The following is a 126,597-nucleotide window of genomic DNA, read 5'->3' as shown; positions in this document are numbered from 1 at the left end:
ACTGATCATAAGTGAGCTGTATTAATAGATTTTAATCTTGTGATACTGCAGCATGAGATCCAGCATTCACTGTTCAATCATCATTAATGAACAAGTGAATATTAACACTCTATCAACAACAAACTCTGATTAATAAATGAGTTAGTAATAGTGCTCAGTCGAATGTGGGAGGTCACTATTAGCTAACACATAACTAATATTATTTCGTAACTCCCAGAGGACTGGAACTCCTTTATAATTGACATGAATTATGCATAATATATAACTGATGCTAAAGTGACGATCATGACAACAAAACCTTATAAACAACTCAAAATCTGCAATAATTGTAATAATTACTAGTTGTTATGTTTTCACTTTTAAATACTGATCCAAATCATTAGTTCCTTCTGAAGGATGCATAACACTTGAGTCGCTTGAGTTTATCAGTGGGTTATCATGATCGTCACTTTAGCATTAATTATATATGCATAATTCATGTTAATTATGAACCTGTATATAGTAGTTAGTAGTCCTTTGGGAGGTATGAAAAAAAAGTAGTTATGGATTAGCAAATAGTGTATACCAGATTCGACTGAGCACTATTACTAACTCATTTGTTAATCAGAGATTCTTGTTAATACACTGTAAAAAATATATTAAAAATAAGTTACCAGGTTGCCTTAAAATTTGGAGTTAAATTAATACAATGAACATTTTTGAGAATCAACAACCTTTATTCAAAGTTATTTTTAAAGAAGCATATTGGGTAATTGTGCATTTTATTTCTGATGAAGCAGTGAAACATGGCAAATAGTGCTATTGTCATGATTTATCACATTTATTATGTGGTTCATATACAATAATATTTGGAGCTTCTATTTATTAAACCAATTTCCTTCATTGTATCTACTTAAATTTTTAATGTTAATAAACTCAAAATAAAGGCAACCTTACTTACTTTTTTTAAATTCAACCAACTATATATATATATATATATATATATATATATATATATATATATATATATATATATATATTATTTTCTTTTTTTATTATTACTTATTTGTTCCTGTGTAGTTGTTCATTAATGAAGGATCAGTATTCTTAAGTGTAACCCAGCATTGTTACAGCAATAAGTTATGTGTGAGATATTAAAGGCAATCAGTCAAAATATTTCCTTGGTTTAACTCAAAAATAATTGAGGTAATCATTTTTGACCTCAACTAACTTGTGTAGGACCCATTAGACTTTACACATTTTCAACATGGAAACGTAAAGGATTAGATCACTTCAAAATGAACATTTCCTGATGATTTACTCACCTCATCTCGTTCAAGATGTTCATGTGTTTGTTTCTTCAGTCGAAAAGAAATACATTTTTTGAGTAATAAGAACAATTTACCCCCATCACCCTGTGCAAATGTTTACACCCCCTGAATTTGAATGCATTGTGTTTCCTGGCGCATCCGTTAATGTTTTCACCATTTGTCACGATTATTTACAGACAAATATATGCTTAAATAGTTATGCTCCAGATGGCCAGTCCTCTGACTGCAGCATTCATACTCTCAGGCTGAATCCGAAATCGCCCCATAAACCCTCATTCATTATTCCATATATTAGTCCACTAATACAGTTCACCTGAAGGAGTGAATGAAAACGAGTGAATTCGGACAGCCGTTGAGTGTACATCGGCTTTACACTCGTTATTGCAGTGGATTGTGGGATAGAATGAGTGCACTCAATAATGTCCACTATGGTTTCGGACACTCTACAAATGGCTGTCCCTTTAAATAATGCCCTATTTGAGGGTATAGGGGTCAATTTCAGATTCAGCCTCAGTGTAAAACAAGCAAACATAATAAACACAATAAAAGCTAAATATAAAATATGTAAGATGCATAAAAAATCTTGTAGTGTCAATGTAAAGTGTTCATGCTGCTTTAATGTTGTAATTTTAGTCAGCTTGAAATGTGAAGTAGTGTGACTGACTGTACTGTTGCAGCAGGTGATGCTTGTGTCCTTGACTTACACACACACACACACACACACACACACACACACACACACACACACACACACACACACACACACACACACACACACACACACACACACACGCTGTCAGTCATCACCTGATTTCAGAAGCAGGTGTCATCGCATTACACACTAAAGACAAGCACGCTGAACATGCACTATAGCGATTGACCTCATTTAGGAGACACCGCTATACATTAGTGAGTGTAAGATCTATCGCTTCAACCTCTCCACACACTGCATCGCGTCGCATCCTTATATCAGCCTGCGGTGATTTATTCAAGTGCTTGGATCAGTTCATGCCACAACATCTGAATTAAAGTCAGAAATGAGTTTAAACTACACCAAACTAGTGTTTCTGCTCATATAGAGTTCTGAATAAAAACAAAATATCATTGTACATAGTATTATAATATCTCACCTTTATATTAAAAAAAGGATGTAAGAAAAATAATATAGCCTACTAAAAATAATAAGTGTAATTTAATTATAAGACTGTCTTAATTACTTTATTACTTACATCAAACCCGCTTTCCTCTAAAACATGCAGTGCATATATTCATTTATTAAATCACAGCCATTAATCGTGTTTTTGTCAGATATGTTGAAAACAGCATCAAACACCTATTAATATTTCTGCATCATTTCTTCATGCATGAGCTATCTGGAGTAGGCTAGCACTTACTATTTTTAAACCATAGGAGGCAGTGCAGTGTTCAGTGTTCATCACTATTACATTCTGAACATGGCGATCTGTTTTTTGATTCTCATAACACACGCATTAATAACAGTCACTCGTGCCTTGAGTTCAATATTCTCTCTTCTACTCTTCAGGAAGGCCTTAAAGTCCAGTTAATATATTTTATACATGTTTAATTCGATTGTTATTCTCTTTTGATTCAATATAAGTCCATGATCACTGGATATAAAGTACATTCAATTGTATACATTTTCTATACATTAATATATTTGCCATTTATTTTGCCTCACGGAGATAAGAATTGTGGAATTATTGCAGGAATAGAAATAATAGAAGTCATTTTGTTTCTGTACTGTACACACACACACACACACGTTAGAGAAGGTCATTTTGGCTTTGAGACATTGTATCGCTCTGTCATTTTGACATTTACACACACACACACACATGAAGGATTTATGTGTTGTCAGATGTCTGCTCTGTTTCAGTGACGACAGCTCAATGACACACACACACACACACACACACACACACACACACACACACACACACACACACACACACACACACACACACACACACACACACACACACACACACACACACACACACACACGTTGGTCTATGTGGTTTACAGGGACTCTCCATAGGCGTAATTGGTTTTTATACTGTACAAACCGTATTTTCTATCCCCTTACACTGCCCCTGCCCCTAAACCTACCATCACAGGAAACATTCTGCATTTTTACTTTCTCAAAAAGCATCATTTAGTATGTTTTTAAGGCCATTTGAATTATGAGGACATTTGATATGTCCTCATAAACCACCTTTATAGTGTAATACCAGTGTAATACCCATGTAGTTATACAAATGTGTGTCCTCATAAACCACATAAACAGGCTCACACACACACACACACACACACACACACACACACACACACACACACACACACACACACACACACACACACACAGTGAAGTTTTGAGTATTTATATATTTTTGTAGACTGACCCAATCGTTACTAAATTCACAGAATGAGCACAATCAGAGAAATGAATGAGACATTAAATCAGAAATAAACCTCGAGTGATAATTCAGGAGAGAAGAGGAGCTCCTGCAGAAGGCATCTGTTTACCTCAGAAACGAAATGAAAATGTACTTGAGTAGAAAGTAAAAATACTCCACTACTGTCCTGCACTACTGCACTGAAATCAGTGATGATGATCATTTAAAAGTTTGCTCACTTTCTATATCACCTTTAATTTATTTGCTGTTTGTATAACTGTGGAAATAAAAAAAAACATTATAATAAGTAACTTACAATGTTTTTTTAAAATTGTGATCTGGAGTTGGTTCACATTTTACAACACCAGTTACGTCATTTGCCCATCATGGCACCAGCCCCACCATTGTTTAAAATTTTTATAGTAATACAATTATTACGTTCAGTTAGAGAACAGACACTACAATTAAAAACTGAACGTGTCTGCTCGATACAGTGCGAGCCGAACGAGAGTCGCAGCCCTTCAGTAGCAGGAGATGAGCTGAAGGACAAGATGATCGCGGAAGATTTGGTTTCAACGTGAAATGTATAAAGGGACTATTTAAGTGAGTTTATCATTGTAGTGTTCTGTTGTGTCTTTCATTAAGAATAGGCTAATGAACTCACCATTCAAGCAACCCAACCCTGAAATGTCACTATCTCTAAACCAAAAGTAAAATGCGCACGGCTGCACAGTGAGCACGCATTTACGGCCGCTCTGTCATTCACGGTGTGTGTCCATTGCAGTGGTATTACTGAATTCATTGAAAACACTCGATTTGCTCCGCTCCGTTATGAATACCTGATTGGCACATCCCTAATGCCGTAGTCATATCCCCAGCAAAAATTGCATTTGCAGAGCAAAAATTGCATCTCATATCCACAGCAAAAAGTACATATCTTATGCACAGCAAAAATTGTGTATCATAAAAAATGCTACTTTTTATGCCTTAATAGACTACATGTTTTCATAAAAGAGCTTTACACACAATATCAGGGCTAAATGATAAATGTCATGTCATGTCATAAATCTTATAATGTCATGTACCGTATTTCCTCAAATAAAAGCCTGTAGTCAAATAAACACCGGGCCTCTGATAGTGGCCGGGGGCGTGGTCAGCACGAACAAATAAAGGCCGGTCTCAAATAAAGGCCGGTCTCAAATAAAGGCCGGGGGAAAATGAGTGGATAATCTCCTAAATGGCGTTAATTTAATGCGAAAAGCGCCCCGATGCGAGTCATGCCAGTGCGACACACGTCTCTTCTATATTAACCTAAACACTTTACAGGGATTGCTTTGTAAATGAAATTGAGAATATAACGGATGCATGTGCCATTTTAAACAGGCTACTGTAGTCTATGAGAGATGCGACGCACCCAAGCCTCGAAGCTCAGCTCCACGCAGCGCCGCGTCTCAAGCCTTGTTTATACTTTCACCTGTCTCCGCTGACTGCGCGCCGCGCGCTCCTCCCCAAACGGACGAGGCGTTTATACTCGCCGCACTCGCCGTTGTGCTATTCTTTGAAACGACAGAGGGCGATTCGGAGTAATTGTTCTATAAACCAACAGGAAAAAGTGTAGAGAAGTGGGCTAACGTCCACAGGTGATGATATTTATTTTAGTACATTTCACCAAAAACCAAACCACAAAAGAATCGTGTAAAACTCAGTAAACTTTGGCTGGATATTATTACTTGTGACATAAGAACAAAATATGCACTAAATTAATGATCGCGTAAATATTTCCTAATTTCACTAAACTTTAGTGTCGTGATTTATTTATTTATTTTCTTAAACCTGGATCTTTATTTAAAATGGCTTATTTCTGCTTTTGTAGGCTCATTCAGTAAATATAAGCACCTATTGTGCGAACTGGGGCCGGTGTGATGAGACGTCACGCTCGGCTAGATTCGCCGAGAACTCGTTCATCTTCAGATGCGGTGCTGCGTGCGGAGTTACAAAAAATGCGTTTTATGTTGTTGTATGGTGATATTTTTGCAAATGTTTCTTTTAAAAATCGATGATATTTGTCCACTGGAACGATCACTTTAAATTGAAAACGGTTTACATAAAGCAATTATATTTCAAACAGATGGAATTAGAAATACAGGCGTGCCCCTAATAAAAGCCTGCTGCAAATAAAAGCCGGTTCCCATCGGCAGTTTAGGTAAATAAAGGCCCCGGTCTTTATTTGAGGAATTATGGTAATCTTCATCAAATTTCATGTAGTCTTGACTCTTGATTTGGGTGTGTACAGTGGTTAATTACATTTAAAAGGGTTATAAAAGCTCAAGTCAATTTTAGCACACCATAGTCAACTTTAATCACATAAAAGGCTACTTCCAAACAACGAAATTGTGGCCAGTGAAAATGCAGAGTAGTAACTTTGGAAAACTGCTAGCCACAGTGACTGGTGAGCAAAAAAGGTAACATCAAGCCCTGCAAATATGATTGTGAATGTTGGGTTTGAACAGACATTATTTTATTAGCAGTTATTACTACCCCTGGTTTACTTTTATCATCCATGGATGTTGGACTGGTTTCCTCTGTGAAGGATAAGTGCTCTGCGGTCAGGTTAAAGTTTCAGTGGAGATATGCGCATGCATTCTGTGTCATGCATGTATGTATTTTAGACCTGCTAATCTCTGGATCATATATCTTATAAAAGTGTGAGGGGAATGTGTCTGTGGAATTTAATCTGTCAATTCTGAAAGGTACCACACAGTTGTGCCAGCTACACAAACACTACAGACACACACACGTCGGGATTACTATCTTTGAAGGGACTCTCCATAGACGTCATGGTTTTTATACTGTATATTCTCGCCCCTTACACTAACCCTACCCCTAAATCTTCCCAACACACACACACACACACACACACACACACACACACACACACACACACACACACACACACACACACACACACACACACACACACACACACACAAAACTATGGGCATTTTTACATAAAAAAACACAAACAAAACTCTTTCTGTATGATTTATACGCTTGTTTCCTCATCGGGACCTCTATTTGACACGAGTCCCAATGAGTCAGTGTGCCCACTGGGATATAAAAATATGTACACACACACACACACACACACACACACACACACACACACACACACACACACACACACACACACACACACACACACACACACACACACACACACACACACACACACACACACACGTTGGTCTATGTGGTTTACAGGGACATTCCATAGGCGTAATGGTTTTTATACTGTACAAACCGTATTTTCTATCCCCTTACACTGCCCCTGCCCCTAAACCTACCCATCACAGGAAACATTCTGCATTTTTACTTTCTCAAAAAAACATAATTTAGTATGTTTTTAAGGCCATTTGAGTAATGAGGACATTTGATATGTCCTCATAAACCACATTTATAGTATAATACCAGTGAAATACCCATGTAGTTATACAAATTTGTGTCCTCATAAACCACATAAACAGGCACACACACACACACACACACACACACACACACACACACACACACACACACACACACACACACACACACACACACACACACACACACACACACACACACACCTTTGTTTTTTTTACTCTGTGATACTTTTGCATGTGCACAAACATGAGCTTTTTTTGTCCACTTGCAGAAGAGTCAACCTTCCCTATGATGACCATATAATGAAATAATGAAAACCTAGAAATACAGAAACCATCCTTTGAAGGTTAAGTTTTAAAGAGAAAAACGACAGAATACAATGGACAGTCGCCATCATGATAAAAACTAACGTGTCTGTGAATCTGTTCCCAATGTGTGAAAAAAAAGACTGTGTAAAAAGTTGAAAAATGCTTAATTTAATACTAAATTATAAGATAAACATAAATAAAATAAAATACACAAAAAGGTTCATTTTTATGTAAAACTAGTTTCTGTAGGATTATGTTTGGGAATCTACTGATTAGCATATTCATATTTATTCTATTTGCGGCAAGCACCTCTTTAGATAGCCAGGTAAAGTGTGTGTGTGTCATTTGACCTGGTTTGTGATCCGTTCCCCCGCGCCGATGATGTGTCTGTCTGTGCATTTGTGTTTCTGATGCTGCCTTTATTTGGCCAAAGTTTGACATTGGAAACGCCCTCCTTACGCTTATATTGGCCATGTGCCCACTATATGTCCACTATAAAAGAGCCGCTGTGCCTTTGACACAGTACTGTCAATATCCAGACAAACTCAACCTCGATCCTCAAAATGCCTTCAAGCCAAAAAATCATGAAGTCTCAAACCAAGAAGACAGGTAAAGCATTACTATACACTACACACACACACACACACACACACACACACACACACACACACACACACACACACACACACACACACCGTGTGTCAGATGCTGTTTCGAGAGATGAGTCTTCGCCAGCTGAATGTCACAGAGACTGAGAACAGACAAACACATTAACCTGACACGATAAATCGCTGTCGTTTGTCCACTTCAAAGGTTCATCTATTGGCATAAACTCAAACTTTATTGATCTCTTAAACAACTTTTTACTTTCTTCCAGGAAGGAAAATCAAAGCCGGAAATACTCCTGCTGGTATGATACACTAAACATCGATACATCTAAACCCAGCTGCATGTCTAAAAATTATATTTATCACATATATTATTCCGAAGTCTAAAATATATATCTCACATTCTGCCTCTTCAGAAAAGCTTCCAGTTTATGAGCCGAACATCCCAGAGCCGACGTCCAGAGAAGAGCTGCTCAAATGTGAGTCTCACACACAGGACAAGAACGACCTGTTCATTTCCAGTCTGAACCAGAGTTATCGTGAACTAAAACTAAAGTATATCAATGATAGTAAAACAACACTGGACTGAACTTAACTGGTGTAACGTTTCTTTAATTCTAGACTGGCTCAATATTTCATTGGACGAACGAACTGCCAATAAACTGCTGTGGCTGACAGAGGGCGGGGCTAAAGTGTCCCGCATGACAGATGAGGTGTGTCCTTACCTGGACAAACCAGAGCGATTTGATCACAGCCCTCAGGTGAATCTCACACACAGACAGATGGACTTTTTGAAATTCTGAATTTAATAACCGGTTCCCTTTAAGACTCCAGTTCAACATCAAATCTGTGGGCTCGATGGAAGGTCACATTTTAATTTGGTCACTTTTAAAAAGGTCCAAAACATTGATCTAATACTTAATATACGCTCTAAAAAATGCTTGGTTAAAGTAGGGTTGAATATGGACCCAGCAATTGAGTTTTAACCCAGCGGTTGGGTTAACTATTTGCTTAAAACAACCCAATTGCTGGGTTTGTCCGTTTTCAACCCAACTTGGCTTGTTTTTAACCCAGTATTTTTTGGAGTGTAGTGAGCAATAACCATAAAAGTGTACACTACTGCTAATATATACTCTGCAAGCGTTCTCAAAATCATGAGTGGGCCACAACTCACACAAACACACTCCACTGCTTTGTCTCTTCCAGGCAACATTTAAAAAATAATAAACCCATTTCTGTCAATTGGTGTCTCCTCTGAATTTGCGGCATGTCATCCTCCAGCGCGACGACTCCGATCTTTCAAGTATTCATACTCTTGTGTAATCGACGCGCCATCCTCAATAAACCCGTCTCTTGCGTGATACCCAGAAATTTTGAATATTCTGATCTAATATGATTTCTGACCTGTAAGGTTGGCAGAATAATAATCATACACTGTTTGAAAATAGGCCATAATGATAGGCTGGAGAACTGGCTGAGTCTGAGTCTGGTTTCTCCCAAGGTTTATTTTTCTCCATCAGGCCCTGATGAGTTTTAACAAACATAATAGTCCTGGTCCGCTTAGCGTTCACACGGGCATTTTTAACAGCGAACCTAAAGTTACCGAACCAAAGGCACAGGGAGACGCTCACAACCTGATTGGTCGGCTTATATGACGTAGGAGCTCGTTTACCGAACATTCAAAACAATGCTGTGTGCGGATTACACGCGCGGGCATTTTATGCGTGTACATGGTATTATTTTTTACCAGAGAACTCATGAAGAGCTCATGAAATGTTCAAAACAACGCTGTGTGCTGGATTAAACGCGATCAGTTTATGCGTGTAACACATATGGCATTATTTTTTACCAGAGAACTCATGAAATGTTCAAAACATTCAAAACAACGCTGTGTGCTGGATTAAACGCGATCAGTTTATGCGTGTAACACATTTGGCATTATTTCTTACCAGAGAACTCATGAAGAGCTCATGAAATGTTCAAAACAACGCTGTGTGCTGGATTAAACGCGATCAGTTTATGCGTGTAACACATATGGCATTATTTTTTACCAGAGAACTCATGAAGAGCTCATGAAATGTTCAAAACAACGCTGTGTGCTGGATTAAACGCGATCATTTTATGCGTGTACATGTGGCATTATTTTTACCCGCTGAGAACTCAGAAATGTTCAAAACATTCAAAACAGCAGCAGGATTTCCTCCGTTGTGCAGAACAGAGACGGCCGCTGTCGTCTGTACCTGCTAATAATGGGCAACACAGGAACTTTGATGAGAAGAACCAGGTTTGCTTTTTGTGTGTTTTTTCTAGCATTTTTGAAACATGCTCGTCTGACCAAATATTGATTAGGCACTTCCTCGTTGCTCTACGTTTGCCCTCTAACGTTAAAGTTACTCATTTTGGATACACTTTCCGCGTCGTCAAATCAGCTGACTATGCGTCGCATCTTGTCCGGTTTTTGGTCCGTTTACATGTCTTTGGTCCGTGTTGCGTTCATATATCAATCGAACCGCACCAGAGTTCGTTTGGAAGCGGACCGAGACCCGTCTTTTTAGCGGTCTCGGTCCGCTTGTTTGGTGCGCACCAGGGTTCGGATGGCAGCGTTCACATATGTTCAAATGAACCGCACTAACCCAGCAACCGCACCAGGGTTCGTTTTAATCGAACCAAACATAACAAGTGTGAACGCACCCTTAGTTCCTTGCCACTGTCGCATTTGGCTTGGCTTGCTCAGTTGGAGTTGGAGACACTAAAATTATGATCTAAGTTATTCAACTAAATATACAAATAAAATGAACTAATTAGGTCTTATTTACGCTATATGATAAATTAAAATAAGCTGATAACATCTAGCCTGACAAGCCAGACCCACATCAAGATGTTTGGTCTGGAAACTCACCATAGACAGCTCAATCTGAGGGGCGGATAAACGGACGTCTTTCAAACTCCCTCTGCACGCAATAGGATAGCGCTACAACCAACCAGAGCAACGAAGGTGAAGCAGAGCTCATTGACAGATTAAACATTCGCCGTATCCGATCGGCAAAACCCCGAACACATCTTCCCTTTTTAAGAATGACTTCAGTGCCGTTCTTGCTTCTTTTCTCAGAGAAAAGCTTAACTCCAAGTCTTCCAGAGTCGCGGTCAAAGCTGATTCGAAAGACCGCCGCCGTTCGCCAGTTTCTGTGTTTACTAGAAGCACGCAAACGCAACTCGGCCGTCGTCATTATGGCCCCACCCACCGACTCTATACACGATGTGATTGGCCCGGCAAGAGTTAGGCGAATACAGCTAAGAAGGGTATTGAGAGTTGCTAGACAACACTCGCGGGCAGATTAGATTTGCAACCGCTAGGGTGCGTCTAGATTTCTAGGCTAGATAATATCACAGTTTTCTCCAGAACGACTGTATGGCCGAATTAAATTTTGTTGCAATATTGTCCTGTTTAACACTGTGAAGCTGCTTTGAAACAATCGTCATTGTAAAAGCACGATATAAATAAAGTTGATTGACTGACTGACTGACTGACTGATTGATTGATTGATTGATTGATTTCTGCGTGTGTTGGTACAGGTGCTGTGTAAGGAGTCTATCTGGGCGGCGCGCTGTTATTGGGAGGTGCTGTACTCGGGCTGGGTGGTTATCGGGGCAGCATACGAGGGTGCGGTGAGGAGGGCAGGAGAAGGGACCTGCGGCCTCGGGGAGAACGAGGAGTCTTGGGGTCTGGGCTGGGCCGGATCCTGCTACGACGCCTGGCATAAAGGAATCAACGGCAAGGTGACAGACGTGCCTCAGTGCTGCACTATAGGCGTCTATGTGGATCAGCCCGCAGGCCTGCTCTGCTTCTACGCCGTGGAGACCGAGGAAGATTCACAGAAGAAAGAAGTGAAACTTATTCACAGGTTTAAAAATCCCATAAAAGAGAAAACTCTGCCAGGATTCTGGGTGGGAAGACAGTCCTCTTGTTTAATCCTCAAGAAAGAGGAATGAGGTGAACCGGGACACAAATCACACAACTGGACGGGGGTCCGGGTGAGAAATGATGTATTTAAAATGTATATAATAAATTCAATTTGCTATATGTAAAATGGTTTTACAGTTCAGACTGCTCTTTGATTGCTGGAAATTATATATGATATTGAGCTTTAATTTTTGTTTTAAAAACAAACATTGTCTAATAAACCTGGCATTGTACAGTGTATTGTGATTTTTATTGGCTCATTGACGAATTTCTTTTTTTCCTCTTTTGTAAGTCCTTCTAGATAAAAGTGTTCGCTAAATGCATACATGTATCTCTAGATCTCATATAATCTCATTTTATTTGACAACTGCACACAGAAAAATAGGGTGTCAAAATTGTACCTTTAGGAGTACAACAGCTTGTCGCTGGGGCAGTACCCTTAAAAGGACATCTTTGTACCTTTTTTACTCCTAAAAATTACTCATATTACTCATAAAAATGCATCATTCAGACCATGCTTAGTTCTTAGTGTAAAATGAATGCACATCAGTGACCTGTTACTGCTTCACACCTCATTCATGCCTTTGTCGTCTCTGCCATCCTGGTCCGACTGGCAAAAGAATGCCCACATCCAATAGGCTTTGTCATTGAACACATGGCACAGTTATTGGCCTATATCATATTTTAAAAAATTCTATCTGGCTTTTTTACTAAACTGTGTACATGCCAAGATTTTTGACTTGATCTGAAAATATATGTACTACTTTATGTATCTTTAGCATGTTTTTTTGGTCTTGATTAATTTCCTCAATTTCTTTAAAGCAGCACTTGGCAACTTTTGCTCTCGGGGTCCCTCTACAGTTTGGAAAGAATAATGTCCTCAACTACTGTCGTAAGCTGTCATTCTACATCAGGGGATGCCATCGCGTGTGCATTTGTTGACATGATAGCCCTGAGCTAGTGATGCGCGGGTCGTCTCATAACCCGCGGACCCCGTATGTCTATTTAATGGTTGCGGGTGCGCGGAGGGTTGTAAAAAATATACAGTGGTGCGGGGTGGGCCAAATAACTTCATAAAAGCGGCCCGTGGGTCGGTCCAGCACTAACGGTTCCCCTGAACACTGCAGGAGGAGTTCACATGCAGGTGTTCTGGCGACGCGTGTGAAATGTCTTCATCCCAGGTACAGTCAGTGGCATGTTTCAGCATGTCATATGAATATAATTTCATGGGTTTTATTTTTTTCAAACACCAAATAATCGCGATGCTCATGTTTACAAGCCAGCGTCATTATAGTAGTCTATTGGTTAGCGTTTTACAGAATCTATATGATACTTCAGTTCAGTGTTTGAGTGGTAGGCAATCACCGTAACAAGCAGGACAGCATCGGTCGGGCACGCCTCCTTCAGCTCACGCCGACGAGCAAACGCTGGTCACATGTTGATCCTCGTCCTGCCTTTAATCACATCACTTTTTCGTATCCTCTTATTGCTTTCCTCCAACAAAACCTTTTCTTTCTTATTTGTCTCTGCTGCTTCGGACATGACTATATTATCCGACGAACAAAGTTGGGCTCGCACGTCCGAATGTAAGGAAGTGTGTGTGTTGGTGGAAGTGACGTATATGCCGTAAAGCAGTCGAATTTTGTAGTTCTTTTTTTTCTCGGGTTACTACCCGAAACCCGAAGTTTAAAAGTACGATTAAAAACGATACAGACCCCATCAGGCTATGGCAGATGTGTCATTCAACCTATTGTAAGTCGATTTATCATCACAAGAGTCTTAAAAAATATATTATGAAGGTTGAAAAGTTACAGACATTACGCTCTGTGCTGAATCACTATTGATAGGCCCCTTTGTAAAGCCTCTGAGCAACTCATCCCAGGGGAGAGCCTTTCAGTCTTTAACTTGCAGGTAAATTAAAGTAACAGACACACCCTAATGCAGAGCGACATATTTCATAACTCAGTGTGGCTACTGTACCAGTGACAAATCAAAATGGCATATGGCACCATTATTGTCTGTTTGATTTCATAAAAGTTTACAGACAATTCTGGGCACAGATGAGTCAAACCCATCTGTCCTAGGACAGATCAGAGTCTAATAGAGCTGTTTTAAGTCATAAGTCAGTTTTGCGCTCGTGTAGTTCCTGTGTTTGTCCTCTGTGTGTCAGTGTGTGTCTGTGTGTGTGTGTGTGTGTTTGTGAGCAGCTGCACTTTCAGTTCAGTCACTGTGACTCTGACTGACGGAGGTTTTTGTACGGCTCTTTATCACTGTGTGAACACCCATTTACTGTTGATCCAGTGTACACTCATACAGTAATAATGTCCAGCATCTTCAGTCTGGACTCCACTGATGGTCAGAGTGAAATCTGTTCCATAACTTGCTCCATTCCCAGTGAATCTGGATGGAGTTCCTGACTGTCGTGATGTAATGTGATAAATGAGGAGTTTAGGAGCTTCTCCAGGTTTCTGCAGATACCAGGAAAGACAGCCTCCACAACCCGCTGAACGATCTCCAACTCCTGTGCTGGTCTGACAGGTGAGTGTGACAGTTTCTCCTGGTTGAACAGCCGCTGACGGAGTCTGAGTCACGGAAACCTGTCCTGTAGTCTCTGTGAATGACATTTCATAAGATCACAATCACAACAGTTATTATAATCAAAGTGTCCAGTACAAAATCTGATTTACCACCAAACACATTCATATAAATCATAAATTAAGTTATTAATAAAGTAAATGAACCTTGAATGGAAAGAATGAGAGTCCAGATACAGATGCTGATGATCTTCATTCTTTTTGATGGTGATGATTTACTTTCAGCTTGAATAAAGAAAAGATCTCAGTGATGAAGTGTTAAACTCACAGCACTATAAACACTCTCACACACTGAAGCATCTGATCAATATGCAAACACACTCCAGATCATTTACCTGAAGACAGCAAAAACTGCTCATTATGTTTGTGCAACAGCTTTGTGTAGATGTTTACATTATTTTGGGCTGAGCTAAAAAAAAAAAAAAGGGATTGTAATAGTTGAGAACAGCTGCATTTAGCAGGAAATGTCAAATGAAGCTCTTGGGGTTTGAACATGGTCACTGGAGACGGAGCTGCTCTATTCTGAGAGGATCACAATCACTAAACCTGCCAATGCAAATGAGATTTACACCTCAAACTCACAGTTTCACTCTTTGATTGGTTCAACGCTCTGAACTGGAACACTTTCACTTCTGCTCATGGAGTAATGAGACTGGACAGATTTTGGGATGGTGGACCATCTAATCATAGTTTTTTTTTTTTGTCTGTTCAAAGATTATTAGATCTATTGTCCTTTAGTTGATACCAGGATAGAGATAACACCGAACCCTCAATAAATCTCTGTCATTAATTACTCGCCTAACCTAGAAATCTAGACGCAGCCAAGCGGCAGCAAATCTAATCTGCCGCGAGTGTCGTCTAGCAACTCTCAATACCCTTCTGAGCTGTAAAAGCCAAACTCTTGCCGGGCCAATCACGTCGTGTAGAGTCGGCGGGCGGGGCCATAATGATGACGGCCGAGTTGCGTTTGCGTGCTTCTAGTAAACACAGAAACTGGCGAACGGCGGCGGTCTTTCGAATCAGCTTTGACCGCGACTCTGGAAGACTTGGAGTTAAGCTTTTCTCTGAGAAAAGAACAAAGAGCGGCACTGAAGTCATTCTGAAAAAGGGAAGATGTGTTCTGAGTTTTGCCGACCGGATACGGCGAATGTTTAATCAGTCAGCGAGCTCCGCTTCACCTTCATTGCTCTGGTTGGTGTAGCGCTATCCTATCGCGTGCAGAGGGAGTTTGACAGACAACCGTTTATCCCACTCCTCGGATTGAGCCGTCAATGGTGAGTTTTCAGACCAAACATCTTGATGTAGGTCTGGCTTGTCAGGCTATTACTCGCCCTCATGTCGTTCCAAATCTGTAAGACTTTCATTCATCTTTGAAACACTTCATAACAATCACTTTCAAGGTCCAGAAAGGTAGTAGTAAAACATTGTTAAAATAGTCCATGTGACTAGTGGTTTAACCTTAAACTTATGAATTGACGCGAATGCATTGTGTTTACAAAACCACTTCCAGGTTTTACACCAGAATATCGGATCATTATTGGCTGATGCTGTTCACGAGCACCACGACACATGCGTGTGTCACTGACGCAGGAGCTGGCCAATAAAGAGCCGGTGTTGTGAAGCAGAACCCGGAAGCGCTGCAGTGTCTTTACTGCCTTTCTGGACCTTAAAAGTGGTCGTTGTGTTGCTGTCTATAGATGGTTCAGAAACCCTTTCAGATTTCATCAGAAATATCTTCATTTGTGTTCTGAAGATGAACGAAGGTCTACGGGTTTGGAACGACATGAGGGTAAGGAATTAATGACAGAGCTTCATTTTCTTGTACAGGTGATGGTAAATGTGCCTCAGATGAACTGATTTTACTGCAGGCGTCTCTAGACATCTTCAGGCTACATATGGAAAAAACAATAAATACTCAAACAAAACTAAATGTAATTATTTATTGCACTGAAGATCAGTTGTAGAGTTTTTTTCATTTGTCATCACCTCTAAAAATGTAGGACATCTGGATAAAGATATGAGAGAGATCAGCATCACAATGATGTCGTTCATGATGGAAGAGGTCAAAGGTCATCTCAGAAGTCACATATACAGTATATCATAAAATTATAATCTGCACAAATAGATGTATAGATCACAACTGTGATGATAATGAGTATGATTACATGAAAATATAAGTAAAAACCCCACAATTCACCTGGACTGGACTGTGATCGTGTTTCCTCTGAGGAGTGTGTGAGAGTGTGTGAGCAGCTGCAGCTTCAGTTCAGTCACTGTGACTCTGACTGACGGAGGTTTTTGTACGACTCTTTATCATTGTGTGAACACACCACCACTGTGGTAACTCTGACAGTAATAATGTCCAGCATCTTCAGTCTGGACTCCACTGATGGTCAGAGTGAAATCACTGTTAGATCCACTGCCACTGAATCTAGATGGAGTTCCTGACTCAAGGCTGCTTGTATAATAAATCAGGAGTTTAGGAGCTTCTCCAGGTCTCCGTGAGTACCAGGACACACAGGCTCTCGGGCTGCAGGGTGTATCTCTACTGAGTTTACAGCTCATCTCAACAGTTTCTCCTGGTTTTGCAGTTTTCACTGAAGGAGTCTGAGTCACTGTGATCTGAGCTCTACAGCCTGAAAAACAAATCATTCATCAGTCCATATAGTATACATTATTTGACATATTTAAGCCGTGTTAAAATGATGTAATTTAAATGATTTATTTGAAATATAAACTCTTCACCTTGTAGAAAGCAGTATAAGAGTGTCCAGATGATGATGAAGGTCATGTTGATGAAGATTGTTGTGTGTGTCAGTGATGAAGTGTTAAACTCACAGCACTATAAACACTCTCACACACTGAAGCATCTGATCAATATGCAAACACACTCCAGATCATTTACCTGAAGACAGTCAGTCTCATTAACACACACACACACACACACACACACACACACACACACACACACACACACACACACACACACACACACACACACACACACACACAGATCTTCTGTCCAAGAGCAGCTGCTGACCACTGAGGACGCAGTTTCAGCTCCATCACTCCAACTTCAGAGACTCTCACCGGTGTGTGTGTGCAGAGCTCTGAATACACTGTTGTAAGGCCGCCCAAATCGTCCCAATGGAGGCTAACGATCGGCGGGTGAAGGTCGCTGCGCGTTCGTCTTTTCAGCGGGGCAAAAGGGGATTTTATTCCAATTCCTCGTTAATCTGACTCCATTTAATCATAATTTAGAATTTGGGTTAGAATGCCAATTGGTTATTTGGTCATTTATATTTAATAGTTTAACTACACATTTAATTATTCAGTTTAACCCTTTGTTGAAATTATGTCCGTTCATAACCTGAATAATTCCAGAGCAAGTCAGAATCAATCAAAGTATAACAATTTATTAACAATCAGGTAAATGTATAACGCCAATTACATAATCAATTCAAAGGTATACTTCACATCAAATACCCTAAAGTAAAGAATGAGATGTATACCGGACTTATCAAGGTTACATAATGCTGCATGGGTTAAAACGTCCAGCATTACGGGCTGACCTGAGTACAATATCGAGCCCTGAGCTCTTTGCAACATTTCCTTAAATACCCAGAACCAGATACATACCCATCACAATAGGAATTTGCATTGATCAAGTTCTATAGACTTGATTAGAAGAGAGGCCAAATGGCTGAAAGCCACACCCACCATACACCAAGGAAAGATATCTTTAAACCCTTAAAACATTGATTATCTTTTGGTTAACTTCTGTGGAGTTGAGATATTTGTACCAGTCACACTGAGACATTTCAAATGATATCAAACACATATAATACTGTATCGTGAGGATTGACATAGTAACAAATAGATTTCTGGTGCTTTTCAGGTGATCTCAAGTTTGGGGGAGCAGTAGTTTGGGGGAGCAGTAGTTTGGGGGAAGTTTCATGTGAAAGGAAAGGCATGTAAATTAGAGTCATTCATAGATGGTTCACTCAGTGTGATGTCGTCTCGGACAGAGACTCTTACTGTATGAATGAGTTCAGATGCTAATTTTCTTTGTTTTCTCAGAGCGATTAGACATTTCGGCATCTACTAGGTTTTTCCAGCCTTACACTGTCAAAATCTTACTGCTTAATCCAAAAAAAAATTAATAATTACATAATTTTTGCTTAATTAAGTTTAAATTGTGACTATTTAAAGTTTTAAAGATGTTACATTTACACACAGTCACGTTTTTTAAATGCATTTCTTAAATAATCAGCATATTTGTCAGATTGTGAAATGTATTCTGAACATTTAGTTTAATCACTCAATGGAGCATGAAAACAATGATGAACCTCAGATACAGTTTTTGATAAATACAATAAGAGTTATAGATTAATTTATGTATTTATTATGTGAAAATTTTAATGAGAGCTTTATATGTTATTTAATATCCATGAAAATCCTCACTGTTGAGTGTGTGTGAAAGTGTGTGAGCAGCTGCAGTTTCAGTTCAGTCACTGTGACTCTGACTGACGGAGGTTTTTGTACGACTCTTTTTTGTACGAAATCCGTCTTATTTTTCAATCTGAAGTCTCCTGTTCTCTGTGAATGTGTGAGACTCTGATTCATTAGACGCTTTAGAGAAATAACCAGAAGAATAACAGAGAGCAGTGAACAGGAAAACTATCTGAGATACAAACCAGTGTGTTTATAATTAACACAATACATTACAGGAATATGATAAGAAATACTAGTTTTCAATATCAAGCAGCATAACGTGTTGTTCTGCTAAAAATAACTGAAGCGGATGATACGGGAAGCCAGACACACTGAATATACGAAGGGCCGCGCCGCTCTGATGGTGAAAATAAGACACATTCAACCGCTCAGACACATCGACCCGTCCGCCATCTTGGAGCGCTGAACATGACGCTGTTCATCTCTCACACTAACACATCAATGCATTTCATGGACAGGGTCACAGCATTGAGCAGCCGATGACTGTAAAACACTGAGATATAAACTCCTGACGGACAGAGGAAAACCTTTCAGAGGTGAGAATGAGCCGCTTTGTGTTTTTATAACTCAATATGCAGAATTATCACAGTAATGATAAACTAAATGCGGGGAGAATATCAGCTGATGTCTATTGCAGATATAAATATTCATACATGTGAATACGGTTGTTATGAAGGGAATGAGCCAGTAGAGGGCGATACTGATTATTCCCACACAAACACACACACACACACACACACACACACACTCCTCTGAGCGGATGGACATGAATCCATTTGAATGGTTTCTGTGTATTTTCATTTGAGGATTATAAGTTTTTGTTCGTTGTGTGAGATTATTGGTTATTGTTTGCTGGAGTTTTAATCTTTATATCCGCTGATAATATTGTGTGTTTCATGTATATGAATATTGATGTTGTATATTATTTGCCGTTGGTCACTTAAGGTGATTTCGATCTGTTGCTGAAATCTTTGTGATTTACTGTGATTGTCTGATGAGGAGCAGAACCTGTCTGTAGTTTATTAGTGTTTGATGTGTTTTATACTCATAATTGATATTAATATTTCTCCTTTTTCACAGTAACCACACCTCGATCCACATGTCGAGTCATATCTCAAATAAAGCAGCTGATGGATCTTTGTTCTTTCTAATCGATGGCCTTCAGTGATTCGACTGTTGAACTAGTTCTCATGAAACTTTATTACAAAAGCTGCAGATGCACAGTTAACTCTCGAGAGTTCACGGACCGGCTTTGACTGATCCAATATGGCGGACGGCTCACATAGATCTCACTCATGTCACTGATCTATAAGAGCACAACATCTCAAAGCTGTGCTGAGATCAGTCAGACCGTTTCCATCACATTTTTATTCTTCCAGAGGAAATAAAGAAATACCAGAGACTCTGACAGGGACACTGATGGACTTTGTCTACTTGTTTCTCTCAACTAATGCTTTGATTTCTGACCTCTATAATTATTAAGAGTGGCAGCTTCATTTAGATGGTTTTATTTCAGATGCTCGTGTGACGATGATATTTCACATCCTCCTTTGAGCAGCTGCAGTTTCAGTTCAGTCACTGTGACTCTGACTGACGGAGGTTTTTGTACGACTCTTTATCACTGTGTGAACACACGATCACCCACACAACTATTAGCAGAATTTGTTCTGCAGTGGTAACTCTGACAGTAATAATGTCCAGCATCTTCAGTCTGGACTCCACTGATGGTCAGAGTGAAATCACTGTTAGATCCACTGCCACTGAATCTAGATGGAGTCCCTGTGTAGAGTTTTTTTGCATATCGAATCAGGAGTTTAGGAGCTTCTCCAGGTTTCTGTGAGTACCAGAATAAAGCGTCATCCCCATCACTATATCTGAACACATCTGTGCTGGTTTTACAGCTGATTTTGACCGTTTGTTCTGGTTGAGCTGTCATTGAGGGACTCTGAGTGACGCTGATCTGTCCTCTACACTCTGAAACACAACAAGAAGAAAATACACTCAAAACTTTGACAATATACTTGAAGAAATGAATTGATATCAAACTTGTGCTCCACAAACCTTGAGCAAACGCTGTGAGAGTCCAGATGAAGATGATGATGAAGGTCATGTTGATGAAGATTGTTGTGTGTGTCAGTGATGAAGTGTTAAACTCACAGCACTATAAACACTCTCACACACTGAAGCATCTGATCAATATGCAAACACACTCCAGATCATTTACCTGAAGACAGTCACTCATTTACACACACACACACACACACACACACACACACACACGAGTCTCTGTCAGTCACTGGATCAACTGAATTTGATCGAGTCCGTCACACATGATAGAAACATCTGCACTTTAATAAATCTTTATTAAATAAATGAAAATGAAATCTTTGTAAAAGCTTCATGAGGTGTAAATAGTCCTCACTTTAGATGAGCTCACAGAAATAGTCTGACAACTACTAAATGTTTTATAACTGAATTAATCATGAATTACAGGAGGAACACGTGTTAATAAAGCATTTACACACTGAGTAACTTTTACTATATGTCTAAATAATATTTATTAATGTACATCTAAAATGTTTATTAATCATTTACTTTCTAAATGATCTTATGAACCACTGACAGCTCCTAAATAACTGGTTTGTAAATGTAATAATTTAGAAATTATAAATTGATCATTAATAAAGTATAAACATACAATTATTAAACACATTATAGATATGCTCATAAATCAAGAGTAAAGCATTTATAGCTGTATTTATAAACTGCTTATTAATGTCTATTAAAGCTTTATAAATGATGAATTAATATTTACTAATGCTTAACTAATGATTCATAGCATGCAGTTATTATAAAGTGTGAATGTGTGTTTATATGATATCTGCATTATGAGGGATGAACTCGCTCAATCTGAACATGTTTATGATGCTGATGATGCAGTTTAGAAAGAAGAATATATTAAATCATAAATGCAGAAAAACTCAAAAGTGTTGAAGGATTGAAAAATATCAGAATTTTAAACTGAATTTCTTCATGAAGGATGTAATAGGAGACAAGACTTCTAAAAAAATCACCATCAAAAAGGTCAAAAACTGATGAAGCTCAAGAAAGTGATGTTCAATAAGATCATATCGAGTCTTTTCTTCACTGTGTGTGTGTGTGTGTGTGCAGTTTCAGTCACTGTGACTGACGGAGGTTTTTGTACGACTCTTTATCACTGTGTGAACACATCACTCACACAATAACCATCAGAATCTGTTCTGCAGTGGCGACTATGACAGTAATAATGTCCAGCATCTTCAGTCTGGACTCCACTGATGGTCAGAGTGAAATCTGTTCCACCTTGTTCTCCATTCCCACTGAATCGACTGAAACTGTTATCGTTAAGCACATCTACATCATAAATGATGAGTTTAGGAGCTTCTCCGTGTTTCTGCTGATACCAAGCTAAACCCCAGCCATCTATCCCAGTATCAGTTTTACAGTCTATGGCGGCGTTTTGTCCTTCAGAAACCGTCACAGCTTCAGGCTGAGTCACAGTGATTCCTCTGGACGCTGTTGACAACAACATGAATGTGTTTCAGCAAATCAAATGAACATTAAAGACTCAAAGATGACCAGCTGTGACTTCTGTTACCTGGAATAAAAGCCGTCAGAATCCAGATGAAGCTGCTCAAGAGATTCATGGTGTTTGCTGGTTTTGTTTCGCGGTCAACAGCAGTGTGTTATAAAGTGTGTGAGTCTGAACGCTATAAACACTCGGAGCGCTGAAGCACGTGCCGATGCAAAGTGAGTCTGAGCAAAAACCCTCTGGAGGAAAACACACATGAAGAGGAAACTGATCCAGTGTTTTATTCTCATGATCCAGTGTGTGTGTGTGTGTGTGTGTGTGTGTGTGTGTGTGTGTGTGTGTGTGTGTGTTAATCATTTCTCTTTTACTCTGCGTGAGTCTCTGGTTCAGACTACAGGTTTCTGATGAGTTGCATCACTAAAAGAAACAAGTATTTCACTGTGAACTCCACAGAGGGCAAAGGTCATTCCAGAGGTCAGAGGTCATCATAACTTATTAAAATGCTTTGAGAAATACATGATCAGATGTGTAAAGATCAGCTCAGAGTCGTTCTGATTATATTATCTATTGAGATTTAATAGTTTTCATACATCAAGAGACATTTAGTCTCATATCAGTGTGTGTGTGTGTGTGTGTCGTGTCTTTCTCTGCTGGAGTGTGTGTTCATTTGAGTGTGACGGAGGTTTTTGTACGACGCTTTCACTAGAATGAAGCACTGTGGTGGACTTTCGGTGGAGGAACTAAACTGACGATCGGTAAGACTTTCTTAAATTATAATAAAAAAATTATTGATGTGTTTAAAAAAAATTAGGTTTAAGAACATTTGTCTACAATATTCTTAATTAATTAAAAAAATATATTGAAAAGCCGTATTATAATGTTTATCGTCATATTTCATCTAATTGTATTAACTGTTTGCACCAACTTTCGACTATATTATGAATGTAATATTTGCTAATATTCGGTTTCAAGGCATATTTCATATTAGCAGGCTTTTAAATGTTTTACTAACTCACACCTGATGTATGCTAACATTTCATCGTATTTCACTTAATCACAATATTTTATGATTTTTGCAATTATTTCTTAATATATAGACAAAATTAATTTAATTTCATCTGTCATCATCATAAAGAAATGATCAGTTGATAAACATGTTAAAATGAATCATTTCTCAAACTATTAAGTTATGTTTATGAGGAAGTGTCCTGAATGATGATTATTCTCAGAACACAAATAATGGAAACGCTTTATAAACTCATTTGTTAACATTAGTTAATGTATTAACCAACATGAACTAAACATGAGCAGCACATTTGTTCCAGTATTTATTAATCTTTGTTAATGTTCGTTAATAAAAATCCAGCTGTTCATTGTTTGTTCATGTTAGTTCACAGCGCATTAACTAATGTTAACAAACACAACTTCTGATTTTAATAATGTATTAGTAAATGTTGAAATGAACATGAACTCAGATGAATAAATGCTGGAGAAGTTTTGTTCATTCTTAGTTCATGTTGACTAAAGTAGTTCTCTAATGTTAACTCATGAAACCTTATTGTAAAGTGTTCCCCAAATAATATTAATATTGGTTTAAATATTTTACTCAATTCAGAAAAGAACAAATTCACATTAATTTTACAGTATATCACGTCTGCTTCAGATAACTGATTTATTTATTTGTACATATATATTGTACTTGATATATTTAGTAGCGGTGAATATTTTATTTTAATGGAGAATATTTCTAAAATGAATTTGGGATAGTTTGTCTGTGGTTTATGAATGAAAGCAGTGATGTGGAATTTCTGTACAGATGAAGTTATGATTTTTACTGCATTACCATCTCTGACCTCTAACACAGACGTTAATGTTGTGTGTGTGTGTGTGTGTGCAGCCGGGCCCTCCGTGAAGCCCTCCGTGTCTCTGCTGCCTCCCTCTTCTCTGCAGATCTCTGGAGACTCAGCCGCTCTGCTCTGCCTGCTCAGCTCTTACTCTCCACAGGGGGCGACGGTGAGCTGGACGCTGGACGGGTCAGAGGTCACCGATGGGGTTCAGACCAGCGCAGAGAGCGAGCGGGATGGACGCTACAGCCGCAGCAGCGTCCTGAGCCTCAGCAAAGCACGCTGGGAAGCCACAAATGGCTTCGTCTGCAGAGTAACACATGACGGAGCTCATCACGAGGCCTCGTTCCTCAAGAGCTCCTGCTGATGTTTCTCCAGTGAAGACGAGCCGTATCTGAGCGTCCGGCAGGATTCACAGCAGTCACGTGATCTACAGCTCAATACTGAAGCCGTCTGTCAATGTGCTGCCATTGCTGTTCATTCAATAAAGCTTCTGAACGCCTTACATTTGTGTTGGACTGCATCATTGATCAGTGTGTGTCGTTCATTCAAAGTCCTGCGCTAAAGTTTCAGCTGCTTTTGATTGATTGTAATAGTTGAGAACAGCTGCATTTAGCAGGAAATGTCAAATGAAGCTCTTGGGGTTTGAACATGGTCACTGGAGACGGAGCTGCTCTATTCTGAGAGGATCACAATCACTAAACCTGCCAATGCAAATGAGATTTACACCTCAAACTCACAGTTTCACTCTTTGATTGGTTCAACGCTCTGAACTGGAACACTTTCACTTCTGCTCATGAGAAATGACTTATTATGAGATGAATAAATTCATAATCAGCTGGAGATGAAGGAGCTGCTTGAGAAACGGCTCAAAAACATCTTTATGTTGCTGATACACAATGACTTTACAGTGTAGTTTAATGTACAAATACAAAACAACATATGACACCATTATTATTTGTTTGACTTCATATCATTCTACATTTTATATCAGTTGTAGATCCTCACAATCCACACAGGAAGCCCCGTCAGAAACTGTCCATGCTCCGCTCCCATCTTAGAGGATTATTCAGAAAAGTGAAACACGGTTTGGATGATTTAAAATATCAAACTTAACGTTAGATAATATTAAATTTCAATTCCTCTGAGAATTAAATGCAGCCATAATCACCAGAAGATACCAATTTAATATTAATGTATATGGGGGGGGCTGAGGTTAAAGGCTGCGTGATTCAGAAAACCCATCAAAAATGAAAACAAATGTTTATTAATGCTGGAATATGTGTGTCCCGTAGCCTATGGCCTCTTAAACAATGCTCTTGGGCTCCATGGTACTTCTGTTACTGTTGGGCCCTGTGTGAATCTGAAGGCCCCAAATCCTCTTATAGAACGATCATCCCATCTTCTTTTCCTTTCGGCTGTTCCCTTCAGGGGTCGCCACAGCGAATCATCTTCCTCCATCTAGTCCTATCCTCTGTATCTTCTTCTCTCAGACCGACGACCTTCATGTCCTCCTTCACTCCATCCATAAACCTCCTCTTCGGTCTTCCTCTTGACCTCCTGCCTGGCAGCTCTAACCTCAGCATCCTTTCACCGATATATTCTCTCTCCCTCCTCTGAACATGTCCAAACCATCTCCACCTGGCCTCTCTAACTTTGTCTCCAAAACATCTCGCATGTGCTGTCCCTCTGATGGACTCATGCCTGATCCTGTCCATCCTCGTCACTCCCAAAGAGAAGCTCAACATCTTCAGCTCTGCTGCCTCTAGCTCTTCCTCCTGTCTGTTCCTCAAACCACACAACATCGCCGGTCTCACTACTGTCCTCTACACCTTTCCTTTCATTCTTGCTGACACTCTTTTATCACACAACAGACCTGACACATTTCTCCACCCATTCTGACCTGCCTGCACACACTTCTTCACCTCTTTTCCACACTCCCCATTGCTCTGGACCGTTGACCCGAAGTACTTAAAATCCTGCACCTTCTTTACCTCTTCTCCCGTAACCTCACTGTTCCACTTGGTTCCCACTTTTGAGACACGACTGAAGCGTGATGTTGTGACGCTTCCCCTCACGTGTACATTGATGGCCGTTCCTCAAGTTTACTGCTATGGCCGTGCTTCTGAGCCAGCTGGGAATGAAAAACAAAGGACCTGCGAGAGACATCCATGTGCTCTACTTATACTGGATAGTCGCGTCACAATCAACGTATTAATTTGCCTAAAGATGGGAATCGGTCAGCTTTTTTGATGCGCAGCATTTTTTCAAATACAGCGCCGCCTTCCCAGAATGCTTAGCAGGCGCTTTAAAGTCGCTTGACGTCACCCATAGGAATAAAGTGGAGCGCAGCACCTATTTAATGTGTGTGTGTTTGCATGTCCTTCTGACACGCTTCTTATGCATTACCTTTCTGGTTGGATTTTTTTTCTTCCTGATGTTTGTTTGCCCATTGCACTGAGCCTTCCTGCCTTCCTCCGTCTATCTTCTGCCTGACTCTTTCTGTCCAGGTTTGAGTAGGCCTACTGTTAATAAACTACGTGTTTATTCTCGCACTTGGATCTTCTGTTATTTCTTCCCCAGACACAAACTGAAATCACTCAGATCTCAAACGTGTGACTGATCTATAAGAGCTCAAAATCTCTTTCTGACCTCTATAATTATTTTATTTTCTGTTTCTGTTCAATTATTTTCTGACCTCTATAATTATAATTTAGATGGTTTTATTTCAGATGCTCGTGTGACGATGATATTTCACATCCTCCTTTGAGCAGCTGCAGTTTCAGTTCAGTCACTGTGACTCTGACTGACGGAGGTTTTTGTACGACTCTTTAGCACTGTGTGAACACAAGATCACCCACACAACCACCATAAGAATTTGTTCTGCAGTGGTAACTCTGACAGTAATAATGTCCAGCATCTTCAGTCTGGACTCCACTGATGGTCAGAGTGAAATCACTGTTAGATCCACTGCCACTGAATCTAGATGGAGTTCCTGACTGACGGCTGTTTGCATAAATCAGGAGTTTAGGAGCTTCTCCAGGTTTCTGTGAGTACCAGGCTAAACGATCACCACTGTACACATCTGTGCTGGTTTTACAGCTGATTTTGACAGTTTGTTCTGGTTGAGCTGTCATTGAGGGACTCTGAGTGACGCTGATCTGTCCTCTACACTCTGAAACACAACAAGAAGAAAATACACTCAAAACTTTGACAATATACTTGAAGAAATGAATTGATATCAAACTTGTGCTCCACAAACCTTGAGCAAACGCTGTGAGAGTCCAGATGAAGATGATGATGAAGGTCATGTTGATGAAGATTGTTGTGTGTGTCAGTGATGAAGTGTTAAACTCACAGCACTATAAACACTCTCACACACTGAAGCATCTGATCAATATGCAAACACACTCCAGATCATTTACCTGAAGACAGTCACTCATTACACACACACACGCACACACACACACACACACACACACGCGCGCACACACGCGCGCACACACGCGCGCGCGCGCGCACACACACACACACACACACACACACACACACACACACAGAGAGAGAAGTGAGAGCATCTAGACTTTTTTATGACATTCAGTCTTACATTTACCAGATTCATATTTATTAATCAATTACTTTCTAAATGATCTTATGAACCACTGACAGCTCCTAAATATGTGGTTTGTAAATGTAATAATTTAGAAATTGGAAATTGATCATCAATAAAGTACAATTATTAAACACATTATAGATATGATCATAAATCAAGAGTAAAGCATTTATAGCTGTATTTATAAACTGCTTATTAATGTCTATTAAAGCTTTATAAATGATGAATTAATATTTACTAATGCTTAACTAATGATTCATAGCATGCAGTTATTATAAAGTGTGAATGTGTGTTTATATGATATCTGCATTATGAGGGATGAACTCGCTCAATCTGAACATGTTTATGATGATGATGATGCAGTTTAGAAAGAAGAATATATTAAATCATAAATGCAGAAAAACTCAAAAGTGTTGAAGGATTGAAAAATATCTGAATTTTAAACTGAATTTCTTCATGAAGGATGTACAGTTTTTTTTAGATTGCTTACGCACGAAAATGAAAAGTAGTACACTATCAGCAAAACCTCACACTCAAGAAGCAAAACATTAGGCCATATTTGCACAACTATAAGCACATTGTCAACCTCACAATTGTTGCAAAACTCTACACACACTTAACATACATTACACACACACATCTATCATGAAGTCGCTTCCTTGCAATACCAAAGCACTGACTGTCAAATTACCGCACCGTCCAACCAATTGGTTCAACACAGTCATCAGCTGTGCAGACACTCGTCTGCTGAACTGTAGACACACCAATCAGGTGAATAAGCACTATAAAAAAACAGCAGGTGAGTTCATCGGTCTTCAAACACAATGGAAAGAGTCAGAGAAAGAGTAAGACGAGGAGGAGGACAAGGCGGAGGCCTGTGACCGGATGGAGGAGCAGCAATGCAAGGATGGATTCGTCATTCAAGACGTTTCTTTCCGAGGTGTATTGCTGAAACAACATTACCTGCGCTGTTGATGAAAATCTCTGGCCAGATCCCGCGAGGCGGAGAGACAATGTCTAGGTTTTTGTTTTTATTTTTTACAGTAAGCTTACAGTACAATATGTAAAGTGACATTTTGTTACAGTATTATGAATGTCCATGTCAACATTTTGGGCATGTTGAAATAAATGAGTTTCTTCAGTCTGCATCATTGGTCTTGTGTAGTGTTTGGTGGATTTACATTATATTTGTACATTGATGGTGGCCTACTCTAATCATTGGGAAGGAGAAGTGCTAAAAGTGTTTTAGGTTTATCGAGCAGAGTGTAACTCGTGCAAAGAGAGTCTAGAGATGTGAAACGTGTGCGTTTCATATGGTAACAAAGTGTGTTTTTTAAACAGAAGTGTCTAGTTTTTACAAGAGTGTTTAATTATGCAAAGGATCTGTAGTGTTTTTCTGATTGGGTGTGTGGTTGTGCTGATTGTGTGTAGTGTTTTAAAAACACGGGCCCTGTTTTGAAAATCGTGCTTAATCCAAAAAAACTGTAATTGGAGACGAGACTTCCAAAAAAAATCAATCAAAAAGGTCAAAAACTGATGAAGCTCAAGAAAGTGATTCACTGTTGAGTGTGTGTGTGTGTGTGTGTGTGTGTGTGTGTGTGTGTGTGTGTGTGTGTGTGTGTGTGTGCGCGCACAGCTGCAGTTTCAGTTCTGTCACAGTGACTGACGGAGGTTTTTGTACGACTCTTTATCACTGTGTGAACACATTTTTACTGTTGATGTAGTGGAAACTCTGACAGTAATAATGTCCAGCATCTTCAGTCTGGACTCCACTGATGGTCAGAGTGAAATCACTGTTAGATCCACTGCCACTGAATCTAGATGGAGTTCCTGACTGACGGCTGCTTGTCCAATAAATCAGGAGTTTAGGAGCTTCTCCAGGTTTCTGTGAGTACCAGGCCACACAGGGTGGGCTGCAGGGTGCATCTCTACTGAGTTTACAGCTCATCTCAACAGTTTCTCCTGGTTTTGCAGTTTTCACTGAAGGAGTCTGAGTCACTGTGATCTGAGCTCTACAGCCTGAAAAACAAATCATTCATCAGTCCATATAGTATACATTATTTGACATATTTAAGCCGTGTTAAAATGATGTAATTTAAATGATTCATTTGAAATATAAACTCTTCACCTTGTAGAAAGCAGTATAAGAGTGTCCAGATGATGATGAAGGTCATGTTGATGAAGATTGTTGTGTGTGTCAGTGATGAAGTGTTAAACTCACAGCACTATAAACACTCTCACACACTGAAGCATCTGATCAATATGCAAACACACTCCAGATCATTTACCTGAAGACAGTCACTCATTAACACACACACACGCACACACACACACACACACACACACACACACACACACACACACACACACACACACACACACACACAGGTTTGTCATTTAGTATCTTTGCTAATAATCTTCTATTTTCAGAAACACACTCATGATTTCCTTCATGTTATTTTGGGCAGATCTTCTCCCTCTAAACACAGTTTTAATGATCAGTTTCATTCAGACTTTGATGCTGAGAGCATTTAATACCTGTGCTGCAGATTTATATCATCCATGAGACTGTACAACAGGTCAAAGGTCATCCAATAGGGAATGACCATCTAAATCTGCCTGAAGATTTCATTATAAAGCCGGTCGACAGAATTAGTGTAAATGTGATGAATGCGTTTGGGACTGATTATGAAACAAATGATTTCAGATTTCATGATATGAGTATTTATATTAAAAGATCAATGTGTGTGTGTGTGTTTCTGGATCAGTCCATGTGTGATGTTGAGAAGAGCTGCTGATGAGTCTCAGATCAGTGTGTGTGTGTCGTCTCTTTCTCTGCTGGAGTGTGTGTTCATTTGAGTGTGACGGAGGTTTTTGTACGACGCTTTCACTAGAATGAAGCACTGTGGTGGACTTTCGGTGGAGGAACTAAACTGACGATCGGTAAGTCTCTTCAATTCTCTAATAATGTATGATGTGTTTTAAAAAATAGGTTTAATGTTATTTAAGAGCATTTGGCTACAATATTCTTAATTTATGACAAAATGTGTTATTGAAAAGCTGCATTTCATATCTTGTGTATTGTCATATTTAATTTAATTTTATTGATTGATTGCACCAACGGATGTATTTGATTATTTAATATTATCTGCTATATTTGTAATATTTGCAGATATTCTGTGTTTTTATGTTTTAACGCATATTTCATATTAGTAGGCGCTTTAATCTTTAACTTCACACCAAATGTATGCTAACATTTCATTATATTTGATTTAATCAAAATATATAATTTTGCGCATGACAAGTTTGATAAAACAGACAAAATTAATTTAATTTGATCTGTCATCATCATAAAGTAATTAAGTTGATAAACATGTTAAAATGAATCATTTCTCAAACTATTAAGTTATGTTTATGAGGAAGTGTCCTGAATGATGATTATTCTCAGAACACAAATAATGGAAACGCTTTATAAACTCATTTGTTAACATTAGTTAATGTATTAACCAACATGAACTAAACATGAGCAGCACATTTGTTCCAGTATTTATTAATCTTTGTTAATGTTCGTTAATAAAAATCCAGCTGTTCATTGTTTGTTCATGTTAGTTCACAGCGCATTAACTAATGTTAACAAACACAACTTCTGATTTTAATAATGTATTAGTAAATGTTGAAATGAACATGAACTCAGATGAATAAATGCTGGAGAAGTTTTGTTCATTCTTAGTTCATGTTGACTAAAGTAGTTCTCTAATGTTAACTCATGAAACCTTATTGTAAAGTGTTCCCCAAATAATATTAAAATTGGTTTAAACATTTTACTCAATTCAGAAAAGAACAAATTCACATTAATTTTACAGTATATCACGTCTGCTTCAGATAACTGATTTATTTATTTGTACATATATATTGTACTTGATATATTTAGTAGCAGTGAATATTTTATTTTAATGGAGAATATTTCTAAAATTAATTTGGGATAGTTTGTCTGTGATTTATGAATGAAAGCAGTGATGTGGAATTTCTGTACAGATGAAGTTATGATTTTTACTGCATTACCATCTCTGACCTCTAACACAGACGTTAATGCTGTGTGTGTGTGTGTGTGTGTGTGTGTGTGTGTGCAGCCGGGCTCTCCGTGAAGCCCTCCGTGTCTCTGCTGCCTCCCTCTTCTCTGCAGATCTCTGGAGACTCAGCCGCTCTGCTCTGCCTGCTCAGCTCTTACTCTCCACAGGGGGCGACGGTGAGCTGGACGCTGGACGGGTCAGAGGTCACCGATGGGGTTCAGACCAGCGCAGAGAGCGAGCGGGACGGACGCTACAGCCGCAGCAGCGTCCTGAGCCTCAGCAAAGCAAGCTGGGAAGCCGCAAATGGCTTCGTCTGCAGAGTAACACATGACGGAGCTCATCACGAGGCCTCGTTCCTCAAGAGCTCCTGCTGATGTTTCTCCAGTGAAGACGAGCCGTATTTGAGCGTCCGGCAGGATTCACAGCAGTCACATGATCTACAGCTCAATACTGAAGCCGTCTGTCAATGTGCTGCCATTGCTGTTCATTCAATAAAGCTTCTGAACGCCTTACATTTGTGTTGGACTGCATCATTGATCAGTGTGTGTCGTTCATTCAAAGTCCTGCGCTAAAGTTTCAGCTGCTTTTGATTGATTGTAATAGTTGAGAACAGCTGCATTTAGCAGGAAATGTCAAATGAAGCTCTTGGGGTTTGAACATGGTCACTGGAGACAGAGCTGCTCTATTCTGAGAGGATCACAATCACTAAACCTGCCAATGCAAATGAGATTTACACCTCAAACTCACAGTTTCACTCTTTGATTGGTTCAACGCTCTGAACTGGAACACTTTCACTTCTGCTCATGAGAAATGACTTATTATGAGATGAATAAATTCATAATCAGCTGAGATGAAGGAGCTGCTTGAGAAACGGCTCAAAAACATCTTTATGTTGCTGATACACAATGACTTTACAGTGTAGTTTAATGTACAAATACAAAACAACATATGACACCATTATTATTTGTTTGACTTCATATCATTCTACATTTTATATCAGTTGTAGATCCTCACAATCCACACAGGAAGCCCCGTCAGAAACTGTCCATGCTCCGCTCCCATCTTAGAGGATTATTCAGAAAAGTGAAACACGGTTTGGATGATTTAAAATATCAAACTTAACGTTAGATAATATTCCATTTCAATTCCTCAGAGAATTAAATGCAGCCATAATCACCAGAAGATACCAATTTAATATTACTGTATATGGGGGGGGGGGGGGGGGGGGGGCTGAGGTTAAAGGCTGCGTGATTCAGAAAACCCATCAAAAATGAAAACAAATGTTTATTAATGCTGGAATATGTGTGTCCCGTAGCCTATGGCCTCTTAAACAATGCTCTTGGGCTCCATGGTACTTCTGTTACTGTTGGGCCCTGTGTGAATCTGAAGGCCCCAAATCCTCTTATAGAACGATCATCCCATCTTCTTTTCCTTTCGGCTGTTCCCTTCAGGGGTCGCCACAGCGAATCATCTTCCTCCATCCCATCTTCCTCCATCTTCCTCCATCTAGTCCTATGGCTGTATTTTTTTCAAATACAGCGCCGCCTTCCCAGAATGCTTTGCGGGCGCGTTAAAGTCGCTTGACGTCACCCATAGGAATAAAGTGGAGCGCAGCGCCTATTTAATGTGTTTAGCGCCTATTTAATGTGTGTGTGTTTGCATGTCCTTCTGACACGCTTCCTGTGCATTACCTTTCTGGTTGGATTTTTTTTCTTCCTGATGTTTGTTTGCCCATTGCACTGAGCCTTCCTGTCTTCCTCCGTCTATTTTCTGCCTGACTCTTTCTGTCCAGGTTTGAGTAGGCCTACTGTTAATAAACTACGTGTTTATTCTCGCACTTGGATCTTCTGTTATTTCTTCCCCAGACACAAACTGAAATCACTCAGATCTCAAACGTGTGACTGATCTATAAGAGCTCAAAATCTCTTTCTGACCTCTATAATTATTAAGAGTGGCAGCTTCATTTAGATGGTTTTATTTCAGATGCTCGTGTGACGATGATATTTCACATCCTCCTTTGAGCAGCTGCAGTTTCAGTTCAGTCACTGCGACTCTGACTGACGGAGGTTTTTGTACGACTCTTTATCACTGTGTGAACACAAGATCACCTTCACAATAACCATAAAAATCTGTTCTGCAGTGGAAACTCTGACAGTAATAATGTCCAGCATCTTCAGTCTGGACTCCACTGATGGTCAGAGTGAAATCACTGTTAGATCCACTGCCACTGAATCTAGATGGAGTTCCTGACTCGAGGGTCTTTACATAACGAATCAGGAGTTTAGGAGCTTCTCCAGGTTTCTGTGAGTACCAGAATAAAGCGTCATCCCCATCACTCCATCTCTGCACATCTGTGCTGGTTTTACAGCTGATTTTGACCGTTTGTTCTGGTTGAGCTGTCATTGAGGGACTCTGAGTGACGCTGATCTGTCCTCTACACTCTGAAACACAACAAGAAGAAAATACACTCAAAACTTTGACAATATACTTGAAGAAATGAATTGATATCAAACTTGTGCTCCACAAACCTTGAGCAAACGCTGTGAGAGTCCAGATGAAGATGATGATGAAGGTCATGTTGATGAAGATTGTTGTGTGTGTCAGTGATGAAGTGTTAAACTCACAGCACTATAAACACTCTCACACACTGAAGCATCTGATCAATATGCAAACACACTCCAGATCATTTACCTGAAGAAAGTCACTCATTAACACACACACACACACACACACACACACACACACACACACACACACACACACACACACACACACACACACAGAAGAGAGAACATCTAGTCAAATTCAGTCTTTCATAACATTCAATCTACTAATATCCAAACTATTAAAATTCAGTTCTCAATACATCTACAAGACCAACTTTATTATATTAACCTGAATATCTTCACTTAAATTCACATTTATTTGTATAGCACTTTTCAGTACATATCATTTCAAAGCACAGAAAATGCATGCGTCTACATTACAATTTAGAGTGATCCGTTACATTTACATTTATGCATTTAGCAGACGCTTTTATCCAAAGCGACTTACAACTGAGGAGTATATGAAGCGATCTGTCCTGAAGAGGCGAACAAACGCAAAAAGTGCCCGAAATACAAAGATCTGGATATTACTCAGAGTAGCAGAAACCAGAAAATGGAGGGAAAAGAGAAAAAAGAGGAGGAAGAGTTAGAATTGTTTTTAATGATAAGATTAAGTGCTCATGGAAGAGATGAGTTTTTACCTGTCTTTTGAATGAAGCGAGTGATTCTGTCGTGCGTATGGAGGACGGAAGATCGCTCCACTAACCAGGAACAGTGAATTAGTCCTGGAGAGGGATTTCATGGCTCTCTGTGATGGTACCACAAGCCTCCTCTCGTTAGCTGAGCGAAGGCTTCTGCTGGGGGTGTAGACTCGTAGGAGCGAGTCGAAGTATGCAAGATCATAAAATTATAAAATGCGTCTCATATGCACGCGAAAAACAGCGTCTCATAGACACGCCAAAATGAGTTTTGGCGTATACATTCCACGACATTGCACACTCGTACTATTTATACGCATTTTTGTGAGAATACCCTGGAATGCATGAACTAACTTCTCTGCATTAGAAACAGAAACCAAGATCCGCAGCTCAGCGATGTTTCTGAGGTGGAAGAAGGCTGTTTCTGTAACAATATCTGCTGTGAGACTTACACTCTCTAACCAAAGTGAAGTTGATCATGAAATGACTCTTCAAATCTAGAAGAAAACTTCAAAGCGATGAAAGTCAGATTGGTGATCACAGGCTTTCAGATCAATTTTATGAAAGTGTAATGCTGATAAAGTGAATCGAGAACAAACATTACAGAGAAACTCTGAACTTGCCGTTTCCTTTGGACTCTTATTTGTCTTTCTCAGTAGATTCTGGTTTGTAAAACTGATGCTCAATGACCAGAAATGATTGTGAGTTCTGAGAGTTTTAAAGATGTTCATTCACACACAACGGTCTTTAAGTGTCTGTATCGACTGAAAGTGACGCTTCATTGAGTTTTTCTGGCATTTGAAACTCAATGATATTTCCTTTTTCAGTGATTTCATAATTAATCATATTTACCAGAATGTGAACCGTATTCTGATCATTTTCTCTTCGTGTGCAGGAGTTTATGAGCATTAATGTGTTGAAGGAATAATGATGTGATTTTCTCTGAGTGCTTCCTCTTGAGTCCTAAAGGAGTGTGTGATCTGTCTCTCTCTGGTGTGTGTGTGTCCGGAGCTGAAGGTCTCAGGAGTGTGTGATCTGTCTCTCTCTGGTGTGTGTGTGTGTGTGTGTGTGTGTCGGAGCTGAAGGTCTCAGGAGTGTGTGATCTGTCTCTCTCTGGTGTGTGTGTGTGTGTGTCCGGAGCTGAAGGTCTTAGGAGTGTGTGACTTGTCTCTCTCTGGTGTGGGTGTGTCCGGAGCTGAAGGTCTCAGGAGTGTGTGATCTGTCTCTCTCTGGTGTGTGTGTGTCGGAGCTGAAGGTCTCAGGAGTGTGTGATCTGTCTCTCTCTGGTGTGTGTGTGTGTGTGTCCGGAGCTGAAGGTCTCAGGAGTGTGTGATCTGTCTCTCCCTGGTGTGTGTGTGTCCGGAGCTGAAGGTCTCAGGAGTGTGTGATCTGTCTCTCTCTGGTGTGTGTGTGTCGGAGCTGAAGGTCTCAGGAGTGTGTGATCTGTCTCTCTCTGGTGTGTGTGTGTGTGTGTGTCCGGAGCTGAAGGTCTTAGGAGTGTGTGACTTGTCTCTCTCTGGTGTGTGTGTGTGTCCGGAGCTGAAGGTCTCAGGAGTGTGTGATCTGTCTCTCCCTGGTGTGTGTGTGTGTGTGTGTGTGTCGGAGCTGAAGGTCTGACGGTCTGTACAGGAGTGTATGGAGAGTCTCAGTGAGACTGTGAGGAGACGGCCGTGTTCAGACGAGATCTGCTGCTCTTCTCACTCATGTCTCTTCATGGAGACTAACAGTGTGTTTCTCTGCAGCACATGAGGGACTCGTTCATTCATCAGCTTCAGTCGTTCTCATCGGTATCTCTGCTCCTTTCATACAAGACCAGATGTGTGTGATTTTATTAAGACTCAGTCATTAAATAAAATATAATTGTGTCTTTGAGCGCTTCTTCGTGTCATTTCTGTCTCAGGTCTTTCTCTAGATCAGGGCTTTAGCTCACATTTCATAAATAAACTTCAGTCAATGGAGCATGAAAACACCTGCAGACACATGAAGAACAAGAACATGCGGCCCAATGATGAACCTCAGATACAGATTTAAATCAATTAAAAAAAGATTATTAGATTAAAGTATTTTACTTATTTAAAAAATTAATGAAAGCGTAATATTGTATTTAATATCCATGAAAAGTGTCACTGTTGAGTGTGTGTGAGCAGCTGCAGTTTCAGTTCAGTCACTGTGACTCTGACTGACGGAGGTTTTTGTACGACTCTTTAGCACTGTGTGAACACATATTTACTGTTGATGTAGTGGTAACTCTGACAGTAATAATGTCCAGCATCTTCAGTCTGGACTCCACTGATGGTCAGAGTGAAATCACTGTTAGATCCACTGCCACTGAATCTAGATGGAGTTCCTGACTGACGGCTGCTTACTCCATAAATCAGGAGTTTAGGAGCTTCTCCAGGTTTCTGTAAGTACCAGCTGAGAGCATAACAGCACTCTGGATCACTGCTAGTTTTACAGCTCACAGCGACTGATTGTCCGGTTTGAGAGAGCAGATCTGAGGGTTGAGTCACTGTCACCTGCCCAACAGATTCTGACAAGAGAGAAAGATTAGAAATCACAAACACTTTTACAACCATAGATCTTCTCAACACACATAAAGATATCAAGTAAATAACGAATGTAATCTTGAGCGACACAAACCTCGACATAATACTGCCAGCGTCCAGATCAATATGGTGATGAAAGTCATGTTTGTTGGTTGTAGGTTCAGTTCTAGTGAAAAACAGTTGTTGATGATGTTTGATGTTTGACAGAGTTATAAACACACACACAGAGACTGAAGCGTGTCGCTCATGTAAAACACACTCTCTATGCAAACGCTTCAGGCGTCGACAGATATAAGTTGGTTTAATGTGCCGTTTCATTGAGACTTCACATAAGTTCACATTAATATATTAATTTGTCATTTCAATCATTAATCTCAATACATTATTGATATAAAGCAGTATAATGAGCAAGAGCACTGTTTAGTTAATGTGATATTGAGCATATGTGGCAGTAATATTGCACGATTGAGAATGTGATGATGCTTTTATACAATAGTTCAGTGAACAAAGGGTTACTAATGAATCATTTTCTTTTCAGACTGAATAAAAGGAGTTACTTTCTTCTCGGTCCAGCTGAAATGGCTCCAAACGAACATATTGCACATTCCTAAATAAATGTAGTTTGGATTGGAGTAATGGTTTTGTTCTGGGCAAGAACTCTCTGTGCATCAATGCAGTCTAGCATAAGAGCAGCGATAGCCCCCTTAGGGTAACAGAGCAGAACCAACATAATGGGCCATATTTGACCCATCTGAGATCATGGTCTGAAGCTCACACAGGTGCACTTAGGGCGTGTCGGAATCCACTTTTGCTAGTTTGGCCTTGTCCCAAATGGCCCACTTCATGTGCACTTTCGGTCTTGTGGACTTACAATGGGCGCTGCCTACATGTGTCCATTAAGTCCATGAGACCGCAGTGTGTCCCATTTGTCCCTCACGGTCTTCCTCTGAGTTTGCACTTTCACGATGTAATGGCGCTTTGACTGCCAGGAAGAAGAAGTCCGCTGCGTAACCGGCACCAGTGCGGACTCGGCCACATCAAGGGCGCATAATGACCTCCAGGGACGTGCACAGGGGGGTTGCTCAGGTTGCCCGGGCAACTGCCCATATGCCCTTCTCGACTCACGTTGCCCTTCCGAGGTGGAAAAAAATAAATAAAAAAATCGTATAATGGATGCAGCATTTCACTTAGGCCTAGATACAAAAAAAATTTTTTCCGCAAAGCCTCGTTCACTTCCATTTTCGGGTACCCGTCCGAAAGTGAAAGTCAAGCAATTGTTTGGGGCACCGAGCTGGCCTGGGGCCTCAAGACAACGACAGGTTAAGAATGAAATGCAACGACAAACTGCTTGAGCGCCCCTTTGATAGTCAATGCAGTAAAGTGCAATGACACTGTTATCGGAATCCCCCTCATGGGGGCCCTCTCAGTCCTCGCTGACAACAGCCACCCAACCACCCGATCTCTGGGCCGGCAAAATACAAAACCTCCTCGGCGATCATGAAGCGGAATTATGCTTTAGGAAGCCAGAAAAGGAAAAAGAGAAAAAACAAGATAGTGGTAAGTGATAAATTACACTATATAAAATAGCTCTATTTGTACAAAAAGGGTGTAATTTTGCAGCAGGTAGGCTAGCAAAAATATGTTTATGTTAGCTAACGTTACCTGCCTGACGGCAAATGCTGCTTGTAACGAACAGTTAGTGCAACTTTTTTTTTTCTGAACGGATGGAATATGGTTGCATACTGTAATATGTTTTTTAACGGGATAAGGAAGACGCAGATCTGTTCCAGAATAACTGTTTATCGTATTTAATGACATAAAATTGCTATAGCTTTGTAATACTAACTATTTTTATGCTATGCATAAATAACCTGGAATAGTTAATATAGCATTAACTATTATTATAAACATTATTTAACCAGAAAGAGGCAGAGGAACATGATTTTTTTTCATAGCTTATCTTAATGTGCTAGTGTTGGGATATATGGTAGTAACAGTTTATGCAAATAGGATATTATTTTTATAAGTTTCCAGTGGATCTTGAACAGTTACTTAATTCAGTGTGGCAATTTTTACACTGTTGCATTTTGAAGTACAGTATCAGAACAACCCACATGTTTTACTGGTACTGTTTATTAACTATTTAACAGGTATTATAGTCATCTGTTGCAACTTTATAATAACCATCCAGATAATGTTTATTGACAGTTTACAAACCAACAAGTAACCCTTTACAAAGTGTTAGGAATATTTGTAATGTTTATAGATGTTTTAAAAATGGTTTCTTAAAGTTTTACAAACATGTTTTAATCATTACCCGTTTATCTGTAGAAGGTTAGCCATGTCCCTTTGCTTGGGGCCCCCAAATTCCTTCTAACCGCCCTGGCTGAGCCGGCATGAGCGGCACCAGAAGGAGATTGCCGCGGTTGTCGGGTGAGACTTAACGTTGTCGGAAAGGTACAACAAATGGACGATCATAAACTGTTGATGGCAGTTAAATTAATATTGTCTTTTTTTATTAGACTATTGATATTGACTGGTTTGAGTTCTTATATAGGCAAGGGAAATGGCCTCAAACGCACCAAAATGCAGGAAATCACATCTACGAAATAAAAAAAATTCTTGGGGGAGAAACCCCCAGACCCCCCTGCAAAAAAATAGCCCCACCTATAATATTTTTCTTGAGCAGAACATAAATACCACTATAGGGGGCATTGAAATAATAATGATAATGGCAATAACAATAATATGGAATTGGACAGATGGTGGGGGGTGGGGTGGTTTCAGTTGGGGGGGGGGGGGGGGGTCAGAGCAACTGCCCCTCAAAAATCCTGTGCACGTCCCTGATGACCTCAAAGGGGGCGATAGCGAGCACCCTTCTGAGACCTAAAATGACAAATGGGACAACCTGCGGTCTCATGGGCTTAACGGGCACAGAGGGGGCTTCTCAATATCCCTCCTCGTTTCCTCGCTCCTCCGTCCTCCATCCTATGACCCGGAAACTGATGGAGCTCAGCCATCTTGTAGGAGATCTCAATTCTCTAACTGCACCGCGAGGATGGAGGAGTGAGGAGCTTCCTGAGGAGTCGTGAGCGAGGAAACACAGGTGGAAGTGTTTTATCGACTAAACGTGCCGCACAAATTAATTCTCCTCCCCCTTCACATCGTGCCACAGTTTATTCATTATTATTATTATGTTTCCATGTAGGCTACAACACAAATGTTTGTCGAATAACAACACCTGACCGTTGCAGAATTATATCAAAGCACAAGAAAATGAAAGAAACAAACAGAGAAACAAATAGAAACTAATACTAGGCTATACAACGAATAAGAAGCAGTTAATAACTGGAATTCGTTGTTAATAATAACTGGTAATATTGATTAAAATATGGACAAATGTGGTATTTTGTGGAGGCTGAAACTAAAATATAAATAGTTATCTCTAATGTCCAAGAATCACAAATAAATCCAGCGGTAGAGTCATCATTAACTGACGGCGCTTTAAAGTGACGCTAAAGGGAGCGAGGATATATCATTTCACTTGATTCAATTCCTCCGTCCTCGCGTCTTTTCCTCGTATCCTGAAGAGGCGGAGCTAAGGAGCGAGGAAAGGAAGCGAGGAAAGGAAACGAGGATGCACAAATAAGAATTGGGAAGCTCCCAGAGTCTCATCTCCCATTCCCTTTCAGAGCCAGTTGTGACGTCGCTGACATGTTTCCAAATCTATCAGAATTTTTGTATTCAAGCTGCATGGGAGTGAACTTCATGCTCAACATCATTAGCATCACTGAATGAACATCACTAGACACTGACATGGAGAAATATGACTGGGATGGAGATCTCTTTTCTTGTGATGATGGCCAGTGGCCTCAGTGTAAAGGCTGAAGATGAACTTCTGGATTCCTCCAGTGATCGCTCTCAGGATGAGATTTAATCTGCAGGCCTCACAACGGTTGAGAAGGAGGTTGATCTTCAGGCCATGAGAATATCGTTCCCTTTCCCAACATCATACCTTTGTGAGACTTCACTCTCAGCCATGATGGGAAATGAAGACAAAATACAGGACACGGTTTAATGTGGAAGATGACTTGAGAGTTTGTCTGTCCCAATAACAGCCAGAATTCATCAGCTCTGCAGAGAAAGACAGTCTCATCCTTCACACTAAGACAGGCTGAGTGGCTGTTATTAAACTGATGTTTCTGCATCGCAGATGATTTCTTTTAAATTGTATTGTAAAATATTTATTTTTAAGTAGACATTTATGTTTCATGCACTGTAAAAAATATTTAGAAAAAAAGTTACCTGGTTGCCTTAATTTTGAGTTCATTGAAATTAACATTTTTTGAGATTCGACAACTTTTATTAAAATATTATTAAAAGATTTTGTGAGCATATTGGGTAATTGTGTGTGTTTTATTTCTGATGACGCAGTGAAACATGCCAAATAGTGCTATTTTCATGATTTATCACATTTTTACGTGGTTCAGATACAATAATATTTTAAGTTTCTATTTATTAAACAAATTTTCTTCATTGTATCAACTCAAAGTTTTAATTTCAATAAACTCAAAGACTTAAGGCAACCAGGTTACTTACTTTTTTAAGTTAAACCAACAAAAAACTTTTTTTTTTTTACAGTGTGCAGATAAAAGGATTGCTGAAATATCGATGTTCACATTGCAAACCAAACTGCTGTAATTTTACTACATCAAAATGTAGTTTTGATAAAAGTATATGGAAATTCACTTTTTAGTACTCCTCTACTATAGAAATAGAAAAATATTGTTCAGTATTCAATACTTTTGTTGCATTTTTCAGGCAACATCATTTTTATCTGTCAAAACAGTTTTGTGACAATTTGTTCTGTTTTATGAAATATAGAATTTAACAAATGTTGTGTATTTAACATCAGAGGAATACGGCTACAAACAGGAATAAAGTTTGGACCCACTTTATATTAGGTGGCCTTAACTACTAAGTACTAACATTGTAATTAATCATTCAATGCACTTATTGTGTACATACATGTTTTTAAATTGTACTTACATTTAAAAAATACCTGCATGCAATTACGTCTGTAATAAATGTTTGTAGTTACATTTGTAATTACACAGTTGGCACTTCCCTTACACCTAACCCTACCCTTAAACTGACCCACACCACCACACCTGTGCCTAACTCTACCCGTATCCAACTCAATATTAGCAAAGGTGTTTTGCAATACAATTTGAACACAGTAAGTACATAGTACTTAAGGCCACCTAATATAAAGTGGGGCCTAAAGTTTTTTTGTTCTGCACTGGTGTGTGTGTGTGTGTGTGTGTGTGTGTGTGTGTGTGTGTGTGAGCAGCTGCAGTTTCAGTTCAGTCACTGTGACTCTGACTGACGGAGGTTTTTGTACAACTCTTTATCACTGTGTGAACACATCTTTACTGTTGATGTAGTGGTAACTCTGACAGTAATAATGTCCAGCATCTTCAGTCTGGACTCCACTGATGGTCAGAGTGAAATCACTGTTAGATCCACTGCCACTGAATCTAGATGGAGTTCCTGACTCAAGGGTCTTTACATAACGAATCAGGAGTTTAGGAGCTTCTCCAGGTTTCTGTGAGTACCAGGACACACAGGCTGTCGGGCTGCAGGGTGTATCTCTACTGAGTTTACAGCTCATCTCAACAGTTTCTCCTGGTTTTGCAGTTTTCACTGAAGGAGTCTGAGTCACTGTGATCTGAGCTCTACAGCCTGAAAAACAAATCATTCATCAGTCCATATAGTATACATTATTTGACATATTTAAGCCGTGTTAAAATGATGTAATTTAAATGATTCATTTGAAATATAAACTCTTCACCTTGTAGAAAGCAGTATAAGAGTGTCCAGATGATGATGAAGGTCATGTTGATGAAGATTGTTGTGTGTGTCAGTGATGAAGTGTTAAACTCACAGCACTATAAACACTCTCACACACTGAAGCATCTGATCAATATGCAAACACACTCCAGATCATTTACCTGAAGACAGTCACTCATTTACACACACACACACACACACACACACACACACACACACACACACACACACGCACACACACACACACACACACACGCACACACACACACAGGTTTGTCATTTAGTATCTTTGCTAATAATCTTCTATTTTCAGAAACACACTCATGATTTCCTTCATGTTATTTTGGGCAGATCTTCTCCCTCTAAACAGTTTTAATGATCAGTTTCATTCAGACTTTGATGCTGAGAGCATTTAATACCTGTGCTGCAGATTTATATCATCCATGAGACTGTACAACAGGTCAAAGGTCATCCAATAGGGAATGACCATCTAAATCTGGCTGAAGATTTCATTATAAAGCCGGTCGACAGAATTAGTGTAAATGTGATGAATGCGTTTGGGACTGATTATGAAACAAATGATTTCAGATTTCATGATATGAGTATTTATATTTAAAGATGAACATGTGTGTGTGTGTGTGTGTGTGTTTCTGGATCAGTCCATGTGTGATGTTGAGAAGAGCTGCTGTTGAGTCTCAGATCAGTGTGTGTGTGTCGTCTCTTTCTCTGCTGGAGTGTGTGTTCATTTGAGTGTGACGGAGGTTTTTGTACGACGCTTTCACTAGAATGAAGCACTGTGGTACACTTTCGGTGGAGGAACTAAACTGACGATCGGTAAGTCTCTTCAATTCTCTAATAATGTATGATGAGTTTTAAAAATAGGTTTAATGTTATTTAAGAGCATTTGGCTACAATATTCTTAATTTATGACAAAATGTGTTATTGAAAAGCTGCATTTCATATCTTGTGTATCGTCATATTTAATTTAATTTTATTGATTGATTGCACCAACGGATGTATTTGATTATTTAATATTATCTGCTATATTTGTAATATTTGCAGATATTCTGTGTTTTTAAGTTTCAAAGCATATTTCATATTAGTAGGCGCTTTAATCTTTAACTTCACACCAAATGTATGCTGACATTTCATTATATTTGATTTAATCAAAATATATAATTTTGCGCATGACACAAGTTTGATAAAACAGACAAAATTAATTTAATTTGATCTGTCATCATCATAAAGAAATGATCAGTTGATAAACATGTTAAAATGAATCATTTCTCAAACTATTAAGTTATGTTTATGAGGAAGTGTCCTGAATGATGATTATTCTCAGAACACAAATAATGGAAACGCTTTATAAACTCATTTGTTAACATTAGTTAATGTATTAACCAACATGAACTAAACATGAGCAGCACATTTGTTCCAGTATTTATTAATCTTTGTTAATGTTCGTTAATAAAAATCCAGCTGTTCATTGTTTGTTCATGTTAGTTCACAGCACATTAACTAATGTTAACAAACACAACTTCTGATTTTAATAATGTATTAGTAAATGTTGAAATGAACATGAACTCAGATGAATAAATGCTGGAGAAGTTTTGTTCATTCTTAGTTCATGTTGACTAAAGTAGTTCTCTAATGTTAACTCATGAAACCTTATTGTAAAGTGTTCCCCAAATAATATTAAAATTGGTTTAAACATTTTACTCAATTCAGAAAAGAACAAATTCACATTAATTTTACAGTATATCACGTCTGCTTCAGATAACTGATTTATTTATTTGTACATATATATTGTACTTGATATATTTAGTAGCGGTGAATATTTTATTTTAATGGAGAATATTTCTAAAATGAATTTGGGATAGTTTGTCTGTGATTTATGAATGAAAGCAGTGATGTGAAATTTCTGTACAGATGAAGTTATGATTTTTACTGGATTACCATCTCTGACCTCTAACACAGACGTTAATGTTAATGTGTGTGTGTGTGTGTGTGTGTGTGTGTGTGTGTGTGTGTGTGCAGCCGGGCCCTCCGTGAAGCCCTCCGTGTCTCTGCTGCCTCCCTCTTCTCTGCAGATCTCTGGAGACTCAGCCGCTCTGCTCTGCCTGCTCAGCTCTTACTCTCCACAGGGGGCGACGGTGAGCTGGACGCTGGACGGGTCAGAGGTCACCGATGGGGTTCAGACCAGCGCAGAGAGCGAGCGGGACGGACGCTACAGCCGCAGCAGCGTCCTGAGCCTCAGCAAAGCACGCTGGGAAGCCGCAAATGGCTTCGTCTGCAGAGTAACACATGACGGAGCTCATCACGAGGCCTCGTTCCTCAAGAGCTCCTGCTGATGTTTCTCCAGTGAAGACGAGCCGTATCTGAGCGTCCGGCAGGATTCACAGCAGTCACGTGATCTACAGCTCAATACTGAAGCCGTCTGTCAATGTGCTGCCATTGCTGTTCATTCAATAAAGCTTCTGAACGCCTTACATTTGTGTTGGACTGCATCATTGATCAGTGTGTGTCGTTCATTCAAAGTCCTGCGCTAAAGTTTCAGCTGCTTTTGATTGATTGTAATAGTTGAGAACAGCTGCATTTAGCAGGAAATGTCAAATGAAGCTCTTGGGGTTTGAACATGGTCACTGGAGACGGAGCTGCTCTATTCTGAGAGGATCACAATCACTAAACCTGCCAATGCAAATGAGATTTACACCTCAAACTCACAGTTTCACTCTTTGATTGGTTCAACGCTCTGAACTGGAACACTTTCACTTCTGCTCATGAGAAATGACTTATTATGAGATGAATAAATTCATAATCAGCTGGAGATGAAGGAGCTGCTTGAGAAACGGCTCAAAAACATCTTTATGTTGCTGATACACAATGACTTTACAGTGTAGTTTAATGTACAAATACAAAACAACATATGACGCCATTATTATTTGTTTGACTTCATATCATTCTACATTTTATATCAGTTGTAGATCCTCACAATCCACACAGGAAGCCCCGTCAGAAACTGTCCATGCTCCGCTCCCATCTTAGAGGATTATTCAGAAAAGTGAAACACGGTTTGGATGATTTAAAATATCAAACTTAACGTTAGATAATATTCCATTTCAATTCCTCAGAGAATTAAATGCAGCCATAATCACCAGAAGATACCAATTTAATATTAATGTATATGGGGGGGCTGAGGTTAAAGGCTGCGTCTAAAGATGGGAATCGGTCAGCTTTTTTGATGCGCAGCATTTTTTCAAATACAGTGCCGCCTTCCCAGAATGCTTTGCGGGCACGTTAAAGTCGCTTGACGTCACCCATAGGAATAAAGTGGAGCGCAGCGCCTATTTAATGTGTTTAGCGTCTATTTAATTTGTGTGTTTGCATGTCCTTCTGACACGCTTCTTGTGCATTACCTTTCTGGTTGGATTTTTTTTCTTCCTGATGTTTGTTTGCCCATTGCACTGAGCCTTCCTGCCTTCCTCCGTCTATCTTCTGCCTGACTCTTTCTGTCCAGGTTTGAGTAGGCCTACTGTTAATAAACTACGTGTTTATTCTCGCACTTGGATCTTCTGTTATTTCTTCCCCAGACACAAACTGAAATCACTCAGATCTCAAACGTGTGACTGATCTATAAGAGCTCAAAATCTCTTTCTGACCTCTATAATTATTAAGAGTGGCAGCTTCATTTAGATGGTTTTATTTCAGATGCTTGTGTGACGATGATATTTCACATCCTCCTTTGAGCAGCTGCAGTTTCAGTTCAGTCACTGTGACTCTGACTGACGGAGGTTTTTGTACGACTCTTTATCACTGTGTGAACACTTCATCGCCTTCACAAAAAACAGAATCTGAATCTGTTCTGCAGTGGTAACTCTGACAGTAATAATGTCCAGCATCTTCAGTCTGGACTCCACTGATGGTCAGAGTGAAATCACTGTTAGATCCACTGCCACTGAATCTAGATGGAGTTCCTGACTCAAGGCGGCTTACTCCATAAATCAGGAGTTTAGGAGCTTCTCCAGGTTTCTGTGAGTACCAGGCTAACTCTTCATCCCCATCATCCCATCTGTACACATCTGAGCTGGTTTTACAGCTGATTTTGACAGTTTGTTCTGGTTGAGCTGTCATTGAGGGACTCTGAGTGACGCTGATCTGTCCTCTACACTCTGAAACACAACAAGAAGAAAATCAGCAGAAGACATTAATGATCAAGTCCATGTAAAGCAGTAAATGCAGTGAAAGTGAGTCTGACCGTTGAGGAGCAGCAGCAGAGAGCAGATGATCAGAGTGTGTGTCGTCATCTTTACTGGGAATGAGTGAAACTGAAGGACAGTGATGTTGGATTGACAGTCGGACTGACAGACGCTCTGATATTGAGCTCCGATCACAGGGGTGGGACACACATTCAAAGCCGTTTCCTCTCTAATGTGTCACAGTCACTCACAGCACAGCAGAAATATTAACAAATGAAATCTCACTCATCAAACACTCAACTATTAGTGTGTTTCTCTGGGATTCACTCTCAGCGGCAGAAAACTCTCTTTGACTCTCACAATTACATTTATTATTTTAGTCACTTTAATTATCTAAATAAACTTCCGTCAATAGAGCATGAAAACACCTGCAGACACATGAAGAACAAGAACATGCGGCCCAATGATGAACCTCACAGATATAAGGAGAGATTAATGTCATCTTTTGAAGATAAACGTACATGACACACACATTTCACTCATCTCTCGCTGTGTTTTACAGTTATTATCAGTGTTTCTGGTCTTACAGGATCATCAAACTCCTCTGAGGACGATGATCATCTGCTCTCTTCTGAGAGAAACACAATCATGATGATGAAATATGAGCTGAACTCGCTCTGAGACGCTTGAGTTTGACTAATAGAGATATAAACTCATATTCATCAGCTCACACTGAGATTGATCAGGTCATGTTACTTCTTATGGTTTTGTGAATAAACTTTCAACAACATTTCAGTCAAAAGTGTGGATTAAATTGTGTATCTTGCTTATCAGTGTAAGCTCAGTGTCAGTACGTGAAATAATACACAAAATACAGATGTCCATAAATAAATGCTTATTAATTAAGATTTATTCATTTAGTAGACGACTTATAACTGAGGAATCCAGCAAGTGCTGCAAACAAACACGAGAAGAGCTCAAAATATAAAGTTTCAGACATCGAGTATCAGAAGCTGGAATAGAGCGGATTAAAGGAAAGTGAAAGGATTATTATAATGAGGTTAAGTGGAAGAGATGAGTTATCCGATGTCTTTTGAATGTTATTAATCATGAATAAAATAATAATCCCAGCACTAATAAAGGAGGGCGAGGCGTAGATATGTATCCGTCTTATTTTTCAATCTGAAGTCTCCTGTTCTCTGTGAATGTGTGTGTAATGAGGACTCAGGTGGATTGGGATCCATGTGCAGTTTATTGGAAACACACAAACTCACAGTAGTAACAGGCAAAGGTCGGTAGCCAAGAATTAACAGTAGTATCACAGGCAAGGCGTAAATCTTAATCATACCAGGCAAGGGTCAGGGCAGGCAGCAAACAGTCGAATAACCAGAGTCCAGGCAAACACAGGTCAAAATGGCAGGCAGCAAGAATCAGAGTCGATAAACAGGCAGGTTCGTAAACAGGCAGATCAGAAACAACAATGGGTAAACGCTCAGAAATGTCGCCGGGGCAGAACAAGACTACGCAGTGTGTGTGTGTGTGTGCTCAGAGAATATATAGGCCAGCTGATGGGGAACAGGTGGATGGTAATCAGTCCCGGCATGTGGGATTATAGGAAATGAAGTCCATGAGTGAGTTAGTACTCTGGTGAGCGCGACCTCTGATGGCCGACGGTGGGATCTTCACCAGCGGTTGTGACAGAGCCCCCCCCCGCGAGCGGCTCCTGACGCGGGCGCACATCCGACGCCGGGGTCTTCCTCGGGGTCGTGGGGCCGGTTTCTCCGGGTGGGTCCTATGAAAGTCATTGATTAGGTTGGGGTCCAGAATGTCCTCTGAGTTGACCCAAGACCTCTCCTCCGGGCCGTACCCCTCCCAATCGACCAGATACTGGATCTGCCGCCCCCGGCGTCTGGAATCTAGCAACTCCCGCACGGAAAAAGCCTCCTCGCCATCCACGATCATCGGTGGGGGGCCTGCTTCACTGGACTCTTGCTCCACCCTCGGACCATCAGCCGGTTTCAACAGAGACACATGAAAGGTGGGAGAGATGCGGTAAGTGGCAGGTAATTCTAGACGATATGACACTGAGTTAATCTGTTTGACTATTTTGAATGGACCCACATACCTGGGACTGAGCTTCCTACATGGTAGCCGTAATCGTAGATCCCGAGTGGATAACCACACCCACTGTCCTGGTGTATAGTCAGGATGAGGACGGCGATGACGGTCTGCTTGTTCCTTGACCCTGTTTATTGCTCGTTGGAGATGTACATGAGTTTGGTTCCAGATGGTCTCGCTGCGTTGAATCCAGTCGTTTACTGCAGGAACCTCGGATGGCTCCCCGGACCATGGGAATAGTGGTGGTTGGTATCCTAGAATGCATTGGAATGGTGTTAACTTGGTAGCAGGTTTTGAGGATAGAGTTTTGCGCATACTCCGCCCAGGGAAGGAAGCGACTCCAGTCTGTTTGGTTCTGCTGGCAGTACATTCTGAGGAATTTGGATATCTCCTGATTCAGGCGTTCAGTTTGTCCATTAGACTGTGGGTGGTAACCAGAGGTGAGGCTTATATTAACATTTAACAATCTGAAGAAAGCTGACCATACCCTTGACGTAAATTGAGGTCCTCGGTCCGAGACAATATCCTCTGGAAGACCATAGTATCTGAATACGTATTGGAGCAGGTGTTCAGCAGACTTCTCTCGCTTCACACAAGAGCTCTCCGCACAAGCCAGCCAGCTAATGATGCATCACCAGCAACTCACACGATTGACCAGCATGACGGAGGAACTGGTTAAGGCCGTGCAGAGCCTCCATCTTACACCAGCAACGGCCGATGCACCATTACCACGACAAGAGCCACCAACCGCACCCGTTACAACGGCAATGAGCAGCCCACGTCTGGCGTTCCCTGAAAAGTTTGACGGCACCCCGGCCAAATGCAAGGGATTTTTAATGCAGTGCTCCATCTTTCTGGCCCAACAACCAACCCTGTACTTCACAGACTCTGGTAAGATTTCACTAATCTGTTCACTGCTCACTGGGAAAGCACTTGACTGGGCAACAGCAGTCTGGGACGAACGAACCCGCGAGAGCACTACATATGCCAACTTCATTCAACGCCTACGCATAGTTTTCGACCATGCTGAGGGAGGACGAAGCGCAGGCGAACAGCTGCTCGCCCTCCGGCAAGGGAGAAGTACGGCAGCAGAATTCGCACTCACTTTCCGCACCCTAGCAGCACAAACCGTGTGGGTAGAGGACACCTTGAAAACCCTATTTCGCCAAGCCCTCAATGAGGAACTGCAGTCAGAACTCGCATGCCGCGATGAGGACAAGAGCTTGGATCAACTCATCGCAACACCGACTGCGCCATCGAACTGCTACCTGGTACCACTCCGCCTAGGGGTCGCATCTTTCCTCTGTCTGAACCGGAGGATCTAGCAATGAAAACATACATTCAAGAGGAGCTGGCCAAGGGGTTCATCCGATCATCTACCTCACCTGCTGCTGCGGGATTCTTCTTCGTGGGGAAGAAGGATGGAGGCCTTCGTCCTTGCATTGACTACCGTGGGCTTAACGATATAACGGTCAAGTTCAGATATCCTCTGCCACTGGTGCCCGCTGCCTTAGAACAACTTCGATCTGCCAAAGTATTTACCAAGTTGGACCTTCGGTCTGCCTATAACCTCATTCGCATCCGGGAGGGTGACGAATGGAAAACTGCATTCTCCACTAGTAATGGGCACTATGAATACCTAGTCATGCCCTTCGGCCTGTCCAACAGTCCATCGGTGTTCCAATCATTCGTCAACGACATCTTTCGAGACTTATTGCATCAATGTCTGGTGGTATACATTGACGACATCCTCATCTATTCAAACACCATGGAAGAACACATTCAACACGTACGAACGGTCTTGCAGCGCCTCATCAAGCACCAGCTGTACGCCAAGTCAGAGAAATGTGAGTTCCACCAAACCTCAGTAACATTTCTTGGTTATGTCATTAGCCCAGAGGGAGTGGCGATGGATGAAGGAAAGGTTCGGGCAGTCGTGGAATGGCCTCAACCCACCACTCTGAAAGAGCTGCAAAGATTTTTGGGGTTCGCCAACTTCTACAGGCGCTTTATCAGAGGTTACAGTTCAGTCGCCGCACCACTCACTTCCATGACAAGAGGAGGAGGCAACAAGCTACGATGGTCCGCCGAGGCCTTGCAAGCATTCAGTAACCTGAAGAATAGATTCACCAGCGGTTGTGACAGTGTGAGACTCTGATTCATTAGACGCTTTAGAGAAATAACCAGAAGAATAACAGAGAGCAGTGAACAGGAAAACTATCTGAGATACAAACCAGTGTGTTTATAATTAACACAATACATTACAGGAATATGATAAGAAATACTAGTTTTCAATATCAAGCAGCATAATGTGTTGTTCTGCTAAAAATAACTCAAGCGGATGATACGGGAAGCCAGACACACTGAATATACGAAGGGCCGCGCCGCTCTGATGGTGAAAATAAGACACATTCAACCGCTCAGACACATCGACCCGTCCGCCATCTTGGAGCGCTGAACATGACGCTGTTCATCTCTCACACTAACACATCAATGCATTTCATGGACAGGGTCACAGCATTGAGCAGCCGATGACTGTAAAACACTGAGATATAAACTCCTGACGGACAGAGGAAAACCTTTCAGAGGTGAGAATGAGCCGCTTTGTGTTTTTATAACTCAATATGCAGAATTATCACAGTAATGATAAACTAAATGCGGTGAGGATATCAGCTGATGTCTATTGCAGATATAAATATTCATACATGTGAATACGGTTGTTATGAAGGGAATGAGCCAGTAGAGGGCGATACTGATTATTCCTGAAATATCCGTCACACACAGTGTTAATTTCGTTGACGAAGACTATGACGAAAAATATTCGTCAACTAACCTTTTTCACGGACGAAAACTAAATAAAAACGAAATAAAAAGTCAGATATGATGACGAAGAACGTGACGAAATATAACTGACACTTTAGTCAACGAATAAAAATGAGACGAAAATATATGGGCGGGACGAATGGAGAAGAGATCCAATTAGAGCGAATCTTTGAGGGTAGGATGATCTATGCAGAAGCAGCCGAGCCATTTAAAAAAGCAGCGGCAAATGCACGCGCAACAGCAGAAATGTCAGAGGCAGAACGAAAACGAAGAATTGACATCTGGTCACATTTCACATATGACAACAAGGACAATCATACGCCTGTAAACCATGTGGAGCAAAAATCGCTGGGAAAAACACCACCAACTTGAAGCGGCATTTACAGACGACTCATCCAGAAATACATGCCAAAGCACGCACGCCAAGTTTATTTTATCAGATAAACCACCGTGTTCCCGCTAGCTGCTAAACTTGGAATAAAATAGAAGCTAAAGAAAACCATGTCTGACCTGTATTGATTAGACCAGCGTTTCCCAACCGGGGTGCCGTGTAAAATGCACTTGCACCGCGGTTCATCTCACATCTGATGATGACGCATCTTTAATATGGGTTGTAACTTGAAAATAATGCTTTATGTATGTTTCTGTCGATGGATACACATGCTGGCTCCTCAGTGATAGGCACTACAACAGCGATAATAAAAGAAAAACTGGCAAAACGGTTTCTCTTTGTAAACTGTGTTCAGTGCATGCGAGTGCTGCCGTTTGTCCAGTCATTTCGCCGTCCTCACCCGGGTAGTTACATTCGCCAGAAGACGCGAATGAGAGCGCGCACGCGCTGTGTGAAGATCTGTCATCCGAGAGCGCGCACGCGTCCCACAGCGCGCAAATATTGAGTTATCTTTCAAGTCTTGCGCTTGAACGGACAAACTCATACAAAAAGTATGTCAACATGTCCATCTTGTTAAGTATCCAAGCAGACATAGTCTGAATATGCCTTAAGTGAACTTTATACAGTCGAGAAAGACGACGCATACCCCTGTATTAGGTCTTAAAGGGGCAGCAACCTTTAATGTCAAAGAAAATATGAGGACTCACTGCTCTTGATTGAATAGCTTGTGTAAGTTTAATAATGATTAATCTTTCATTTAAACAATTAAATATGTAGTTATTTTACATTTGATTATTTATTCTATTTCTCTACCTAAAACTAACATTAGACCTACCTGAAAAACAGGAAATGCATTGTTCATTTTATCAGTATCTTTGCTCAATAGAATTTATTTGTGCTACTGCTTGTATTTAAGTTATTTGTTCTTATTTTCTTTATTTTTAATAGTCCTTTATTCTGTGAACATAGCAAATACCAAACCGTACTGAAACCGTGAACCTAAAACGTTATACAAACCGACCCGTGAGACTAAGACTAAAACTCTTATGATATTTAGTCGACTAAAACTAGACTAAGACTAGAAGATTTCAGATGACTAAAATGGGACTAAAACTAAATGGTGTGTTATTCAAAAGACTAAGACTAAGACTAAATCTGAATTTGCTGTCAAAATTAACACTGGTCACACACACTCACACACACTCCTCTGAGCGGATGGACATGAATCCATTTGAATGGTTTCTGTGTATTTTCATTTGAGGATTATATGTTGTAGTTTGTTGTGTGAGATTATTGGTTATTGTTTGCTGGAGTTTTAATCTTTATATCCGCTGATAATATTGTGTGTTTCATGTATATGAATATTGATGTTGTATATTATTTGCCGTTGGTCACTTAAGGTGATTTCGATCTGTTGCTGAAATCTTTGTGATTTACTGTGATTGTCTGATGAGGAGCAGAACCTGTCTGTAGTTTATTAGTGTTTGATGTGTTTTATACTCATAACTGATATTAATATTTCTCCTTTTTCACAGTAACCACACCTCGATCCACATGTCGAGTCATATCTCAAATAAAGCAGCTGATGGATCTTTGTTCTTTCTAATCGATGGCCTTCAGTGATTCGACTGTTGAACTAGTTCTCATGAAACTTTATTACAAAAGCTGCAGATGCACAGTTAACTCTCGAGAGTTCACGGACCGGCTTTGACTGATCCAATATGGCGGACGGCTCACATAGATCTCACTCATGTCACTGATCTATAAGAGCACAACATCTCAACGCTGTGCTGAGATCAGTCAGACCGTTTCCATCACATTTTTATTCTTCCAAAGGAAAAAAGAAATACCAGAGACTCTGACAGGGACACTGACGGACTTTGTCTACTTGTTTCTCTCAACTAATGCTTTGATTTCTGACCTCTATAATTATTAAGAGCGGCAGCTTCATTTAGATGGTTTTATTTCAGATGCTCGTGTGACGATGATATTTCACATCCTCCTTTGAGCAGCTGCAGTTTCAGTTCAGTCACTGTGACTCTGACTGACGGAGGTTTTTGTACGACTCTTTATCACTGTGTGAACACACGATCACCCACACAACTATTAGCAGAATTTGTTCTGCAGTGGTAACTCTGACAGTAATAATGTCCAGCATCTTCAGTCTGGACTCCACTGATGGTCAGAGTGAAATCACTGTTAGATCCACTGCCACTGAATCTAGATGGAGTTCCTGTGTAGAGTTTTTTTGCATATCGAATCAGGAGTTTAGGAGCTTCTCCAGGTTTATGTGAGTACCAGAATAAAGCGTCATCCCCATCACTATATCTGCGCACATCTGTGCTGGTTTTACAGCTGATTTTGACCGTTTGTTCTGGTTGAGCTGTCATTGAGGGACTCTGAGTGACGCTGATCTGTCCTCTACACTCTGAAACACAACAAGAAGAAAATACACTCAAAACTTTGACAATATACTTGAAGAAATGAATTGATATCAAACTTGTGCTCCACAAACCTTGAGCAAACGCTGTGAGAGTCCAGATGAAGATGATGATGAAGGTCATGTTGATGAAGATTGTTGTGTGTGTCAGTGATGAAGTGTTAAACTCACAGCACTATAAACACTCTCACACACTGAAGCATCTGATCAATATGCAAACACACTCCAGATCATTTACCTGAAGAAAGTCACTCATTAACACACACACACACACACACACGCACACACACACACACACACACACACACACACACACACACACACACACACACACACACACACACACACGAGTATCTCTCAGTCACTGGATCAACTGAATTTGATCGAGTCCGTCACACATGATAGAAACATCTGCACTTTAATAAATATTTATCAAATAAATGAAAATGAAATCTTTGTAAAAGCTTCATGAGGTGTAAATAGTCCTCACTTTAGATGAGCTCACAGAAATAGTCTGACAACTACTAAATGTTTTATAACTGAATTAATCATGAATTACAGGAGGAACACGTGTTAATAAAGCATTTACACACTGAGGAACTATTACTATATGTCTAAATAATATTTATTAATGTACATCTAAAATGTTTATTAATCATTTACTTTCTAAATGATCTTATGAATCACTGACAGCTCCTAAATTACTGGTCTGTAAATTTAATAATTTAGAAATTATAAATTGATCATCAATAAAGTATAAACATACAATTATTAAACACATTATAGATATGATCATAAATCAAGAGTAAAGCATTTATAGCTGTATTTATAAACTGCTTATTAATGTCTTTTAAAGCTTTATAAATGATAGATTAATATTTACTAATGCTTAACTAATGATTCATAGCATGCAGTTATTATAAAGTGTGAATGTGTGTTTATATGATATCTGCATTATGAGGGATGAACTCGCTCAATCTGAACATGTTTATGATGCTGATGATGCAGTTTAGAAAGAAGAATATATTAAATCATAAATGCAGAAAAACTCAAAAGTGGTGAAGGATTGAAAAATATCAGAATTTTAAACTGAATTTCTTCATGAAGGATGTAATAGGAGACAAGACTTCTAAAAAAATCACCATCAAAAAGGTCAAAAACTGATGAAGCTCAAGAAAGTGAAGTTCAATAAGATCATATCGAGTCTTTTCTTCACTGTGTGTGTGTGTGTGTGTGTGTGTGTGTGTGTGTGTGTGTGTGTGTGTGTGTGTGTGTGTGTGTGTGTGTGTCTGCAGTTTCAGTTCAGTCACTGTGACTCTGACTGACGGAGGTTTTTGTACGACTCTTTATCACTGTGTGAACACAAGATCACCCGCACAATAACCATAAGAATCTGTTGTGCAGTGGTAACTCTGACAGTAATAATGTCCAGCATCTTCAGTCTGGACTCTACTGATGGTCAGAGTGAAATCTGTTCCACCTCGTGCTCCATTCCCACTGAATCGACTGAAACTCTCATCATAGAGATCATTTACAGCATAAATGATGAGTTTAGGAGCTTCTCCGTGTTTCTGCTGATACCAAGCTAAACCCCAGCCATCTATCCCAGTATCAGTTTTACAGTCTATGGCGGCGTTTTGTCCTTCAGAAACCGTCACAGCTTCAGGCTGAGTCACAGTGATTCCTCTGGACGCTGTTGACAACAACATGAATGTGTTTCAGCAAATCAAATGAACATTAAAGACTCAAAGATGACCAGCTGTGACTTCTGTTACCTGGAATAAAAGCCGTCAGAATCCAGATGAAGCTGCTCAAGAGATTCATGGTGTTTGCTGGTTTTGTACCGCGGTCAACAGCAGTGTGTTATAAAGTGTGTGAGTCTGAACGCTATAAACACTCGGAGCGCTGAAGCACGTGCCGATGCAAAGTGAGTCTGAGCAAAAACCCTCTGGAGGAAAACACACATGAAGAGGAAACTGATCCAGTGTTTTATTCTCATGATCCAGTGTGTGTGTGTGTGTGTGTGTGTGTGTGTATGTGTGTGTGTGTGTGTGTGTGTGTGTGTGTGTGTGTGTGTGTGTGTGTGTGTGTGTGTGTGTGTGTGTGAATCATTTCTCTTTTACTCTGCGTGAGTCTCTGGTTCAGACTACAGGTTTCTGATGAGTTGCATCACTAAAAGAAACAAGTATTTCACTGTGAACTCCACAGAGGGCAAAGGTCATTCCAGAGGTCAGAGGTCATCATAACTTATTAAAATGCTTTGAGAAATACATGATCAGATGTGTAAAGATCAGCTCAGAGTCGTTCTGATTATATTATCTATTGAGATTTAATAGTTTTCATACATCAAGAGACATTTAGTCTCATCAGTGTGTGTGTGTGTGTGTGTCTGTGTGTATCGTGTCTTTCTCTGCTGGAGTGTGTGTTCATTTGAGTGTGACGGAGGTTTTTGTACGACGCTTTCACTAGAATGAAGCACTGTGGTGGACTTTCGGTGGAGGAACTAAACTGACGATCAGAAGTAAGTCGTTCTTAAATTATCTGATAGAAATGTGTGTGTGTGATCTGTGTGTTTTTAAAGCAGGTTTAAGGTTATTAAAGAGCATTTGGAAACAATATTAATAATTAATTACAGAAATGTATTATTGAAAAGCTTTACTTACATTTCAAATCTTATTGATTGTCAAATGTTATTATATTTTACTGATTGATTGCATTAATTAATCTATTTTATGAACGCCATATTGGATGATATTCAATGTTTTTTACATTCCAACCCGTAGTTTTACATTAATAATTTCACACACACTGTTTGCTAACATTTCATTGTATTTTAATCAATTGCAATATTTCTTAATGTATTTAATTTGACAAACATTGGATAATGTAGACAAAATACATTTCAGAAAGAAATTTAGTTGATAAACATGTTAAAATGAATTAGTTCACTTATATTTCTGTTATATTTCTTTTTAAGGGTTCAATCAAAAGACCGCTTTAGAGTTCTTTGTCAGCAGGAAAATGGTTCTGGTGTCCTTCTAGGGGTTCATTCATGATCATTTGTTTCGTCCTTTCCGGATTAAATATTTCATATTATTGACCAACATTTCACTGCATTATTCAGTGCAGAGAAGAGGGCATTTATGAATGCACGTCAATGATCACAAAATTCAAGATATGGGGGTTAGAAATGTAAATATTAACCTCATTTTATGTAGTTAATCAATATCACACGAAGAGCGCCATTTCAGTTTCTCTCCTCCAAAAATCAGCATGATTAAAATGTGATGTTACTATAACAGTTTAATAAACAATAATTAAATTACAACTATACAAAATGTTGCAGAATAATGTAATATATGAATAATAGCCTAAAGACCCTTTGTGATAATTTAGCATGAAAGCTCCTCTGGAGTTGAGTGAAGAACCGCATTGAACCTTTTTTCTAAGAGTGTAGCATCATTCTGAAACTATATCACGATTGCTTCAGATAACTGATTTATATTTATGCATAATCCTCAACTCAATACACTATAAAAATGTGTAACTTTTGTACGGTAAGAGAACAGCAGCTGTGTTTGCCAGACCTGTTCTTTTCACTTTAAATGTTACAGTATTTTACTGTAAAATGACATTGAGTGTCCAGTTCGATCTATTACAGTTCTCACTGTATACGGTAACAGAACAAACCGTTTGCTAATTAACAGGTTTTTACCGTAGCATTTTTTTCAGTCTTTTACCGTTAAAATTACGATCAGTTTTTTGTTTAAATGAATATTGATTTAATGGAGAATATTTTTCAATCTAAACTCAGGATTTATGAATGAAAGCAGTGAGGTCAAACTACAGTAAAGATGAAATCATTGTGCTTTTTACTGTATTACCATATCTGACATCTAAATGATTCCTAAACTCTGAGCATCAGACAGCCATTAATGGTGTGTGTTGTGTGTGTGTGTGTGTGTGCAGCCGGGCCCTCCGTGAAGCCCTCCGTGTCTCTGCTGCCTCCCTCTTCTCTGCAGATCTCTGGAGACTCAGCCGCTCTGCTCTGCCTGCTCAGCTCTTACTCTCCACAGGGGGCGACGGTGAGCTGGACGCTGGACGGGTCAGAGGTCACCGATGGGGTTCAGACCAGCGCAGAGAGCGAGCGGGACGGACGCTACAGCCGCAGCAGCGTCCTGAGCCTCAGCAAAGCACGCTGGGAAGCCACAAATGGCTTCGTCTGCAGAGTAACACATGACGGAGCTCATCACGAGGCCTCGTTCCTCAAGAGCTCCTGCTGATGTTTCTCCAGTGAAGACGAGCCGTATCTGAGCGTCCGGCAGGATTCACAGCAGTCACGTGATCTACAGCTCAATACTGAAGCCGTCTGTCAATGTGCTGCCATTGCTGTTCATTCAATAAAGCTTCTGAACGCCTTACATTTGTGTTGGACTGCATCATTGATCAGTGTGTGTCGTTCATTCAAAGTCCTGCGCTAAAGTTTCAGCTGCTTTTGATTGATTGTAATAGTTGAGAACAGCTGCATTTAGCAGGAAATGTCAAATGAAGCTCTTGGGGTTTGAACATGGTCACTGGAGACGGAGCTGCTCTATTCTGAGAGGATCACAATCACTAAACCTGCCAATGCAAATGAGATTTACACCTCAAACTCACAGTTTCACTCTTTGATTGGTTCAACGCTCTGAACTGGAACACTTTCACTTCTGCTCATGAGAAATGACTTATTATGAGATGAATAAATTCATAATCAGCTGGAGATGAAGGAGCTGCTTGAGAAACGGCTCAAAAACATCTTTATGTTGCTGATACACAATGACTTTACAGTGTAGTTTAATGTACAAATACAAAACAACATATGACGCCATTATTATTTGTTTGACTTCATATCATTCTACATTTTATATCAGTTGTAGATCCTCACAATCCACACAGGAAGCCCCGTCAGAAACTGCCCATGCTCCGCTCCCATCTTAGAGGATTATTCAGAAAAGTGAAACACGGTTTGGATGATTTAAAATATCAAACTTAACGTTAGATAATATTCCATTTCAATTCCTCAGACAATTAAATGCAGCCATAATCACCAGAAGATACCAATTTAATATTAATGTATATGGGGGGGCTGAGGTTAAAGGCTGCGTGATTCAGAAAACCCATCAAAAATGAAAACAAATGTTTATTAATGCTGGAATATGTGTGTCCCGTAGCCTATGGCCTCTTAAACAATGCTCTTGGGCTCCATGGTACTTCTGTTACTGTTGGGCCCTGTGTGAATCTGAAGGCCCCAAATCCTCTTATAGAACGATCATCCCATCTTCTTTTCCTTTCGGCTGTTCCCTTCAGGGGTCGCCACAGCGAATCATCTTCCTCCATCTAGTCCTATCCTCTGTATCTTCTTCTCTCAGACCGAGGACCTTCATGTCCTCCTTCACTCCATCCATAAACCTCCTCTTCGGTCTTCCTCTTGACCTCCTGCCTGGCAGCTCTAACCTCAGCGTCCTTTTACCGATATATTCTCTCTCCCTCCTCTGAACATGTCCAAACCATCTCCACCTGGCCTCTCTAACTTTGTCTCCAAAACATCTCGCATGTGCTGTCCCTCTGATGGACTCATTCCTGATCCTGTCCATCCTCGTCACTCCCAAAGAGAAGCTCAACATCTTCAGCTCTGCTGCCTCTAGCTCTTCCTCAACATCGCCGGTCTCACTACTGTCCTCTACACCTTTCCTTTCATTCTTGCTGACACTCTTATCACACAACAGACCTGACACATTTCTCCACCCATTCTGACCTGCCTGCACACACTTCTTCACCTCTTTTCCACACTCCCCATTGCTCTGGACTGTCGACCCTAAGTACTTAAAATCCTGCACCTTCTTTACCTCTTCTCCCCGTAACCTCACTGTTCCACTTGGTTCCCACTTTTGAGACACGACTGAAGCGTGATGTTGTGACGCTTCCCCTCACGTGTACATTGATGGGCGTTCCTCAAGTTTACTGCTATGGCCGTGCTTCTGAGCCAGCGGGGAATGAAAAACAAAGGACCTGCGAGAGACATCCATGTGCTCTACTTATACTGGATAGTCGCGTCACAATCAACGTATTAATTTGCCTAAAGATAGGAATTGGTCAGCTTTTTTGATGCGCAGCATTTTTTCAAATACAGCGCCGCCTTCCCAGAATGCTTTGCGGGCACGTTAAAGTCGCTTGACGTCACCCATAGGAATAAAGTGGAGCGCAGCGCCTATTTAATGTGTGTGTTTGCATGTCCTTCTGACACGCTTCTTGTGCATTACCTTTCTGGTTGGATTTTTTTTCTTCCTGATGTTTGTTTGCCCATTGCACTGAGCCTTCCTGCCTTCCTCCGTCTATCTTCTGCCTGACTCTTTCTGTCCAGGTTTGAGTAGGCCTACTGTTAATAAACTACGTGTTTATTCTCACACTTGGATCTTCTGTTATTTCTTCCCCAGACACAAACTGAAATCACTCAGATCTCAAACGTGTGACTGATCTATAAGAGCTCAAAATCTCTTTCTGACCTCTATAATTATTAAGAGTGGCAGCTTCATTTAGATGGTTTTATTTCAGATGCTCGTGTGACGATGATATTTCACATCCTCCTTTGAGCAGCTGCAGTTTCAGTTCAGTCACTGTGACTCTGACTGACGGAGGTTTTTGTACGACTCTTTATCACTGTGTGAACACAAGATCACCTTCACAATCACCATCAGAATCTGTTCTGCAGTGGAAACTCTGACAGTAATAATGTCCAGCATCTTCAGTCTGGACTCCACTGATGGTCAGAGTGAAATCACTGTTAGATCCACTGCCACTGAATCTAGATGGAGTTCCTGTGTAGAGTTTTTTTGCAAAATAAATCAGGAGTTTAGGAGCTTCTCCAGGTTTCTGTGAGTACCAGGCTAACTCTTCATCCCCATCACTATATCTGAACACATCTGTGCTGGTTTTACAGCTGATTTTGACAGTTTGTTCTGGTTGAGCTGTCATTGAGGGACTCTGAGTGACGCTGATCTGTCCTCTACACTCTGAAACACAACCAGAAGAAAATCAGCCGAAGACATTAATGATCAAGTCCATGTAAAGCAGTAAATGCAGTGAAAGTGAGTCTGACCGTTGAGGAGCAGCAGCAGAGAGCAGATGATCAGAGTGTGTGTCGTCATCTTTACTGGGAATGAGTGAAACTGAAGGACAGTGATGTTGGATTGACAGTCGGACTGACAGACGCTCTGATATTGAGCTCCGATCACAGGGGTGGGACACACATTCAAAGCCGTTTCCTCTCTAATGTGTCACAGTCACTCACAGCACAGCAGAAATATTAACAAATGAAATCTCACTCATCAAACACTCAACTATTAGTGTGTTTCTCTGGGATTCACTCTCAGCGGCAGAAAACTCTCTTTGACTCTCACAATTACATTTATTATTTTAAAGTCACTTTAATTATCTAAATAAACTTCAGTCAATGGAGCATGAAAACACCTGCAGACACATGAAGAACAAGAACATGTGGCCCAATGATGAACCTCACAGATATAAGGAGAGATTAATGTCATCTTTTGAAGATAAACGTACATGACACACACATTTCACTCATCTCTCGCTGTGTTTTACAGTTATTATCAGTGTTTCTGTTCTTACAGGATCATCAAACTCCTCTGAGGACGATGATCATCTGCTCTCTTCTGAGAGAAACACAATCATGATGATGAAATATGAGCTGAACTCGCTCTGAGACGCTTGAGTTTGACTAATAGAGATATAAACTCATATTCATCAGCTCACACTGAGATTGATCAGGTCATGTTACTTCTTATGGTTTTGTGAATAAACTTTCAACAACATTTCAGTCAAAAGTGTGGATTAAATTGTGTATCTTGCTTATCAGTGTAAGCTCAGTGTCAGTACGTGAAATAATACACAAAATACAGATGTCCATAAATAAATGCTTATTAATTAAGATTTATTCATTTAGTAGACGACTTATAACTGAGGAATCCAGCAAGTGCTGCAAACAAACACGAGAAGAGCTCAAAATATAAAGTTTCAGACATCGAGTATCAGGAGCTGGAATAGAGCGGATTAAAGGAAAGTGAAAGGATTATTATAATGAGGTTAAGTGGAAGAGATGAGTTATCCGATGTCTTTTGAATGTTATTAATCATGAATAAAATAATAATCCCAGCACTAATAAAGGAGGGCGAGGCGTAGATATGTATCCGTCTTATTTTTCAATCTGAAGTCTCCTGTTCTCTGTGAATGTGTGAGACTCTGATTCATTAGACGCTTTAGAGAAATAACCAGAAGAATAACAGAGAGCAGTGAACAGGAAAACTATCTGAGATACAAACCAGTGTGTTTATAATTAACACAATACATTACAGGAATATGATAAGAAATACTAGTTTTCAATATCAAGCAGCATAACGTGTTGTTCTGCTAAAAATAACTGAAGCGGATGATACGGGAAGCCAGACACACTGAATATACGAAGGGCCGCGCCGCTCTGATGGTGAAAATAAGACACATTCAACCGCTCAGACACATCGACCCGTCCGCCATCTTGGAGCGCTGAACATGACGCTGTTCATCTCTCACACTAACACATCAATGCATTTCATGGACAGGGTCACAGCATTGAGCAGCCGATGACTGTAAAACACTGAGATATAAACTCCTGACGGACAGAGGAAAACCTTTCAGAGGTGAGAATGAGCCGCTTGTGTTTTTATAACTCAATATGCAGAATTATCACAGTAATGATAAACTAAATGCGGGGAGAATATCAGCTGATGTCTATTGCAGATATAAATATTCATACATGTGAATACGGTTGTTATGAAGGGAATGAGCCAGTAGAGGGCGATACTGATTATTCCTGAAATATCCGTCACACACACACACACACACACACTCCTCTGAGCGGATGGACATGAATCCATTTGAATGGTTTCTGTGTATTTTCATTTGAGGATTATATGTTGTAGTTCGTTGTGTGAGATTATTGGTTATTGTTTGCTGGAGTTTTAATCTTTATATCCACTGATAATATTGTTCGTTTCATGTATATGAATATTGATGTTGTATATTATTTGCCGTTGGTCACTTAAGGTGATTTCGATCTGTTGCTGAAATCTTTGTGATTTACTGTGATTGTCTGATGAGGAGCAGAACCTGTCTGTAGTTTATTAGTGTTTGATGTGTTTTATACTCATAACTGATATTAATATTTCTCCTTTTTCACAGTAACCACACCTCGATCCACATGTCGAGTCATATCTCAAATAAAGCAGCTGACGGATCTTTGTTCTTTCTAATCGATGGCCTTCAGTGATTCGACTGTTGAACTAGTTCTCATGAAACTTTATTACAAAAGCTGCAGATGCACAGTTAACTCTCGAGAGTTCACGGACCGGATTTGACTGATCCAATATGGCGGACGGCTCACATAGATCTCACTCATGTCACTGATCTATAAGAGCACAACATCTCAAAGCTGTGCTGAGATCAGTCAGACCGTTTCCATCACATTTTTATTCTCCAAGAGGAAATAAAGAAATACCAGAGACTCTGACAGGGACACTGATGGACTTTGTCTACTTGTTTCGATTTCTGACCTCTATAATTATTAAGAGTGGCAGCTTCATTTAGATGGTTTTATTTCAGATGCTCGTGTGACGATGATATTTCACATCCTCCTTTGAGCAGCTGCAGTTTCAGTTCAGTCACTGTGACTCTGACTGACGGAGGTTTTTGTACGACTCTTTATCACTGTGTGAACACAAGATCAACCAAACAAATATTAGCAGAATTTTTTTTGCAGTGGTAACTCTGACAGTAATAATGTCCAGCATCTTCAGTCTGGACTCCACTGATGGTCAGAGTGAAATCACTGTTAGATCCACTGCCACTGAATCTAGATGGAGTTCCTGTGTAGAGTTTTTTTGCATATCGAATCAGGAGTTTAGGAGCTTCTCCAGGTTTCTGTGAGTACCAGGCTAAACCTTCATCCCCATCATCCCATCTGCGCACATCTGTGCTGGTTTTACAGCTGATTTTGACCGTTTGTCCTCGTTGAGCTGTCATTGAGGGACTCTGAGTGACGCTGATCTGTCCTCTACACTCTGAAACACAACAAGAAGAAAATACACTCAAAACTTTGACAATATACTTGAATGAATGAATGAAATGAATTGATATCAAACTTGTGCTCCACAAACCTTGAGCAAACGCTGTGAGAGTCCAGATGAAGATGATGATGAAGGTCATGTTGATGAAGATTGTTGTGTGTGTCAGTGATGAAGTGTTAAACTCACAGCACTATAAACACTCTCACACACTGAAGCATCTGATCAATATGCAAACACACTCCAGATCATTTACCTGAAGACAGTCCCTCATTACACACACACACACACACACACACACACACACACACACACACACACACACACACACACGAGTATCTCTCAGTCACTGGATCAACTGAATTTGATCGAGTCCGTCACACATGATAGAAACATCTGCACTTTAATAAATCTTTATCAAATAAATGAAAATGAAATCTTTGTAAAAGCTTCATGAGGTGTAAATAGTCCTCACTTTAGATGAGCTCACAGAAATAGTCTGACAACTACTAAATGTTTTATAACTGAATTAATCATGAATTACAGGAGGAACACGTGTTAATAAAGCATTTACACACTGAGTAACTATTACTATATGTCTAAATAATATATATTAATGTACATCTAAAATGTTTTTTAATTATTTACTTTCTAAATGATCTTATGAACCACTGACAGCTCCTAAATAACTGGTTTGTAAATGTAATAATTTAGAAATGATAAATTGATCATTAATAAAGTATAAATATACAATTACTAAAAAAACATTATAGATATGATCATAAATCAAGAGTAAAGCATTTATAGCTGTATTTATAAACTGCTTATTAATGTCTATTAAAGCTTTATAAATGAGGAATTAATATTTACTAATGCTTAACTAATGATTCATAGCATGCAGTTATTATAAAGTGTGAATGTGTGTTTATATGATATCTGCATTATGAGGGATGAACTCGCTCAATCTGAACATGTTTATGATGATGATGATGCAGTTTAGAAAGAAGAATATATTAAATCATGAATGCAGAAAAACTCAAAAGTGGTGAAGGATTCAAAAATATCCACTGAAGATCAAAAGTGACTCAATTTCTTCATGAAGGATGTAATAGGAGACAAGACTTCTAAAAAAATCACCATCAAAAAGGTCAAAAACTGATGAAGCTCAAGAAAGTGATGTTCAATAAGATCATATCGAGTCTTTTCTTCACTGTGTGTGTGTGTGTGTGTGTGTGTGTGTGTGTCTGCAGTTTCAGTCACTGTGACTCTGACTGACGGAGGTTTTTGTACGACTCTTTATCACTGTGTGAACACAAGATCATCACCCGCACAATAACTATTAGAACCTGTTCTGCAGTGGCGACTCTGACAGTAATAATGTCCAGCATCTTCAGTCTGGACTCCACTGATGGTCAGAGTGAAATCTGTTCCACCTCGTGCTCCATTCCCACTGAATCGACTGAAACTCTCATCATAGAGATCATTTACAGCATAAATGATGAGTTTAGGAGCTTCTCCGTGTTTCTGCTGATACCAAGCTAAACCCCAGTCATCTATCCCAGTATCAGTTTTACAGTCCATGGCGGCGTTTTGTCCTTCAGAAACCGTCACAGCTTCAGGCTGAGTCACAGTGATTCCTCTGGACGCTGTTGACAACAACATGAATGTGTTTCAGCAAATCAAATGAACATTAAAGACTCAAAGATGACCAGCTGTGACTTCTGTTACCTGGAATAAAAGCCGTCAGAATCCAGATGAAGCTGCTCAAGAGATTCATGGTGTTTGCTGGTTTTGTACCGCGGTCAACAGCAGTGTGTTAGAAAGTGTGTGAGTCTGAACGCTATAAACACTCGGAGCGCTGAAGCACGTGCCGATGCAAAGTGAGTCTGAGCAAAAACCCTCTGGAGGAAAACACACATGAAGAGGAAACTGATCCAGTGTTTTATTCTCATGATCCAGTGTGTGTGTGTGTGTGTGTGTGTGTGTGTGTGTGTGTGTGTGTGTGTGTGTGTGAATCATTTCTCTTTTACTCTGCGTGAGTCTCTGGTTCAGACTACAGGTTTCTGATGAGTTGCATCACTAAAAGAAACAAGTATTTCACTGTGACCTCCATGAGAGGGCAAAGGTCATTCCAGAGGTCAGAGGTCATCATAACTTATTAAAATGCTTTGAGAAATACATGATCAGATGTGTAAAGATCAGCTCAGAGTCGTTCTGATTATATTATCTATTGAGATTTAATAGTTTTCATACATTAAGAGACATTTAGTCTCATATCAGTGTGTGTGTGTGTGTGTGTGTGTGTGTGTGTCGTGTCTTTCTCTGCTGGAGTGTGTGTTCATTTGAGTGTGACGGAGGTTTTTGTACGACGCTTTCACTAGAATGAAGCACTGTGGTGGACTTTCGGTGGAGGAACTAAACTGACGATCGGTAAGACTTTCTTAAATTATAATCCAAAAATTATTGATGTGTTTTAAGAAAAATTAGGTTTAAGGATATTTGTCTACAATATTCTTAATTAATAAAAAAAATATTGAAAAGCCGTATTATCATGTTTATCGTCATATTTCATCTAATTGTATTAATTGTTTGACCAACTTTCGACTATATTATGAATGTAATATTTGCTGATATTCGGTTTCAAGGCATATTTCATATTAGCAGGCTTTTTAATGTTTTACTAACTCACACCTGATGTATGCTAACATTTCATCGTATTTCACTTAATCACAATATTTTATGATTTTTGCAATTATTTCTTAATATATAGACAAAAATTTAATTTGATCTGTCATCATCATAAAGAAATGATCAGTTGATAAACATGTTAAAATGAATCATTTCTCAAACTATTAAGTTATGTTTATGAGGAAGTGTCCTGAATGATGATTATTTTCAAAACACAAATAATGGAAACGCTTTATAAACTCATTTGTTAACATTAGTTAATGTATTAACCAACATGAACTAAACATGAGCAGCACATTTGTTCCAGTATTTATTAATCTTTGTTAATGTTCGTTAATAAAAATCCAGCTGTTCATTGTTTGTTCATGTTAGTTCACAGCACATTAACTAATGTTAACAAACACAACTTCTGATTTTAATAATGTATTAGTAAATGTTGAAATGAACATGAACTCAGATGAATAAATGCTGGAGAAGTTTTGTTCATTCTTAGTTCATGTTGACTAAAGTAGTTCTCTAATGTTAACTCATGAAACCTTATTGTAAAGTGTTCCCCAAATAATATTAAAATTGGTTTAAACATTTTACTCAATTCAGAAAAGAACAAATTCGCATTAATTTTACAGTATATCACGTCTGCTTCAGATAACCGATTTATTTATTTGTACATATATATTGTACTTGATATATTTAGTAGCGGTGAATATTTTATTTTAATGGAGAATATTTCTAAAATGAATTTGGGATAGTTTGTCTGTGGTTTATGAATGAAAGCAGTGATGTGGAATTTCTGTACAGATGAAGTTATGATTTTTACTGCATTACCATCTCTGACCTCTAACACAGACGTTAATGTTGTGTGTGTGTGTGTGTGTGTGTGTGTGTGTGTGCAGCCGGGCCCTCCGTGAAGCCCTCCGTGTCTCTGCTGCCTCCCTCTTCTCTGCAGATCTCTGGAGACTCAGCCGCTCTGCTCTGCCTGCTCAGCTCTTACTCTCCACAGGGGGCGACGGTGAGCTGGACGCTGGACGGGTCAGAGGTCACCGATGGGGTTCAGACCAGCGCAGAGAGCGAGCGGGACGGACGCTACAGCCGCAGCAGCGTCCTGAGCCTCAGCAAAGCACGCTGGGAAGCCACAAATGGCTTCGTCTGCAGAGTAACACATGACGGAGCTCATCACGAGGCCTCGTTCCTCAAGAGCTCCTGCTGATGTTTCTCCAGTGAAGACGAGCCGTATCTGAGCGTCCGGCAGGATTCACAGCAGTCACGGGATCTACAGCTCAATACTGAAGCCGTCTGTCAATGTGCTGCCATTGCTGTTCATTCAATAAAGCTTCTGAACGCCTTACATTTGTGTTGGACTGCATCATTGATCAGTGTGTGTCGTTCATTCAGTCCTGCGCTAAAGTTTCAGCTGCTTTTGATTGATTGTAATAGTTGAGAACAGCTGCATTTAGCAGGAAATGTCAAATGAAGCTCTTGGGGTTTGAACATGGTCACTGGAGACGGAGCTGCTCTATTCTGAGAGGATCACAATCACTAAACCTGCCAATGCAAATGAGATTTACACCTCAAACTCACAGTTTCACTCTTTGATTGGTTCAACGCTCTGAACTGGAACACTTTCACTTCTGCTCATGAGAAATGACTTATTATGAGATGAATAAATTCATAATCAGCTGGAGATGAAGGAGCTGCTTGAGAAACGGCTCAAAAACATCTTTATGTTGCTGATACACAATGACTTTACAGTGTAGTTTAATGTACAAATACAAAACAACATATGACGCCATTATTATTTGTTTGACTTCATATCATTCTACATTTTATATCAGTTGTAGATCCTCACAATCCACACAGGAAGCCCCGTCAGAAACTGTCCATGCTCCGCTCCCATCTTAGAGGATTATTCAGAAAAGTGAAACACGGTTTGGATGATTTAAAATATCAAACTTAACGTTAGATAATATTAAATTTCAATTCCTCAGACAATTAAATGCAGCCATAATCACCAGAAGATACCAATTTAATATTAATGTATATGGGGGGGCTGAGGTTAAAGGCTGCGTGATTCAGAAAACCCATCAAAAATGAAAACAAATGTTTATTAATGCTGGAATATGTGTGTCCCGTAGCCTATGGCCTCTTAAACAATGCTCTTGGGCTCCATGGTACTTCTGTTACTGTCGGGCCCTGTGTGAATCTGAAGGCCCCAAATCCTCTTATAGAACGATCATCCCATCTTCTTTTCCTTTCGGCTGTTCCCTTCAGGGGTCGCCACAGCGAATCATCTTCCTCCATCTAGTCCTATCCTCTGTATCTTCTTCTCTCAGACCGACGACCTTCATGTCCTCCTTCACTCCATCCATAAACCTCCTCTTCGGTCTTCCTCTTGACCTCCTGCCTGGCAGCTCTAACCTCAGCATCCTTTTACCGATATATTCTCTCTCCCTCCTCTGAACATGTCCAAACCATCTCAGCCTGGCCTCTCTAACTTTGTCTCCAAAACATCTCACATGTGCTGTCCCTCTGATGGACTCATTCCTGATCCTGTCCATCCTCGTCACTCCCAAAGAGAAGCTCAACATCTTCAGCTCTGCTGCCTCTAGCTCTTCCTCCTGTCTGTTCCTCAAACCACACAACATCGCCGGTCTCACTACTGTCCTCTACACCTTTCCTTTCATTCTTGCTGACACTCTTTTATCACACAACAGACCTGACACATTTCTCCACCCATTCTGACCTGCCTGCACACACTTCTTCACCTCTTTTCCACACTCCCCATTGCTCTGGACTGTCGACCCTAAGTACTTAAAATCCTGCACCTTCTTTACCTCTTCTCCCCGTAACCTCACTGTTCCACTTGGTTCCCACTTTTGAGACACGACTGAAGCGTGATGTTGTGACGCTTCCCCTCACGTGTACATTGATGGGCGTTCCTCAAGTTTACTGCTATGGCCGTGCTTCTGAGCCAGCGGGGAATGAAAAACAAAGGACCTGCGAGAGACATCCATGTGCTCTACTTATACTGGATAGTCGCGTCACAATCAACGTATTAATTTGCCTAAAGATGGGAATCGGTCAGCTTTTTTGATGTGCAGCATTTTCTTCCTCCGTCTATCTTCTGCCTGACTCTTTCTGTCCAGGTTTGAGTAGGCCTACTGTTAATAAACTACGTGTTTATTCTCACACTTGGATCTTCTGTTATTTCTTCCCCAGACACAAACTGAAATCACTCAGATCTCAAACGTGTGACTGATCTATAAGAGCTCAAAATCTCTTTCTGACCTCTATAATTATTAAGAGTGGCAGCTTCATTTAGATGGTTTTATTTCAGATGCTCGTGTGACGATGATATTTCACATCCTCCTTTGAGCAGCTGCAGCTTCAGTTCAGTCACTGTGACTCTGACTGACGGAGGTTTTTGTACGACTCTTTATCACTGTGTGAACACACCACCACTGTGGTAACTCTGACAGTAATAATGTCCAGCATCTTCAGTCTGGACTCCACTGATGGTCAGAGTGAAATCACTGTTAGATCCACTGCCACTGAATCTAGATGGAGTTCCTGACTCAAGTTTTTTTGCATAATAAATCAGGAGTTTAGGAGCTTCTCCAGGTTTCTGTGAGTACCAGAATAAACCTTCATCCCCATCATCCCATCTGTACACATCTGTGCTGGTTTTACAGCTGATTTTGACCGTTTGTTCTGGTTGAGCTGTCATTGAGGGACTCTGAGTGACGCTGATCTGTCCTCTACACTCTGAAACACAACAAGAAGAAAATACACTCAAAACTTTGACAATATACTTGAAGAAATGAATTGATATCAAACTTGTGCTCCACAAACCTTGAGCAAACGCTGTGAGAGTCCAGATGAAGATGATGATGAAGGTCATGTTGATGAAGATTGTTGTGTGTGTCAGTGATGAAGTGTTAAACTCACAGCACTATAAACACTCTCACACACTGAAGCATCTGATCAATATGCAAACACACTCCAGATCATTTACCTGAAGACAGTCACTCATTACACACACACACACACGCACACACGCACACACACACACACACAGAGAAGTGAGAACATCTATACCTTTTCCATAACATTCAATCTTATTTTCAAGACCAGATTCATATTTATTAATCATTTACTTTCTAAATGATCTTATGAACCACTGACAGCTCCTAAATAACTGGTTTGTAAATGTAATAATTTAGAAATTGTTCATCAATAAAGTACAATTATTAAAAACATTATAGATAAACCTTTATTAAACCTTCATTATAGCAAAACCTCACACTCAAGAAGCAAAACATCAGGCCATATTTGCACAACTATAAGCACATTGTCAACCTCACAATTGTTGCAAAACTCTACAAACAGTGATTTGCAAAACACTAAACACACTTAACATACATTACACACACACATCTATCATGAAGTCGCTTCCTTGCAATACCAAAGCACTGACTGTCAAATTACCGCACCGTCCAACCAATTGGTTCAACACAGTCATCAGCTGTGCAGACACTCGTCTGCTGAACTGTAGACACACCAATCAGGTGAATAAGCACTATAAAAAAACAGCAGGTGAGATCATCGGTCTTCAAACACAACGGAAAGAGTCAGAGAAAGAGTAAGACGAGGAGGAGGACAAGGCGGAGGCCTGTGACCGGATGGAGGAGCAGCAATGCAAGGATGGATTCGTCATTCAAGACGTTTCTTTCCGAGGTGTATTGCTGAAACAACATTACCTGCGCTGTTGATGAAAATCTCTGGCCAGAACCCGCGAGGCGGAGAGACAATGTCTAGGTTGTTGTTTTTATTTTTTACAGTAAGCTTACAGTACAATATGTAAAGTGACATTTTGTTACAGTATTATGAATGTCCATGTCAACATTTTGGGCATGTTGAAATAAATGAGTTTCTTCAGTCTGCATCATTGGTCTTGTGTAGTGTTTGGTGGATTTACATTATATTTGTACATTGATGGTGGCCTACTCTAATCATTGGGAAGGAGAAGTGCTAAAAGTGTTTTAGGTTTATCGAGCAGAGTGTAACTCGTGCAAAGAGAGTCTAGAGATGTGAAACGTGTGTGTTTCATATGGTAACAAAGTGTGTTTTTTAAACAGAAGTGTCTAGTTTTTACAAGAGTGTTTAATTATGCAAAGGATCTGTAGTGTTTTTCTGATTGGGTGTGTGGTTGTGCTGATTGTGTGTAGTGTTTTAAAAACACGGGCCCTGTTTTGAAAATCGTGCTTAATCCAAAAAAACTGTAATTGGAGACGAGACTTCCAAAAAAAATCAATCAAAAAGGTCAAAAACTGATGAAGCTCAAGAAAGTGATTCACTGTTGAGTGTGTGTGTGTGTGTGTGTGTGTGTGTGCGCGCACAGCTGCAGTTTCAGTTCTGTCACAGTGACTGACGGAGGTTTTTGTACGACTCTTTATCACTGTGTGAACACATAATCACCCACACAATTACCATTAGAATTTGTTCTGCAGTGGAAACTCTGACAGTAATAATGTCCAGCATCTTCAGTCTGGACTCCACTGATGGTCAGAGTGAAATCACTGTTAGATCCACTGCCACTGAATCTAGATGGAGTTCCTGACTGACGGCTGCTTGTCCAATAAATCAGGAGTTTATGAGCTTCTCCAGGTTTCTGTGAGTACCAGGACACACAGGGTGGGCTGCAGGGTGCATCTCTACTGAGTTTACAGCTCATCTCAACAGTTTCTCCTGGTTTTGCAGTTTTCACTGAAGGAGTCTGAGTCACTGTGATCTGAGCTCTACAGCCTGAAAAACAAATCATTCATCAGTCCATATAGTATACATTATCTGACATATTTAAGCCGTGTTAAAATGATGTAATTTAAATGATTAATTTGAAATATAAACTCTTCACCTTGTAGAAAGCAGTATAAGAGTGTCCAGATGATGATGAAGGTCATGTTGATGAAGATTGTTGTGTGTGTCAGTGATGAAGTGTTAAACTCACAGCACTATAAACACTCTCACACACTGAAGCATCTGATCAATATGCAAACACACTCCAGATCATTTACCTGAAGACAGTCACCCATTAACACACACACACACACACACGCACACACACACACACACACACACACACACACACACACACACACACACACACACACACACACACACACACACACACACAGATCTTCTGTCCAAGAGCAGCTGCTGACCACTGAGGACGCAGTTTCAGCTCCATCACTCCAACTTCACCGACTCTCACCGGTGTGTGTGTGCAGAGCTCTGAATACACTGTCAAAATCTTACTTCTTAATCCAAAATAAAATTAATAATTACATAATTTTTTCTTAATTAAGTTTAAATTGTGACTATTTAAAGTTTTAAAGATGTTACATTTACACACAGTCACGTTTTTTAAATGCATTTCTTAAATAATCAGCATATTTGTCAGATTGTGAAATGTATTCTGAACATTTAGTTTAATCACTCAATGGAGCATGAAAACAATGATGAACCTCAGATACATGTGACATTTTTAATGAGAGCTTTATATGTCATTTAATATCCATGAAAATCCTCACTGTTGAGTGTGTGTGTGTGTGTGTGTGTGTGTGTGTGTGTGTGTGTGTGTGTGTGTGTGAGCAGCTGCAGTTTCAGTTCAGTCACTGTGACTCTGACTGACGGAGGTTTTTGTACGACTCTTTATCACTGTGTGAACACACGATCATCACCCGCACAATAACCATTAGAACCTGTTCTGCAGTGGTAACTCTGACAGTAATAATGTCCAGCATCTTCAGTCTGGACTCCACTGATGGTCAGAGTGAAATCACTGTTAGATCCACTGCCACTGAATCTAGATGGAGTTCCTGACTCAAGGCGGCTTACTCCATAAATCAGGAGTTTAGGAGCTTCTCCAGGTTTCTGTGAGTACCAGGCTAAACCTTCATCCCCATCATACCATCTGTACACATCTGTGCTGGTTTTACAGCTGATTTTGACCGTTTGTTCTGGTTGAGCTGTCATTGAGGGACTCTGAGTGACGCTGATCTGTCCTCTACACTCTGAAACACAACAAGAAGAAAATACACTCAAAACTTTGACAATACACTTGAAGAAATGAATTGATATCAAACTTGTGCTCCACAAACCTTGAGCAAACGCTGTGAGAGTCCAGATGAAGATGATGATGAAGGTCATGTTGATGAAGATTGTTGTGTGTGTCAGTGATGAAGTGTTAAACTCACAGCACTATAAACACTCTCACACACTGAAGCATCTGATCAATATGCAAACACACTCCAGATCATTTACCTGAAGAGAGTCACTCATTACACACACACACACAGACACACACACACACACACACACACGCGCGCACGCACGCACACACACACACAGAGAGAGAGAAGTGAGAACATCTAGACTTTTTCATAACATTCAATCTTACATTTACTAGATTCATATTTATTAATCATTTACTTTCTAAATGATCTTATGAACCACTGACAGCTCCTAAATAACTGGTTTGTAAATGTAATAATTTAGAAATTGATCATCAATAAAGTACAATTATTAAACACATTATAGATATGATCATAAATCAAAAGTAAAGCATTTATAGCTGTATTTATAAACTGCTTATTAATGTCTATTAAAGCTTTATAAATGATGAATTAATATTTACTAATGCTTAACTAATGATTCATAGCATGCAGTTATTATAAAGTGTGAATGTGTGTTTATATGATATCTGCATTATGAGGGATGAACTCGCTCAATCTGAACATGTTTATGATGCTGATGATGCAGTTTAGAAAGAAGAATATATTAAAGCCGCACTTGGCTACTTTTGCTCTCGGGGTCCCCCTACTGTTTGGAAAAAATAATGTCCTCAACTACTGTCGTAAGCTCTGTCATCCATGGGCGTAGGTTTAGGGGGGGACGCTAGGTACTAGTCCCAATCAATATTTTAAGATGGCAAAATTGTCCCCACCAATATTTTAGCAAACTCCTTCGTGCTGCTATATGGATCGATTCCTTGTCGTTCCATATTTACAAGCAAAATGACGCGTCCCGCCGTATCAAACCAATACGGGACGCGATGCACAAGAATGGGTTTTAGCAGCTTTGCTGCCATAGAGACGGAGTCTCGAGAACATGCGCTGTAAACTTGCGCGCTTTTTTAAAAACATGTCAATCTCGCGTCCACCATTTAAACGCAAGAGGATTTCCAGATATAGGGCTGAATAGAAAAAAAAGGTATCAGTGGGTCTGTCCCATTTTTTACGGCCTATGGTCTGTCCAGTAACTTACGATGAACCTAAGACAAACTGCAACCTTTGCAGAGAAGCATTTCAGTGTCTCAGCTCAGACTGTCTGACTGAAAGCAGCAGTGATGACAGACACATCGTGCTTCTAGGTAACTTAGTCCTATTGTTTTTTTTAATGGATAATATATTAATATAATATTCCATACATTATCAAAGCTTGGCAGACTTATTTTTCTAGACATTAGACTGGTTAATTAATAGATTATAGCCTAATTAATGTTATTAATTTATCATTTAGCTATAGGCTATATTAATAATAAATAATCCTGTCATATAAAGTTTGACATTTAAAAAATATTTAGATAAAAATGGGACAAATAATTGCATTATAGTAAATTAATATAGAAAATTTAATTTAATTTTTGAATTTCAGAACATTTTTGTCAGTTAAGTGGTTACTGGTTCAAAATGACTGCTTAAAGAGACAGTGCACCCAAAAATTAAAATCTGTCAATTTCCTTTTTTAAACCTGTATACATTTTTGTTATGTTGAATTCCTACCATGGAAGTAAATGGTGCCCCCAAAGCAGCCTGGTTACAAACTTTCTTCAAAATATCTTCTTTTGTGTTCAGCAGAACAGAGAAACTCATACAGGTTTGGAACATCATGATGGAGAGTAAATGATGACAGAATTTTTATTCTTGGGTGAGCCATCCCTTTAAAGTGCACCAATATAGGCTATTAAAGAGTTATTTAGAAATAAATAAAATAATCAAATGTAAAATAATATAAAATGTGTTCTGTTGCAAGTTTGCATAGGCCTACTTGATTCGGTAACACTTTAGAATACTGTTTCTTACTTAATGCATAACTAATAAAGAGTTACTGCAGTACTAATGAATAATTCTTCATTAACACTCAAGTCACTAATATTAACTACTAAGGAATGAGTGTTAACTAATCAATATGTAATAGCATTTTTTAATTGTGTTAAGTATCAATTAGTTAATCAGTAACTATTCAATTCAGTTATGCCTCCTTAAGAACTACTATTAAGTAACTACTAATTCAGCTTCACAAGGAATAACTATTAAGTAACTACTAATTAACAGTGATGCACAGTATCAGATCGAGGCCCTTTCTTCTTCTTTAGTACTTATGTTGTTAGATAAATGTACTACTGTTATGTGTACTATATTCATTTACATTCACTCGCAAATGTGCCGATTAATGTTTCTGTCTGTGTGTGTCCCCACGCTATAATGTTGCAGTTCTTGCAGCATTAAATCAGAGAAAACAATTCTAGTGAAAGAGTACACAGAATCATGAGTGCACATGCAGAGTGCACAAAATGTGAGCGCACACGCAATTTCTGTGAGTCCAGTTTTGTGCGAGAGAATGGATTGAGATTCCGCTTGTAAGCAGAGATTTATCGCTTGTAAACTTGATGTGCTCTCGCGGTACAATATTAATACTACATTAATGAGGATGTTGATGATTTTTTTTTTTTTTTTTTTTTATGTAAGTATTGTCTGCAACCAGAAGTTCAGGACGGAACCCCATCCCCAATCTAAGTGCCTTGCCAACATGGCTCAGGCATTTTATGTTTATGTGATACCAAATGATTTCTGTATTTAAGGCAATGACTGAGGGGGAAATGAGAATACAGGGAACCTATGAGTCATTAAAAAAGAATTACCAAATAGTTCTCAAGGAGTTACTTAGAACCTGGAACAGTATTCTAAAGTGAAAACAAACCCATTCATAATTAATGAAGAATTACCAAATAGTTCTCAAGGAGTTACTTAGAACCAGGAACAGTTTTCTAAAGTGAAAACAAACCCATTCATAATTAATGAAGAACTACCAAATAGTTAATAGTTAAATAATTAAGCCTAACTACCATTAATACAGAACTAATAAAGGAAATTTGACCCTCTATTCTAAAGTGAAAGTTTTATCCTCATTAATTATGACACTTATTGAATGATATTTTAAGTTTACTAACCAGAATAAGTCAATAATTAAGCCTAACTACCATTAATACAGTACTAATAAAGGAAATTTGACCCTCTATTCTAAAGTGAAAGTTTTATCCTCATTAATTATGACACTTATTGAATGATATTTTAAGTTTACTAACCAGAATAAGCCACTAATTAAGCCTAACTACAATTAATACAGTACTAATAAAGGAAATTTGACCCTCTATTCTAAAGATAAGTTCTTATTGTTTAGCAGTTATGTGTATTTTTATGTGTGGTTCTACATGAATCTAATACGTAAAACATTAAAAGCAATAAACATTCTGCTGCACACTCAGTTCAAAGGATTTACATTAAACAAACTACACCATAAAACCCTAAAATGAATAAGATTTCTGTAATCATTTAACCATTATTTATCAAGTAATACTTATGTTGCTTGCCATGGGCCACAATGACTAGAAAGTACACCAAAACGCAACATAAATTCACAAAAGACACTGATTTAATTCGTTCGGTGTAATCCACATCTTTAGAATCCATACGAGGAACTTCTTTATCCAGCGTTCTCCATCTTTCTCTTCAACAGCGACCGTAAACAAAACCCGCGCTGGTGGGGAATTCAAACATTGCGTTTTACGCCAGTGATATCAAACGCTCATTGGCTCTTGCCTGCTTCGTCACAGATTGCGACAAGCCGTGTTTTAGTTTTTAGTCTGTGGTGAATGAGAAACGCGCGCGCCTTCAAATAGTGGGATTAAGTTTAAATTAAATAACTTAAATTCTCTGTAACGTTACCTCATACAAAACTATATCACCAGAGATGACTTCGACTGCAACACATCGTCACTCGGACTACTATTGGTACCGCTTTTGACATTTTCACAATAAAGAAATGATTGTGATTACACTTTTGTTAGTTATGTTTTTCTTTATATATTTTCACTTTAAAAAAATCATTATGTGTATGTTTAGAGGTTTGAGTGAGATTAGGGGCTCAAAATATAATTGTAATGCTAGATTGCCCATTTACCCATTAAGTTGTATTGTCATTTTTAGTCTCTGTTAAATTGCTATGTTTGTGTTTAGGGAAGTAACATGTATCTATAAAATGGTAAAAGGAAAATTGTAAATGTGTATATGATATAAAATATATTTTATGTATTTTGAGGTAAAAACACCTTTGTTTAAATGTTGCCAATACGTTCATGTTGTACCTTTCACTATTTATCCAAATAGACAAAAAATATGTTTTGTGTCTGTAGAAGCTGCTTAATTAACTTATATAAATTACTACCATAATTGGATATAAAACTTTCACTTTAGAATAGAGGGTCAAATTTCCTTTATTAGTACTGTATTAATGGTAGTTAGGCTTAATTATTGATTTATTCTGGTCAATAAACTTAAATATCATTCAATAAGTGTCATAATTAATGAGGATAAAACTTTCACTTTAGAATAGAGGGTCAAATTTCCTTTATTAGTTCTGTATTAATGGTAGTTAGGCTTAATTATTTAACTATTAACTATTTGGTAATTCTTCATTAATTATGAATGGGTTTGTTTTCACTTTAGAATACTGTTCCTGGTTCTAAGTAACTCCTTGAGAACTATTTGGTAATTCTTCAATAATTATGAATGGGTTCCTTATGTTTTCACTTTAGAATACTGTTCCAGGTTCTAAGTAACTCCTTGAGAACTATTTGGTAATTCTTCAATAATTATGAATGGGTTTGTTTTCACTTCAGAATACTGTTCCAGGTTCTAAGTAACTACTTGGGAACTATTTGGTAATTCTTTTTTAATGACTCATAGGTTCCCTGTATTCTCATTTCCCCCTCAGTCATTGCCTTAAATACAGAAATCATTTGGTATCACATAAACATAAAATGCCTGAGCCATGTTGGCAAGGCACTTAGATTGGGGATGGGGTTCCGTCCTGAACTTCTGGTTGCAGACAATACTTACATTAAAAAAAGAAAAGAAATCATCAACATCCTCATTAATGTAGTATTAATATTGTACCGCGAGAGCACATCAAGTTTACAAGCAATAAATCTCTGCTTACAAGCGGAATCTCAATCCATTCTCTCGCACAAAACTGGACTCACAGAAATTGCGTGTGCGCTCACATTTTGTGCACTCTGCATGTGCACTCATGATTCTGTGTACTCTTTCACTAGAATTGTTTTCTCTGATTTAATGCTGCAAGAACTGCAACATTATAGCGTGGGGACACACACAGACAGAAACATTAATCGGCACATTTGCGAGTGAATGTAAATGAATATAGTACACATAACAGTAGTACATTTATCTAACAACATAAGTACTAAAGAAGAAGAAAGGGCCTCGATCTGATACTGTGCATCACTGTTAATTAGTAGTTACTTAATAGTTATTCCTTGTGAAGCTGAATTAGTAGTTACTTAATAGTAGTTCTTAAGGAGGCATAACTGAATTGAATAGTTACTGATTAACTAATTGATACTTAACACAATTAAAAAATGCTATTACATATTGATTAGTTAACACTCATTCCTTAGTAGTTAATATTAGTGACTTGAGTGTTAATGAAGAATTATTCATTAGTACTGCAGTAACTCTTTATTAGTTATGCATTAAGTAAGAAACAGTATTCTAAAGTGTTACCCTTGATTCCATGTTTATTGTTGAGCTGTTGTCATTGTTTAATTGTCACTCTTATCACTACTATCACTCTTTAAATGCCAAGTTCATAAATGATTTTCAAAAACTGATTCAAAACTGATTTGGAAAAAAAAAAACCTTACACACAAAATAACTTATTTTCAATATAAAAAGTGATTGGGCATGATTATATAGCATTATGGCTTTAAAATCAAAAAATGTGGTTATAATGGAAGTCAATGGGGCAAAAACAGCCACAAACGGTAAATGAGGGAGAAAACTGATCCTGTACAAAAACTAACAATGCATCAAATCTAAAGTTGTTACTAATCTTTGACATGCTCAATAATGTGATAAGATGTGATAATAAATCCAGTCAACAATCATTTTTTATATTGAAAATAAGTAATTTTGTGTGCATGTTGGGTTTTTTTTCCAAATCAGTTTTGAAAATCATTTATGAACTTGACAATGAAAGAGTATTTTGTTTTTTATTATTATTATGGTATTGGATTGGGCTGAAAAGCCTCATAAATTAATAATCGTATTCATTCCTAAACTATGGTGCAATTCCATACGCAGAAATAAATAATAGACTATATAATCTGGGCAAACCTGGTGGGATGTCCCCACCAAAGCTGAGACCAAACCTACGCCCTTGCTGTCATCCTACATCAGGGGATGCCATCGCGCGTGCATTTGCTGACATGACAGCCCTGATAGCCCTGAACTAGTGATGCGCGGGTCGTCTCATAACCCGCGGACCCCGTATGTCTATTTAATTGTTGCGGGTGCGGGGCGGGTTGTAAAAATATATACAGTGGTGCGGGGCGGGCCAAATAACTTCATAAAAGCGTCCCGCGGGTCGGTGCAGCACTAACAGTTCCCCTGAACACTGCAGGAGGAGTTCACATGCAGGTGTTCTGGCGTCGCGTGTGAAATGTCTTCATCCCAGGTACAGTCAGTGGCATGTTTCAGCATGTCATATGAATATAATTTCATGGGTTTTATTTTTTTCAAACGCCAAATAATCACGATGCTCACGTTTACAAGCCAGCGTCATTATAGTAGTCTATTGGTTACCGTTTTACAGAATCTATATGATACTTCAGTTCAATGTTTGAGTGGTAGCTCACCGTAACAAGCAGGACAGCATCGGTCGGGCACGCCTCCTTCAGCTCACGCCGACGAGCAAACGCTGGTCACATGTTGATCCTCGTCCTGCGTTTAATCACATCACTTTTTCATTTCCTCTTATTGCTTTCCTCCAACAAAACCTTTTCTTTCTTATTTGTCTCTGCTGCTTCGGACATGACTATATTATCCAACGAACAAAGTTGGGCTTGCACGTCCGAATGTAAGGAAGTGTGTGTGTTGGTGGAAGTGACGTATATGCCGTAAAGCAGTCGAATTTTGTAGTTCTTTTTGTTCTCGGGTTACTACCCAAAACCCGAAGTTTAAAAGTACGATTAAAAACGATACAGAACCCATCAGGTTATGGCAGACGTGTCATTCAACCTATTGTAAGTCGATTTATCATCACAAGAGTCTTAAAAAATAAATTATGAAGGTTGAAAAGTTACCTAGTGCTGCTTTAAATCATAAATGCAGAAAAACAAAAGTGTTGAAGAATTGAAAAATATCCACTGAAGATCAAAAGTGACTGAATTTCTTCATGAAGGATGTAATAGGAGACAAGACTTCTAAAAAAATCACAAAAAGGTCAAAAACTGATGAAGCTCAAGAAAGTGATGTTCAATAAGATCATATTGAGTCATTTCTTCAGTGTGTGTGTGTGTGTGTGTGTGTGTGTGTGTGAGCAGCTGCAGTTTTAGTTCAGTCACTGTGACTCTGACTGTCGGAGGTTTTTGTACGACTCTTTATCACTGTGTGAACACATAATCACCCACACAACCATAAGAACCTGTTCTGCAGTGGAAACTCTGACAGTAATAATGTCCAGCATCTTCAGTCTGGACTCCACTGATGGTCAGAGTGAAATCACTGTTAGATCCACTGCCACTGAATCTAGATGGAGTTCCTGACTCAAGACTGTTGGTCAAATAAATCAGGAGTTTAGGAGCTTCTCCAGGTTTCTGTGAGTACCAGGCCACACAGGGTGGGCTGCAGGGTGTATCTCTACTGAGTTTACAGCTCATCTCAACAGTTTCTCCTGGTTTTGCAGTTTTCACTGAAGGAGTCTGAGTCACTGTGATCTGAGCTCTACAGCCTGAAAAACAAATCATTCATCAGTCCATATAGTATACATTATTTGACATAATTTAAGCCGTGTTAAAATGATGTAATTTAAATGATTTATTTGAAATATAAACTCTTCACCTTGTAGAAAGCAGTATAAGAGTGTCCAGATGATGATGAAGGTCATGTTGATGAAGATTGTTGTGTGTCAGTGATGAAGTGTTAAACTCACAGCACTATAAACACTCTCACACACTGAAGCGTCTGATCAATATGCAAACACACTCCAGATCATTTACCTGAAGACAGTCACTCATTAACACACACACACGCACACACACACACACACACACACACACACACACACACACACACACACACACACACACACACACACACACACACAGGTTTGTCATTTAGTATCTTTGCTAATAATCTTCTATTTTCAGAAACACACTCATGATTTCCTTCATGTTATTTTGGGCAGATCTTCTCCCTCTAAACACAGTTTTAATGATCAGTTTCATTCAGACTTTGATGCTGAGAGCATTTAATACCTGTGCTGCAGATTTATATCATCCATGAGACTGTACAACAGGTCAAAGGTCATCCAATAGGGAATGACCATCTAAATCTGGCTGAAGATTTCATTATAAAGCCGGTCGACAGAATTAGTGTAAATGTGATGAATGCGTTTGGGACTGATTATGAAACAAATGATTTCAGATTTCATGATATGAGTATTTATATTTAAAGATGAACATGTGTGTGTGTGTGTTTCTGGATCAGTCCATGTGTGATGTTGAGAAGAGCTGCTGTTGAGTCTCAGATCAGTGTGTGTGTCGGCTCTTTCTCTGCTGGAGTGTGTGTTCATTTGAGTGTGACGGAGGTTTTTGTACGACGCTTTCACTAGAATGAAGCACTGTGGTACACTTTCGGTGGAGGAACTAAACTGACGATCGGTAAGTCTCTTCAATTCTCTAATAATGTATGATGTGTTTTAAAAAATATGTTTAATGTTATTTAAGAGCATTTGGCTACAATATTCTTAATTTATGACAAAATGTGTTATTGAAAAGCTGCATTTCATATCTTGTGTATCGTCATATTTAATTTAATTTTATTGATTGATTGCACCAACGGATGTATTTGATTATTTAATATTATCTGCTATATTTGTAATATTTGCAGATATTCTGTGTTTTTATGTTTCAAAGCATATTTCATATTAGTAGGCGCTTTAATCTTTAACTTCACACCAAATGTATGCTAACATTTCATTATATTTGATTTGATCAAAATATATAATTTTGCGCATGACACAAGTTTGATAAAACAGACAAAATTAATTTAATTTGATCTGTCATCATCATAAAGTAATGATCAGTTGATAAACATGTTAAAATGAATCATTTCTCAAACTATTAAGTTATGTTTATGAGGAAGTGTCCTGAATGATGATTATTCTCAGAACACAAATAATGGAAACGCTTTATAAACTCATTTGTTAACATTAGTTAATGTATTAACCAACATGAACTAAACATGAGCAGCACATTTGTTCCAGTATTTATTAATCTTTGTTAATGTTTGTTAATAAAAATCCAGCTGTTCATTGTTTGTTCATGTTAGTTCACAGCGCATTAACTAATGTTAACAAACACAACTTCTGATTTTAATAATGTATTAGTAAATGTTGAAATGAACATGAACTCAGATGAATAAATGCTGGAGAAGTTTTGTTCATTCTTAGTTCATGTTGACTAAAGTAGTTCTCTAATGTTAACTCATGAAACCTTATTGTAAAGTGTTCCCCAAATAATATTAAAATTGGTTTAAACATTTTACTCAATTCAGAAAAGAACAAATTCGCATTAATTTTACAGTATATCACGTCTGCTTCAGATAACTGATTTATTTATTTGTACATATATATTGTACTTGATATATTTAGTAGCGGTGAATATTTTATTTTAATGGAGAATATTTCTAAAATGAATTTGGGATAGTTTGTCTGTGGTTTATGAATGAAAGCAGTGATGTGGAATTTCTGTACAGATGAAGTTATGATTTTTACTGCATTACCATCTCTGACCTCTAACACAGACGTTAATGTTGTGTGTGTGTGTGTGTGTGTGTGTGTGTGTGTGTGCAGCCGGGCCGTCCGTGAAGCCCTCCGTGTCTCTGCTGCCTCCCTCTTCTCTGCAGATCTCTGGAGACTCAGCCGCTCTGCTCTGCCTGCTCAGCTCTTACTCTCCACAGGGGGCGACGGTGAGCTGGACGCTGGACGGGTCAGAGGTCACCGATGGGGTTCAGACCAGCGCAGAGAGCGAGCGGGACGGACGCTACAGCCGCAGCAGCGTCCTGAGCCTCAGCAAAGCACGCTGGGAAGCCGCAAATGGCTTCGTCTGCAGAGTAACACATGACGGAGCTCATCACGAGGCCTCGTTCCTCAAGAGCTCCTGCTGATGTTTCTCCAGTGAAGACGAGCCGTATCTGAGCGTCCGGCAGGATTCACAGCAGTCACGTGATCTACAGCTCAATACTGAAGCCGTCTGTCAATGTGCTGCCATTGCTGTTCATTCAATAAAGCTTCTGAACGCCTTACATTTGTGTTGGACTGCATCATTGATCAGTGTGTGTCGTTCATTCAAAGTCCTGCGCTAAAGTTTCAGCTGCTTTTGATTGATTGTAATAGTTGAGAACAGCTGCATTTAGCAGGAAATGTCAAATGAAGCTCTTGGGGTTTGAACATGGTCACTGGAGACGGAGCTGCTCTATTCTGAGAGGATCACAATCACTAAACCTGCCAATGCAAATGAGATTTACACCTCAAACTCACAGTTTCACTCTTTGATTGGTTCAACGCTCTGAACTGGAACACTTTCACTTCTGCTCATGAGAAATGACTTATTATGAGATGAATAAATTCATAATCAGCTGGAGATGAAGGAGCTGCTTGAGAAACGGCTCAAAAACATCTTTATGTTGCTGATACACAATGACTTTACAGTGTAGTTTAATGTACAAATACAAAACAACATATGACGCCATTATTAGGAGTCAAAAATAATAAGCATAGAGTCAAACCCGTCTGTCCCAGGACAGATCAGAGTCTAATAGAGCTGATTTCAATCATAAGTCAGTTATGAGCTCATGTGTAGTTCCTTTGTTTGTCCTCTGTATGTCAGTGTGTGTGTGTGTGTGTGTGTGTGTGTGTGTAGCTGCAGCTTCTGTCATTGTATCACTTCAGTCTCTGTTCCTGCGTCCCAATCCGCCTACTTATTTAGGGATGGGCATTTCAAGCAAAAATAACATTTGATGATCGCAAACTGTATTCTGTTGTCTTTTTCCTATGGTTCTCAAAACCCAAGGAGATAAGTTTGGCAGTAGTTTCCACGCTCAGCCTCTCCGAAAAGGGCATCAGTTTCGACCAATGTCTTGTGACGTGACATCTTGTGGATGAAGGGATGGAACAGCATGAGGGTGTCGTGAATGAGCTACTTCGTACATTTTTGTGTGTCCCGACTCGGGGGCTTTCTTCTGCAGGTCAGCTTGGTGGGCCTGCCATAGTGTGCAGAGCAACTCCAGCATGACCCGATGACTGAAACACCTTCCAACCAGTGTGAATGTTGTTCTGCACGCCACGGTAGAGAGTGAAGACTTAAGAGACGATGAGCTCCCAGAAGAGATAGCCCAAGAGCGTCTCTTCCCACTGGGGCATCATTGTATAACCCCATGCCCTTGCACCCACGATAGTCGAATAAGTCTATGTCGAGGGCACAAAGACCCGTAAAGAAGAGAGAGAGCATTGCTGAGCTCCTCCTCCTGTCCACTGACTCCAATGGCCAATCTAACTGTGGCTACGTCTACACTAATCCAGATACATTTGAAAATGGGAGTTTGTCTAGAAACACTCTGCATCCACACTATCGTTTTCAGTCATTTTCCAAAAGTTGCTCATCCACATTGAAACATCTGAAACGCTTACATCCCTGTACTGCACTAGACTGGATGCCAGCCGAACTCAGCCCCACCACAACCTTTGAGGTCGGGAAGTTCGGTCTGGACTTGATTCGTTGTGGAGCGATTATTCTCGAACCAATCAAATCATCAGGGCGGGCTTTATACAATGATGGACAGATGATCAACAGGAACATAATCGTCCACGTCCCCAAAGAGCGCTTGGGTTGAATTAGTTTGCAAAATAGAGAACTTGTTTGTATATGCATTCACCTTCACTATTTCTCTCAAAAACGATGATCATCTTGGTAAGTACTCTGTGCATCCTTAAATAATTTTTACAACACTGGCAAAGATTTTTTACACTCATCATCATCATCTTCCAGCGTGTTGAGTTGAGTTCTGTTGATAACTATGCATCGCTCAACGTACGTCACTTACTCCGTTGCTCTGATTGGTTGGGTAGGTCTATCCAGTTGAGTGCAGAGGCATTTTGGCCCCATAATCACTGTTAACGTTTGTAATAGGTATGCCCTCATACAGTTCATGTCACGTGAATGTGACCTGCGTTCCATAAATGGAAATAACACGGAAATAACAGTGATGTGTGTGTGCGTTTTTCCTCCGTATAATTTAATAAAGTTACCGGTTATTATCCACGCAAAATGGCTGTGTCAACAGGCTATGGGCCCAGGAGAGAAGCAGATTTTATTTCGATGGCGATGAAAAGAACTATGAACTTTGGGAGACAATTTCTAGGCCACCTGCATTTACTAAGCCAAAAGGTCACTATATGTATCCTTACTAGCCTAGAAATCTAGACACACCCTAGCGGCAGCAAATCTAATCTGCCCGCGAGTGTCGTCTAGCAACTCTCAATACCTTTCTGAGCTGTATTCCCCTAACTCTTGCCGGACCAATCACATCGTGTATAGATTCGGTGGGCGGGGCCATAATGACGACGGCCAAGTTGCGTTTGCGTGCTTCTAGTAAACACAAAAACTGGCGAACGGCGGTCTTTCGAATCAGCTTTGACTGCGATTCTGGAAGACTTGGAGTTAAGCTTTTCTCTGAGAAAAGAACGGCACTGAAGTCATTCTTAAAAAGGGAAGATGTGTTCGGAGTTTTGCCGACTGAATACGGCGAATGTTTAATCTATCAACGAGCTCTGTTTCATCTTCGTTGCTCTGGTTGGTTGTAGCTCTATCCTATCGCATGCAGAGGGAGTTTGAAAGACAACCGTTTATCCGCCCCTCTGATTGAGCCGTCAATGGTGAGTTTCCAAACCAAACATCTTGATGTGGGTCTGGCTTGTCAGGCTATATCCTTACACTCAAAAGAGAATGTGACTGATCAAACCCCAAAAGAGACTCATGAACCTCAAAATAAGACTAAAAATCCAGGGGAGTGACCACAGTACGTGCTATCCTAAGAGAGATAGAAGAGCACCCCAATATTTGGCTGATTATGTTTCCGATGTTGAATGTGATGATCAGATTCTGAGCAATGTAGACTAATGTTATAGAATGTGTGAGGCAACACACATTCAAGGAAGCTACGAGTTCAAGCGAGTCAGAGAAGTGGGCTAAGGCCATGAACGAGGAAATTGACTCCCTTGGGGGGTGGGGGGGGTCTTGGTAGATGGGTCTATGCTGTCAAAAATAACGCAGATAAGACAGAGGCATACAAGGCCAGATATGTAGCAAAAGGCTATAGTCAAGCGATGGGAGTAGATTACAAAGAGATTTTCTCCCCAACAGCAAATATCAGTTCTGTGCGTGCCTTGATGCAAATTGCGGCAAAATGTGATCTTGAACTCCCCCAGATGGATGTAAAAACTGCTTATTTGCTTGCTCCAATTGACTGCGAGATTTACATGGAACAGCCATAAGGAACTGAAGTAAATTTAGACATAGGGCTGGGCGATATGATGAAATATATCGTCTGGACGATAGAAAATGTCTATCGTTTTATATAAGGCTCTATCGCTTACGCCACGATAAGGCGTTTACGGCAGAATTTTACGTCAAGATGCACCTCACGCCACGGCATGCCCATGCACGCTGCAATACACAAACATGGAGGAAGACGGTAGTAGACGCGGTTCAGACCAGGGTAATTCTCAGAGTAATTATGCCAGAGTGGTGGCATAAGCGCTCAAAACAAACTTCAGACACAGACGCTGCAACGGGCTTTTACCCGTGGCACACCATATAGCCATATATTGAAATATTTTAATGGCAGGTGTAGGGATGGCGAAAACTAAACATTTTCTTGACCGACCACCGAGCCTCATTAGCCAGTTGAAACCGGTTAACCGATTAGTTTAAAATATGCTGCGCTATTTGAAATAACAGCCGCGCTCCCTCTCTCTCTCTCTCTCTCACACACACACACACACACACTGTTCTAGCGTTGCCGACTCTCTTCCACTCACGTCACTTTTTTAAAATCCCCCACAGCGCGAAACACGAGTCCCGCAAATGCACCGCCGAGGAGCTTGTTTGTAATTTGAGGACAATGGCTCCTTAGATTTGAAATGGTTTGGGTACAAGGTGATCGCGTTGAAAATAAAGGCATTTGTCTAGCGTAAGAAGCTCATTTGAAACATTGCCGCGGCTCATTTAAGAAAATGACAGCTCCGAAGAGACGCCGCTTTAGTTCGAGGTAGTGCTAACAATAATAAAGTTGATGATCAACACCTTGTGTGTTACCGCTGAAATGTAGATATATTTCCAAATGTAATCCCATCTTAAGTGAAATGCACGCTTCATACTGTCGTCTGCCCCGGCTCTAACCTCGAGTCTTTACTTTTTGCAAACCTTGTGAGCGCGCAAACCCAAACGCTGTGACCTCGCGCCAAATGTTGTATTGGTTTATTAAGTACAAACAGGCGAGTTATGAAAAATAGGTACGAAGGTATGTTCACTTCGCACAAAGATTTTGGAATGAGATGGCTAACTGTAGTAGCGTTTAGTCCACTGTATAATAGCCTAATTTAGAGATCACTTATTTTTTTTTTTTTAACCGACAACATTGATCGGTTAACGTTGATACGGTCAACCATCGGTCAAACGGTCATCGGTTAACATCCCTAGGCAGGTGTTAACTTTCCCAACAGTCTTGCTTGAAAAAAAGGCTCTAAATAAAATAAAAATGTAGTCCATACTACCTTTATTTGTTTTGTATATTATTTCAAACTGCAAATTTTGTATAGGCTATATTCATTAACTGAATTAACAGAAAAATTGCTATATCGTTATGTATATCGTTATCGGGATATCAAATGAGCTATATCGGGATATGACATTTTGGCCATCGCCCAGCCCTAGTTAGACATAGGTGAAAAACTAGTCTGTAAACTGTAAAACAGTCAGGTAGAAACTGGAACAAAATGTTGCATGTCTACCTTCAGCTGATCACTGTGTGTACAGTAAACAAATTGAAAAAGAGAGTGATTGTAATAATCTGGGTAGATGATCTGATTATTGCTGTCAGTAACAATGATTTAATGAATTGCATGAAAAAGATGCTGACCGCATGATTTAAAATGAAAGATCCAGGAAAACGTAAATATTTCCTAGAAATTGATTTTCATCAAAACGAATCAGAAAAGGCACATTTTGAAGGTACTGGAGAGATTTCATATGTTAGACTGTAAATCCAGATCAACATGTGAGCAAAAGCTTGACTACAACAGTAATGGTGATCCTGTTGATCCTAAAAGGCACAGTGTAGTTTGATCTATCTGATGACCTGCACTAGGACCAGATATAAATTGGGTTTTGAGTAAATTATCTCAATAGCTATATCAGATAAATTTCAGTTTCATGTTTGGCATGTGAATGCAACACAAGTGAAATACAATACTGTGTTCATGTGTAATGGTATACTGCACAGTATGAGAGCAAGTGGGGGTGTTAACGTTTGTAATAGGTATGCCCTCATACAGTTCACATGAATGTGACCTGCTTTCCATAAATGGAAATATGCGAAATAAAGTGAGTTCTGGTTCAACAGTGAATACAGAGTGATGTGTGTGCATTTTTCCTCCATATAGTTTAATAAAGTTACCGGTTATTATCCACGCAAAATGGCTGCGTCAACAATCACAGCCCAATGGAGCAGCATCAGACTCATATTCTGAAGTATGAAGACATCAGGCTAGGACTGCACACGAGTAAAAGCTAAGACGCGTCGACCTTATTTACTTTCCAGCTCTTTGAAACATTGCGTTTTTTTTAAACGGGCCGACAGTGAGGTTTTGCTGAGAGTAACACGGGAGTAAATGCTTAGCTGAATTGGTCATATGACCGCATCACATGACTAAAAATGCATCATCGATTTCAAAAGCCTCCGTTTTCACAGTCCACACTACAACTCGAAAACAATGTTTCAATGTTGCATAACTTGCATTACTACAGTTGCATAACTACAGTCCTGTAATATTCAGGTAACAGCTGGAAAAAATGCTTTTTTTAAAAACACTTATCTAAATCTCAAAGATCGGATCGGATCAGATCAGATCGAATAATGATAATCGATTCAAGATCTTGAGAATCGGAATCGAATCGATTCTTGAAATTTGAATCGAAACCCAGCCCTAGCCATGACTATTGACTTTTTGTTTTGTTTCAATCTGTGGGAAGGAAAAGTTCTCACATCCCCTGCACAGCCTGGAACATGACATCTATTTTCATTATCTGCCGTTTTTCGCTATCGATGTTACGGCTGCGCATTTCCGCCTGACAATGAACATTGGTTGGCATGCAAATGTTGGGGGCGTACATATTAATAATCCCCAGTTGGCGTTATGTTGAAAATAGCCTGTTTTTCCAGGGTGTATTTCACAAACAAGATTTACATAAGTAGGAGTCAATGTGTTTAAGACTCGCTGTATGCGAGGTCCATGTAGCTACTGAACTCGTTATTTAACTGTTAATTCAATTTTGTATTCTAGGGTACCTTTAAAACAGTCTCAGTGTAGACAGGAGGCCAAAATGGTGCGAAAAATATACATTTTCAAACTAAAATGCATTAGTGTGGACATGGGCTGTAATCTGGCTACTGCATGAGTGATGTAGGCTAGTAATCAACAAATAACTTGTAACTCCTCATGAGCTTCATCACAGCAGGAGGAGCACATCTCCGGCTGTTTTGCCATTTAATTCCTCAGAATTATATGTAGCCAAGAACAGCCAGACAATATATTACAAACATAACTTTTCAAATCAGATGAGTATTTAAATAACGTCTCAGCATTTATTGCAGCCAAATATCAACCAGATAATTAAAAACGGTCGGGATGAAAGTATTATAATAATAGTTATTTGCATATTTCAGCAAGGAATCATAAAATCATAGTTTGCGCGCACGCACACACACACACACACAAAATCGTTTGCACGCGATCATAGGAACAACAGAGAAAGGGATCTCCGTCTGCTCAGTTCTCTGGCATTATATCGGCGACATGTACAGCGGACCGTGATCTGAGATCCGAGTCACTTTATTGAGGAGAGACTCCCGTCCTCAGCTCTCGCCATTCTCAAACACACACCGGCTCATGCGGTTCATAATCAGGGGTGCCGTGAGCAGGAATCATCTCGCGCTGGATTCTCCGTTTCTGTCTTTTTTCCCCAAATCTTTTCTTTTCGGTTAGAGAGAAAGAGAAATAGAGAGTGAAAAGGCTTTATTCCTGCCTAGCAAAACTAACTCCTAACAAAAGAGAATAGTTTGAGAATAACAGTTTGTTTCAGCACACAATGCAGTTCTGAAGAAAACACACCTGATGATGACTGATGAGCGCGCCTGTGTCACGTGTGTTTATAGCCTCTGACGCGCGCATTCCGATGACGTCATCATCTGAGGGGATTTATTTTTGGATCTCTATTATTGATAATATTAATCGGAAGACAGCTCGGCTAATCCCCTTTAAATATTGTATTAATAATAAAACCAAAGAAATACATTTTTAAATGTTGCAGACCATATATCCTATTAAATAATTAAGTTCAAAATACTCTGATATTGATGATTTATGATCCTTTTGTAAAAGAGAACTGTTGACACATTTGATTTTCCAATGTAAAATTATTCAAAGTTTTTAGAGGGATTTAGCAGATTTTTTCTTTAATTTAGTGAAGATTAATTATTATTTTACATTAAGGGATATTAATGTATATTATGAAAAGGATGTTAGCAAAGATCTTGAATACATTGTTAATTTATTGATATTGCTGGCGAAATTTCATATCCATAAACAAAAGTATGTAAATTCATCCCCAAACTTTAAGATGTTTATTGTGGAATTTGACTCTTTTATGTCTTCTTTGAAATTGTTAAAAAAACTAAAAGTCATTAACATGTTTACAATATTATGATATAATCTTCAGATCCTCTGCAGCGATTAATGCCACACATTGTTGTGCTCTACTGTATGTTATGCTGTGTTTGCCACGTGTTCCTTCATAAAAATAGACAAACAAATAAAGAAATAAAGAAATAGGCTAAATAAATAAATAAATCTTTGTTGTGTTTGCCACACGTGTTCTCAACCAGCTTTTGAAATAGTGGATTTTTTTTGGTTATTTTTTATGACAATTGTTATTTTTTATTTAATTTAACAAATGGCCTTGAAAAGAAACAATGTCAGGTTACGGTATGTCAAGTTTTTTTATATAGTACATTGGCAATTCAAAGTGCTTTACATAGAAATGAATTAAACTAGTGATAATATAAGAAATAAGAATATCATGTGTAAAAATTAAAAATAGAAACAAGGATAATTAAAACAGTTGTAAACAAATAAAAATAAAAGGGTGATAAATAGATCCCTATCTGCCTGATTCTAAATTCGCGTACCCCTGTCTGAGATGGAAGAGATGGAGCAGGTCCGCAATGTATCCTGGACCTTACAAGTCGGTCCAAGACGGGCTCCTGTAGGGGACGTTACCTTTGGCCCCACAGGGCCTCCTCTTTATTGAGTCCGCTTCTTAACACTCTGCTACCACAGCAGAATATAGTGAAGCACTGCTCTCCTTTCCCAATCTCTTCCATTCAGACAGCCCTAACCAAATAATCAACAGACGCATAAGAAATAGAAATATACCGTTGTAAATAGAATTAAAAATAATAAAATTATGATATATAGATAAAGAACAATAACCAAAGATAAGAACAAAGGTAAACTAAAACAGTTATAAAAACAATAAAAAGATGTTGCATAGATAAGATAAGGTGCAATCAGTACAGTGGCTCAGAGCTCATTCAGTAAATGCTCAGCTGAACAGATGTGTTTTGAGTCTGGATTTGAATGTGGCGACTGTTGGAGCACATCTGATCTGTTCAGGAAGCCGGTTCCAACTGCGGCTGGCATAATAGCTAAAAGCAGACTCTCCTTGCTTTGAGTGAACTCTTGGTATTTCTAACTGACTTGATCCTGATGATCTGAGTGATCTGTTGGGTTTATATTTAATCAGCATATCTGCGATGTATTGAGGTCCTTGGTCATTGACTGATTTATAAACTCTTTAAAATTGTAGTACTTCTAAAAAGTAATTTAAAATCAATCTTAAATGTAACTGGAAGCCAGTGTGAAGACCTAGGACTGGTGTGATATGGTCATATTTTCTGGTTCTGCTCAGCGTTCTGTATGAGCTGCAGCTGTCTAATGGTCTTTTTTGGGAAGGCCGGTGAGAAGGCCATTACAATAGTCCACCCTACTGGTGATGAAAGCATGAACCAGTTTCTCTAAGTCTTGCCTGGAAACGAAGCTTCTAATCCTTGCAATATTTTTCAGATGATAGTATGCTGATTTAGTTATTGCTTTCACATGACTACTGAAACTCAGGTCTGACTCCAAAATCACTCCAAGATTCCTGACTTGATTTTTTGTTATCAGGCCTTTAGCCTCAAGATATGCGTTCACCTTGAGAATTTCATCTTTGTTTCCAAATGTATTGATTTCAGTTTTTTCTTTATTTCACTGAAGATAGTTTTGGCACGTCCAGTTGTTAACTGAAATCAAATTCCACCAGCTTGACTGTGTGGTCATTAAATAAAGAATTGAATTGAACTTCATCAATGCATTTGGACAGGCAGTCAGTGGGCTGTAGTCATTAGGTGACAGTGCTAAATAGATCTGGGTGTCTGTTGTAATGCCCTGTATGCAGGGATTAGTCAGTCAACATTGACTTGACTGTAAATTGTTGAAAATGCTGCACCAAGATTATTGACAGGTTCTCGTAAGCGGGACCATATCACTCCATTTTTGTTTTCTTTACATTGGATGCCAATCATTGTAGGATGACCATATTTTGATTACCGAAAACCAGGACACTCGGACCGGCAATGAGATCCTCAAATAATACTCAAAGTTTATTCAAATATTCCTTATTTTTTTAAATACATTTACAGTATCCTCCTAGCCTGACAAGCCAGACCCACATCAAGATGTTTGGTCTGGAAACTCACCATTGACGGCTCAATCTGAGGGGCGGATAAACGGTTGTCTTTCAAACTCCCTCTGCACGCGATAGGATAGCGCTACAACCAACCAGCGCAACGAAGGTGAAGCAGAGCTCGCTGATAAATTAAACATTCGCCGTATCTGGTCGGCTAAACTCCGAACACATCTTCCCTTTTTAAGAATGACTTCAGTGGCGTTCTTTGTTCTTTTCTCAGAGAAAAGCTTAACTCCAAGTCTTCCAGAGTCGCGGTCAAAGCTGATTCGAAAGACCGCCGTTCGCCAGTTTCTGTGTTTACTAGAAGCACGCAAACGCAACTCTGCCGTCGTCATTATGGCCCCGCCCAACGACTCTATACACGATGTGATTGGTCCGGCAAGAGTTTGGGGAATACAGCTCAGAAGGGTATTGAGAGTTCCTAGACGACACTCGCGGGAGATTAGATTTGCTGCCGCTAGGGTGTGTCTAGATTTCTAGGTTAGTATCCTCCCTCTGTATGGACAGAAAATTGTTATATTAGGGCCAGGACAGGACTTGAAAACAGGACATGTTCTGGGAAAACAGGATGTTTTTTTCCCCCCAATGCCAATCCGTTATTAATTTCAAGATTTTGTTTGTTTTTAAATCTTTAAATGGTATGGCTCCACCCTCTGTTTCAGATCTGTTAGTAATACTACACCAAGATCATTTAGGTCCTCTGACCAAAAAATCCTGACTGTCCCTATAGCTAAACTCTGGGGTGAGTTTTCCAGTCTGTGTTTTTCAGAGTTTTTCTGCCTGTGCATGTTAACTGCCTCCACAGCGGCATGTTTTAAATCTCTTTTAAAAACTCATCTAATCTATGTTAATAGCTTTTGTTTTTATGTGATTATTTACGTGTATATCTTGTGTAACATTATTGTTTTGTGTATTTTTGCTCTTTGCAAATGTATGATTTGTACAGCACATTGGTCAGTCAACCACCTGTTGTTTTTAATTGTGCTTTGTAAATAAATAACCTGACCTTACCTTACCTTAATGTCATTTAAGGTACGTTAACTGCCGTTACGTCTCCGTTCCCTCCTCAGGGAACGAGGGTTACATATGTAACCGAGACTTCTTTAATGCTGATTTAACCAACAGAAGACATAAGCCAGGTTTAAATCTTTTTTTCAGTTCTTCTACTGTTCCTCTTTCCTTCAGTGATTGTGCTTGTCGACAGCAGGTGTTCATCAGTAATGTTCAATCATCACTCTGGTCTTGATGGATCTTGGTCTTAGGATGTTTTCACACCTGAAAGTCTGCACCAAGGTCCAAACCAAAGGTCATGTTTTGATATATTTGATACATTTAGTTTGTTTTGGTTTGGTTTCATATTGCAATAATGCCAGCACACTAAAGAACTTTACTTGACATACTTGCATCCTGTCGTCGTCATCATGTATGTGGGCTGCATCTTTTTTTTTTTTTAAACGGATGTGCGTCTGACGCCGACGCCTTTGACAAAAATGACTGAACAGACGCATAACGTTGCCACTAGTGAACAGTGTGAATTGCTTGACCATTTCTTTTAGTTTCAAATTGTTTTGTTTAAAAGTGGGCATTTCAAGCTTTCTATACACATATGTTTCATGTCTGTGAGGCAAGTAGCCTGCTGGGTTGCGGTTTATATATGAGACATGTTCAAGAACAATGTGATCACTCTGGCAGCTCCATGTCATGATTGCTGTCTGCTATAGCCTATTTGCTTTTCATTTATTAAATCCAGGCAATTGGCTGATAAAAAAATTATTAAAATTAAGATACAAAAACAACAATATTTAAACATATAGAGGAACTTCCTGTACATGATCTGAAAGTCCAAACCATAAACAAAATGCTTTCACACTAGAAATGAACCGATCCAAAGAAAAATCCAAAATGAGATCTTTAGCATCTCAAATGTGTCTCCTTGGTAAAAATTAGGGTAAGTTTAATATCGAATGAAGACTTTTGCTTAAATCTCATGCTTGTCTACTGAGACAAAAACTAACACTCTCACATTTGTCTCCTTTAAAGTTTTATAAGAAAAATCTCAGCACAGTGTGTGATGTTGTTGAGGTCTCTTATGAATCTTCAGAGAAGACAGGTGTGAGAGCTCCAGTGTTTCTTGCCAAGGTGAAAAAAAGTATGTGATGATGTTGTTGAGATCTCTTCTAAAACTTTAAAGGATACATATGTGAGGATGTTAGAGTTTTTGTGTCTCAGGAGACAAGTGTGAGAAACAGGAGACTCAAGAAAAAGTCTCAATTTAATGTTAATATATCCTCATTTATGTCTCGCAGAAACATTTGAATCGTAAAGTTTTTTTTTTTTAATCTTCCCTCTGGGTAACTGATACATGTGATTCATGCACGCAATTTCAATCAAGCACAACACACACATTGTTCTGTTGCACAATGAACAAAACAACCTATGTTTACATGCATGCAAAATGGGTTGTACTTGGACAAGATAAACTTTGCAATGTTAAACGAAGAACAAAACGTTTAAGCAGCAACCATGAAGCACAGGTACACTATAATATTACATTTGTAATATTAATTGATAATTGATCTAGACCAAACATTGGTCACATAATGCTATATCAATGATAATTTCAGTATTCACAGTATTATAATTTTTTGTTAAAATGTAACATGTTTCTCCTAAAATAAAAATTAAGACATCTGGGGTTGGTTGAAAACCTATTAGACTAGTCTTAAAAGTTAGTCATGAATTATTTCCCCCCCAAGTCTGGTAATAACTTATTTAAGTCAGTTACATAAAAAGGTTGTTTCATTTTAATTGGAAAAGTAAGACTGATTGCTCTTTGGTTAACTACTACTTTGCATAGTTACATTGAAAATTAAGAACTACTCTGTCTAAGTTTATGCAACTGGCACCAGAAGGCAAAGCTGATACCTAAATGAGAGATATAAGAGATAATTAACCCTTAGTATCCTGAGCTTAGGGAAGAACCACAGCCTTGTGGACAGCACATCAACAATGAGAAACAGCAGCACCTCAGACAGCCTGAGTTCATGTCCCATCTAAAGGTATACTTTCCTGCTCCTGTTTCCCTTCTCTACTCTCCCATTGTTTCCAGTCTCTTATCATACAGTCCTGTCTATTAAAGGTCAAAAACACCAGTCAAAAAAAAAAAAAAAGAAAGAGAGAAAAAAACACCTCTGAAAATATTTTTTTATAATGGAGTTTTGAAAGAGATTACAGCAAGACAATAAAGAGATCTCCCATGTTTCTCGTTTCTCATTTTGCACTTCTTTCTCTCAGATATTTCTCATGTCTCAGTCGTATCTACACTGTAAAAAAGTATTTATTCAATAAGTTCTGGACAATTTTTTTACAGTGTTTTAACCCATTAAAATAAGAATCTAGAATTAGAATCTCTTGAAACATCAAAAATACATTTTGGTCCAAAAATAACAAAAACTACGACTACTTTATTCAGCCTTCTCTTTCAATCCGCGTTTGCGACTCCGCAGTGATGTGTTATCTGGTTTGCATGCGAGCTTCATTTATAGTCTGAGGGAGACGCACGCTGTTAACAAAACGACCTTCACAAACATGTCTAAGGATTTCGACACAAAACTTGAATTTTGCTCAGCCATATTCATCTGAACCCGAATACATGGGCGAACCAGATAACACGTCAGCAGCGTTTTACATCAGCAGTGTCCCAGCGAAGTCACAAATGCGGATTAACAACAGACCAGGAAGAGAAGATAATGCTGAATGAAGTCATAGTGTTTTTTATTTTTGGACCAAAATGTATTTTCGATGCTTCAAAAAATTCTAATTAACCCACTGATGTCACATATTGACTACTTTGATGATGTTTTTATTCCCTTTCTGGACACGGACAGTATACCTTACAAACATTTTTAATGAAGGGACAGAAATATAAAATATCTTAAACTGTGTTTCGAAGATGAATGGAGGTCTTACGGGTGTGGAACGACATTAAGGTGAGTTAAAGGACAACTCCGGCGAATTTTTACATTTATCTTGATCGTTATATCTTTGTGAGTACAGTCTATAGAAAAAAAAACGAACCGCATTGGTCCTTACAACGCGGAGTTATTACAGTTAATGCCCAGAGCCCCCCCCCCTCAGCTAAAACCGCTCTGGGGGCATAGACGTAACAGGTGTCTTTGTGCCTCTTAACAGACACAAAATGCAATTAAAATGTCTGTCCGACATGAACAGGGCCCTCACACGACAACGAGATGTGTTTAGCCACTTAGCCATTGTTTAAATTCATCTAAACAGTGTTAGACGGATAGCTGTATTTTGCGCTGAAGTCCCGTGGGGAAAAAAGGCAGTCCAGTTGTGAGGAGTATCGTGTGTGTAAAGCAAGATTATTTTAAATTACTATACATCTTTCCTCAAGCCGTGTGTGCCCAAATGGAAGGATAAATAAAGTTTACATTACCTCCACAGTGGCTGCGCCCGTCTTTAACCACAGAATGGCATTACTCTTCCACCGGCCCGGCTGTGTTGTGTCGGTGTAAGTTAGTCAAGTGTTCGCTGCAAATTTTTACAATTCGGAAAGGCACAAACGTGAACCCTTTCTTCTTCACTCGTGAGCCCGATCGGATCATCACTCTAGTGAAATCCGGTCACGAACGAATCGTTCTTTTGAACCGGTTCTTTTTAGTGAACCGGGCGAACCAGTTCACCAAATCGGCTGAATCGTTCTGAACGGTCTCAAATCAGCGCTGATCACACACGTTACTTTAGTTACTCACTTTCTGACATGAGTGACAGTCCCTCCGAATAGAAATAAACTAATGTCTTGAATTATATGTTGTAACTCCGGCCGTTCACTGAACTGAGTCATGTTTTGCTGAGAGAACCGATGAACTCACGAGCCGCTGATACTGAGCATACGCGAGTAACTGAACGAGCAGCGGTCCTCATCGGATCAGCAGGACAGAACCGAAAACCGTTTCTCTCGGACACGTTCAATACTGAGGACTGACGAGCCGATGAGCAGAGCCTCTTCATACACACGATGTCTCGACTCTTCTTGACTTTCCGGCTACCGCTGCGTTCCCACGGGACTTCAGCGCGAGACACAGCTAGCCGTCTAAAACAGGTGAATTTAAACAATGGCTAAGTGGCTAAACTCATCTCGTTGTCGTGTGAGGGACCTGTTCATGTTGGACAGACATTTTAATTGCATTTTGTGTGTGTTAAGAGGCACAAAGACACCCTCTACGTCTATGCCCCCAGAGCTGCCGCTTTAGCTGAGGTCGGCTCTGGGCATTAACTGTAATAACTCCGCGTCGCAAGCACCAATCCGGTTCGTTTTTCTTCTTCTATAGACTGCACTCCCAAAGATATAACAATCAAGATAAACTTAAAATTCGCCAGAGTTGTCCTTTAACCCTTTAAATACAACTCTGACATGTTCACGTTTCAGCTGTGTCCAGCTATGTGCAAATGCAGGCTCAATGGAAATGGTGAGGTTTCTTATGCAAAGTCACTGTGTGAATATGATATTGTTAAAGACTGTAGAGCTCAGAATCAGATCAGGGCGATCAGTGGACAGGAGAGGATTACAGGCTGAGTGAGTCGATAGAGTACCTTAATCTGAAGAGTCAAGTTTGTCTTTCTGACTCCTTTCAGGTTGTTAATGAATGATTCTACTTTCATTACTCAGAAAGGTGTTGTACATTTTCTGTCCTGACGTGAGACTGACAACCAGCGAATCTTCAAGAAGCAGATGTGAGATGAATGCACTGTGGCTGGCACTTCTCCTGAGTAAGTCTGTAAACTAACTAGGGCTGCAGTTATCGATTCTTTTAGTAATAGATTAGTCCATGGATTAATCGATTAATCGGATAATGGTTACTTTTTTCTTTATTAAAGAGCAATACTAAATAAATAAGAGAAAATAAGATAGGTATCTTAAAAATAACATAATTTGTTTTCTTTTCAGATTTGATTTATTGCTGAAATTGCATACATTAATAACTGTGAAACTAATGTAATGCATTCAATTGCCATATTATATTATATAAAAATCAATTTCAAATTACTTAAAAAAGATAAACATAGTACAATCTAAAACTAAACCTACAACCAATGAACCAAAATAATAGTAATATAATATAACAATAATGCCTAAACATTTTATTTATTTTGTGCAACTTAACTTTCAAGTTTCAGCTCAGGCATGACATAAGCCTTTACTGTCTTCTGAAGGCTTTGTGGCTTTTGTAAGAAGCAAAAGATATTGGACAGGAAGGTAACTAATAAGAACAAGAGTAGAGATGAGCATAGAGTCTAGAGAGGCGCAGATGAGCTCAAACTTCACAGAATCCGCTGTTAAAAGCGAACCATCCATCCGCACCCGTCTGTCACAAATTCTCAGTGTAAAGGCCCTTTCACACCGGACACGATTTTGACACGTGAATAATTCGTGCGATGGTTTTTTTGATCAGCTGTGTGTGTAATTTGCGCTTCCACATCGAATGCGAATGTGCTGCGGCGAAAAAAACGACATTTATTTTTTTCCGTTTCACTGTCGATTTTTTTTTAATACTCTAGTGGCGTCAAAAACGGCTTCAACCAATAAAATACAAGGAAACAAAGGTGATGAAATGTCCAGTTGATGTCACGAGCTATTCACTCAACATTAACCTTTGCCAGGTATGGCAAATCTCATGAGATTACAGGTCTAGTCAAAGCTGTGCACCTGCGGCTGTGTTTACAGACAGCAATAACTTAAGTTAACCTTTTATAAATCGTTTATTCTTTTTCTAAACCTTATGTCCGCGATTATGGAAAGTGAATGTGTTGCCATCAGTACGTCTGTGGCACTTAAATGTTTACATTGTGACTAAACTGGAAACAGTCCGGATCGATTGGTTCCCTGGACTGCTGGGTTTGTCTCGTCAGATGCGCTGCTGTCTCGGGATGAGATCCTCAAATTGTCCCACAGACTTAAGAAAGTAAGTGCAGAACCGGCCGTGATAGAGTTTTAGCTCCTGTACATGATTAGCATCCTCCCCTTCAGACTCTCTGTTGACTGGGTGGACCCGAAACCTTCTTTTCGGTCTGTTAAATAAAATGAAAAGCTCGTCTTCACTGTCCGTGTTTTCTCAGCGGACGCATCGAATGTTTTGAAATACTGGAGCTCTGAAACGTCGCGGCTGATATGAATGGTTTTGACGCAAAATATTCGCATACGAAATATTAACTTATTCGCTTCGCTTTTTCGTTACGCGTCCGGTGTGAAAGGGCCTTTAAGCATAGGCTAATGCTATCATCATATATTAGCCACGCTGAGGTTGCTTTAAAAAAACATATTTGGCGAAATTACATTTCTTAACCTAAACCACGGTTGACAACCTATAAATCACAAGGACGAGTAACCACTGGAACGTGAGCAAAAGTGAGAGGTGTGTTTGTATTTTATTCAGATAAAGTAGACTACATCGCACATACAGATCTACATTTTGAGCTAATCGTTGATCATTGTAACACGGCTTGTTTTATTTAAGTTAGTACCTATAAGTATGATTAAAGTGTGAGATTTAAATTACACAAATCAATGAAAACATGCAGCTCTGAAAGCACGAGTGCTGTGCATCACACACACACACAATACAGCTTGTTCTGATGTCTGTTGCGCCTAGTTGAGAACATCTGAATGGTGTTTTCAAAGATATCAAGTGAAGGGTATATAAAGTCTCATTAAAGATATCTCTCCCTCTCTCTGATTTTTTAAATTCGAGTTACTCGAGGAATCGTTTCAGCCCTAAAACTAACAGAAATTTGACTTTCTTAACCCTATGTTTATTGAGAGGACAAAAACATACACTAGCTACAGGTAAAAAGATTGGAACAATATATATTAAAAAGTCTCTAATGCTCACCAAGGCTGCATTTATTTGAACAAAATACAGTAATTGTTTTCCATTGTAATATATTTTAAAATGTAATCGATTCATTCATACTCCAGTCTTCAGTGTCACATGATCCTTCAGAAATCATTCTAATATGATGATTTGATGCTCAGCAAAATTTGATCAAGTTAAATTATAAAAAATATAAAAGTAAAATTATTAAAAGGTATTAATTATTCCAAATTTTTGACGGGTTTTGTATATATATAACACTTTTTTGAGGAATATTAAACGTTAAGAGGATGTCTAGCATGTTTCTTAAGAGTTTTGTAGGGTTCCAAGTACATTTATTCATTTACAATCATGTTGGACTTTTGTGCAACTGTTCCTCGTTTATTCCACTCATAGTTTGCATTTACATCCTCAAAAGTTTCCTGGTAAAAAAAACTCCCTGGCTTACCTAAAGTTTGCATAACCAAGCCTAAATTATGAGGAAAGTTCTTTATTATTTGCATTGAATTCTCAGTAACATGCATGAATGGTAAACCATTAACAGTTTTTACTTAAAATGTGCTTAAACTGTCTAAAGCCAGACAACATCCATTTTTACTTATACATTAAGTATTATAAATATTTTATCTGGATACTACTAAGACAAACTCATTTAACCTCTGGTGCTCTTCAGATTTGATTTATGTCATCAGAATGCTGTGACACTTGGTAACTTTTGTGGCACTTGCGATATGAACAAAATCGTGGACATGATTCAAAAAAAGTTAAATAGTCACATTTGGTAAGCGCCATAGAAATGAAAGGGGAAATAAAAATACTGAGAATTTTGAGAGGTACAATCTACAAATCAGCTGCAATGCAGGAAACCACAGTACTGTAAAATTGTGGAAATAAGTGCATTATAATTATTGCCCAAATGCACATCAAATAGATGGATGGAAACATAGCTAATGGCAGGAAAGTTGTATCATAAATTAATAAAATCTCGTCAATGGTGGGGGGAAAGTCACATTTAAGGTGTTCAGCCATTTTTGACTGGGAGGAGTTTGAGTGTGTTCCCAAAATGAGGCGCACCAGAGGGTTCAGAGAAGTTTATTTTTGATGTGTATGCAAACATTATGATAACTTGTTTATCAATTGATCATGTTCAGGCTCCGTCATATGGGCAGAGGAGGAGTATTTTCATATTTCCCTCAATATCACATTGGATGAGGAGCAGTGTATTATTCCGTCCAATGCCACATTGAATGAGACCAAGCTCTGTCAGCAAAGTACCACATGGAATGAGACCAAGCTCCAAAACACTACATGGAATGAGACCAAGCTCCAAAATACCACATGGAATGAGACCAAGCTCCAAAATACCACATGGAATGAGACCAAGCTCCAAAATACCACGTGGGATAAGGCCAGGCACCACTGTCAGGTGTGTTTCAAAGAACTGACGACCATCACCAGCAGAAATGTCCATCTTATTGTGAAGCAGAACCTCTCTTTGGACTACTGGATTGGGCTCCGCAAGAGCTTCAATGGCACCATCCCATGGTCCAGATGGTCCAATGGTGATCCTGTTACATATCAGAATTGGTACCCTGGTCATCCAGTGCCAAATAAAGTAAAGAAAATGATTCCTAAATGTTACTCAACTACACAGATTCCACAGAGCACGCTAATAACTACCACAACGTCTAATCCAGCGACCTCATCACAAAGCTCTACACAATCATCATCACAAAGCTCTACACAATCATCATCACAAAGCTCTACGCAATCATCATCACAAACCTCCTTTACAGCATTTTCTCAGGTAACCTCTCCAGGGACTTCCTCAATATCACAAACTAACCAAAAATGTATGTGTCCTATACTGATCAAAATCCTTAACTGCTTAAATATGACATATGATGAGCTTCAAAATGAAGTGCTTGAGCAAACATATGTGACCACAACATACAGCACCACCACTAATGCTACAACATTTAGCACCATCCCTAATGCCACAACATTTAGCACCATCCCTAATGCCATAACATTTAGCACCACCACTAATGCCACAACATTTAGCACCACCCCTGATGCCACAACGTACAGCACCATCCCTGATGCCACAACATTCAGCACCATCCCTAATGCCACAACATTCAGAACCACCCCTGATGCCCCAACATTTAGCACCACCCCTGATGCCCCAACATTTAGCACCACACCTGATGCCACAACATTTAGCACCACACCTAATGCCACAACATTAAGCACCACCCCTGATGCCCCAACATTCAACACCACCCCTGATGCCACAACATTTAGCACCACCCCTGATGCCCCAACATTTAGCACCACCCCTGATGCCCCAACATTTAGCACCACCCCTGATGCCCCAACATTTAGCACCACCCCTGATGCCCCAACATTTAGCACCACCCCTGATGCCACACCATTTAGCACCACCCCTGATGCCCCAACATTTAGCACCACCCCTGATGCCCCAACATTCAACACCACCCCTGATGCCACAACATTTAGCACCACCACTAATGCCACAACATTTAGCACCACCCCTGATGCCACAACGTACAGCACCATCCCTGATGCCACAACATTCAGTACCATCCCTAATGCCACAACATTCAGAACCACCCCTGATGCCACACCATTTAGCACCACCCCTGATGCCACACCATTTAGCACCACCCCTGATGCCACACCATTTAGCACCACCCCTGATGCCCCAACATTTAGCACCACCCCTGATGCCACAACATTCAGCACCACCCCTGACGCCACAACATTTAGCACCACCCCTAGTGCCACAACATTCAGCACCATGCCTAATGCCACAACATTTACCACCACCCCTGAAGCCACAACATTTAGCACCACCCCTGATGCCACAACATTTAGCACCACCCCTGAGGCCAAAACATTCAGCACCACATCTAATGCCACAACATTTAGCACCACACCTAATGCCACAACATTCAGCACCACCCCTAATGCCACAACATTCAGCACCACCCCTAATGCCACAACATTCAGCACCACCCCTGATGCCACAACATTTAGCACCACCCCTGGTGCCACAACATTCAGCACCACCCCTGAGGCCAAAACATTCAGCACCACGTCTAATGCCACAACATTTACCACCCCCCCTGATACCACAACATTTAGCACCACCCCTGATGCCACAACATTCAGCACCACCCCTGAGGCCAAAACATTCAGCACCACATCTAATGCCACAACATTTAGGATCACACCTAATGCCACAACATTCAGCACCACCCCTGATGCCACAACATTTAGCACCACCCCTGGAGCCACAACATTAAGCACCACCCCTGAGGCCAAAACATTCAGCACCACGTCTAATGCCACAACATTTAGCACCACCCCTGATGCCACAACATTCAGCACCACCCCTGAGGCCAAAACATTCAGCACCACGTCTAATGCCACAACATTCAGCACCACGTCTAATGCCACAACATTCAGCACCACCCCTGAGGCCAAAACATTCAGCACCTCGTCTAATGCCACAACATTTAGCACCACACCTAATGCCACAAAATTCAGCCCCACCCCTAATGCCACAACATTTAGTACCACCCCTGATGCCACAACATTTAGCACCACCCCTGATGCCACAACATTCAGCACCACCCCTGAGGCCAAAATATTCAGCACTTCGTCTAATGCCACAACATTTAGCACCACACCTAATGCCACAACATTCAGCCCCACCCCTAATGCCACAACATTTAGTACCACCCCTGATGCCACAACGTACAGCACCACCCCTGATGCCACAACATTCAGCACCACCCCTGAGGCCAAAACATTCAGCACCACGTCTAATGTCACAACATTTAGCACCACACCTAATGCCACAACATTCAGCACCACCCCTAATGCCACAACATTCAGCACCACCCCTGATGCCACAACATTCAGCACCATGCCTAATGCCACAAAATTTAGCACCACCCCTAATGCCACAACATTCAGCACCACTCCTGATGCCACAAAATTTAGCACCACTCCTAATGCCACAATATTCAGCACCACCCCTGATGCCACAACCTTCAGCACAACCCCTGATGCCACAAAATTTAGCACCACCCCTGATGCCACAACATTTAGCACCACCCCTGATGCCACAACATTTAACAACACCCCTAATGCCACAACATTCAGCACCACTCCTGATGCCACAACATTCAGCACCACTCCTGATGACACAAAATTTAGCACCACTCCTAATGCCACATTATTTAGCACCACCCCTGATGCCACAACATTCAGCACCACCCCTGATGCCACAACATTTAGCACCACCCCTGATGCCACAACATTCAGCACCACCCCTGATGCCACAACATTCAGCACCACCCCTGATGCCACAACATTCAGCACCACCCCTGATGCCACAACATTCAGCACCACCCCTAATGCCACAACGTACAGCACCACCCCTAATGCCACAACGTACAGCACCACCCCTAATGCCACAACGTACAGCACCACCCCTAATGCCACAACGTACAGCACCACCCCTGATGCCACAACATTTAGCACCACTCCTATTGCCACAACATTTAGCACCACCCCTAATGCCACAACAAACGCCATCACAACAGAGAGCACCACAACCAGCAATTGCATCTTCGAACCCGAGCCAGATCCGGAAGTGTACATCGAGGATCCTTGTGTGGTCTTGCTCAGCTTTGGCATGTGGAAGGAAATAAATTGCAATGAAAGTCACTCCTTCATTTGTTATGATGGTAAGACCTCTGTTTTAGAGCACAGCATCATTGTTGGTGCTCTTACATTCTTAGAAATCAAGGTTTCAAAAGGAGGTTTTGACAGAATGCCACAGAGGAACCATTTTGGTTCCTCAAAACAGTGAACAGTACTTAAAAGAACCACTTAAAACGTTTCAGAACATTTTATGCAATGCAAAGTTCCCTTTCGAAAGGGAACTCACACTGCGTCCTAGAACGCTTCGGGAAATCCCATGTCTGCAGCTCCCATGTTGGCGCGTTAGAGGAGAGATCACTCGTGCTAGATTGGATGATCGATTTCTCCCCGGCCATAAACCATTGGCTCAATTGAGCCTTCCTTTCTTTCTTGATCTTCTTACAGAGATCGAGAGGGCATGGAAGACCCATATTTGGCCCAATGTTCATCATCATCAGCTAATTGTGAAATTATTTTTATCAAAATCATTTAATTTCACTGATTTCCAGGGAATATGGTTGTGTGTTGATGCTGCCGATTGACGAGACATTTGCAAACTATCTTGCGTATGAGTAGGCATCAACACAGATCTCCAACTCTGCCATCTCCTCTCTTACAATGTTGCACATTAATGGCAGGGTATACACGGCAGCAGGTCAGGCTGTTACAGCTTTACACACCATGGTGGTGTTTCAGGTGTACCAGGCAGGATACGCACCCAGGCAGGCGGGAATGAGGAGGAGTAGGTTGCATGGGAGGCGAGACTCCTGTAAGGAGAAGAAACCTGACCTTCATCTTTCTTCTTCATCGTTTCCCCAGGTGCTTCTTACATCAGGCCTGGGACTGGGTGGAAAGATATCGGCCTGCCTTGGCTTGATCAGTGAGAGTGCCTCTTTCAGGCATGCAAGGGTGGTAGACACCATGGTCATATGAGAACTGTGCGGTGAGTCTTCTCTCTACATGCCGCAGGTGAGATGATCTGTCAGTTTTTGTGTGGATAACACTAAAATGTATTTTTCTGCAGACCTTTGTTCCCTGTATTGGGGTTTAAGGGTATGTGTTTTTAGTAGACTTCTGACAGGTAGTAGGCCTTAGCTGGCCTCCCTGGGATAGAGTCCCGAAGCTTGTGCAATAGTGGCAGCTGCAACAGGAAATAGCCTCGAGAGGCCTCCTATAAGCCCTAGTTATGTCACATGCACCTAATGATGTTGGCTTGTACGGAATGTTTGTCGTCAGCCACTAGGCCCCTCTGGGCCTCCCTGATGATGAGCAGTGTGTCGTTAATTAGCAGCCAGTGGTAACTTGCTATTAGGTAGTAGGCCCCACAAGGCCTCCCTGAAGGCAAGATACAGAGTGGGGATTCTCTGTAGATGCAACACCAGATAGTAGGCCTTACCAGGCCTCTCTGGATATGAGTTCCTGTGTCTCATTCTCTTTGACAGTTAGCAGGTATTGCTAGCAGGTAGTAGGCCCCACCAGGCCTTCCTGAAGGCTTGCTAGCAGGTTGTTGAAGGCGAAGTTCCCAAGATTAGGCACTTCTATTACCAGTTCTTTATGGAATTAGAACCTTTGGTAGCTTATCCTACAGCTGAGGGTCACCCACAAAGCAGGCTCAGGTGCTCCCTTCACTGAGGGTCGTTTTATGAGCACACAGCTGCCTGAGTCTGATCAGACAGTCGCAGGTCTCTCGTAAGGCCTCCCTGTTAGATCAATATGTAAGCCTGTCCAGCCTCCTTAGTGCTTTGAAACATAAGTGCTTTGTAGATCCTTGGATTGAGCAGTTAGACTCCCCTCGCTAGCAAGGGTTGTAAAGCGCTACGCTGAGTATTGCTCTCTGGGATACCCGTCTCTGAGATTCGGTCTGAGAAGGACTGCCAGGTTTCAGTCCCTCAGTCTGGATGCCTCACCAAGGCAGTGTCCTGTTTTCCTGAACAGACAGGGTTGGCCAAACCAAGCTTTTCAAAGATAAAGGGCATACTGCTCTCTGTCCAGAGGCTCTGTTTTCAAACAAACAGGGTTGGCCAGGCCGAAGTGTCCCGCAGAAGCGACACCAGTTCAGGCCTCCCTGGTGGCATGCGGGAAAGGTTTTTCCGAATAGTGACTGGCTGGGGTGCCCTCGTGCCCCCCGGCCACATTTCCTTAAAGGGACCCCTTCTGTTGAAGAAGTTGGTCCCAGGCCTTTGAGCAGTCTGTGTAGGACCTCATGCATGTGCATTAAGGTTTCTCTTGAGGCTTATAGCTTGGGCTATGACCGTAGGGAATGCTGTCAGTGACAGCCCAGTGTGACCAGAGGGGTAGTGGTTCAGGTTGGTTCAGAGGGAGTTTGAAAGACAACTGCTTATCCCGGCCCTCGGATTGAGCCATGTCACTGGTGAGTTTCCAGACCAAACATCTTGATGTGGGTCTGGCTTGTCAGGCTACGGCCGACGGCACTCCAACCTACTATTCCACAGCAATAAAAAATGGCCTCGTCCCCTTTATTTAATATTCTTGAAGGAGGGGTTTATGTAAATATTGAACCCACTGATGTCAGCGAGTCTGGAGGAAAAGGCTGTAGTTCCCTACTGGCCGTTTGCTGTAGTCCTTAGAAATTGATTTCTTTAAAAGCAAATATCTCCCTTTGCTTTAAACTTTGAGCGTTGTAACTTTGCAGATGTTATGTATGCTCAAACAGCAACATTACACACTAGCTAAAGTTAGAAAATTTAAATTGTGTTTTACCACCCCTTTCAATTATTTTAAATATCACATTGAAAGGTGCTTTGCAGAACCAAAAATTTGGAACTACAAAGATGTTTTTCTATGGCATCAATCTTCCTTTTGAAACCTTTCGAAACCTTTTGTTAACTTGTCAGTTTCTGCCGATACACATGGTTGCACTTATCTGTTCATAGATCGCTTTTTTGGGCAAATAAACATTTCCAATGTTACCACAAGAGAAGGCAATCTGAACTGGAGTAATGCACCTGGTAACATTACTCACTATAGAGTGGAAATCGCTGGGAAGAACCAAACAAATGAGACAAAACAGATATCTAATGAGACTGTCCTGTATAAACAACTATGGGATCTGACACCAGGAAATCTGTACACAGTTCAGGTGTTTCCAGTGAAGTGTGGCAGGGATCTCAATCCGCAGAATATCTCCTTCTACACCAGTGAGTAGATTTAGTTTTTAATGTACACAAGACTTCAAAATACAGCACAATAAGGGGTAACGTACCGTCAATCCTTGAGTTTGTGTTGTAATTATGTTGTATGTTGAATGGAGTATTCTAGAGAGTGTACATTGTTATGACTATTGTAAGATCTGGTATGTTTATCTGAAATTATTTACATTTTACTTTTACCCCATTATGCTGTTTTAAACCTTCCTAATTTGACATTAACATTTATGCATTTAGCAGACCCTTTTATCCAAAGCCAGCTGAAGATTCATCTGGCACATTGTGTTGTGATTGGTCTACTCTCCTCTAATTGGTCATGTCGACTCTGGTCTACCGCTTACAGCATGTGTCGGAAACCAGACACTCATTACCATATCTGAATTTCAATTTAAGCCTGAGTCCTCATTCTTTGGAAGTACATGCAAATAGATTACGGTTACATCTCGACAACACGGACCAAACTCAGCAACAACTAGTGTTGTGAGGACGGGGCAAAGCAGACATTGTTCATTCTGAACAAATGAAGGCATTATGCAAATGTATTACCAACCTACATAGATTTGAGCACACTGGAATCACTGACAGCTCGTTTCAGGAAATGTAGAATTGTTTCGTTCTTTTGGGAGACAATAATCTTTGATCTTTGAAACTTTGCAGACCTTTTACATTCACAAACAGCTCTTTCACACACTACATGAAAGGTCATAAAAGAGCATAATGGGGAACTTAAAGACATTCTGTAGAGTATGTTTTTAATCAACACAATGATCAACAATCAATTTATTAATTTTCAACATTGTGATGAGTTGAGTGCTGTCCCTCTTTCAGAGCCAACTGGTGTTAAAAATCTGACAGTAGTAAGTGTGAAAACTGATAACGTCATCCTCAACTGGAGTAAACCAGAAGGATACTGGGACTCCTATTCAGTACTCATCAGAAATGTGTCGGATAATTCAACAATGAATCAAGACTGTGATAGTGAGCTGTGCACTATTAAAGGTCTAACTCCAGGAACCGAGTATGAATTCACAGTTAGAGCTATAGTGAATAAGACTACTGGAGGTGTGCCAAGCAGCGTTTCTGATTACACCAGTAAGTGCAGAAAGATTCACACTTCAACATCTGAACATCAATACCTATCCAGCTGCTAATTTAACTTTACTATGCGCAATATTCAACATGTCCGATCACGTCCTCTGTTGAGGCATGTTTTTTGTTGTGCATGATTTATTCAGTACATACGTTTCCATCCTCATCTGTCTTCTAATTGGATATAATACAACGTAAAATAAAACAGAGCACATTATGTGGATTTTTAGAATTTATGCACAATTTTAATGTGATAACCTAAAATTCACATAAAACAGGTGGATGGAAACAGCTATTGTCAAACTAACAAGCATTCCTGTGACCACAGGTTTCAAAGCAGTGCGTGAAACTTTTATTGGTATTTTTCAGAGCCTTCAACTGTCATAAACCTAACATCAGCAAACAATGACAGCACAGTCATAACAGCCTACTGGAAGTCTCCTGTTGGAAATCATTCAGGCTACCGCTACTGTATTTATGAAGGCAACATATGTACTGGGGCTTGTGAAAAAAACTGCAGCATTACAAGAAATGAGTTCATTCAAGAGAGGAATAAAACAGATGGTAGCAGGTTTTGCATATGTGTGGTAGCACTAACCAACAATGACGCCCTATCAGGAGAAATGGTTCAAATCCAAGCGTACACACGTGAGTCTCATGCTCAGTGCATTAAGACATTGCATATCATACATACAAATTCTAATTGACTCTAAAGCTTAGCGCATTGCGATTTTCGATCTAGGGATGCTTTTTTCCACCATGGAATACAAAATAAGAAAGGGGGTTGAAACTTTTTATCTCACAAATCAGATTATTTTTTATTTGTATTTTTTTTGTGCAATTGCAGTTTGGACTTTATAACTTAAAAAGTAGATGTTTTAATCCCTGAAAAAAAGTCAGAATTGTGAGATATAAACAAGGTAATTGCAACTTTTTATTTCACAACTCTGACTTTATTTCTTGTTATCCTGCAAGTCGCAATTTCCATTTTATATCTCGCAATTCAGACTTAATATAACTTGAAGTTGTGAATGTAAACGTGAGAATTTTTTAGATAAAGTCACAATTATTTAATTTTAATTTTTTATGATTTTTTTAAGTTTATATCTCACAAATCAGATTTTATTTCTTGGGATTTTGAGTTTATATCAGACTTTTTTTTTTTAATTACAAATTTAGCCTATATTTGACCATTCAGACTAAAAATCCAGCCGGATCTCACGAAAATGCGTATAGTAAGAGTGTGCAATGTCGTGGAATTTATACAAAACTCAAAACTCATTTTGGCGTGTCTATGCCACGCTGTTTTTCGCGTGCATGTGATACGCACTTTATGGCATATTATACATATGAACATTTTTATATCACAATTGGGACTTGCTGTTGTGGATTTAAATGTGAGAATTTTTTCACAATTACCATTTTTTAAATTGTACGTTTATATATCGCAATTCAGACTTTGTTGCGGTTTTAAGTTAAAAAAAGTTCAAGTTTATATCATGAGAAAAAAGTTACAATTGGAAAACAAACTGTTCAACATAATTCAGACTTAACTTTCAAATCTGAGAAAATATGTTTGAGTTGTGAAATACAAACTTACAAATACAAGCAAAAAAGTCTGAATACTGAAACAAAAATGTCACATTTCCTTTTTTACATTTTTTATTCTGTGGCTGAAACAGCTTCAAAACTGAAGAAGTTTTTAGGAGTGAAATATATTGTGTTGCTCAAAATGACGGCTCAGATTTAGATTTTCTTAAACTCTGACAAAGTTTTATTCTCTCTTTTTTCCCATGCAGGCCCGAAAACTGTGGAACTCTTTCTGCACCCCAACAGTCAATACATGGATGCCAGCTGGAATCTAGAAGGGAATTATGAAAAATTCAGAGTGACGATTGAATCAACCAATATTTCTGCAAGCCATTATAAACCATTTACTGGCCATACTGTAAATAAAAGTTACACTTTCACAGGCCTGCAGGCAGGAGTGATGTACACCGTTACAGTTGTCACTATTAATGGGGATCTCTCAAGTTCACCTGCTACAATGTCAGATTACACTCGTGAGTAATTATTACAATGCGATTAATATTTTTCAGAACATTTGTCAATTGCCGTTTATTACTGTCATCATCAGCTTTTCCTTTCAGCTAAATAACATCTCAAAAATCAATTCACAGACCCCACTAGTCCTGGGCCGGCCACGGCCATTTCTAACAAAAGCACCATATATCTAAACTGGGAAGTTCCAAAAGAGTCAAAGGATGCCGTGGTTTTGTACAGGGTTGATTATGGCACTGCTTTTTGGAACCAGTTTTTTACAATTCATACAACGGAAACAAACATCACATTTTCTGATTTAAAACGAGGAACAAAGTATGACTTTAATGTCAGTGTCGTGACACAAGCTATGACGAGTTTACCAGTCCGTGCTCATGTAAAAACAGGTAAAGAGACACCATTTTATTTGCTTATGAAGCTAGTATTCGGCTATGTTATTTACATAATTTGCATTTCATGATTATGCTATTCTTTGCGGAAACATTCACATTGAGCTATATGAGCATGTTTTTGCATATTTCTTGATGTTTAAAACTATCTTTGTTTCCAGACCCTGAGAAGAAGAAGCTGATCTTCACAATGTTGTGTTCCTCTAAAACGGCACATTATTGTGAAAATAATAAGGATGAGCTTTACAAAACGGTAAAGAAGATGTTCAGTGACAATCAAGTTCTTTGACAAAACAGGTTTACATTTACAGAACCACCAAGAAATAAATATTCACAAGATTATAGATAATGAATAAAGAAATACAATGATCACTGATCATCATCCCTGCCCAGATTTACATTATTATTATGGAAGTTAATACATTTGCACTAAAAGCTTTTTAAAATCTTGAAGGCTCTATTTTTTTAAAACGTAACATCCAAAACAACTTCACGCAAATAACTCACATCAGCTGGAAAAGTCAAGTGAAATAAACGCTAGAGTAAGGCTGGATGAATGCGATTCCTGCTTAACCCTCTGGTCCTCTTCGTTTCGGGTCACATTTGATTCCTCGTGGTCAAAAGTGACTGAAGCCTTGAAATAAAATGAAATGTTTCCCCCAGGAAAAACAAAGTAATATATTTTTGTTCAATAATATTTTCTGATTATTATTTAGAATCTTGAGGGTATTTTATGATACTATGCAATATTTGTGCTATTTTTATTAGCCATTTTTCCCTGTACAAAAAGTAGTCTTTGAGAATGTCTAAGTATAAATCAAAATCCATAACTTAATAAAAAATACGTATTTATGTCTAAAAACACTAGATAATTTATAAGCCTATAGGAGCTATTTATGAATCGAGTGGTTACAACATGGCATTATAAAAGTTTTTCTCGTGTTTGTGTGTGTGTGTTTGTGTGTGTGTGTGTTTGTGTGTGTGTGTGTGTGTGTGTGTGTTTTGCACCACCAAAAGATTCTCTTGAGTTTTTGTATTTTTTCCTGTTTCCCATTAATTTCCTGTCCTTATTTGAAGGAGCCAAGTGTGATTATTTCTTTCCCAGACCCATTAATATCCAAATCATGTACCCGTTTTTTTGTGTGTCACATAGCAAATGGGACAAAAGTCACCAAGTATAATCCCATTCCGATTAAGCGAAAGAAAAAAAAGATAAGAAAAATGTCAAAACGTAAAAATTGACTGAAGAGGACCAAACGGTTAAAGACATTTAAATAGAATTTGATAAAATTGTTGCATATTGCCTGTCAACAACCTACACATCCCAGCATAAACGCTCTTGTTATTAAAGGGGTGGTGTCATGTGATTTGTCTTTTTTAACTGTAGTTAGTGTGTAATGTCGCTGCTTGAGCATAAACAGTCTCTGCAAAGTTACAGCACTGAAAGTTCAATGCAAACGGAGATATTGTCTTATAAAGTTACAGCAGTTTATTGCCTACAAAAACGGCCGGTTTGGACTACAACGAGCTTCTTCCTGGGTTGGTGACATCATAAACCCTCGCTAGTCTCCGCAGATGTGACTTCTGCCCGTAATGGGAAGGGGCGTGGCGTTTTCGGCAACCTGTTCTTGGCACTTCAGCCAATAAAAATACAGGAAACTACATTTGGCCATCTAACCAATCTAAGACCATCGCGTTTTTCACAGGGATGAGCTTCATAGAAGCAGGAAGCAAACGAGCCGTTCAGAGGACAGTGGAGACAGCGGTGTGGAATAAAGGGAGAATATAAGACAAATTCGGCTTTAAAAAAAAGAAGTATTAAGACATGTTATACTGCGCCCCATAAACACAACTAGGCCTAGAAAAAAAACTTGGAACAACCCCTTTAAAGTGGTTATGTTCAAAAACCACTATAGTTTGAACAAGCAAGCATAATGTATACGTAATTTGGCATGGCAGCCAGTTTAAATATTATAAATAGCATAAACTTTGCCTTACCTAATGCAGCAAAATGTACGTTTGAGTGCTGAGGAGAATCTAATGGTCAATGGCCGTTCAAGAAATCATCAGTTTGTGATTGGCTAACGTTACTTAGCTCAACAGTGCAAAAACAAATTGTGAAAGGAAGCCGATTTATATAAGTTTTGACACTCTTAAGAGTGCAATCAGCAGATATGTTTATGTTTATCTGTCGTTGAGTATTTTCGCGTGCAGAGAATTCAGTCAGAGTTCAGCTCACGCACTGAACACAACGCATGCATTCCAGCGATGACTAATCTGAACGTCTCTGATTGGCTATTGCAGTCCTAAACTCAAAAGAGTTGCGTGTGATTGGTTACAGTGCGCAACGCTGATGCAGCATGATCAGATCGAACTTATTGCTAGATTTAGTTTAAATGTGCAGCTGCATTTTTGACAATAAACTCAAACTTCCATTCTGTCTTTCAGCTGTATAAAACAGTTAATGATAGTTTTCATGACTGGGTCCACTGGCAGCTGAAAATGGTGTAGAAAACGCTGTCCAATTCTTAAACAAGGTTTGTAAAACATCTTATCCAATCTAATCACTAGTTGTCAAATTAGTATGATTTGAATTTAACTCTTTCTCTCGTTTCACAGAAACAGTGTCCTTTGAATGCCTATGACGTGGTCATACTGTAAAAAATAGGTCATTTATTTCATCCCTACGATAAAGCATACTAGATATTTTTTCAAAATGTAAAAATGTTGAACGTTTGTATTACAGTTTGTATGGGATGTCCATGTGAAGTCGCCATAAAACATGAAAACCTAACATGTGTTTATATGTTTGTATTGGTGTAAGGTTGTGGGACGGTGAAGTGCTTGTGTTAAGCTTCTTTAAAGATGTTCTCTGGAGTTTGGGTTCAGATTCTCAGTTTTTGAGCTGTTTTTTTTTCCTTGTTACAAAATGCAGATATAGGCTACTATGAAAAGTGTGGTGTGATGGTATTTGCTGTAGTTGCTTTTGTAACATTTACACATTCTGCTAGCTTTATGTGACTTGCAGTTTTAATTTTCATGATTGAAGGGTAGTGATAATCAATCATGAAAATTAAAACAGCAAGTCACAGTTTTACTGCAAGTCACAGTAAAAGCTCTGTGTATATACACAGAGCTTTTATTCTGCCAGACGAGCACTTCTGCTTCTTCAGTTCATGCTTATGTGGTAATGCAGCGCTGTTGATCATATTACACACATTTGAGTGTGTTAAAATGATGTTATAATGCTACTCTGTGCGTTCACTCAGCGGCTACTATGAGACACTTGTTCACACTGCAGTGAGAGATCGATATTAGGCGGTAAAACATGGTACTGTGTGCGGTAAATCAAGAACACCAGATTTAAACAATAAGACTAACTGTGTTGAGCTGGAGAACAAAGATTAGTTTCCTGTCAATGAATGTCTCAGTTGTTCACCTGTCTAATAAAACACATAATATATTAAAGCATCTCTGGTGTTTTCATGGTTTCAAAAAAAGAAGGAAATTGAGGTTAACGTGGATATGATGTCACTAGGAGATGCACGGACACGGTGCTTGTTCTGGTTAAATTTGCTTATTTCTCTAGATTTAAACATTCAGGATAATGTAAGTACACAAGTCAACAAAATATATAAAACTGTTCCAGTGGTGTTTGGATTATTTAATCTAAAAATCGTAGATACTGTGCCTTTAGGGATATACCTTAAACCTTTTATTAACCACCTAAACTGTTGCCATCCATTTTATCTAAGAATTGTGTAATAAAGGTCCTGTATGTTTGGGCCGTTTTAAAATACTTTCTACACTTAAAACACTTGACCGATTGTATAAGGTAGGATAATGTTGTACATGGAATTAATTCCCAAATTAACACATATAAAATTAGTATGGATTTTTTTTCTTGATCAATTGCTCATTTCTGGTGCAACATGATCTAGAGTAATTGTTGAATGCACTGGTGCTCATCACTGAAAAGCAGAATACCGCCATCACAGATCTCTTGCTGTAATACAACACTTCCACCTTGTGGTCTTACTGCCTTAATGCCATGGGTAAACATTGACACAGAAGGCACAATCATATAACATTGTTACATGTAGCATCCACATCGGTGATTTTCTCAGAATTCTGACTTTATAATTCACAATTGTGAGAATTTTTTTTTTTATTGTGATAAAAAGTCACAATTACTCCTTTGTTTTATTTAGTGGCGGAAACAGGCTTCCATAATTTTCAGTTGTCTGTCTTTCAAGACGAAATACTTAAATTGCTGTTTGGTATCTTTGCCCACAAATTACTTTAATTGGCATTCAATTGGATACACCTCTAATAGTGCTTCTTTTAAAAGAAATATAAGGAATGGCTTTGGTTTTGGGAACTTTGGACTTTGCTTGTGTTTTGTTTGGTTGCTTTTTGCATTTGAACTTTCGACCATGCATCTTTCCTTCAGACTGATGTTACTGATGTTTTTTTTTTTCATTTTATGATTTAGTGTTATACTAAATTTGGTAGTAAATAAACATTACTTTTGAGCTTATCATTTGTTTTGCATGTGTCCCTGTTTTTGTTGTTATTATGACCACTGTCAGGTGAAGTGAATAACTCTGATGATCTCTTCATCACGGCTCCTGTTAGTGGGTGGGATATATTAGGCAGCAAGTGAACATTTTGTCCTCAGAGTTGACGTGTAAGAAGGAAAAATGGACAAGCGTAAGGATTTGAGCGAGTTTGACAAAAACAAAAAGCTCCTTACTTCCTGTTTAGCTACTGTTCGAATTGCTTACGGCTCCGTACTTTGCTCTATCGCTTCTATTTTTTATCTTATAATTTCAACTTCAGCAAATCAACACAGCGCTCAAACAACAAAGCTTGACTTCAATGATAAAACTAGAAACTCGATGACTGGATTACTACAAATAAGTGGAAATATTTCATCCGACCAGCCTCCCACTGCCATCAGCTTACATTCTGGAAGGGAAAACACAGCTGCCTACTTTCAAAAGGATAAGAAAATGCCTCTTCTAGAATCTACTTGCTGCACAAACTGCCACAGACTTTAACAACGGACTGCAGTTCTTGAAACAAAGTTATTTGCGGAACTACCAAACCGGACGAATCACACAGCAGAGCTTCATCACAAACGCCCTGCACACAGGCGGTGAGTCCCATAAATGTAGTGCTACTCAACAGATAACTGATCATCACACTAATCGGCACAGACGGGGCAAAACCCAAAGGCACTCGAGACATCAGATTGTCATCAGATTGAGCATCACATATTACCGCAGTAGCATGCTCCACCCTAGACACAAGGATTGCAAACACTGGTTTCCTACTACTTTGGACTTTGCTTGTGTTTTGTTTAGTTGCTTTTGACCATTTTAGCCAATCACAGGCACATCCGATGTCAGAGGTGTTTATGATTGCAGCTCAACAGCGCTCTAAATTTCAGTACCGAATTGGTATCACGCTCTGTACTTTTGACACTATTCTGGAGTCAGAGACAACGGTTTACATCAAATGGTCTCCACCCAAACAAACTTGGTGCAAGAGTGCTAAAGGACAATATTTATTTTTCCCTTCATCATTCAGCTTCATCACACACCTGTACAGAGTATGAACGACCACAGGACTTTATTTTAGCAGCTGAATGGACATGCGGTTGACACACTCCACAGCCACAATAACCACTGCTCACGGACACCCTCCCAGCTGAGCCCTGCCCACAGAGCTCACCACAGACAGACTGTGACGGATTAGAGCTGCTCCAAGATTGAGCACCCAAGGATGACTTTCTGGAAAAATGGACAGTTAAGCCAGGACAACATATTTCGGCTTCCGATAACATCAGAGCAACAGCCCCCCTCACCAGACATGCTATTCCTCTCTCCAGCATTCCTGCATCTGAGCTTCTTAACGGACCATTATTCTAAAGTGTTCCCCAAATAATTTCTAGTCAACGACTTTATAACCACTAACAACCTAGATTGTTTGCTTCTAAATGAAACATGTCTAGAAGAAAACTACAGTGCAACGGTCCTCAATGAAACAGCCCCTCCTAACTTTACTTTTATGCAGAGTGGTTAGGAGAGGTGGAGGTGTTGCTGCTCTCTTTAAAGATGTCTGTCAATTAGGGGTGTAACGATATATCGTAAAACGATAACGTTTAAACGATATATCGTTAAATATTATGAAATAAATATGTGGTGATATGTATGGATGATGGAAACTATATGATTCGATATAGAGTTGTTTTATCCAAGGCTCAATTTGCTGTAGTAGGCCTATTTATATGGTATAATTCACCCAAACACATTTACCAATGTACCACAAATGTCGTGTACTCACCATCATGTCATTATTTGTTTAACTTCCAAACACAAATTAAGATATTCTTTATGAAACCTGAAGGACTTCTGTCCCTCCATTTAAAGTCCAAAGTCCTCTCAAACTTAAAATATCCCAAAAAATATCATTAAGGCATTGTAAATATGACATACTGTAGCAAACACAGACGTTCAAATGATTGTGTGACGCGCAAAAACAACACGAGAGTGAGTAAATACACTATCACCTAATGACTACAGCCCCATTGACTCCCTGGTTGTGCTCCAACAGTCGCCACATTCAAATCCAGACTCAAAACACATCTGTTTAGCTGTGCATTTACTGAATGAGCTCTGAGCCACTGTATGTCAGACTGATTGCACCTTATCTACACTCACCTAAAGTATTATTAGGAACACCTGTTAAATTTCTCATTAATGCAATTATCTAATTAACCAATCACATGGCAGTTACGTCAATGCATTTAGGGGTGTGGTCCTGGTCAAGACAATCTCCTGAACTACAAACTGAATGTCAGAATGGGAAAGAAAGGTGAATTAAGCAATTTTGAGCGTGTTATAGTTGTTGGTGCCAGACGGGCCGGTCTGAGTATTTCACAATCTGCTCAGTTTCTGGGATTTTCACGCACAACCATTTCTAGGGTTTACAAAGAATGGTGTGAAAATGGAAAAACATCCAGTATACAGCAGTCCTGTGGGAGAAAATGCCTTGTTGATGCTCGAGGTCAGAGGAGAATGGGCCGACTGATTCAAGCTGATAGAAGAGCAACTTTGACTGAAATAACCACTCGTTACAACCGAGGTATGCAGCAAAGCATTTGTGAAGCCACAACACACACAACCTTGAGGCGGATGGGCTACAACAGCAGAAGACCCCACCGGGTACCACTCATCTCCACTACAAATAGGAAAAAGAGGCGACAATTTGCACAAGCTCACCAAAATTGGACAGTTGAAGACTGGAAAAATATTGCCTGGTCTGATGAGTCTCGATTTCTGTTGAGACGTGTGAAACTGTAGACCGTTGTGTAAAAGAAATGGCAATACTGCCTCTCATAAATAAAATGAAGCAAAAGCAAAGCAAGTCTTACAATTAACAGCCTACACAAACACCCATTTGATCGATCGGCAGTGTAAAACAAACAAAATCAAACGAAAATTACAATAGAAATACAAATTAACACATATTTGCAAAAAGAAAAGTGAAATATTTTCTGCAATAATATTGACATGTTATGCAATTCATCCTCATAAATAATATTGTAAACAACACAAGGAAATAATGTAGCGACACAACTGATATTCTCGTCAATGTTCTTTTCAAAAAGAAAGAAAGAAATAAAGCCTGTGTGTTGCGTTCTTTATCGGCCTGCCTGGAAACAAATGCCATTAGGGATGCTCATTTCAGTTCATTTTCCCATCCGATGCTCATTAATCGATTATTAACGGTTAACTGATAAGATTATAATATTGAATTGGCATTAAATTAAAATACAATTGACGAGTGTCTGTGATCCATTAAAAATACTTTTTCACAGGTTTATTTTACTGTGCAAACAGCAGAACAGCTCAAAAACAGATTTCTAACAACAGAGAAAAACAGATTAAAATCATATAAATAAAAAACATAAAATAAATAGGCCTACACTAAATATGTTTACTTAAAAAATTACCAAATTAAAAATCAGTTTGAAGCTTTGAAGAACTGGAATAGTTTTTTGTCCAATAAAAATAGCAGAAAAAAGAGGAAAAGAGGACTTGTATATTCCTTCACACACAGACGAACGTGCCAATCTATCGCTTAATGCATTGCGGAGAGACTCTTAATATACAATTTACAATCATTGAAGAACATCTTTGATTTTAATGAAGGAAGAAAAAAACAAGAATTGATATGTCGAAAAGCCCAGTAATAGTCTATAAAAAAAGCATCCGGCTGTCTTTGAGTTCACATGAACAACGGTTAAAGTTAATCGTCAGGCTACAGAAGAATACCATATTTCCTCCATTCAACTAACGTTAGTCTTAAGACATCGATAGTCACACAGACCTATAACAACCCAGCCACAACACATAATTGGGAATAACATGCCTTAACACAGAACCGACCACAGAGGCTTGGGGTCAGCTTCCTCTGCAGTTCGTCCACAAATTCAAGATCAAGAATTGGATATTCCATTTTGTTTTTTCTACGAATCTTTGTGTTAAAATGTACTTAACATGAGTGGAATTTGCACCGCAGCGCCACCACACCTTGATGGTCATGACAAGATCAGCATGCATAGTTATCTTTATTGAAGTGAATTAGATTTAAATCACTGTCATGGATGAATTAATCATATATTTTTTAGCAATTTTACCTATAATAATCCACGATGATCACATTACAGAAAACTGAAATTGCACCTCAAAATAACACAGTGTAAATATTTTTGAGACCCCTCAAAATTTCACAAATCACATTTTCAGGGGAGCCCGTGTCTTATTTAGGGGAGCCGAGCTCCCCCTAGCTCCAGCGTAGTTCGCACCCTGGTTGGGAGTGTTTATACTCAATGCGCTCTGTGAGTTAACAAAATACAGCATATTTTGCTTTTAATTTACTAATAGTATTAATCGTTCAAAATTCTTACTATCAGTTAACGGTTAAACGATCAATATAAGCATCCATAAATGCCATGAAGCCAAACTCCCTCCTGGAAGAAGAACGGCATTGTGTTTACAACTGTAACAATGAGTGCTTACCAGAAGCAACTTAAAGCTGGATTTTCAAAAGAATGCAATCATTTGAATGTATTGTTGCAGTAAACTTTTACATTTTCATGCCCCTAAACATGATTTGGAACAAAGCAAACTGTGACTGGTTGCATGTCCTTGACCAATGAAAGCTGCAATGGAGTCCAGACATTCTGCCGTCAATCTTGGTGTTCCTGGTCTGCAGTGCTCAGTATCTATCAAAAGTGCTCCAAGGAAGGAACAGTGGAGAACCGGCCACAGGGTCATGGGCGGCCAAGGCTCATTGATGCACATCATTTTTTTTACAGTCTATGGTAGCAACGGGCTGGCCCACTTTGTCCAGCAGCCCACCGGGAAAACTCCCAGTGCTCCCGATAGGTACACCTGCTCTCATCATCAGAGAAGCGATGCCGCTGCAAAAAGTAGAGGTTATTTTATTTTCATTGTTTATTGTTTTTTTTTAACTTATTTTCATAAGTTTATGAGGCAAATTAATTAAAAAATAATTGTGCATGGATAGCCTACAACATTTATAATAAGTAGCCTACTGCAATTTGAAGGAAGGGTGAAAAAAAAAGATAAGAGATAAATGTCAGACCAGATCTCATCTTACAGGATGTTGAATGTAAATGTAAATGAGTTGTACTAAAATGAGCTCCAGGAAACTACATGTGAAAGATGTTATGATAAGGGCGGCTGTTTACTTCAATCCACAGGGATTTAGCTCAATACCGAAAATAATGTGGATAGACCAAGCGTAAACATTTAAAAATCTACTCTGCACACTTAAATTATAACATATTGTTATGAATATGTAAGAATATCTACAAACTGCTGATGAAAATTCTTATGGTTTTTTGAATGTTTCATTTGAAGGCACCATTATGGTGACATTTGTATGTTGTTATAGAAAGAGATTGAAGGAGAAACAGATCAGCTGTTTAGAAGCAACAGTTAAACGCTTATATTTTTATATGAGTTACCTTAAATCGTTTAAACCCTGAAAATCACAACACAAGAAACCAAAGCCGCATTGCGGCAAAAAAAAACTTTTTGTTGACTGTCAACTTTGTTGAGATTCAAACAATGATAATAGTTGATTTTGGGAGACATTGTATTTTCTTTATACATGCATCCAGTTGGTGATAATTTATATCTGGATGACACACACACACACACACACATATATATATTTGTGTCATCCGGATTAAAAATATCACCAACTGTGAAAAAGCAAAGATAAAGCATTAGGGCCTTTTTTTGCATGTCTGAATGTTTTAAAACGATTTGTGTGTGCACCCCTCTGGGTCCTCTTGTATTGATTTAGTTACTTTATGTAACTAAATCAGACTTTGGATGCAAGTGCAATAGACGCTATACAAGGCCGAAGCCAAATTAGACAAACACAAGGTCAGAACGGTCACAAGCAGACTGGGCCGGACGCAGGGACTTCGGTGGACAGCGTGGTGAAGGTGCTCCAATCTCCTGTGACGTGATCCAGTGAACAGTGCTCGAATCCCGGTGCTGAGTGGAACAACCAGACAACAGCACACAATGAATAACGAGCGACTCCAGGGACCAGAAACAGCGAGAGAACAAAGCAGGAACCCACACACACCAGGAACCACAACAATCTGACAACATGAGACACCAGTTACTGAACATATAAAGACACACTGATGAGAACCAGTTGGCGTTGCTGATCAGCGCTGATCAGTGACCACGTCCACAGACACAACACAAAAAAGAGAGAGAGACAGTGGATTCATGAACCATGACATTACCCTCTCCTCTAGGAATGCCTCCTGGCATTCCCAGACGGACTTACCTGTCGATTGTAATCATTGATCAGGGATTGATCCAGAATGTCTTTAGCAGGAACCCAGCTTCAGGGGGGACCAGGACTGGCGGATTAATCTGTGCATGAAACACAGGCTTTATTTTAGAC

The 126,597-nt window shown here is 39.5% G+C and overlaps 1 protein-coding gene, 6 long non-coding RNA genes and 15 gene segments (V, D, J or C); 7 read left to right on the top strand and 15 right to left on the bottom strand.

Annotated features, from left to right (window-relative positions):
- The first annotated feature begins 8,001 nt into the window (after positions 1-8,001).
- On the top strand, positions 8,002-12,232 carry LOC137064191 (tripartite motif-containing protein 16-like protein). Its single transcript, XM_067435541.1, has 5 exons — positions 8,002-8,067; positions 8,336-8,368; positions 8,483-8,545; positions 8,688-8,827; positions 11,640-12,232. Exons 1-5 carry the CDS (start codon positions 8,022-8,024, stop codon positions 12,054-12,056), a joined length of 699 nt encoding a protein of 232 aa, XP_067291642.1. The 5' UTR covers positions 8,002-8,021; the 3' UTR covers positions 12,057-12,232.
- Positions 12,233-19,255: 7,023 nt separating this feature from the next.
- LOC137063617 (probable non-functional immunoglobulin kappa variable 6D-41) lies at positions 19,256-21,392 on the bottom strand. The segment is given in 2 exon segments: positions 19,256-21,110; positions 21,198-21,392. Coding segments are annotated over 2 exon segments (405 nt in total).
- Positions 21,393-23,162: 1,770 nt separating this feature from the next.
- On the top strand, positions 23,163-25,056 carry LOC137063402 (uncharacterized). 2 transcript variants are annotated; one of them, XR_010901381.1, is made up of 3 exons: positions 23,163-23,181; positions 23,414-23,462; positions 24,605-25,056. It is a non-coding gene; the product is annotated as an uncharacterized lncRNA (long non-coding RNA). The 2 variants fall into 2 exon arrangements; XR_010901380.1 differs by lacking the exon at positions 23,163-23,181 and having other exon boundaries at positions 23,189-23,462.
- A 2,212-nt stretch (positions 25,057-27,268) lies between these two features.
- On the bottom strand, positions 27,269-28,008 carry LOC137063397 (Ig kappa chain V region K29-213-like). The segment is given in 2 exon segments: positions 27,269-27,726; positions 27,814-28,008. Coding segments are annotated over 2 exon segments (393 nt in total).
- A 1,842-nt stretch (positions 28,009-29,850) lies between these two features.
- LOC137063399 (immunoglobulin kappa variable 1D-13-like) lies at positions 29,851-30,484 on the bottom strand. The segment is given in 2 exon segments: positions 29,851-30,183; positions 30,293-30,484. Coding segments are annotated over 2 exon segments (375 nt in total).
- An 84-nt stretch (positions 30,485-30,568) lies between these two features.
- Positions 30,569-32,746, top strand: LOC137063756 (uncharacterized). Its single transcript, XR_010901432.1, has 2 exons — positions 30,569-31,107; positions 32,295-32,746. It is a non-coding gene; the product is annotated as an uncharacterized lncRNA (long non-coding RNA).
- A 729-nt stretch (positions 32,747-33,475) lies between these two features.
- Positions 33,476-48,619, bottom strand: LOC137063393 (immunoglobulin kappa variable 4-1-like). The segment is given in 2 exon segments: positions 33,476-34,675; positions 48,133-48,619. Coding segments are annotated over 2 exon segments (405 nt in total).
- LOC137063400 (immunoglobulin kappa variable 3-20-like) lies at positions 37,068-38,805 on the bottom strand. The segment is given in 2 exon segments: positions 37,068-38,008; positions 38,119-38,805. Coding segments are annotated over 2 exon segments (375 nt in total).
- On the bottom strand, positions 43,168-44,041 carry LOC137064015 (immunoglobulin kappa variable 1-8-like). The segment is given in 2 exon segments: positions 43,168-43,769; positions 43,879-44,041. Coding segments are annotated over 2 exon segments (378 nt in total).
- On the top strand, positions 44,328-46,366 carry LOC137063401 (uncharacterized). Its single transcript, XR_010901379.1, has 2 exons — positions 44,328-44,711; positions 45,915-46,366. It is a non-coding gene; the product is annotated as an uncharacterized lncRNA (long non-coding RNA).
- A 6,707-nt stretch (positions 48,620-55,326) lies between the features above and the next one.
- On the bottom strand, positions 55,327-56,084 carry LOC137063396 (probable non-functional immunoglobulin kappa variable 6D-41). The segment is given in 2 exon segments: positions 55,327-55,833; positions 55,921-56,084. Coding segments are annotated over 2 exon segments (405 nt in total).
- Positions 56,085-56,643: 559 nt separating this feature from the next.
- On the bottom strand, positions 56,644-57,794 carry LOC137064149 (immunoglobulin kappa variable 1-12-like). The segment is given in 2 exon segments: positions 56,644-57,538; positions 57,621-57,794. Coding segments are annotated over 2 exon segments (393 nt in total).
- A 261-nt stretch (positions 57,795-58,055) lies between these two features.
- On the top strand, positions 58,056-60,266 carry LOC137063608 (uncharacterized). 2 transcript variants are annotated; one of them, XR_010901405.1, is made up of 3 exons: positions 58,056-58,074; positions 58,315-58,366; positions 59,815-60,266. It is a non-coding gene; the product is annotated as an uncharacterized lncRNA (long non-coding RNA). The 2 variants fall into 2 exon arrangements; XR_010901404.1 differs by lacking the exon at positions 58,056-58,074 and having other exon boundaries at positions 58,087-58,366.
- Positions 60,267-61,618: 1,352 nt separating this feature from the next.
- LOC137063696 (immunoglobulin kappa variable 4-1-like) lies at positions 61,619-63,183 on the bottom strand. The segment is given in 2 exon segments: positions 61,619-62,894; positions 62,981-63,183. Coding segments are annotated over 2 exon segments (405 nt in total).
- Positions 63,184-65,476: 2,293 nt separating this feature from the next.
- Positions 65,477-66,313, bottom strand: LOC137063695 (Ig kappa chain V region 3368-like). The segment is given in 2 exon segments: positions 65,477-65,993; positions 66,090-66,313. Coding segments are annotated over 2 exon segments (405 nt in total).
- Positions 66,310-67,908, bottom strand: LOC137063697 (immunoglobulin kappa variable 1-12-like). The segment is given in 2 exon segments: positions 66,310-67,642; positions 67,725-67,908. Coding segments are annotated over 2 exon segments (396 nt in total).
- A 225-nt stretch (positions 67,909-68,133) lies between these two features.
- LOC137064115 (uncharacterized) lies at positions 68,134-70,029 on the top strand. Its single transcript, XR_010901498.1, has 2 exons — positions 68,134-68,426; positions 69,578-70,029. It is a non-coding gene; the product is annotated as an uncharacterized lncRNA (long non-coding RNA).
- Positions 70,030-70,150: 121 nt separating this feature from the next.
- LOC137064114 (immunoglobulin kappa variable 4-1-like) lies at positions 70,151-72,711 on the bottom strand. The segment is given in 2 exon segments: positions 70,151-72,446; positions 72,534-72,711. Coding segments are annotated over 2 exon segments (375 nt in total).
- A 384-nt stretch (positions 72,712-73,095) lies between these two features.
- Positions 73,096-77,027, bottom strand: LOC137063392 (Ig kappa chain V-III region PC 7183-like). The segment is given in 3 exon segments: positions 73,096-74,486; positions 74,596-75,754; positions 75,842-77,027. Coding segments are annotated over 2 exon segments (408 nt in total).
- Positions 74,137-74,641, bottom strand: LOC137064284 (immunoglobulin kappa variable 1D-13-like). The segment is given in 2 exon segments: positions 74,137-74,486; positions 74,596-74,641. Coding segments are annotated over 2 exon segments (396 nt in total).
- A 6,319-nt stretch (positions 77,028-83,346) lies between the features above and the next one.
- LOC137063398 (immunoglobulin kappa variable 1D-13-like) lies at positions 83,347-84,028 on the bottom strand. The segment is given in 2 exon segments: positions 83,347-83,831; positions 83,942-84,028. Coding segments are annotated over 2 exon segments (393 nt in total).
- A 17,771-nt stretch (positions 84,029-101,799) lies between these two features.
- LOC137064018 (uncharacterized) lies at positions 101,800-106,099 on the top strand. The gene is made up of 3 exons (XR_010901467.1): positions 101,800-101,824; positions 101,918-102,018; positions 105,272-106,099. It is a non-coding gene; the product is annotated as an uncharacterized lncRNA (long non-coding RNA).
- Positions 106,100-126,597: the final 20,498 nt, after the last annotated feature.

Source organism: Pseudorasbora parva, chromosome 24, assembly GCF_024679245.1.
Source record: "Pseudorasbora parva isolate DD20220531a chromosome 24, ASM2467924v1, whole genome shotgun sequence".
Classification (NCBI taxonomy): domain Eukaryota; kingdom Metazoa; phylum Chordata; class Actinopteri; order Cypriniformes; family Gobionidae; genus Pseudorasbora; species Pseudorasbora parva.
Note: the sequence above shows the minus strand (reverse complement) of the source record. Positions and strands in the feature narration are given on the sequence as shown.

What these genes read in the sequence shown, in the direction of transcription:
- LOC137064191 (XM_067435541.1), top strand. Translation starts at nt 8,022, where the DNA reads ATGCCTTCAAGCCAAAAAATCATGAAGTCTCAAACCAAGAAGACAG. An exon ending in AGCCGGAAATACTCCTGCTG is followed by an intron (nt 8,369 to 8,482) that starts GTATGATACACT and finishes CTGCCTCTTCAG; the next exon opens with AAAAGCTTCCAGTTTATGAG. An exon ending in GATTTGATCACAGCCCTCAG is followed by an intron (nt 8,828 to 11,639) that starts GTGAATCTCACA and finishes GTGTTGGTACAG; the next exon opens with GTGCTGTGTAAGGAGTCTAT.